We start from the raw sequence: 139038 nt of genomic DNA, 5'->3' as shown, positions 1-139038 counted from the left end.
AAATACAGCAGTTAAGTATGGGAAGGATTGTTTGATCCTCGCTGCCACCTTTCTTTTAGCTCGCTTGTGCACATCCATTTGGAAGTTGTGCCTCTGTCGATACGGTGATGTTAAAAAAATAATACGCTTACGAGTATGAACATAAGCTGTACAATTTTTAGGGACGAAAATTGTGTTATGTTTCTTAGATTATTACAAAGTGTTTCTGTCTAGAATTCTAGAGATCTGATGGCCTTGGCGTAACGCGGTAATAACACCCTCGAATGTAGTTGTGGCTTCGAAAATGATTTTTAATACTTAAGATTAATTACAAAAAAAAATATTCAAATTCAAAATTGATAAAGCATATGAAAACGGTGACAATATTTTTTTTAATACCGACTTTGATAAACCCACATTAATTCCATGTACGGAATCGATTCACAAAACCTCCTACACTTCCCTTCTGCACATATTTTTTCCACCTTTTGCCCTGACTGTGCAACTTTTTCCACTCCAATCGGCTTCCGGCAACTGACGTGCCAAAACCGGTACCAGAGTGGGATGTTGAGAAATACGGACAAAAAAATACACACTCAACCCCGGAAGTAAATCCTTCAAATCTTTTGAGAAAAGAAAACACGCACACACACCTTAAGCACCTTGGATAATGATTTTGGAAACAGTCCCAACACAAGCAAGAAGAAAAAAATACTAAACAAGAAGGAACATACCAAAAGCGACAGAAGCAAGGAACAAATTTCAAGTGAAAGCGTACAGCCTTGTATTAGCAGCTGTTCGGTAGTAAATTTGCATTCGTTACACTGCTATCCCTCCGGCAGCTGCTATCCCTTAACAACTGTTCATCACACCTTCCGAAACACTTCTCGCACCAAACGTTGGCGGTAATAAATTTTCACCCACTTTTAACATCCGCCAGAAGAATGCTTCAAACAGACAGAATGGAGCCGAAACTTTTCCTATCAGGCTAGGACTATACCGTTAACTGTTTTTTCCTCTCTCTCTCTCCCTCTCTCTTTTCTATCAGTTTAAATTTACACAATCCGCCCGACCGGTAGAACTGGTCGAAAATTAAATTCATTCCAATCGATCGATAATCATTCTTTCGAAATGGACGCTAACTGTCGAACGGATCGTAATGTAAGTTTTGTACAACTTTTTCCCAATCCTTCAACCATATGAAATGAATGTCGGACGACAATCTTTCATCAGTTTGTTTTCCTTTTGGGGAAACCTTCTTAATCTAGGGGGATGGTTTTTTTTATTAGGTTCCTCGTTTCTTTTCTTTTTTTCGTTTCCTTCAAACTCTGCAAATATTTATCAAAAAATGTGTCAATGAGGAGACACACCAGGTGTGATTCTTTTTTGTTACAAATGAGAGAGGCGAAAAGGAAAGAATCGAAAGAAAAGGAAATGTTTACTACCTACGTTCAGATCATTTGGACCCATTTAACACTGTGTGTTTACAATTTATTGTTTACTATCATCAGGACAGAGATGAACTGCAATAGAGGTAAATATAGCAGCTCAACGGCTCGGAAATGGAGAAGACACCCAAAGCAACAGTAAAATAACACACATAAATACAATAATCCTTAAGACACTCTAATTTCCAAGAAAAATTACATTTTATGCTGCAGTCGATCATCTTCATAAATCCTGCTTTCGAGCAGCCCCCTACAGTCAGTACGGTGGAATCAGAAGCCTCACGTTTACCACAGAATCGATAAATTCTATAACAGAAAATATGTTGTCTCAACTTAATATCTACAAATTAAGACTTATTGCGAACTAATTTAATAAAATAAAACGAGAAAGGAAAGGACCAAACCGTTTACAACAACCTCGAGATCTGACCCACGAGTACCTTGCCCTTGAAAAGACCCATGTAAAATTTTAATGGAAATCGTTTGTTCTTACTTCAAGATGGACCAACATAAATTAACCTTCTAAGAATCCTCATTTTAGCAATTGATAATTCTTCCACAACTCCCTCATATGCTGCATAGATCAGATCTTATTTCTGTTATAGAGGACGGCCCATTAAGGCTAAAAACAAACCATCACCATGCTTTTATTACTATCTAAACGAATCCGTCATGCACGACTTACACACCGACAGTCGGTTTAGTTTAACTAAGACAGGAAACTTTAGGGTGCAGAACAAAACTCAGTTTTTAACCCATCGATTAAACTTGGCAAAGAAAAACATCAATTTTGGACATGTTTCACTATGGCAACATTTGTGTTTGCAGCGCCAACCCATCTCTTTCACCCCGTTTCATCCTGCTTAATGTACGCCCCAATGTGGGTCAGCATCAATTACATTCCGATTTCGATTCGATCAACAAAAGCACCCCTTGAACGGGTGGAACGTGTCGAAAACGTTGGTGAAACTCGGTCGAAAAACAGTCCAAAACTCCCCGCAGTTGAACGGCGCAGAGCTTTCCACCCCGTCCTAGACCGATGCTTTCTTAACCTTTTCGCACGGACGAAAACGAGGTCAACATTTTGCAAATCTCGTCCCATCGCTACCAAATGTGACCGCTGGCTTTACAACACAGCGGCAGCAGAAAAAAAAGATGACGAAGAAAAGAAAAACTTTCAATTTATGATCCCCAAATCGATTCCGGACCAACAGATGGTTCGATGATTGCCGGAATCGGAAAGTAAATTGTGTGGAAAATAATGTTGTTTTTCCCATTCCCTTCGGCCTGGGAAAAACGGGATGGAATGGGTGTTGCTGGTGTATCGAGTGATATAGAGGTTGGCTTTCAAGCTCTAATAACTTCAGCATCACACGACGATCGACGTGAACCCTCCGGGAAGGATATGCAACATTAAAGAAAAATAAAACCGTTTAAATGACCAACGCTATCAGGCTTCTTACGAAGTAAACCCTCATCGGTTGAACAGCTTGGCAAAGCACAACAAGCTAAAGCAAAAACCGCCGCTAAATGTTTTTTGTTTGCCACCAAAGAAAATATACCCACTGTCCCAAACAAGCGCTGCAGAACATTGTCTAAGAACTAAGAGGAAAACTATACTGCGCCCTCCGGCCCACCCGATCGAATGTCAAGGAGCAAACAAACAGAAAGCTTACCCATGCGTGAGAAATTAAAATTAAATAAAATTCAAACCATTTCCGGCAGCTCGTTTCCGTCCATTTTGAGGAGTAGCCCTAGCACAATAAAAAAAAACACACGCCAAGAATGGACTGGAATGGTGGAAACGATGCTGTTTGTTTGGAACCGTGCAAGCATGCAAATTTTAATCGCACTGCACACATCCGTCTGCCCTTTACAGCCTAGCATTATCTTTTCTTCCATCTTCTCTTCCTCGAACAAGGTCGTTTTTTTTTTGCTCATTCATTTGTTCAATTTTAACCATTCTTCTTCTCGCAATGACTGCACTGCATTGGGGCCTGCCGTTTTATTGCAACGTTTTTTGCCCGCGTACTTTTGGTTTTTATTTTTTGCACTTTCTGCATTTTAATTTCATTCATTACATTCTTTGCCCATTCCTCCTGTGTGCCATTACTAACAACAGGAAAAATGCTTACCGAAACTTTTATCTCCTTTCGTTACACATTGTTTGAAAACATATTTACATCGCGGAAGAAACTAACAGCCACTAGAGAGCACCCGAACATTTTGGGATGGTACGGCAAGCTCTTTGAAGAATTTCCATAGTGCAACAGAGTGCATAGTAGATATGCTTCATATCTGCTGCTTTTTTTCATTACAAAATGCCCCTTGGGAAGGTTTTCCGTTAAAAATAGCTACATAATAAAATTGGTTGAGGTTTTGGGTTCAAAAGGAACCCAAAAATGATTACCATTGCTCATTTAAATACGTTAATGTGCATTTAACGATCACGAAAAGAAATAGAAATAGGCGAGTATAAACATTGAAAATACATTTATTATACCGGCCCGAATAAACGACATTCGATTTCCATGAATAACTGATCCTACTGCTTCGTACGTGCGCAATATCTAACGCAGAGGAAGAAATTAAATGTGTTAAACACTTTAGAGAGATCTTAATATGGGTCAAGCTTTGGCTGCTCTGATGCAGCCTGCACCGACAACAATATTGATGTTTGAAACTCTGGTATTAATTCTGACTTTACAATCTGACGAAACTACTCTCTTCTTTCACTCAAAACAAACTATCCGTGACACTTGTCCTGAGCCGTCGAAACACGAGCACTCAGAAGAATTTTTGTATAAATATGGGAGAGATCTGCTTCTATAACACTCATAAGTTTTGCTATCTATCATTCACCAGGCTTCTTTGAGCTAACCATGTCAGTAGAATTAAATCGAACAACCCAGACAAACCCACATGATTTAAACTCATCCAACAATAAGGCAATAATATGATATTGGTCGGAAATCGAACGGTTCAAAGGACATTCATCAAAAATACTTTCCAGCTAAATATGGATGATTTGATTGTGAATCTAAACACGCCTGCCACCTTACACTTTTCTGACGCTTTCGATGGCTCTAAGTTCTGCTGCATGGGCTCATTTAATTCAATCCAATATATGGTATGGTACTTTACTAGTAGACATGATGATTCTACAATTCATGGAACGAATCTGTGTCTTCAACTGATTTCGAATTGATTCGACTGTGGACTTATGCTTCAACGAACTGAGCACAACTGCTACTGGATAGAAAGTAGCGATAGTAGAGGATTGGGACCGAAACTTGGATGGTGGCATGCCGTACAATGCTAACACTCCATATGCAAGTTGTGAATGTGCTAAGCGACGTGAAAAGTAGTACCTCGAACATTAAAGAATTTCTAACAGATCGTAACAGATCGCCGTTGTTTCTAACGATGTTAATGGTATTTGTTAGCAAACAAACATAGCACTTACCCTCGGCACTTGGAATACGTGGAAGCAAAGGTGAACGAATGTAAATAATAGAAACAGAAAAATACGTAACAACTTTCCTAAACATAACCCATAGGTACTGCAACTACAATACAATACAGTATCGTGACATCAAACAAAGGACAAGTAAATTTGTCGATTACGATTATTTCTACGTGCTAATCTCAGCTCTTTCAATTTCGCTTTACATACCCTACTGCTTCAGCACGGGTCAGTCCATGTCAGAGGGTAAAAGGAAACAATGTAAAAAAAACCCCAGGTGTATGCCACCATACGCTTGCCGGCATTGCGTTTTTATGTGCGCCCTGCAACACACTAACATTGGGTGAAATTACAACCGAGAACAAAATAGTAAAGCAAAGCAAAAAAACGGGATCGCAGGATGGTAAAACTGTTTCTTCTCTCGATCGGATATAGTGTACCGGGTGCAGTGTGGTAAGTAAAACTTTTTAAATTAAGGTTACGATGCCGTAAAAATGGGCCTCCCTTTGATGGACGAGAACGTAAGACAAAGCACCAAACCATGCAGTGTCCGGGAGAGGGGAGAATGGTTGCAAACGAAAGGACACGATTGTACCGAGCTGGCAGCCTGAACGGCTGATAAGAAGTTCGCTTCAAGAAAGGAGAAAGAATTGCGATTACGGAGTATCTCGAGCCTGAAACTGGTCCCTATCTTAGCGGCCACGGTTGTGTAGGCTGTTGGCTAAAGGAAGAACGAAAGGCATTATAGCAGAGTGGACCATGTTGAGGACGTCGGTACGGGTTGGAAAGAAAAAAAACACAGACTCACACAACTCCAGCGACACTTTGGAACGAGCGCTACCGAGTGCGCTTCCGAACGGGCGGATGAATGCAAAGAATGGGATTTAAGAAAATGACGCCAGAAGCGAAGCGAACGATTTACTCAACGAAGTGTAAAGTCTGCTATTTTGCGATGGCGAGCGCCTTTGCGCGATTCCGTTTTCGTTTTCCTCATTTACTTTTATTTCTTCGCGCTGTTCACCGTGCCGGAGTGTGTAATTCAAGTGATTAAAAGATTTCCACTCGCTACAGCCGGTGTTTATTCGTCCTCTTGGTCGAGTCAGTTTTGCCTCCATGTTCAGCCGAATGCATATTTGCCCCTTCATTTTCATACAGTTTCTATTCGCTTTGCTTTGTTATCATTTGTCTGTGCCTGTGCTTTCTAAGCCAACAGATAGAAGTCATTAGAGGCTGAAACCATTTCTAATTTTTTTTTTCAGTAATACATACATCCCAGATATAGCATAATTTTTCAAGTGTAGAATAAAATACATACTGCATTGGTAAGGAAGAATATGAAGAAAATTTAAGTTTTGAATTTAAAAAGAAGTACAGTTTGTTTAGTTTTTAAATCATTAAGCATTCCTTGCCCAAATAATAAATAAATTCTGATTATCTACATTTATTTATTACAAACCATAAAACCAAACTATACAGCTCAGATCATATATAGGAATTTATATGATTAATGAACATTTGCCAGTTGTTTCGCCAGTTTTTCAGCCCATGGGGTGTTTTTCAGGAGCATTTAATAAAATTCATCAAAAAATCTGATTCAAGCGGATTAAAACAACAGCAAAAGTGGATTGGACTTTTCCACTCGTGCACTCGCTCACGCGCTTGACTCAATAAGTACAATATCATAAATAAATATTTTTCTATACATTACCACCGTTGAGCATGGATGGATATGTAAATGCAAGAGGGAAAATCCTAAATAAAAATAAAAACACAACCACCCTCGTGCACGTCCACCAGCAGCGTCAATCACTCATACATGAAACATTGCCGGCTGCATCCATCGCTCGCAGTCACTAAATCACGGGAAAATTATGTTCCACTTGTGCAATGTACCGCATGCATTTCAATCACACGTGCAAATAAAGATTCCGCATAGCATCCGGTGCATGAGTGCGCTCGGAAAAGCAATACCTCATCTCGCTTTTCCCTCGCGCGTTTTCTCTTTCACTCCCCATTTTGGCCATGCTTAAAACCAAAGGAACGAATTGAAAAGTTTTACCAGATAAGAACTTTGTCATGTGTTTATGTTTCTCTGGCTTTATAGCAGAGTGCATTTTCGATTGCACTTTTGCTATCCTTGCTGGGTAACGCTGAGGGAAATAAAACAACAAAACAGTGCACACTTCGCAAAGACTAGTAAGGATTAATGTAAATAGCTTCGGATGTTCATGTTTTATAAGCGTTTCATTCTGCTCACTAACTAATTCCTCACAGATACGAGCTGAAATATAAACCGAGATAAACCTTTGAGATACTATATTTCCACTAAAATATTTATTTATTTAAAATACCAGTTCATCATGTTCTTCATCATCATAATTCATCAAGCACAACGCATAACATTCAATGGTTGTAATACAGAAGTCATCATAAAAACTTTGAAGTATTCTTTGAACAAAAAGCTAAATGACCTATTATTTAGTTATTTATAACTAATTATATTACTACCAACAGTTAAATCTTTCAGCAGTAATTTTTTTTAATTGAAGATATAGTATAAATGTCAGTAACAAATTACCTGTCATACGCTAGGTTGTGCACAAATAATGTATTTCTATTAACATTATGAAAGCAATAAATTCGTCACACACTAGTCTACAAGAAATAAAACAAGAAAAGCAAATGAACGCACATTACCGCACAGTGTGGGACGAAATTGTAGAAAAACTAGTTTAAATCAAAAAGTTAATAAAGAACAAAAAAAAAATTGAAACCTTTTTTTTTAACAATTCAACTTCAAAAGATCCATCCTTTGGTAAAAAATCATTGTCTTCTATATACTTTACCATAACGTCACCACTTGCTTCCATTAGCAATGCTACCAAACAAATCATTCTTCATAGCCTATGAGCTTTGCTCCTACCATATGTCTGCCTTTCTGGTGCCTAAACCAACACAACCCAGCACAATGCATGCCCTTTTCAAATCAACCCTTTTACCCTATGCTTAAGCGTTACGATGAGTGTAACAATAGAATATTATTTATTGCTACCTTACAACTGCTACAGAGATGTAACCGAGTTGCCGTACCGTACACGTTTCAAGAACGATTCATTACGAACGAACAATTCATTTGCAACTTTCCTTTCAGGCGGTAGGCGCTTATTCACAGAGGCTCACTTTCCCCAAAGATAGTGAACGAACCCCTTTCACACCGAGGTACCGGTGAACAAACTGTCTTTGCAATTATTATTCGTATTATGTCAACGAACACCTTGGTTACGATTCATTTCTTCAACCTTAAGACACGAAGACACCTTTTGCGGACACGAAGCTAGTTATCGAGTATTGTACGACTTAAAGTTCAACAAGAAAATGAAAACAGTTTTCCCAGTTAGAATTATTTTTATTCTTACCCAAATACCTAGCTTCTTTTACTTAGTGAAGCATCTTTTATCGTCGTTCCACGTGACACGCATTTCGATGCAGGGTTCAGGGGCCGTATCCGTACCATACAGCTTATATACCAATCCTACTAAGTATCAAATGATTTGTAAGGTAGCTACTTTATTCGTTTCGAAAGTCCTTTAATCGAAAATCCTACGGTCCATATCCGATTCCGGTACACCGTGCCGTGGACACGATTCCGTAAAGACCGGCAGTGAATCGTTTCGAGGCGGCGGTGATATCGTTTAGCCATTCATTCAATTAGATGCTCATACACGCACATCAACCACCACTCAAATACATACAAACATATGCAGAGTAAAGGATCTACCGGTAGTGCACAGAAGTAACAGTGCCACCGAGAGGATGCCATTTGTCATTTTGCTCGTAACGCTGGCGCACAACCGTTTGCCAGCGAAATATTATTCGAACGGTCGGGTTGGTGAACGAAGTCGGGAAAGATGTTCTTCCTGCATTTCCACACAAACGTACAACCGGACGCAAATACGGGCGAACAGATTTCAGCTAACGCCCAACCGAGTAATCCGACCGACTATTCGCACAACCATGGCTATGGCTAGCTTATGTGCCATGATTGAGCATTTCCACTTTTTAGTACGAGAAAGAAGCACCGTCAACATATGGGGATCGAAGAAAGTGCGAGAAATGGAATGAGAAGGGGTAGGGGGGGGTAAGAAAAGGAGATCGAGTGAAATTTGTGGTTAAAATATGATTCCCATGAACCATCGGCTCCATGAGTTCAACCAACCATCCGGAGGCACTTTGTCAAAGCAGTTGCTATTGTTTCCATCCGTTCGTGTGTCTGAAGAGGCAACCCGCACTATTCCTCCCCTGTATTCTATTGTAGTCTATGGTAGACAGCCTTTTGGTCAAGTGTACTTCATGCATTACCGGCTTACGGAAAGGATTCATCGGGGTCCCGGTTTCGCTCGAATGTTGCTGGACTTTGCACGCTGGTTCAGTTTGTTTGATGATTACACCGCCTACTATACCGTGATAACGGTGATGTTGATGATGATCATCATGCAGTTACATGGGCGGAAGCGAATCGTCGTTCATCTGTGGGTTTCTCGTTATAGAAGGATGCTTTGCTTCTGCCGTAAGCATCAGCAATCACTCGCACAACCGCGCTGCTGATACTAAAGTGTACGGCAAATTTGGTAATGTATTCTAATTGCGTACGCTAAACCCTTTAGTTTTATCGGTACCATAGGATATAAACGCATCGCTTTCGTTTGCTTGTTGATTGATGATTTACGGTTACTAATTTTAGCGATTCAAGGAAAAAAATTAAACGCTTCATAATATAAATGAATCACAAAGAAAGCAAAAGATTTTCAGATTAGAATAAGCATTACGACCTGGCCGTTTTTAATGAATGAAAATATGGTTAATTATTGAGAAATGTATGCAAACGATTACAAATTCTCCAGAAATTTGCAATAACTGGTCAAATATTTCTGTAACTTAGTCAAAATTTTGTGAATTACATTTTTGTTTTTGAATTTTCTGATTATAAGATGTCCATTAACAATGTTTCCCTTCTGCATTATCATCATTTATATTTGTAATTTGCCTAATGTGCTATACATTGATTGCTCCTATTTTGGAGCGTAGTTCATTGAATTAGATTTTAAACAGTTTCAATTGTTCCGTATGTTCATCAGCTCAAAAAAAATTACATCGAGTGCAAATTTAACTATAATTCGAATGTGGACATTTATCTCACTCTTATAAAAATACTTCATTAAAATCAACAAGATCATCTCTATTTTAACTTATCACAACTCGCTCCCTCTCTCTCTCTACATTTCCATCCCTTATAATCTCTTAACAAACGGAAGACACCAGTTGTAGGATCATCCTTTTCACTTCCGGCCAATCTTACCAAACTGAACCCATCGCCTCTAGTTGTTGAAACACAACGGTCCCCCCTTCTCCGGGGTATGGAATGCAATCAACCCATCCACGCTCGTTATTTATGAATCTCGTATCGTGCGTATACTTACACATGTCTGTGTTTGATGAAAATTATGAACCGGATGAAGGGCTCAAGCTGAAGAGATTTATCACCACTGTTAGAATTCATTATGATTGCCCCGTAAACATTGCTCCAGCATGCTAATGCTAATATTATCACATAAATAATTACAGTCATTGACTCCGGGCCGGATAAGAAACGGAGAATCACTTTCCGTTGCCCGGCATGTGCCTGAATGTAGGCAGTTCTGTACAACCCGGTCACGTTCATGCTCTGGCGTTCATATGCCTCGACGCTCGATGCTCATTTTTCAATCTCACTTTTGCGTTCGTTTCGTACTCGCATGTAATGAAACCCCGATCATGTACGATTGTCACTCCAAAGCATTTTTCCATACCGTTTCTTCCTGGCGTCCATATTGACTGCTATTGCATTGTTGTTTTTTTTTTAACATGGTAAAAATCTCCCTTTCCAAGGTGGTTAGGACGGGACAGGTGTGATAAACAACTGGGAACGTGTTGAATTTGACAAAATCCCTTTCTTGTGCTTCCATCCTCCGTTAACACCTCGGCAAGAACAAAGTGTAAAGAACTATTTGCCAGCAAAAAGGAGAAAAACAAGAATCGCTCTGGTTCGGCGTGAAGTCACACCAAAGAGTGGATATGGTACTGGTGCCATTTTTCACAGCATACACTGCACACACGACACAACAGCCCCTGGAACCCAAAACTCGACGATTTATGCTAGCAAATAATGCTGTGAAATTTGTTGTCCCTGCCACCCGTGCTCGTGCTGCATTATCCCGTGGCGCACGCTGCAAGCCTGGCGAAAACAATTTCACACTGGTATTCGCAGTTTACTAACGCTTGGGAAGGGCCTCGTTAGCTTAGTATTTACATGTGTGTATGTGTGTTAAAACGCGTTTTGTTTTGTTCCTAGACACATAACTTATGATATGTAGCTGTCTAGCTTGCACCCGTACCAGTGCTTACGGATGAAATATTTGCCCATATTGCTTAACTGGCTTTACTTGAGCATTCGAATTGTATTACGTATTGTTTCAGCTGTGTTCACTGCCGTTTTGGACAATTTTGATTTTACATCTCCCGAAACGAATAAAAACATTTTCATCCTTTTTGTTATTGTTTTTTTTCTTTGCATTCCATTTTTAAACCAACATCAAATCGTATTGTTTGTGTTATTAGTTCTGCTAAGCGGTTTCCATGGTGAATTCGGGTTGTCTCGTTGTTTTTTTTTTTCTTCTCTCAACTATTTGCCAAATACGTAGCGTAAGCGGTGCTAAACTATGGTGACATATGTTAGCAAGGAATTTGATTTTGTGAAATAACTTAAACGTGATAAATGGCTGACAAAATGATAGATCGTCTGGTGTTCAGAATTATGTCAAATAGCTATAAACGAGCTGTTAAATTAATCCGTGGAAATGGAAGCAAATGTTTTTAATAGAAGTTGAAAGTTATGGTAAAGTTAACAGACACAATAAAATTTTATATTATAGACAAAATAATGAACACAATTTTAGAATCAGGTGACCTGAAATACACATTATGGTTCATCAAAAAACACCTTAAGCAATCTCATTTGGTAACCTTTACAAATCTATAAAGTACTGTTAGATAATCAAGTGAATACATTCTAACAACGGATATTAATTTTTTTTTTCTTTCAATATGAGTAGAAAACATGTTTTGTCAAAAGGTAAGTTACAATATCTTTAGAACTATTTCAACCAGCCAAGGTGATCAAATTATACAATTTAAAAAAGGGGAAAAAGCTTATTTTAACGTATTTAAGAGCAAAAATGTATTTATAAATTATTTTTGTTATGAAATTATAACGTTGAAAAGCTGTTAAAAGTTAACGATATGGAAATGTTTTTCAACGACAAACGAAATGAGAATACAAAGCAATATTTGGATACACCAAAAGAACACAATCAACAAACATACAAATAAACAAACTAGGGATTTTTAGAAGTACTACTATTTCATAATCTCTATATGATCAACATTGATAAATGCGGTGGTCACGTCTTGTAGTCGTATATTTCAGTCGTATCATTTATGATTTCTGTGTTGTTGTCAATGTATTAATACGTCCACTAATTTGATAAACAACTCTAATCAACATTGATAACATGAAGACTTGCGTTCAAAACGCAACTGGGTACCCTCTGAACATAGGCTCTATTCTAACAAAATAGTCGTGCCGGAGGAATGCTTGTTTTAGTACTATACAGTCGCTTACTCACATATTAGTACTCTATAGGTAATTCCACGGAATTCAATTTTATAAAAATTTTTATGGTAAAAAGGACTAAAATATTTACACGTGTCACTCGCTCACTGTGTGAACAAAAAAAACAGGTAATTGATTTTACTCATATCATAAAACTCAATTATCACTTCAAGATAACTGACACCAACGCAACCATCAAATGTTGTCACATTTTCCAACTGTACCATCATCAATTTACAGCATTGTAACGCTATTCGGTTGGAGCTGAACTTAAAATGGTCCCACTTGGTGCTGCACAGTGCTGTTGACATTTCCGAACTGCGCTTTGTTTGATTACAAGTGACAAATTAATTATGCAATCATTAACGCTTACCACACCAGCTCGACACTATGAATGAGAGATATCGATTGATAGCAACTTGAACCGTTTGACGTTGACACAAATGCAAACCGTATCCGTGTGAATCGGTGTAATTTAATTTCACCCACTTTTTTGTTAATTTTTACACTCCATTTTTGCTTCCACTGTGGATGTACGCTGCAACTGAAGGACAAAAAACAAGTCACACTAAAATCAAGCAGAATGTCTTTTCCATTCGCTGAGCACAATCTTGGAACGATTGCCTTAATTAGCACGCTTCCGGATGTCCACTCAGACCGGTCCTTCCCGGTGGCGAAAGGGGGTAAAACAGTTTGCTTGATAACTAATCCATCAACGCGAGAAAAGGATAGAGTAGCGGGAAAAAAGCTGTGCCAAAAAAGGAGACCGAGCTATAGGCAAGTACGACATAGGATGAACCATCGTTGTGTAAAGGAAAAATGTGTTTGTGCTAAAAAAAAAATTTACATGCTATAATCGTTCCGCACAGCACGATTGGCCAGACGAGAGGTAGCGGGCGAGGAAACATCGGCGGAACCGTCCGGAACTGCCGCTGACAGCCGTACACGGCATGACATCGGGTCAAAGGCTGCACGGGGAACCTTTGGGCCACGATAACGATCATGACTTTTTATGTAAATCGCCATAGTAAATCTCTCTATTAGAGCTTGTAGTCGTTTGTACTCCGCTGGGCCAGACGGCAACTACTAGAACGTTTGTGACCCCCCTTCTTCCACTCACACACAAACAGGAGGGCCCTATTTTCACTGCTTGCAAACAAGGACACTCGGAGGTCGTGATAGAACCTAGCTGCGTCCCCCTCACCTTCGCCTTCGCTCAAGATAACGCAAACAATCAAAAGCGATGGGGAGGATGAGCTCGATTTGCATAGTTATGGTGATATTCACACCCGGAGGGGTTGATTTCCCTTCTTGTCGCTCTTCGTTTATATATTTTTTTTTTCTAATAGTTTCTATCTCTATCATAGCAAATGCACGGAACGCAGCAACGTTTTAGAACATCGCTCTGCGTTACATGTCTCACGTGAAGTGTGGGTACGGAAGAAGTGTGTAGGGATGGGGCGAGTGCAGGGCTTTCTACAAACGAAACGCTTCGAGGATGTCGGTTCGTTACATGTAACGACCTCCGTTTGCCAACCGTTAACCAGCCCTTTTTGTGGCCACCACCGAACCGGCGCTTAAGTGTGTTAATCTGTGATTTTTACATGCAAATATTCGCCATGTTGTTCTTCCCAAACGCCCCAAACTTCACCTTCACCCGACCGTCCTGCAAACGTCTCCGGTGGGGAAACATTTTTATCACTCCCCAAGTGCTAAATGCCGGTTCCCTGTCCAGGCAGGGACAGCGACTGCAGAATGTGTTTTATTACAAATTGCACGTCATAATTTATCAGTGAACATGGCATGAGGCTAAAACCATGGACGAAAGGATTAATCGAGCATCATCTTTCTCTTGTTCTTTCTCTCACTCTCTCTCCCTTTCTTTTTCTTTCTCTTTTTATGTATCTCTTTCTTTCTTTCGCTCCCATGTTGGTTAGATTTGTATGCTGATTTTTGGAAATGGGGTTTTGGCAAATATTTCGTGAACCATTAGTTTAAACAATCTATGTCAAGCATTCAGGTCCGTTACATGTTTGTGCTGGATGTGCGAAATCTGCGAAGAAGAGTGCCTGTTATGCATAATAAGGTGATGCATAAAATATTCGATCTAGTTTCAGAGCTTTAATTATGCATAGACCGTTCATTGCTATGCAAGCGATGAGGGAAGAGTTATATTATTAAAACCAAAAAAAAAACAATATAGATTTAATGTACATTGATAAAAACTTAATTATTAAGTGAATCCAAATTCAAAATTTACAAGATACAATTTAATTTTTTTGGGAAATAATCAACAATGTTAATGGTATGTTAGTTATGCTTATGCAGCATGAATGGACTGATTCTAAAGATAGTTGAAGAGTTTAGTAAAAATTTGATCTATTTTGCATCGGGCGATAAAAATGTTTGCTAGTATCTATAAAAAATAGAAATATATAAATACAAAAAAAAAACAAAATATTAACAATATATATCGTTGTGTGTTTTAAAACTTTGTTGAAAATTGTTTAATCCATCTAATTTACTTTATCTTTGTCATACTATCGGCCGTACTTGTGACGTTATATATAAGTTAACCGTATAACAATAATTTTGATTTATTCTATACACCGAATAACACGACTAAAATTTTTACAGGAAAGGAAACACAACTTTTCATTATACTTAGAATACTAAATGTTAAATTTGCTGGTAACAAAGAGTACAATTAGTATACAACTCATTTTTGACGAACAAACGAGGAAAATAAACATCGACATGAAAAAAATGATTTATACATAATAGGTATGTTTTGATAAAAAATCTCCATTCAACAGTTTGACATCAAGCGCGTTCCAGGTTATAAATTATAAGCACAATAAAAAAAATTCATAACAAAATGAACCAGTACATTCAACTATTTCCCGGTCAACATTCCCCGACTGCGACAGAATGAAACAATCTTGCAAAGCTATACTGCCGTTACCATCACATCATTATTCACTGCATGCGGTTAATAAATTGAAATCAGCAATAATACCCCGTAACAACAGGAAAAAAAACAACCCGATGTACCACTACAGTTGCTTGACTGTTTAACAATTCATCAAGGCCACATGGGGTCCTCGGAAACATCGAACCGAAATCAACGACATCCGACCCAACCCATGGAACTGCAACCACGGGTTTCCGTGTACAGCACTGCAAACCCGGCCCAAGAGCGAACCGAAGAGTGTTTGCTTTTGCTACCACCCTCCCTTCGGGGGTGCTGCCTGTAGTGACTTCCGCTCGGTCCAGCTGTTTATCCCGTGCGAGCATTAAGCTGAGCATAAATATTTAGCATAATTAAACTACTCATTTGTATGGCGTATAACCCGACGCGAGGACCCCCTCAAACGCTGGCTGGGTTCTTTCCATTTTCACAACTTCCACCTGAAATTAAATTTACTGATTCCACATTTATGAACCTATTGACCTTTCACTTTGTACCGATGCAGTGTACCACCTTCGGGCGAACATGTCGTCTCCGGTGTGCGCTTTTTGTGGGACGTATTATTTTTATTGATTAACTCGACGGTTGCATACGTACGGATTCGTTGCGGTTGACGTTTGGTTTTAAAATGAACATTTAATGCACCCCGGCACAAAGCATACCTGCACAGTGGGAAAGTCAAACAAGCTGTCAGTGGTGCTATTGATTAGCAGTCCATCCATCAGTTTGGGTCCATCCACTGCGCACTGCTTTTATTGCTAATGTAACAATACAGCCATATCGATAGGCTATTTAGGCTATTAGTACCACATTTCTCCTGCAAACAATTTTCTTTCACATTTTTGTAGTTGGAGTACCGATGTAGATATGATACAGATTGTTGGTTTGGTTTGATAATGCTATTTCCAAAACGATACAAATCAAAGCTAGGCCAACTTCATTCACAGGAACTATCACGCAAACATTCATTCATATTCGAATTTTTGAACTGATCCAGCCTCTCTTTTTATGCCCAGCCACTGGATGGAATGTGCTCTTTAGGGATGAATGTTTCATAAAAGACCACCAACTCTCCCAATGTTCTTGGGAACTAACCATCCCAAACCATAGCATCATGACCAATATCTTATAGGCCCAGTGCCCAAGCCTTAGAGGTACAGTCTGTCGTCAAGACCATGTAAAAGCTGTACCAATAACCTGCAGTTATGGTAAACAGTCCTATGCTCAAGTACTTGTCGGCTGCTGTAAGAGAGTTCGGTAGAATATTGATGCATTCGATGCGATTGATTCAAAAGGGGTTGTTGATTTCAGGATTCTAGCACATTTTATTGCTTTCAATTACGTTCATTGGTTATTCCTACATTGCCCCCTTTGAATATAAACGTTTAACTAAACACATACCTTCAATCGCCATTGGCCCTTCAAACCTTTCTCATTCACAAAAAACGTGCACAAAAACGCCCAAAGCTTCCGCAAATATGTCTGTAGGGCACAGAGAAAAGCAATCACAAACCCTCGGTGTCCCACTGGCATCAGTCAGGTGGATTACGTTGAGTTTCGGGCATGTCAGACTAACCCATACACCGTGTTCGACGATGCGCCATGACAGTAAAACGCTATACCTCCAACCGCCACCCTATCCACCGATGCGTTAACGCATAACGAGCGCAAATGTCAAGCGTGACTCGAGTGCCAACTTTCGTCCGAGAAACCATCCACGATAACCGTACGTAGCGTGTGAGTTTATTTGCTGATTTTAAAATGACATTTGGGGATGGGCCAGATTTTAAGCCAGTCCACCGCATGGACTCATGTGGCCGAGAGTGTGCAACCGGGAAAGGGGAACCGACTATTGGTTCAGCTGACGTTTTGTTTGCCCGACGTTTGGCCGCACGAGCCCGAACCGAAGGGACTACGGAGAGTAATTTCAATTTCCTAATTATTATTTAATATCACAATATGGATTAACGATAATCAGTTCGTGTCCTGATTTTTGTGCTCGCCCACCAAACAGCACCATATGTTCGCGATAAGCAACGATGCAGTGTCGGTGCGTCGATACGCGACCCGTAGGTATGGGTCGAGGCGGTGGGTGCAATAAATTCGAACGGATTAGCAATTGCAATGCCGTTCGATGCACACCGGGAAATGGCTCCATTATCCTTGTGTGAATATTATTTGGCGCCAGTCCACCGCGCACGGACAGGACCGATTCGGGCTCCGTCTCTTAAAGCCCTTCTCGTACTCGTGGGATGGTTTGGAAAACGTGTTTCCGAGACACGAGGCCCTTCACCCCCCGAACAGATGCCATTGGAGCGTAGCTTAATTTTAATTGCTTTTCACGCTGTGTATGGTTGAAACGCACGTTTGCAATGAATCGTCACGAACAACGGACGACGCATTTTAAATACAAATACAAAGTCCAACGCGGGTTGGTGCCTTCATTGAAATGAACATATTTCTCGCAAGATTTTTTATTCTAATACGTAAAATTCAACAATGAGCACAACAAAGTAACACTGTTTATACAGTTACGCCGTTTACAGGTGATGAAATTATAGCAAAACAGTTGAACGTTAATTTTTACTCTTGAGCTTTTTCTTTTTTACTCTCGTTCTATTTGAACATTGTTGATAAGTTTTGAACATTTGTTGCATGTTAATAAATGATGTTGGATGATGGATGATGGGTATGATGATGAGTATTCCTTGTCTTCCTTTGACATTTCTAATCACCTTCACTGTAACATTACTACATTATTTATATACTTAATGTAACGGCCATCATGAGACGAAATAGAATTCCACTAGAATTATTGTTAACAAAGCAATTAAATGATTTCTAATCAATTTTTGAATTAAATCCAATACATGAATATCGAAGTTAGCACACATGGCACTGACACGATGGCAAAACGCCAAAGGATAACTAAAGTAATAAATAAATAAGTATCTGACAGTACATGACTGTAGCTCATAGTCATGTAAGTTATAACAACCTCAATAATGTCACTCTTATGGCATTATACCATACGCGATTAAAAGAATTAGACACTCATGTTAATATGCCTGCCCAACATCAATAACCAAATCATAAGCTTAATTATTTAGTACGCATTTGCTAGCCAAATGAAAAGATCGTGAACTCGACAATCATTTTACTACAAGACAAAATGGATCTTCTAGAAACGTGAAAGAATGTAGAACGTGTTTACTTTTATCTTACATTTTAGGCACAAATTGAAAATGAAACCATCTTAGATAATCTCGAAATTACAATTCCCCAAATATTCAAAACAAACATTGATAGTATCGCAAAGCAAACGAAAGAAACCCGTCTCTATCATTAATTCCAACGAAATATCCTACATCTTGCTTTAGAAACATTTTACACAGGTTTTGTGATAGCCAATAAGTAGCCCAACCTTTTGTTGAGCTACACCCGACCGTAGTTTCTCCACCACAGCTCGTGGTTGTGATTGGTTTTATTTACTATTCCGATGGCGTCCGCACAGTCGATGGTTCCCTAACGAACCGGCATGCCCGAGGCGAAGAGTCTGTAAAATGCTAAAGCACCCGCAACGCTGACGTTAATACACCACCACGCACCCGACGCTGGCCCATTAGTGGCGAGGTGGACACTTAATTTGTAGCGTTTCCCGCAAACACCACAAACGTGACCGGTTTCGCGAAGCAGCGTCAATGCGCACCTACGGTGATGCTTACCGTTAAGTATTCCGCGAACGACACATTCCACGGCATTGTGCAGTTTTAAGCGGAGTAAAGAAATTTTCAAACATTGAAACTGTTCGAGCGAAGAAACAAAACAATTCAAATCGTGCTGCAAACTGTAAACTACCATCGAAAAGCAAAATATGCGAAGGCTACACAAAGGCCAACTTCGCCGAATGCAAAACGCTGAATTATGCATCGATTTTAAAATAAAAAGTCCTTTCAACGTTTTATATTTTTAATCCAAATGTAAATAACAAAAGCATCCCAACGACCGACAGCCCGACTGTTCCATTAATTCTAGTTGATTTTATCTACAAAATGAACCGCTGCATGAGGTCTCTCATCGCAGCTATAATCAGACAGAGCTAATTGTACACCATAAATCAATAAATCCCACAATCATATAATTAATACTTCATTTGAGGCAAACCCATTCGCACCACTCGGTCGCACATTTCAGACCAACGTCAAACACTCTCTCACACACACACATACAAACACATAATTTGTACCACTCGTGAAGCCTTCATCAGTAAGTGAATGATAATAAGCCACTATCTAGCTCGCTCAGAATCGACAGCATCATCGTTCGACCGCACCAGGTCCAGGCTTAATTCTGACGGTAAACAACCGGACTAAAGTTCGCCTTTCCCATTCTCTTCTGTTTGCTTTACTACTAAACCGGTTTGCAAAACTGCAACCGCACGGGATTGTAACCGTGGAGCACTTCTAGTTTTTTTTATTGCAAACACCCTGCTGTCGATACAAAAGGGCCAGCAAATGCGCAAGTAAAAACGCAACCCGTCGGAATATTTCGTGTGCTGTCACAACTGACAGCAAATCGTTGGAAATCACGCGATTCGGCACGTTACTGTAATCTGTCGTGACGGGTTGTAATTTTAATCACAAACCCAACATGTTAAAGAAAACTGTGAACAAGTTTAAACTTTGACAATATGTTTGCTTAGCGCAAAGGTAATTGTATGTGAAAAGCTGCAGCGAGTTAGCTGAAAACAAACTACGTGCTAAAGCGTTATGGTGTTCATTATTAATTTTTGTTTCGTTCCAGATTGCTATCGTGCGTAATATTACAACTTAAGAATACTACTGCTCTAAAAGCAGCTTCTGTAGAAGTTACGGATGATTGCATATATCCTTGACAGTTTGAGGAAAAAATTGCCAGGATTCGGAGTATTGGTACTGTTGAATCATGATCAGGATCGTGTGAAAATTGATAACCACTTTACAATAAACCTCAAACAATTGCTTTAAATCCTCTTCCTCAATATGAGCGAGCCGCCGAGCTGGCTGATCCTGTATTTAACGAACTGACTATTTACCGATTTAATACAATTCCTTTGATATGATGCAAATAGCCAAAATAAAACAATAAACATGTTGAACGCCTCTCCATACTCGAGGAATTACAAAGCAATAAATTTCATTCGAATAATGTACATCCCATTTCATTCCAATTCAGCCGACATTGATTTGAACCTGTTTCAATCAAACCTGTTATTTGCTGAACTTTTTACTGTACTGAGAAAACAAACCCCCACTCGAATTACAAACCACCTGACAAAGGATTAAACGCTAATTTCACATTTCACGTCCGATCCCGACCAACCTTTTACTTTCGTTTTACCGACGCGCCGGCAAACATTGACCCATTCATGGGGCGAGAAAATTACTTCATCCGTCAATCGCTTCCTTTCACCAACACTTCCAATCGCACTAACAGGAGCGCCTGTATGGCGCAAGGGATTAACCGTCGAAAGTTGGAAAAACTCCGTACTCAATAATCCAGAAAGGAGCCCGTACATCGCAAGGGACCATCGAACCTGTCGTTTCGTACCTCCATTACCATGGCTGTAGAGCAATGCCGAGGGTTCGTATTTTCCTAAGGGACTTAAAGACCGCCCGAGGGTACCTGAAATTATTCAAATGTTACTCAAATCTACATCCCGCCTTTCCCTCCTCCCACCCAAAAAAAAAAAACAATCAACTCTCGTAGCAATTAGTGCCAAATTTGTATTTTTAATTCCAACACTTTTGTTGGATTTCCAAAGCTTGTATTTGGGAAAATTGGGACAGCTACGTAGGGCGGGATTGTAACGGCCTATAGAAAAACACAGCCGCACAACCATCAACGAACGGTCCCGGGATGTTTTCTTCATGTTTTACATGTCTCTTTTCAGCATCTTTCCATCCATTCAAACGGCTGGGCTTGTTGAGGTTCGGTACTGGCCAGCATGAATGACGGACCACCATTACACTCGAACGAGTTCACGGCACTTATGCAAATTGACATTCGTTCCATAAAAGCATGATGGAAGTGTTCGCAAGCGACAAAAAAAAACACAGTAATAAGGTCATGGCTTAGTGGTCCATTTGCCCATGTACCAACCATTTTCAGGGATGTTTTAAACTTCAAGATTTTAAGAAGGGTAGAAAACGATGTAATGACGAAAATGATGGGCTGAGGACAGTGCGATGCATATATCTTATGCAGGGTTCGGTTGATTTTCGTGTTGAATTTGTTTTCTTAATGGGAAGAGAAAAAATACAAGAAAACGATCGTAAAAACTTAATACACCTAATCCGTTACGGGTATTTGTTATTCGTAAATGTGAAGAATTATTGGGTTGTTTTCATTATCTTCGATCCACTTATGGACGGAATAAAAATGATTTCTTTTATATTTTTTTCAAAATCCCTGAATTAAACGATATGCGATATTAAAGAATTCAAATATATATCTAGCACAAGGTTTTAATTATATTGTAAAATTATCATAAGAATTTAAAATAAAAGTGAAAAAGAAACATGCTCCATACAATTTTCTGCTGACAGAATTCCTACGCTCTTCTTTGTTGGACGCTGTATTTTGTGATAACTATAAATGCTCAGGAATATACAGAAATTGGAAAAAACATACGAACGATCAGCTTAGCGATACTATGGCAGCCGGTACAGAAAAAAACGAACAGTCCTATTTTTTTTTCAATATTTCAACAAAGTTCTTATTTTCTTCTGACGTTCTTATTGAGCCCATTTCGCTTGCGTGCCCTATCTGTCCACTTATATCATAACGCCGACGGATTCACAACCCAATGTAATCTCAACACTACTGACTGCAATCCAATAGCCGAACGGTAAGTACGTGTTTGAATAGCTTTTCTTTGTCCAAAACCCCGCAAAAAAGGTCAGCCAGCCAGCGACACATGATAGCATCTTGCACTGCCTTTATCAACTAGAAATCGAATCAGCCTTCCGTTGACCCCACGGTTCAACCAGTGCACCAGTGCTTCAAAAGTGGCATGCGGCGGTCCTAATGTATCTACCGTTTACGAAACGAAGCATAAGCTTTTGTTCGGCACGGAAACATTAGCCATGCATTTCCAAATAAAACTGATTCTTAAGCCATAGCCTTACAAAGCACACGCTTCCGGATCAATCCTCTCAGTTCTATCAAGCATCAAGTCTAGGACGGATCTCTTCTGCGTAGCGATAAAGAAACTCCTTCCGTCGATCCCCGGCTACAACGGCGGATGTGCTGGCCTACATACGTGCGAAAGCTCTTCAGCAAACCGAAGCACCCTTTCGATCTCCCGAGTGCTGCGAGAAGTAGTTGCAGGAAAGTAAAGAAAATAAATTGAGTACGTGATACCATTCGAGTGCCATATATTATCCCCAAAAAAGGGATTCTATGGTTGCGGCGCATACTTGTAGGTAGTTCGGCCAGAGACTTCCCCTCGTCTGTCTTTCCTTGAATAGGATATATAGCAGTGTGGTGTGAAAATGCACCGAACTTCCTGGTGCCTTCCAGCGCTCCGATCGCTACTCACCAAAAAGTGCCACGTTGCTTTCGAAAGGCAAAACGAATCACCACTTACAGCACCTTACACGAGATCCTCGCAGTATCGGTTGCTCCTAACAAAAGCCTGCCGGCAATACAGTATCACGATCAAAATCTGCTCCGCATGAACCATACTACTTTAGCCAATCCCACACCTTCACTTTCTTTGGTTCCGGCTGCAAAACAAACCCTATCCCATTCGTGAATTTCTCGCTCGTCCCAGAAAAAGAAACATACATTATCCATATTCGATTATTCTGCAATCCAAACCTTAGGCACGAACGATATTTATTTATCAGTGCAATGTTTTCTTCATGCTCCAAATCCGTACGAATCGGGCGAATGCACGCCCGGTCCCGTTGTGTGGAGGCACGCCGGCGAAACGAACGCTACCGCCAGCCCACAATCTCGATCTCTCGAGACGATCTCGAAACGCAAAAACTATCAAAATTTTCGAGAGGGAATGTACGGTTCCGGAGCACCCTTTTACATTCGTAGACCCCCAGTTCCAAAAGTACACTCTCTATGGTGGAAAAGGTGTGTTAATCCATAACCAAACACACGGTGATACGGCTTGCCCTATTTTTGGGAAAGAACCATCCACAGGTACGGTGGCTGGATGTTGATGATACGTTTTTCACTCACCAGAAACCGTTACGAAACCCCGTAAACACAATAGCAGCACGTACCTTCGGAATGGGTCCAAACGTTCTGTACCTTAACGTCTGCACGTAATCGTTGCTGAAGAATCTTAAATCAATTTCGTGATTATTGACGAATGCCTCCCCGGTAGTGGGTGCACTGCACTGTATGGGAAAATATTGTGACCGGTGTACCATCGTATAACCACACCAGCCTTCAGCAATGAATGCACTGGAACCGGCTAACAAAGAAATTCCGAGGCTTATCGTTCAGACAATTGGTATTCGTGAAAGAATGAGGTAAACTGCCTGGGCGTGGGCCAAAGTGTGGTTGAAATTTTGGGTTCATGCGTGGTTCATTATTTTTTTAATTGATATTCGTGAAATAAAGTAACCGAAAATAATTATTTAAATTACACATAACGTTGTATTGGCGATGGATCTTTATAAACAATCTGCAAGACAATATTCGTGATAGATATGTTGTCCACAAGACGATCGTGCTAATTTCTTATTTTTATGCATATTTTACAATGGAGTGTTTCATTGTGTAATTCTTTCTGTTAACCATTTCCATTGCATTATATTTTTTTGATAATCATCAATTTAGTATTTTTCCTGCCGATAAAAACTTACGAGCCACCCTAAAATGGAACAGACTTCTATGACAGGTGCAGTCTTCAGTACAACTTCCATACCATAGATCACTACCAACAAATCCACTAGCTATAGCCTTCTTAATCAAGCCATTATTATGTGAAATGATTTCCCAAAAACTCCGATCACTTTGGGCAACATTCGTCAAACACCACAACTTCGGCACACGAGAAGGACTCGAATGGCTACCTGTCTTACCGTCCATCCTACCCCCGGTGCATATTTCTCCGAAGCTGAAAATTATCGTAAATTGAGCACGTTCCATTTCCGGCACCGTACAGGAAATGAATGCCGGATCTACCAAAGTTGTACTGATGGAATTAGCTCATTCCATTCTCCCTTTTTGTACTACCTACATCCTCCATCCCATCGACTTGTTTCTCGGATCGGTACAAAAATGTCTTTCCAAGTGAACGTTCTTCCTATGGGTAAATAATACGTTCCCATACCATCCAAATCGCATCACACAGTGAGCTCTTTCTTCGACTTGTTTACGCTTCGGGGCATCGGTATTACGAAGTTTGGACACTCGACGCTGGTTTCGGCCATCCGTTCGGTCAAATCCGACCGGATCCCTAGTTGTTCGCAGCTAGTCTACCTAGAGGGAAATGCTGTGCGACCACTGCCTGGACAATGTGTGTCTGTGTGCAAATTGTTGTAAGCTGGTGCAGTCGACCGATGAGCCTAGCCGCACGGATAATGACATTCAAGGGTTGACGTTCAAGGGTTCCGTCGTATCCGTTGGTCGACGGAGATCTTCCTGCTCGTCTCAACAACTCCAACTGCAAATGCCCGTGGGCTTCAAAAACCCTACCGGAAAGTTGATCCAACATAAACCATCGCCCGTTGTTTACGATCGTAACGGGGTTTCGGTTGTTGCTTGCCCACTATCTCACTAACACACCGACCCACTGTTGACATTCATTAGCGATTCGCATCCGCAGGCAACCCATCCAGACTGGACTCTTCAGACCAGAATGCGACATGGTGCCGTCTTTGCACAAACCCCATTAAGCTTCCGATAATGACTTTTCAAACTTTCTAATTGTGTGGTAACGGGACAGTGAGCGGCACTGTAGGCACTGATGGAAAGGAGTGGTTTGGGTGCCAACCCAACAAGAAGTAGAGACCGTAGCGCTGTACGACAATGTCCTGAGGCTTCAACTTTATTCGACAATCGCCCATGGGTTTGTGTTTGGTTTCGGTTCTATGAACCACTTCGCTGATGATGCCTGCAGCAACTGGCTTGACTGCACTTTTCACATGAAACACGTATGCCCGTAGTCGGGACAAAATGGAAACGAGCATTATGAAAAGAGCATCCCGTTAAATAGGATATGACAGATTTCTTGTGTTCCGGGAAGCCTTTCCTTGCATAAATTAGCATTACTGTTCAAGAAATTGAAAAGGAAATGGATTATAAAAAAAGGCCGGAGTATTAACCTGTTGGTTGATTGTAATAATATTAATTAGAACAAATTCAATCTGACACATGTTGGATAGATGCTGACTAAATGGAGACGCATGGTGTTTAATGATTCAAAATAGAAATAACTATAAACTAATACGCAATACACATTCATGATACAAATCATTTATCTTCTGATCTAACCGTTACAAAACATATTTCCTATAAGTTAAATCGCTAGCTACAATATAGAATAGTTAAGTATTCTTTGAAACAGCATGTTTCATGGAGACGCCTGGTGTTTCATTAATCCGTCACATCCCATGGGTACGAAATACAAATGGCATGAAATGTTGCAGCCAATCTAGGAATGACCAACATGGGAGGCCAGAACATTATTTTCCGAAGAATCCGAGTTATCAAAGAATGAAAATTAAAATTTGTCGTACAACATTTTTGGTTTAATGTAATTTTCTTTGAATTTCCACTTTAAATTAATTAAAATCATTTCATAACAAATTAAAACCATATCTACTACCATAAAATGCTCATATTTTTGATGAAAAATTGGTTCAAATCCGTTACAATTCGTCACAACACGAAATCTCCATTGCTCCATGCTTTTCGATATAAATACCGTGGACCTCCCCGCGTATACGCTTGAATACGCGAAAATAAAATATTCAGATAGAATATAGTGTCAATAAAATACAGTTAAATAACAGTTATACTATGTTTTACTCAGTAGTACGGACATTCTGCATACTCAATTGAAAGCATGTGGAAGTTGTTTTTTGCCTTCAATTGATAGTAAATCTAACATTATGCAAGTTTCCAGTGCGTTATTTAAGCTTCAATCGCATGCTAGTGCTTCATGATTAAAATGTAGATGAAATATGTTTGCTTTCAAATGATTTTTAAATTCATCGAAAAAGAAACCATTCCACCACGTAAAACTCCGAGCGCAATATTATAATCCCCTGTCTGATGGTCACAACAGAAGAAATCATACATAATCATCTTTTTTTTTTTAATATTAAAATACGTACTCAGCTCTCTACGTCATCAAGCCAAACAACATTTCTTTTGTATGCACTTGCAAAATATAGCACCATAACGCTCAACATTTCCACATCCTTTAGATAACAAGTTTCATTTTGTTTCTTTCCCTACCTTCGGTGCGTTATTAATTATTCCCGGCTTTCGGAAAATGAATGAACCTACCCTCATTAGCGACAAATATGCGAAAGCGAAAAGAAAGACAACAACCCATGCATCCCGGGAAAATGCGGGAAAAAATTATAAATTCATTGGACGCACGACGACGTGGAAACGATGGACACGAAAAGCTAAATCGAACGCCATACCGATGGGATTAGGGTGTTGCATATGCCGGTTCCGGTTGACAATCACGTCCATACTGTGGCAAGGGATGAATCTTACATTTTTTCCGTTCCATTCTTTGTAACACGGGACTCCGGTACCGGTATGCAATAAAAATTTTCATTCCCTAAAATTTACCTGTGAAGCCGCCTTTCGTACACCCTTTTTTGTGTTGTCACATGTTCCGGAAAGAAGGAACATTGTCCATTTTTAGCGAATTTTGGAACATTGTGGAACGCTGTAGGCTTATCCTCCTACGCAAGTTTTCATCTTTACTTACCGGTCCACGGTTAGCCTTTACCTTGGCCGGCGTTCATTATTAATCCGCACACCGCTCCGTGGGGCGCGTAATTTTTCATGAATATTAAGCGACTACCGAAGCGACCATTTGGCGCCGGGAAAGGGATGGGTGGGATGGCCCACCCGTAAGTGGTCCCAATTTGTTTCGTGCTGGAAAATATGCCCACCCACCCACAAGCGCTTTCTCGCTCGGACATTTCTCCCTTGCGGTCAGCCCGTAAGTGCGACACATCTGGCGTGCGTTACGCAAAAACCTCAAATTGCTACACCTTCACCACCGTTTCGGCCATTCGCTCATTGGCACACCAGGCTTGCCGAGGCCATTACGGTGCGGAGCAAACCACCCGACGAGGATACGGCCGGATAACGGTTCCACAGTGGCAGAGGTTTTCCCGTACCGGCCGACCCATTAGCACTAATGGCAATGATGGAACGGCAGCCTTCAACCCGATGGGAAAGATGATCGAAAGATTGGACCGAATAGCACATAGAACGGATAATGGAAAATATGGCACGGAAGGGATAGGCATAAAAACGGATGCTCCATTTTCTAATCCATTCGCCAGCCCACCGGATCAGGTGGTGGTCGAAAGATAGTTAATGTCTTTTGCAAAGCTTCTGGATAGCGGGCCCGGACAGGAGGCTACCTCTTGCAGTTTGGGAACATTATGTTCATATTTTCCTTTCCGACTTTTGCATCGATTAGAAAGACAATGTTGAAACAACGAACGTTGGCCACCGTATCCGCGGGTGTATCAGCGTCATTTTTCAATTATAACATAACGTGGCCCAACGTTAGTGCTAACAAATGTGCTTGCTATATTTAATGGAGTTTTGGATTTTGTGGAGTTGTTAAGGTACAGCCAGCTGGGAGAATTCTCTATAGTTATAAATCAACAGCATTGCTAGACTTACGCAGCTGTGTTGGTGTTGTTATACATTAATTATGGTTGAATCTGTTATTTAGAAATTTAGAAACACAAAAATAGAAGACCAATGAAAATCTTTGATTGGAACTTTATTGAACTGTTAGGTGAATATATACGGAGTAATACTACCGAATATCCCACCGTACCGTTAAGAGAAGTGACACTAATTGAGCTGTTGTTATGGCGTTTATACGTCCGTCATCATCGTCCGGATAAATGATAGATGAGCTGCACAATCGCCACAGACCTTGAGGTACTTAGAAGATCGTTCATCGTTGGCTAAGGGGTGATTATCGTCTAATGTAATAATTCAAAAACGAATTTGTGGTAATCTAAAGGACGTAAATAACGGAAGGGATTACACGTCAACAACATTAAACGTCAGTAAATTGACAATTAGCACTTTCAAGTAATGCAATTACGAATTACAAACAATTCATGTATTCGCTGTGAATTGATTTGAAGTTATTTTAATTGTTTAAATGTCACTATGCTGGAGACAAGGTAGGACAGGGAATTGTGGTTTATTAACTTCTACCCTTTAGAGCGACCTGATGACATGGTGTTAGTGGCGCCGAACGTTACGCGAACGGACCCAAATCCCATCCGGACCAATCCTCCGTACGCAGGTATGACTATCCAGCTAAATCCAACATAAATGGCAGGCAGAAATGTTGAGCCAATAAAGAAGAAGAAGAACTTCTATCCTTAAGTAATATTACTTGTTCATTCATAATAATACAGTAATATTAGAAAAATGCGCATTCCATTCCTCCAAAAATTGTGTATTAATTAGCAGCTTACTGCTTATTATACCTACGACCTCAACGTCACGGAAAATTCTACGTAAATAAATAGATTACTGGCCTAATGAAATACCACACATAAACACTAGCAACCAAAACGGTTCTTTTAATATCAATTATTTTCTATTTTCTACACTTCATTTATTCTGCAGCGCTGAAAAACATTACCTCAGCTCATACTCATTAGAAAATTGCCATCGTACCGTAACACTACCTACAACGACTGCAAAACTAACAAAGCCACCACAGCCATGCTGCTTGTTGCGGTTTTGAAAAACAATGACGAGAAAGATCATTCAATGCCATGCCCTTGCCAACCATTCGCAGTAAAAAAAAAAACAAACAAACACACGGTGCACAGGCACAGAAAAACAAGGCACACTAGAAACCGATTCGAACAGCACGAGAAAACAAACCCGTTGTTGAACTCTGGCAAAATCGCATCCGTACTGGTACAGCAAAGTCTGATTTCCCGTGCGACAATCCCGGATCGGCTCATTACATGCTTGCTTCCACGCGATTCGCCGCAGCAGGGGCTAAGGGTGGATGAAAACTAAATGCACATACACGGCTCACGGCGTGCGGGTTACAGTACCACTATTTCCACCATCGTTCCCTTAAGCGCACCCAAACTACACACTTGTTTTATCCTTCGAACCAGCATGGTCCGATTGAACACGTTCCACCGTGGCGCACCACAATGCACCACAACATTTGGCTGCATGCTGCACCACGCTGTGTTCCGATGATTCTGGCGCGTGTTCAGTGTATATCCTTTACAATTTTTTGTATTGTTTTTCGTTGGCTGGTATCGAACGAAACCAACCGAGAATGGTAAAAGATGTGGAAGGCAAAAGTAAAGAATACCGCGGTGTGTATTGGAGCAAGCGAGCAAAGGGACCAAACAATGAAGCGAATTGGCAAGTGATTAGAATGGCTTTAATGAGGAATTTTAACTAAACGATCTACTCGAAGCGGATGATCATCGAAGTGGATTAGACGATTAAACGCTACCGCAAAGAGCTTAAAGTTATTAGTATTACTTGTTTATTTTGTTTGTACTAGTATGGTTGATTATTACTTAAAATTCGAACAAAACAATCACTCATTTATTTATTGATAATAATTGATGTTCAAGTTGAGTATAAACTACTATTAAACATTACTAATCCTAAGATCTTCGTTTTGTGAAAATCCTCTAGAAATTTCATGACCACTACGCTTTTGAGAAAGAGAAAAGTTATTTTAAAAATACAATTCTACGTTTGGCAAACATGGGCCCATAGCATGGTACCACGGCTTTGAATCGATTAATCCTTAATATCTCAATATTCGTTAATAGCGGGCTGTGGCCTTCCTGTGATCGCTCGAATATGATACAACTCTTAACTTCCAAAATATCTTCAATAGTTTCAGAGGAGAACGACATCATCTGACTGAAACGTCTGAAGTCTTAAAGATTTGATTGAGGATCGAAGCGACTAAGACAAAGTACCTGATAACCGTAGGCCGGAGCAGAGTTGACGGTGACGATCTTGTGGTTGTAGCTCTGGGGGACTTGGTACGATCATAGCTAGTTTTCTGGAAACAGATTGGTTTTTTGGCCCTGTCAGCACAACGTACTCAACTCTGCGCGGGACTACAATAAAAAAAAGACTTTTAGATTTAGGTTAGTGCTGCTCTGCTTGGTAGGCACCAGACTAAAATAAGAGTATTTGCTTTCCTCATTCTTACATTAGATATTGTTGAACATTGGACACCAGGCGACGCAAGCTTCACCAACAACCACTTCAAGTTAGTGTGGTTCCTTAAACCTTTCAATTTACCCAACACTAAGTAATCGCATCCATTTTTATGAGACTAGAGACACGACCACAACCAAGGGAAATATGCAGTAAAACAACAGACAACAGGATACAACCGACAGCGTGGTGTGTTCAAACTTCGCAAATGTGTACCTCTTTTTACTGCAGCACGAATGCACACCGGCACCGTCACTCGACCAAACCCATGTGCAGCGGACTGCACGCAACGATAAGCTTATAGACTATAAACGTTATTAGCTGTTTAATTCTTCAGTAGCTACATTTTTGTATCGATCCCAGCGTACTTTCGTGTACGTGGGATATCGAAAAACATTTTCAAACATTTTAAAAAATACTAATGCACGAGTAGTTGACACGCCAAAGCAAAAACATGAAAACAACATTTCCGCACTTTTTACCTCTATTAAACCATGTTTGAAATCTTCTAAAAACGTACACTTTATATGGGTAATTTGGATTCGTATCATAAAAATAGTGAAAAAGGTGCAAAAAAGAAACACTAATGGAACGTATCGAAACATATATCAACTCGCCATTGGGTTGTTCGACGCAAGTGTGAGAGAAAGTTTGTTTCCTTTTTTCGTCTCATTCTATTTCTCTCTCTCCCATCAACTCTTTTTCTCTCTTCTCTCTCATTCGCGCTATCACCCTCTCTGTTTTTCACTTTTCCATTTATACTTTTTTATTACATTCTGAGACTGATTGAAAAACAAATTGCAAAAAGTTATGAATACGTGAGAACCTGTGTTTTTCACCAGTTATTGGCAGTTTGATCCAATTTTCAGCAGAATGCGAGTGTGTGTGAGTTTGCTAATCATTTGAGCGTAGCATAAATGCTTTCAGATGAACTTTCTGGCTGAAACATGCAGCTCATGTTCAGCTATCCGTATATTTCCAGAGTTTAGCTCGATGAGTACTAATAGAAAACTGAGGCTTTGAAACTGAGTCATGTTTATTAGTGTATGTTCAGCACAAATAAAACTAGCCAGTAAACGTATTCAATATGGCTGTTCGAATGTTTTTCACTATGTCGAGTTAAATTTGGACAATCAGCCATACAAATTTTTAATAATCTTTTATAAATAATGCCTACAATTAATCGGAGTTTCCCATCACGGTTTGCAGAACGATTAGGGGGAATTAAATAAGAAGAGCTATAAGAAAGAAATATAAATAATTATTTGCGAACACCAAACGAACTAAAAATTTATTTAAATAAATAATAGAAGGTAATGAATTGCACACAAGATAAAAAATTGCAACAAACGAATTAGTGCAAGTTTTGGGTCAGACCGTATGCATCTCCCTCTCCGATAGATTGTCACGATATAATGAAACATCAAACCGATCCTTTTGCATAACGCTTCAGGCACATCCGGGTTTCCATCCTTGTTGAATTCACTCTCTCTCTCTCTCTCTCTCCTTCTCTTTTTATCTCTCTCTCACACACACTTCACCTTTTACTGATGCTAATAAATTTCGTACAAATTTTCATTCAAGATGTAACCTTGTTTTGTTGCCGAGAATGATTTCATGCCCGGCGTAGCGTGTTAGATTAACAACTTCTAACTTTTGGCTTCCCACGGTCCATGCTGGTTCTTGTCCTGCTTTACGGCTGAAGCAAAACTTTATCCCATTCCCGCGCTCCCTCGGACGATGTTGCATTTGTTCGGCAGCTTTGTGTACGGTTTCCCGTACCCATCACTTCCAACTCCAACCGGAACCATCCGGTCGATGAATGGAAGTTCTTTGGTGGCACTACCCCAATTTGTCTGCAGAGCGCAACGACGTCCGGCACCGGAGCATCGTGCGGCTAAACCGAGCGCTAATAATTTGACCCCTTAATCCGCAACCAAAGTTCTATCGCCCAGCCCCAGCCATTGAAGAAAATGGTGGATGGGCTCGTACTCCACCACAATTCCACGGGCTGGCAAAACGCTTGACTAAAATGCAAATCACTTCATTGCGGGTCACAATGTCAAATTTGCGATATTATGGTCCGGATGGTAACTCTACGACCGGAAAACTTGCTGCTCTCATTTGTGTTTGTGTGCGTTGTCTAAACGACCACGCGACCGGATCGTATTTAGACCCACCGACGACCATCTTCTTCTTGCAGTGTTGGGGTAAAATCATCTTCCGAATAATTAAACGCTCCCCAGGGGTGTCGCGCTTCCTAGCGCGTTTTTGTGCTGACAGTGACTTCGTTCTGGAACGACACCGAAAACCACCAAACCGGAACAATCTAATCCGATTCAGCAGGGCAAAAACACTTCCGCCCGAAATCACGTAATGAGCGGTGTGATTAGAATGTAGTCAGACTGTAAATCTTGTCCCATTGACGGGAAAAAGCTGCTATCTTGAGTTTAGTGTTTTAGTGTGTTTGTTGAGGGATTTGTGTGTGTTTTTTTTTGGGTTTTCGATGCTATAACTTTATCTCCCCGCAAAAGCTGTACAAAAACAATCATTTTTAATAACTGACTAAAAGTGCTTTTCATAATTTGAATAATGAAGACGACAGCGAATGTTAGAACGTTAAAACACCATTCCATACAAGCTATTTTGGGTTACTAAACTAGACTAACTAAAGAATTAAAAAAAAACCACCAAAGATATTTATTTATAAAATTTTTAAATGCTTAATGGTTGAAAAGCACCAAAACTCATTATTCACATTCCACAACAACAAGCAATAAACATTGTTCCATGCTACATATACCATGCTACTGTTATTCTGTTTTCATTATGCAGCAGAATGTTCACTGAAACATATTGCATACTTCACATTTTTCTACGAGACCGTCACCTGTCACTATTCTCTCATCGTTTTTCCAACTGTTTTTAACACAGTTTTCAAATGATTAACCGTTTGTTATTCAAACGTAACAATATCTGCTTCTCTTTTTTTATGATCTTCCACTCTCTCACTCTCTCACTTTTATACACACGCTGGCTGTTATGTATCCAGGCGGTTGTTTAACTAGCCTGAGCAACCCTTTAGCTAAAAGAGCGTCACACACGCGTAAAAAAACCACCCTTGCACCATGCATTGTTGAGTTGCATAATATTTAGGCGCATTTTATGTACCCACGCTTTGCACTCGGGCAAAAGAAAATATTGCACTAAATACCGCATGTGGATTAATGCGGATTGTGCTGGCTGCCGTTGCTTGCCTGTGTTGTTTTCGCGCAAAAGGATGATAAATAATCAGCCACCGAGCAGCTCGGCTAATCCTCATCAACAAAATGACTAAACATCAACAGCAAACGGCTTCCATACCGACCCGCCAATGCACATCCCCCCACACCCGCAGCCCACGTTTCCTGTTCCAGCCTGTCAGCAGGGAAATTGCCAATGGAATTCCATAATTTCCACTCCGAGGATAATCCCCATCGGTTTCACCGGTGCACTAAACAAACTTGGCCGGTTTACCAACCCTTTTGCCAATCGGTGGGTAAGAAACGTGCACACAAACCGTGTAGAATGTATTGTTAAACATAATCAATTATTCCATCACTGGCTACCATCGTGCCGGAAGGGAAGCAAATGTGGCGGAAAGTTAGAAAAGGTTTTATCAAAACATATCACTCTAAAGTGGTGCCGACGGCACATTCTGCAGCTACAGTGATGGATGGATATTTTGCCGTGCGACAAACGTGCTGAAAATAGTGGTAAAATATGTATTTAACAGAAAATAAAATTGCGTTGAATTTAGGGGATTCGTGAAGTTCGTGAAAATATTTACTTTCCATGGCATCCACCTAAATAAATGTTGCTGAAGTTTATATGGTCTAATTTTCGCCTAAGAAGAATCTTATGTTATTTTTTTGTTTGTTTTTCGTTTATTTGTTCAGGATTTATGATGTTGGAACCCGAGCAACAACACAAGGATGATTCAATAAGAAAGAAAGTTTATTTGTAAACAAATTTTAATCCTTACTCCAAAAACAGTGGATCGAATCGAATCGAATATGCAGGCTATTAAATTGATAAATGGACACCACAGATAATTAGCTCGATCTTTCAAGAACGAATAAAAGTAAAAAATGACTAGCTATGGCGTTTCAAAGGAAAATGAAGAAAATATTCATGGTGCAAGCATCCAGGTTTGATCGAATCCCGGGGCTGCGATATATTTAGTTTTATGCTAGATGGCACTCGCTGCTAAAAAGGGATCATGCGCGACGATCGAGTTAACCGAAAACGATCTGCCAAATACAGACGAATGGATGGGTTCAAAAGCTAGTGCGAGTCCAAAGGAAGGGCTTCCCAACTACTCTACTCCTGCAAAGGGTAAAGGATTTTGGTTACTCCGCTACAATCTTTGCTATTCCGCTACGAAGTATACTGTAAACGATAGAATTGTGACATAAATAGATGTCAAAGGTAGCTGTCCCACATATTTCACAACCTTACGCTGACAAAATGAGCCTGGCACAACCGAGAAAAGTTAAATTTTAGCAGCTTCAAGAAAGCAATTTCCTCAAACGGATGTGTTACCTCTTATATATGTTAGCCTCGATATGTTACCTCTTACAAAGCAAATGTCATTTGCTCTTATGATTGAAAAATACATAAATCCGGGAAATATGCATTTTTCTGTAGTAAACCAGCTGATTACAAAATCCGCCACAAAATCCGCTTCCAGTCGCTCGCTTGATGCACAACTCAACTTTAATTAAAACACTTTGTGTTTAACAAATGATACGTTTAAAACTTTTCAACTGCTGACAGCACACTGTACGAGCGATAAACACACTGCATATCAGCACACCGTATGCAAAAGCTTGGATAAAATGCCTCCCCAGAAGGGAGTGGGCTAGCAAACTTTCCACACTCAAACATTCCACAAATCCACACATTACCACCGTATACTACCACAGGCAATGATGTGTGAATGGTACCAAATATGCATAAGCCACCTCCCAACTCACCCCGTGTTTCCATTTGAGTAATGTGCAATACACTCTGGTTCGAAGCTATTATGGTATTTGAGAGTAGTGTTTTCTGTTGCTTTTCCCTGTTATTGGTTTGTTCCTTAACGGATGACATAATATTTGCCATACCATTCTGTTCCGGCAGTTATTTGCTAGCCCTATCTGCCCGCATTAGGTATTCAGCTGATTTAGGAGTTTTTAATACGTTGCAATGCTTAACAAAAAAAAATAACACCGCACAAAATACCATCGCACCGGTTAAATGCGGAAGTATAAAATCATATCGCGAAACGCTACAATAAACGCAAAGTTATGCCCAATAACATTAACCCGTGCGATAATAGTAAATAACGAAATAAAAACGCCATTCGTATCCAATTTTCCAACGCTGCAGTAATTGCAAATCTTCCAAACGGTGGAGTTCTTTAACCTTTTGCATGATTCCATCCGCTACAAGCCTACCCGTGCTGGAGTGTATCCTTCGGCCATCAGATGGTAGAACATTGGTACGAACATTCTACCGCTTCGGAATGAAAGTTTATAATAATTACAAACATTTTACCGGCGCTAACAAAACAGCCAATAACTGTTCCGACGCGTCGTGCCATAATTTTACATTAAAACAAAAACCACAAAAACTCAAACGTCCGACTGTTACTGGGGCAAATTGCATGTAGGGAGCTGTGAGGAGAAGGCCTAAGCACAGGAGCACCCAGGCCAGCGAAAACATAGGCCACGAATCCTTGGACGGTGCTAGTGCCGAGGTTTCTTCGGTGGGTTTGTTTAATAGACTCATTAAAAACTAAAGCCCGTCCCCGGCAAACTTTTCGTTCTGTGGTGTAGCTTCGGCAGCAAAACTTTGCCTCAACAACCACACTTTTCAGGGCGGGAATGGAGCGCTGGAGTGGGGAGGGGGGGGGGCAGAAACAAGGGGCTAGAAAACTGGTTGTTATTATAATTTACGTCGAAACCCCGACCGAACGGGACAGATCGTTGGAGGCGGGTGGGCTGCAGAAAAGATTTTTCCCGCCAGAGGTCCAGCATGGCGTGGTTGTTGCGGGTAGACGACAGTTTTGAGTAACCGCTGGAGATCCTTACAACAGTCAGACGGAAAAAGGCACGAAAACAAGCAGAAAGAGATAGAAAAAAGAAACAACTTTGCAAGGATGCGTTCTCGACCACAGCATGGACGCACAATTGTCCAGTTCAGTTTAATTGAGCTCGGCACAACTCGCACAGTCAGATGTACGACTGACTTACCAAAGCTATCCTAACGACCACAGATGATGATGATGATGATGATGATGGGAAGTACGCTAATGAATATAAACCTTCACAAAAGTACCCATCCTTATTACCCCACCTTACTTGGTGCTATCTTGGTGCAAAAGGCAAAGGTTTTGTTTTGAATAACCTACCCCGCTCAAACCCACCGAGCTCCATCACGGACCTTACCCCGAGTGCAGCAGCGGACGCTTTTGCTAATTATAATTTATGAATTTGATTTTTGGGTCCAACTGTACCCGGGTGCCAGTGTGCGATTAACCTTTTGCGCGGCCTGCCCCGCCTGTGTACATTGGAAGAAAGTGGAAGCTAAAATATACACACCCTACCGGGTTACCGGGTCGTATTCGAGGTGGAGTTTGTTTTTAAACTTATCTCGCACCAATCGGTCCAATGTTTGTCCGATGTTCTAGGAAGGGAAAAGAAGCAACAAACATAGGCGCTTTGATTCGTCACGCATGTGAACGGCGTTTGAGGTTAGGTTTGAAACAGAGGTTCAGCAGGTCAAGTAAATGATGATCCCACTCGGTTGTGGGAGAGCAACTTTGCACCATTACACACCAGCAAAACAATCCTATTAGATAGAAACATGCCGCATACCTGGTACACGACTTTTCCGACAACATCGAACAGAAGAAAAGGGAAAATAATACAACCCGTCCTCTCCCCACATAACTCCATCGGCTACCTGCGTCGTAGTCACCACTTTCACTAAGCTTCTTGTGTACAGTTTGTTGCGTTCTCTCCGTTTTTTTTTTTTTTTTGTTACCTCGTCTCTTTGTCACTACTACAACTTTCACGACACGACAAGGACTCGAACTAACTCCCACAAGAAGCACCCAATGGAGAACTAGATTATAATGCTTTCCACCCGCTTCATCGCTACACCTTTCCCGTTCGAGTTCGGTCGCTGGACAAACAACCGGAAAATTGCGCTCACTGAAATGGTCAGGCAAGGGCAGGGCCGGGGCAACGGCATCTTTAAAACCGGAAGCATGATGATGTGCTCGAAGCTCGCCCAAAGTCTCGTTAGATTATGAAAGCGGAAGTTTACAACTTTTGCAAGACAATAGCAAATGCGCTGTAATGGCAATTAGGAGATTAGGAAACGGTATAACTGCTCGCGCAAAAGGGCGGATTTGAGAGTTTTTGTTATTGCTTTTACAGTGAAGCCGTTGATACACGGTAGCTGAAAGATTGTGGCGTTACTGGCAGCATGGTTGCATAACTCTAGGCGCTTTGCTCTCGTATGGGAGCTTTTTTGTCTATTAGGTGCATTTTTTTAGGAATGGGATGGGAAAAAATGGCCGCATAAAAATAAAGCAAATAAGCAATATGGTTTAAACGTTCTTCTTGCATAAAAAACAGCAACAGTTTTAATTTACGAACAATTTTCGGAATTCATCACATATTCACTTAAAAATGCACTTTTATTCTGCTTTTGTGGCCGTTATGGCATTTAGTGGCTGATATTGCCTTTCAATTGTTGTACTGCATTTAAAGTTATATTTAAAATTCCAATTCAAAATTATCAGTTTGTAGATCAACGGTGTGTACTAACCACCCTAAATTGTGTTGTAACTACAATCAAACATTTAGTACAGAAGAATCTTTCATTGAATTACTACATAATGTTTTTGCCTTGCTAATGTTTTGAAGTTGGATTTAACCTGTAGTACTAACAAAAATCCATTCGCTTCCTGTACAAGTGTTCACACAGTGTACCCATTCCGGTAGCATCTGTATTGGCTATCTAATTAAATTTATTGTTATTGTTCAACCATCAAGGCAAGAGTTTTATCACTCAAAATGATTCTTCTTAACATTTTACGATGAGCTGCAATAAAAGTGTTTCACGGTGGATTCTAATCCCTGCTTGCACAACCAAAACCATTTGCTTTCCCTTTTACATCCGAACGTTCCTAACCGAGCACAGCGGACAGACCGGTGCCCGGTGCTTCAGTAGAACCGGTTGGTGATACGAACGCATTTGGCTTTCCGTATCGTGTAATTCAATTTCCGAACCCCATCACCGCGAATGCGCCGGAACGGAACAGAACATTGTTTTCGGGTTGAGAGTTTTCCCATCGACTTTCCCATCTACATGAGCCGATAGCAGTATGGTATGCCCGCCCGAAAACCCTACCAGATGTGGTACGCATCGCCCCAATTGGTTCAACAGAGGGACTACAATTAATGCACGGAAATAAAAATGGTTCTCCTTTCGTGTTGGGACAAACAATGCTAAATCGTTCCAATAATGCACTAAAAACAGATCTCCGCTGGGGTGGGACATGGAACTATAACGTCCCAGCGAATGAAGATGATAAATGTTTTACATGCTCGCGATGCAAACCGGGGACAGAGCATTTTATTACTTTTGAGCCACCATTTGCATGAGGTCGATCGGTTTCTGCTCGCATCGAACCTTATGCAATTTAAATTCTCCAAAAATAGCTCACGATGAAACACGCATGTGATAAAATCGCGTAACGCTGCGAGTAAAAAAAGGAACGGATTCAAAGCTTCATGTGTCATTCGGCCGGATTTTATTGCTTTTTTTTATTTTAACAAATTTCATCCCATCATGTGTATCTAGCTTGGTAGCAGTTGTTTTTTATTTTCTTTTTGTTCCTATAATCCAGCGCAAAAAAGCATCCCAAAATGCTACATTCTCCGCGACCGGCGCGCATATGGAAACGCGAAAGCTTTTTAAGCAATAAACGCAACCAACATAATTTCAACTTCCATTTTTGTATGATCCGAAAATAAAAGCACATCGTTAAAAGGCAACACTGCTACAAAATTGTGCAAGGCGGTGCCCTTTTTTATTTCATTAAGCCATCATCTTCATCTTTCCTGCGTTCCTTTTGGGAGGAAGCAAAGAAAGCAACATTATCCCTAAAGGAGTTGTTCGCCTTTGAGCATTTCAACGTTTCGTTTTTAGTATTTTTTAAACATATTATTCCGTTTTTTTTTGCTTGATGACCTTAACGAATTGCTTGCGAAACGAGCAACTAGCATCCCGGCAGCAGCAAGGACGGAGCATAAAGACTAAGGTTCGGTTCGGTTGTGCCACCATCCAAGCTGACTGGTGTCTGTCAAAACAGCAGCTAAAGTTTGTCATAATTTATTCACATCATTGTTCCTCGGCACGTCCCCATGCGCTTTGGCCACCGCACAGCGGCAGTGCAGCTGCACAGCAATGCACCGAGAGAAGAACGTTGACGAACAAATGGTTTCGAATGGCATTCCACACGTATGAATAACAAAAGTGGCATCTTTCTGCCCTCCTGAAATGGTGGACGGATCTAACCGCTGGTTTCGGTTGTTTCAAAATTAAAAGTTAAAAATTAAAGTCAGCTTCAGTATAGCAGCTGTCAACGTTGATACCGACAGGGGAAATAGGTGGCATTGAACAAATATTCAAAAAGAGAACTTTAGTTTCGCCCTTTCAAAGTTTCGAGCTTCTTTAGGACGTTGTTTAATGTAATGTATTTCGATCCAAATTCAACATCCAATGAAATTCGAAACGGAAAATAGAGTTTAAAAAAAAACTTACCATTTGAATTCGTCAGCAGCATTTAGACTCAATTATCTATGTTTTGCGTGATCCGAGGAATATTTACCAACTTACCACAACCACCACCACAACAGGTTGCAATTGAATTTTTAAAAAAATAAATAGGTTTGTAGTGTAACCACGTGATCGTGTTTTTGATTGCACAGACACAGGCGTCTCCATTAATGGCACAATTGTGTTAGAGCAAAATACTTAGGTGAGCCGCAGACCGGTTTTAATTAAATTGCATATATTTACTTGGTTAATTTAAAAACTGTCTGAGCTATGAATGTACACCTGTATAATATGCAAACACTTGCACGGCGACTTGATGAACGCTTTCTAATAGGTTACCAATATGCAATCTTCCAGCATGTTTCATATTTTTCTAACAGAAACTAAACACGTTGACTAAATGGATATTACGTTTAATTTTATACATTTCGAACAATTTTAAAACAACTGATATAGTTTGTTGCAGACGAACATACTGTGCCCTTTATTTATTACAATTTGTATATTTCATTTACAGCTAAGCATCTTGACATTCGTTTATTTTTTTTAACTTCCGCTATAGAACGCAGTATACACTGATAAACCATTTCACATACAATTCAATCGACAATTTATTACATGATTTCAATACAATGCGTCAGAATTTTGTTCTGTTTCGCATCCGCCGGGCGTTCACATACAACGAGCGCTAGAAGAATAGTGCGGCAACATAAATTAATATCTCCCTCGTTTTATTTTTCTTCACAACACATCCTGCAATTTACGCCACATTCCAGCAAACCATCATCCCAACGCGCTGAGCGACATTACTTTCCAGACATCCACGATAGCTTAACAATCGTCTAACGAGCGAACACGAGACGTCAAAACTAATCCCGCACGCTTTTGTACTAGTAACGGTACTGGATGTCTGTGTTTACGAAAACAAAAAACTTATCAAGCTCATTTCATGCTAATTGCCAATCTTTCTGCTGAGCGCTTGCAGCGATCACGTTCAAAGAGGATAGCATAACGCATAAATAGGGATAGTTCCAACAAAAGAAAAACAGCTCGTTGCACTAACTTTGCATTGCTAACAATAATTAAGCGCAACTCAGTCACTAACCATCACGCATAGCTTCGCCTCATCCAGTCGGTTTTGATGGGTTGCGAAATTTGGTGTACTTCCATTCACTTAAATCCAATACGTTTAATAACACATCGCCTTCGGAGGCTATCTATATCAGCATGCCGATACAGAACCATTAAAGAAAAAAAATGCACGCGTATCCTCGCGTGTAGCTTACAAACTACTATCGATAACGAACGCCAGTCCGCATCCCGGATTTGTTCTAAATGCCTTAAGCAAATTAATAATAAGCGCGGCGCGGATTGTTCTGAAAAGATGACAAAAGAAACGTTTAAGAACATTTGTTTCGCAAAAAAAAACTCTACATACGAGTAGAATAATTATATTAAGCATTTGCAAAAATTGAAAATGTACCGGTACTTTAAACAAATGAGAAAGTTACAGACATTAACCGACATGAGCTAATAATGCGATCCAGTGAAATTCCGCGTCTCTCGATTTTTTTCTAAAACAATCGATTTTTATCGTAACTGATCGAATTCAAATTTATAATGTCATAGTTGACTATTATTACAAAATGTTATTATTAATATTAATTATAATTTATAATATTCTCACGATACAATTTAGATTCGACATTTCAACGTTTATTACGAGAATTACGAAAAGTAAAATTTCATCAAAAACTATTTTTATGATAACTAGATGAACGATTTTTGGAATTCATTAATAGTGAAATTCAATGCCACACACATCCATGTGTCTCGTATGTGATCTCACGTTTCACGACTCATTTACTAAACACTTACCAGCGGATTCGGCCGGAACCGGTACGCTAACATCATGCGCTTACGGTACGCATCGTACTCGTTATCGTTGACCTCCGGGTTGTCAGGGGTAATGATGCCCAAGCCTTGATTATTGTCTCGCTGTGCGGCTCTACGGAAAGCAAACAAATTCAAAACCCCCAAACGTCAAACCATTATCATGCATCGAATGAATATAAAAAACCCCCTTAAACATCACACATACTTATTGATTGGATCCACAATACCGCTACCGTCCGCTCCCAGGCCCTGGCCCTGCTTCCATCCAAGCTTCTGCAGCATCTGAAACCCAACGTTATCCTCGCGCAACTTGTAGTCCTTGTAGTCGCTCAAATTCGGTTGACGGTTGTTCTTCTGTGCTTCGTACTTTTCCATAAACTTACGCAATTCTTCCGGTGGCAAAAAGTCACCAATATGATGCTTGCCCTCCGACTGGCGTGTTAGTTCGTTCGCCCACTTTTGCGTCGCTTCCATTTCCTGTTGGCGAAGCTTATGTTCCCAGGTACCGCCCGTCGTATCCTCATCCGAATCGTATTCGTACTTGAACCGACCGCTGTTTGCCAGTCGGTCAATCTCCTGCCGCTTACGCAGCATATCCTGGTACAGCAGGTTGATCTTGTAGTGATCTTCTGCCTTCTTCCAGTCTTCCTCCGATAGGTTCGTGGTGCCAAAATTTTGTCGCGCATACGCCAACAATGCCGGATCGGTACGACTTACTGTGGACAGTTTGGTCGGTGGTAGGGACGGCGGCGGACCCGGTGGATGAGCAGGTAGAGGTGGTGGCGGTTGTGTCCGGAAACTCTGACCCGGGACAAACTGTGGGCCACACTCCACCTGACCACCCCAACGACTTTTGCGCCGTTTTGCAGCCAATTGTTGCTGCTCGTCTACCGTTCCTTCGGCGGCTCGCTTTTCACCTCCACCCACCGTTGACGTGGGTTCTACGGTGCGTGTTTCCGATTTCCCGTTGCTCTGTGCGCTACCCTGTTGTTGACCACCCGTCGACTGTCCGGGTCCGGGTTCACGATAGGACACGAAATCCGAATCGGTTGAGCTGTATTCGCGTTTCCCCGACCCATCATCCGGCCGGGCCGCACCTGACACGGCGGCATCGGAAAGCGTCCCATTCGCTTCACGCAAGCGGAACTCTTTGTAGTCTTCAAAATTCGGCTGCCGGTCGGAAGTTCGGCGAAACCGCTCCACAAAACGCTCGTAATCGTCCCGCATCAAAAACTCGCTCAGATGCTTCGGACGTATGCGATCGTACAAGTGCGTTATCTCACTGATCCAGCACATGATCGCCTCTAGCTTGATCGTGTTCAGCCGGCGCTCTTCGTCCGAGTCCACACGCTGTCCTTCAGTCACGCTGACGCGCAAAAACTGATCGTGCTGCTGTATCTTCTGCGTTAGGTCATCATACAGCAGCTGCAAACGGTAGTGTTCTTCCGCTTTGCTCCAGCATTCCGGTGATACATCTGCTACCGTACCGTAATGATGAAACACGTACTGTAACAGTCCGGGATTGTTGCGATCGATCGATGTAGCTGGTGCTGATGGTATTGGTGGCGGCGGAGGTGGGGGTGGTACATTTAAATGCCCCCCGGTCCATGGAATTCCTGGGATGCTTCCTTGCTGCACCGGTGGCTGTGGTGGCTGCTTTTGTTGTTGCGCTGCCCCAGCCATCGCACCTTCCTGGCTGCCTGCTGTCCCTGCCCCATCCGTATTCTCACCCCAGCGTGACTTTTTGCGAAATTTCTGCCGATGACCACGGGAACCGCTTCCAGCTCCACCTCCTCCTCCTCCACCACTGCCACCGGTAGCACTACCTCCCGCACCGGAACTACCTCCATTTTTGTCGTTCAAAGATTCATTTGCACTATCTCCGAGCCCTCCATGGTAGTCATCGTCGGAATCGGTCGAACTGCCGTCTTCACGCCGGTTCCCGGCATCAAACGTTTTGCGCTTGAGATTCTTTAGGTTACGTTCCCGTGCCTCCCGTACGTATTCCGTATCCGAGTCCGTTTCTGTCGTCGATTTGTCATCGTAGAAATGCCGTTCGTCGCCGTAAAAGTTAGGCATCATATGAATAGGAATCTCCGACGTGCCTTTTGAGCCTTCGGGTACACCACCGGCCGTTTGTTGTTTGACGTGGTTCTCCTGTCCATCGTCGATGATCGAATCGTCCAACACATCGGCCGGATCGTATTTGGCATCATCATCATCTTCCTCCTCCTCCTCATCGCCACTGATCGGCAATGCATCGTTTACTCTTCTGCTGTTTAAACCCGCATCCGCAGCATCGTCTTCTGCTTTGGTTTCGCGCCTTATCGCGATCATCCGGCGAAAGCCACGGTACGCCTCCGATTGCTTATCGAACACGAACCTATAGAGAACAAATAAAAACACAAACATGCCACGGCAGAGAAGGCCAATGGTAGTGTTGGGAACAGAGCCAGAAAAGGGATGAAAAGGGAAGGAAACAGCGACAGTGAAGCAAAAAGGGAATCGGAATCAGATAGTGGGAAACAAGGGAGAGTAACATAGAGAGAGAGAAAAAGAGAAAAGGAAAAAGAAAAGAAAAACGAAACAAAAATCGCACGTGAAATATTGTCAGATTTTTGTACAACAACAACATTCCAGACTGGAGTCCCACTGGGATCAATATTGCTTAGCAAAATTTACGCTACACACGGACAACCCCCATACTATTAGACCCTGCTCTTTTTGGAAGGACGAACGAAGCGGAAACGTTTAAAAGGAAAATAGGAAACTAGTTCTATAATTATGATCGTCTCCGAATTTTTCTATCCTTTGTACTCTGCAGATCATCGCTCTTTCACTACTCTCCTTCTGTAGTTATTAGACCAAACTCATCTTCATGCTATTGACGGAAATGAATTAATGTAAACAAAAACTCCTGGATACTTTCGCGTAATGAATGTGATTAATCTCAAACTGACCTTATTCAATACGCCTTCTACAGCCTTCATTAACACATTTTAAATAACTGTTCCCTTTCACTATTTGACCTCTTTTAATTTTAATCTTATCTGATCCGTGAAATGAAATTATCGTTCCTTTCCTACACTTAAATACACGTTCCCATTAAATACATTGTATAAAGTATAAATGTGTACAGATATTTATATAATATAGTATTATAAGGTGTAGTTAAAAAGTAAAAACAATTACCAAAGCGACGGATGCAAATCATTTTTACGTGAACATAATTTATCTTCATAAACATCACCGATATCGGCAACCAATTGAATTAATTCTTCAACTGTGGTTGGTAATTTATCATGTTCTGAAAATACTATACAAAAATTATAACTAAAAGACCAAACAAACCGGGAAACCGGCAACCGGCAACACACAACGGACGGTCATGCACACAGTACGTACCGATGGAAAGGTTCCATTTCCATCGTGTCGTCTGGCATAAACCGTCCAATGCGGCCGATTGTTTCAAGAACGGTACCAACCTTGGCAGTTCGGCAGTGCTACCTCGCTTCTGCCGCCGGTACGGGCGGTATCATCCGGTACGCTGCTAGTGTCGGCGGCCACCACGGGCGGCAGATCATAAAACGGTTCGAAATGAACATCGTCTGCCATGGCTGGTAGCTGTGGCGGTGGTGGTGGCGGTGGCGGTGGTGGAAGCGTTGGTAAAAGCGATGGTGGTGGGATGTCAAACTTGAACATCTGTTCGCTACTGCTGCTAGAATGGAGACAGCGTACATATTATTTAATAAATTACGTGTCAAAATCAATAATAGGTCATAGTGCGGAATAGAGAGAAACTTACCTAGCGGACACACCCACAGCAGGTGCGGATTCAATGTTTACTGTAGCGTCCGGTTCTGGGACCGCTGGCTTCACTTGATCGTCGGTCTGTTTTACTATCTTCTCTCTTAGCTGCTTGAACCGTTCGAGAAATGAACCGTCGTTGCTGAACGGTAGCAACACCTTTCCCGACGTATCCGCCGTATCTTCCGGTGTCTCCGTCACGCTGGCAGATGTCGCAAATGGTGCATAAATCGTATTAACATTACATAAGACAACAACCCACAGTAACGGTTGCCACTCCCGGTCGGGTTAGGATGTGTTCATAAATGTTCCATTACCTTGGCGTATCCTTAGTCGCTTCGGCGGCAATCTGTTTCGCTAGCTCGAGGGTACGCTGTTTCTCTAGGATCTGCTGTCGTTTCTGTGCGATCAGTTGCTCCTGCTTCGACATCTGAGCAAAACGCTCAGTACGGCTGAAATTGATACGAGGCATACCGACACAACACACGCCTACAGTAACGCACCCAGCAACAGAGTGGTTCCTAGGATGGAGGGGGTAAGTGTAGATCTGGACGTCGAAGCCCCCTCCGCCCAGGCTAACCGTTGTTTTGCACGGCCCTGTTCCAAGCTAATCGTGTTAGCACGGTGCCGGACACACTTATCCAGGACACGCGGCTGGACGTACACGAGGTGGCAACACGCACCAATCAATTGGCAACTTTCTTGCAACACCTTCAAAATCGATAAAACTTCACTACTTTTGGACCACCATTGTCCAAATGTTTTCTTCTGCCAGTTCTGCTTTTTGACACAACGGCAACGTCATGTTGGGATCAAGCCGACGCAAGCTTACTTCACTCACACTTCAATACGGTAGAAACCGACGATTTCTTTTAAAATTTTCATAGGCGATCTGTATGTTATTTATTTAAAATATCCAAACACATTATCTTTTTTCCACTAGCTAGCTCAAATTAAAATGTTATTAATCTATACGTGTTTATTATTTTTATCATTAATCGGATCCATTCCGGAGGCTAACTTCACGCAACGTAAACTAGCATTCAATTTTGTGCATTTTATGTTTGGAAAATTATAATCTTTTTTTTTATAAATTCAAATATATGAAGTTTTTATTAGATCACACATATATTACACACTTAATCTAATAAGCTCTTTAAATAGGATTGATTAACTTCGCCAAAGTTTGGAAATCTTATCTCTGTTTATCGGACATGGTTTGGGTTTGGGGGATAATTGAATGATTCATCGTAATAACGAACGTTATGTATACAATCTACCGATGCGTGCGTATTCGTACGCAACAGTACTCTGCGAGAAACTCCAAGTGTTACCATCATGTTTGCTATTCGCGATGCATTTACAAGGTCTACCGCCATTACGCTACCTGCCATTATTCGCTACAAAGCTACACTTCCGGTTGTGCAGAAGGACAAACCGCCCCATCTGCCGTATTCCCCGTTTGGAGCGAAACAATCCAACACTGCCGAATGGACGGTGGCCCGGTTGGATGATTTGCTAAACTGGGGTCGCAAAGGATCGATGTGGCCCCTGATGTTCGGTCTCGCGTGCTGCGCCATGGAAATGATGCAAGTCGGTGCACCACGCTACGATATAGATCGGTTCGGTGTGCTGTTCCGTGCATCGCCAAGACAAACCGATTTCATCATCGTAGCCGGAACATTAACCAACAAAATGGCACCGGCACTGCGGAAACTGTACGACCAAATGCCAGAACCACGCTGGGTTATCTCGATGGGTAGCTGCGCCAATGGTGGCGGGTACTATCACTACTCGTATTCCGTGGTACGTGGTTGCAATCGGATTATACCTGTTGACATCTACGTGCCTGGATGTCCACCCACAGCCGAGGCATTGATTTACGGAATTTTGCAACTGCAAAAGAAGGTGAAACGCATGAAAACGGTACAGATGTGGTATCGTAAATAGCTTATCGCTATTTACTACTCTTCTTCGATCATACGCATTTGTTTTAACTTAATAACATGCTTTAATCATTTGTAAGTTCGCTGATATTAACATTTCGGTGTAGGGTTGAAACAATTCACTTTCGAAGGGTATTGTTTTACTAAATAAAATATATTTAAAAAGACGAAAAAATCAAGAAACGCCTATCAATATAATATCTCGTTACACGCTTACAAAATGTTCGAGAAAAGAAACAGAACCACGCTACGGATGTTAAAGCAGCTTTGATGCTGGTTAAAAATAAAATGTTTAGATAAATTCCAGCATTTTTGCATCTGTTGTGACGGGGGGTGAAACATACAACTTATATCCTAGCCCTCCTAGAATCCCTAGTCGCTACTGAAATATTCGGTTGAATAATATTTAATTTTTCACGTTTAAATTAAAAAAAGATGTTTTCGATTCCTGAATTACTAACTTCGATGGTTTCTACAAAGCAATAATTCACAAGAGTGAATTCACCAGCTAAATCCCCCTCATTCTTTCTTGCTGGCATTTAAAGGGGATATCATGGTAACTCAAATGATGTTATACGTTCATACATCGCGAAATTGGTGTGTTATTGGTATACATATTTTCAACTGCGTCCATGTTTCACACTGATTGCCAATAAATTGCGTTCGTTAACAAATATTTCATCATATATAATGGTTAACAGTCAGCTGGCTAAGTTTATACGACTTGTGTTCCTGTTATGTAGTTGGCCCTTTAAGTATTTGGCATTCTGTTGGTATTGATTAATGTAAGACACTAATAACGTATACATTTGTATGATAAATCTAATATAAACGAAACAAAAGAATGTGTTTGGAAAACTCGAACAATGTAGACAAAATCAACAACCCGTTGTTTACAGTTGCAATACAGTTAATTTAGTATTTGTATTTGAAGTTCATCTTGAACAAGTACTGGCAGTTCACCTGACCCACGTCGTACACGATGAACTCGTTGTAAAGCAACGAGCTCTTTACCTTTGCATCCGACACACCCTTACCCATAGGTATCTCCACTCCATCCGGACGAATGTGGGAACCACTCGGATCTGGCTGAGTGCGTCCGATACCCTTCACACTGTGTTTACCGGTAGCAAGTTTCTTCACGTAATGTGCCTGCAGATACTCCTGCATATCGCCGAGCGCTACTTCGCACAACAGCATCAACCCGGTAGAATCAACCATATTGGTGCAACAGTAGTTGGCCGATTTGGACACCATGTCGGCAAAGTAGATACCCTTGCCAAACATGTAGCCCGTAACCGGTGCTTCCGGTGGGGCAATTTTCAAACCGTGCGTTAGAATGCCCGCAAAATTGGTCAACCGAGAACCGTGCCACAGTAGCTTACGGTTGTGCAGTTTCTTGAATGGCTGATAACGGCGATCTTCACCCTTACGCTTGATGCGGAAGATTTCTTTAATCTCCAGATCGTAAGATTGATGTGTCTCCGCATGCGTATTGCGCACGTACTGTTCGAGCAACTTGAACTCTTCCGAATCACGTGCCATCGGTTCGATAGCCGTCTTCAGCTGCTCATAATGCGCATCCAGCGGATTCTTACCACTCTTGCCATCCGCATCCGATTCATTCAGCAACGAGTACGCGAACTCAATCTCCAGCAAACTTTCCAGCATGGTTTGCTTCTCCTTGACCTGTTCGATCGTATCCAGTACCTTGACGGCCGATACACCGAAATTGTGCGGCACGAACGAGTAGAATCTGTTCGATGCACCTATGAACTGCGCGTTGGTTCCACCGCTACCGATTAAGTCCGAAATTTCCGACAGAACCTGCATAGCCGATTGGAGCTGTCGTTTCGACAGCTTGCCGAGTGGCATCTTTTCCATGTCGAGTTCAAACTCCAACATTACCCGATTCATTGCGTCTACATCAAACAGCATGCGAACCAACTCCTGCACCGCAGGAGCGAGTTTCGATTTGAAAGCGCTATTTTCCGCGAGACGCTTCGTCTTCGACTCGGTGTAGTCGATCTCGATCGGATAAAACATGCCCGGCATCTTGTGGTATTTAGAGTTATGTCGCTGCCAATCGTTATCGGTCTTTTCCAGGAATAGGTCTTCAAACGCTAGAATGGCGTCCTCTGCTGTATTGTGGTTTTCCACTTTCGTACCACCGATCGTGGTACCGATACGTCCCCAGGAACGGAACAACCAGTATCTGCGAAGGAAAGGTACAATAGGAACCAGGTACGAACCAATTATAGCATTTCTCGTGATGGATAAATTTCAGATGGACTTACTTGTGTTGGCGATCATCCTCGAGTATTTGCATTTTGTAGTACGAATTTTTATCGGTTTGAATGTCCACCTTATTCAGCACGCAGTTATAAATGACACCGTTGCACTTGTACACGTGCGCCCTATCTGCTAGGTTCGAGTCCGGATCAACGATCAAACCGCTCTTCACCTGTAGCTTCATCTTGGCCGGTACCGACTTTTCATAAATGCTCTTTTTCGACCGAGATTTACTTTCCTCGTCAGTTGGGAGGCGCGTCTGCGGATCCGAACCCCAGTCACAGATAGCCCGGCTGGTGATGAACGAAATAGCACCACCACCCTCTACATCGTCCAAAAATTCCTCCGGAACTACCTGAATCTGTAGCTCCTTCGCTTCCCGCATACGGCTGTTCAACTTTTCGACTTCTTCCGGTATGGAAATGATAGCCGCCGTATGGCTAGCAATCTTAGTCACCACCTTACCACCCATTTTTTGTATTTTAAGCTTCAGCTGATCCTTCGATGTGGCCGTTTTACCGAGGATGACAAATTCCATATTGTACAGCGGAGGCTTCTCACGCTTCACTCTCGGTTCCGAGGGCAATTCTTCTTCCTTCTTTACGCTATTCATCACGGTCTTAACGCTCGGCGGAACGTACCGAAACACGCGATCTGCAACGGTGGAATTGTAGTTTTTGAAGAAAGAATATTCCGCCCGTAGATCGGCCGGTATCATGGTTGGCTTTCGCGGTGGTGCCTTTTCCGCGTTCATGCACTTTACCCAATTGGTCAGATTGCCCTCGCATACGTATGATGCTTTCTGCAGCACGTACTGCCCACCACATTTCGAGCATCGTTCCAGCGCACCAAATAGCAGCGCATCGCAAGCCCGATCCAACACCGGATCATTACCCTCCGGTATATCCTGATGGTTGTGGGCAAGGATTTCAATCAATTCCGCTTTCTTAACGCCAAGCGATTTCAGCTTGTCGCGTATCTTGTAGAACGCTTTCAGCTGCTCAGCGATCTGCCTTTCCTCTATCGATGCGGCCGCTTTGTCTACCTCGTCCAAAACCTCTTCCTTCAGCTTCTTCGACGGTACACCCTCCGCTTTGATGGCTCTACAGAAAAAAAAATCATTTGTAAAACCATGACGTAGAAAACCCTCTTCAGTGGCAGGGACTTACGGTAACAGCTTCTTTAACATCGCCTGATCCTCCTTTTTCATCGAACGGAAACCTGGCAACATTTCCGCCTTCTCGAAGTAACCAAGATCGGAGCGTATTTTCGCAAAGCATTCGGCATGATGCCACAACGGTTGCCCCCCATACTTCATGCCTACCTCCGTATCGTAGACGACCTTCTTAATGCGCACCTCATCCTTCAGAACCTTAAGTTCGCATCCCCGGCACATAGCCCGGCCAGAGGACGCATACTCTACTCCAAAGTCCTTCAACGATTGTGTTTCGGCAGCGGAGCGTTTCTTGCCTTTACCCTTCCCTGCCGTAGGAACGACACCCTTCGCGAACGCAGCTACAATCCACATGCAAGTAAAGCACAAATTAAACGATGAAATATGATGTTTGCTTGCGCTCTTCACAAACGCCTCCCATCCCGTTACTTACCAATTGCGTCGCGGATCTTCTTTTGATCCTCGTACCGCAGTGCCTCCATGTTGGCTACATCGCCTTCGGTTGTAGGGCGTTGTTTTTTGAAGAAACAATCCTCGTGGTACCATTGAGGCACCTTGCCATCGTGCATCGGCGACTGAACCATCGCAGCAAGCCGAAGGACATCCTTGTCGATCTTGTTCTTACACAATCGGCACGATGCCCGGTTGCTCTTGGAATATTCCGCAAGAAACGGTAGTTGTTGCGCGTCCATTGTTTTCCTCTACACAACCGATAGAATAATAGGAGCAGCTGGTGCAAATCGAATTCACGCGTATTGCGCACCAGAACACAACATGTACTGCACTGAATTTACAAGTTTTTCCCGGTATAGCCGAACTGTTTGCGGCGTTTGCACGGTGACAGTTGGTGCTGTGTGGCGCGAAATTGTCAGGCTTCGTATATTTGAACGCATGCAAACAACGCACTCGCCTGGTGGACAAAAAAAGTGCTCTTGTAGGAATTGTAGTGGCTGGAGAAAATGATCACGGAAAGGAACGAAAAGCGTAGGTATTAATTCAACATATTACACGAAAATATACACCCAATTGTGTTGTGTTGAGGACAATCATCAATATTCGCAGGTGTACAGCGGTACAAGGTTATCTTTGCACATATATTTTTTTTATTTATTCATGGACGGCCAGGCCGTATTGCTTATCTTTGCACATATATGTACATAATATAAGTAGTTTTTCAAAATATCTTCTATTTTGTGTATGTATAAAGCGAAAACAAGTCATGGAGAACGGTTTACAAACATTGTTCAAAATTATTGGAGTGCTGAATAGCCATATGTAGCGCGCTGCCTTCGCATACCTTGATTTATTCACCTTGTTAATCAGCAAAACCTCAACCTCGTTTGTCAGATACGTCTACCCAAAACAACAATCAAGCCGTCGCACAGAAATTTCTCTTCGTGTTTAGCAACAATTTTACTCCAATAATCAACGGTAGGATTAGAGTCAACTCTCGCCAGAATCAGTTTTATAATTCAGTCCTTTCTCAGCGTTATCCGCAACATTTCCCAAAACCCGCAATGAGTGATAGTGATGTTTCCAAGATGAAGGTAACTAGGGACGCCGCCATAGCCGGAAACCTAATCAAACGCTGCACAGGTACGAAAAACTTCTATCGGAACAATCTACATTCGTTCTCGTTTCTTTGTCCGTTTGTAGGTGGCGGACCTGAAAAAAGAACTAAAGGCACGAGGTTTAAGTGTGATGGGTAACAAGAATGAGCTGGTGGATCGATTACAAACGGCTCTGTTGGGTAGGTCATACTGTTGCTGGGGATGGGACCAATGTTCATGCCTGTGTGTAACGCTATACCCTTTTGCCATCCATTACAGATGGTGGTGATGTGCTAGAAGATACGGCCAACTCCGAAGATCTTTTGGACGACGAATTGAATGATGATCTTCTGGATGAGGATAAAGATCTTACCGATCCGGTAGCGGAGGAGGAGCAGATACTGAAATCGCCCACGCCGAGCGAAAAATCGAAATCAATTTCGCCGGACCAACCGCGAAAGCCAGAAGATGAACCGAACCAAAGTTCGGAAAAGTCCAACGTACCGGTAACAACCACCCGTAAAATATCGCTAAAGCGAAACATTTCCATCACGAAGCCCACATTCGGTGCGGATCTGAGCACCATTCCGCTGGGCGAAGCACCGAAAGCCCAAAGGCAACCATTTTCGACTCAATCGTCCAGCACCAATAGTGGTAGCGATGGAGAACCGGAAAAGAAGGTGGTCAAGCTCGGTCAGCTGAGCGCACTGGAGCGGTTGGAAATGAGAGCCAAGAAGTTCGGTGCTCAAACAGTAACACCGTCTAGTACTCCTGCCGCTGCTACCACCACTGCTACCGACAAAATGCAAGCCCGTGCGGCAAGGTTTGGGTTAACCAGTACTAGCACCAGTACATCGGCGAACAGCAACAAAAGCACACCGGCATCGTTGGAAGCACTGAAAAAGCGTGCCGAACGGTTCGGTGGCTCCGTGTCGTCCGAAATGAGCAAGCTCGAGCAGGAGGAAAAGTTGGCTAAGCGACAGGCCCGCTTTGGCCAGACGGTTAGCAGCGGTTCCACTGCTACCAATGGTGCCGGGAAGGTTTCATCCGCTTCGGTGGATTACGCCGAAAAGGCAAGGTTACGGCTGGAAAGGTTCAAATCTGCCGCCTAAGGAATCGAAAGATGGAATCTTTGTTTTACCTTCTCTTTTTTTCCATTGAGTAAATGTCGTTCTTTTACGCCGCGTTTGTCGCAGTTTTATCTTTGCTCCTTCTGTGTGGACGAGTGTTTTTAAATTTGTACCGTGCATATTTTTATGTGCATGCATTGCAAACCTGGCCCGGGAGCAACGCCGCTGAAGACGACGACACGACGAATGAAGGGCGGTATATGTGTAATGAACTAAAGTTTATTGTAAAATAAGACAACTCAATAATGTACTGTCAGTAGTAGAAATTTCGAAGTTAGTGTTTTTTTTTGCGCAATCCATCATAAAATAAACATAATATATAACGGATTTAAGATGACTATGTTTGTTCACAGTGACACAGACGAACTCATCGTTCACCGTAGCTTTCGATGTAACGGATTCGCTGTGGTTGGATGTAGTCTCAAAGCATCCATGTCGCAAATATAAAGTCAGCTGAATAAAAAAAATGCAATTTGACAAAACACCAACTTCAACACATTTCTTCCAATATTTTGTTCTTTTTCTTCAGAAATAGATTTTTTATTGAATGTTATGATTACTGCCTTACACCAGATAAAGTTGTACCAATGGAAGGATCTTCTACATTAAGGTGTGTCTGTTTAAAAGAACTTATTTATTTAAAACATAAAACGATACAGTAAACCTCACGTCCACGGTCCACGTTAAGATTTGAGAATTGACCCCTATTATCATTCCACTGTGCAAGCAGTGCATAAAGTAAATAATAAAACGGAAATGTGGATAACATAAATTGAAAACGATAAGCTGTGTTGGGGAACTGATGAACTGTTCCATTTCGAATAATGCTGCGAATACTTAAAAAACACAACGATCCTCTTACGGTGCACCACCCTCGATTTCGCTCGCCGGCACATCCGGATCCTCATCGTTGTACATGTTTTCCGCCATTTGCCACACCTGCATAATGTTATCTTCCGACACGGAACAGATAACCCACGGTTCGTTCGGGTTCCACGAGAAGTCGGATATCTTTGCCGTGTGGCCACCGTGGATGAACAACAATTCCGGCGGTCCGTCTTCCGCATCTTCCGCACTCTGCTCTTCGCCGATCTTGGAGAGATCCCACACATGGAGCCGGCGATCCGTGCCGGACGAAGCGAGAATGGTTTCATTGTGCGGTGACCACTGGACCTGGAAAATTTCATCCCTATGCGATTCAAACGAGTGTAACTTCAGCTTCAAATTACGCAAATCCCACAGAGCAACCGTCTTGTCGGCCGATCCGGTCGCCAGTATAAACTCCGAGTAGGGATTGAAGCTGAGACAGTTCACCTCGGCTGTATGTGCGTCAACCGTGTGGGATGGTTTCGAGGTGTTGTTACAGCGAGTATCCCAAATCATCAGCTTCTGATCATCGGCCACCGACCCGAACAGTGATTCGTGCAACAGATGCCAAGCGACATCCTCCACCACGGCCGTATGCCCGGTAAAGATATTTTTTGCATCGATCAACCGATGTTCCTTCGGTGTGGCGTTAATGTCCCACAGGCAGATGGTATGATCGTCACTGGCCGAGAGTAGATACCCGTTCAGGTTCGGGTTCCATGACAGCCCGTAACCCTCCTTCTGGTGGCCACGCAGCCGCAGATCCGGATGACATTCACCGCTCGGTTCCGGTTTGCTCGGGTGCTTCGTGTAATCAAACACAAGCACATCGCTCGACGGTGTTTTCGTGGCAATCACGCATGGATTCTGTGGCATGTACCGGGCTCGATTAACTTCACCTTCGTGATTGATTTTTATCTCGATTTCGATCTTTCCCGACACCGAACCGAACCCGCCAAACTCGCCCTTCTCGTTATCGTAGTGCCCTGTGTCGAACTGTGCGTCCTCGTTCGGTAGCTGTACACTCGCAATCAGCAGATGGTTCTGCTCGTCCGATGTGTGCGTACCGAGAATGAGCCGATGTACCGAGTAATCCTTTCCCTCCGGTTTCGTCACATCCGGCAGCCACTGGGCGGTTAGTGACGGCCATTCGAGCGCGTGTGTCATGACCAAATCGTACAGGAACGGAGTATTTTTCTTCCAAATTTTGTACTCCTCATTAATGACACGCTCCTCGACCGCATCATCGAACGCTTCCGCTACGTAGGGGGGAGAAACGATGATTGCACCAAACCGATTATACGCTAATGTAACAAAGGAACCAAATTATCGCACACTGTCTTCCACTTACCACCATCTGCTCGATCACCCATTTCAATATTTTTCGATTTGCCACACGATCGAAATGAGGAATGAAATTGTCCGACGTTTCGGGGTTTTACACACTCCCGCCAAATCCGTTAAACTGGCAAGATGGACGAGTGCTGTGGCAGTACGTGTATTCCTGGGTCTTGTGCCGAGCCGCAAATCGTCTTCGTACCGTTTTTTACGACGCTACGTGCGCGCGCGTCTCTGTGTATGTATGTGTGTGCGTTTGTCAAAGCGGCGTTCAGTACAGCAGCCAAAATGCCGATTGCAATGTTCCGCTTGCCGGTAAATCGGTACAGTGTAGTGTAGTGTTTGTTTTTCCCTTCTTAAACTGCGAACACGTTAAACCATATTATTTACGCACTTAATACACCGCGCAGGACGCCTTTTACAATCAATATTCACAATTCTTTTCGTCGACGATGGGCAGCACACAGTAGCACACAAAATGCCGCACTTTTTTACAACCAAGGTACGCACAGGTATGGTCTGTCAATTTGGACATTTTCCCCCCCTATCGCGCATCTGTCAAAATGTTTGCGAATCATTGTACACCTTGGTGAGGTTGACGGTTGATATAGAATGCGCAGCGTTTACACGATTGCGGATGTTCAAAAGCTGCACCGACAAGTAATTTACGTTATTTATGTGATTTTCTTTAATATCCTGAACCAAATTTATGTTTAAAAAGTTTGTTATAACATTCCATCCAATTTCATCGAAATAAACTGTTAGCTTCACAGCGTGTTAAACCAGGATACGTTCCCTGTAAGTTGGTTGCCCTTGGCAACAGATCATCCCGAGGAAACAAAGTAAACAAACAGAATCGGTTGCGATCGCTGAAAACCTGTCACTGCCGTCTTTCGCAAGTAATTTAAACAACATTTCCCATATCAATGGTAAGTTTCATTTAGTTGTGGGATTCATACTATTTAACAACCATTTCAACTTCTCCAATATTTGCAGAACGCCAACAGTAACGTATATTTGGGGGAATGGTACCAAAAAGAGGCCGATCTCAATCGGCAGCTGGTGGTAAGCTTCTTTCCCAGCGATAATTCGGTAGAGTTGGTGGATTTAAAAACGCGGAAAACCTTCCTGCGACGCACTAAAGTCGAAGAGCTTAGCGAGAATGATTTCTTCATCGGTGCGAAACTGCTGATCTTTGGCAAACAGATCCATATCCTGGATTATGGAGATGCAAAAACGAGAAATAAGAAATCCGATGAACAGCTGTACATTCTTTTAAACATGTGGCATAATAATGGATACATTTTGTTAATATATGCCCTTTTTCTTTTCGTTAGATCTTTCGGATTGATCAAAGCGGAAGCCTTGCTACATATTGGCGAAATCCTGACAAAGATACACAAGGCAGGATTGGGTGTCCGTCGGTTGGCAATGTTAAAGATAGATGAAAATTATTCCTCCATGCTGAAAACTGTACGTTCTGAGGCTTCTAGCTTGAACTATCTTATGGATTGTATGCCAAGTCAGTCATTTGTCGCCCTGGAGATAATTGGAAACAATGCGTACAATCAGTACCGAGAGTTGTGTGGGCCGGAATCATTTTCCGAGGCAAAACAGTGCGCCCCAAACAGTTTCCGTGGTTTGTACGGAAGTGACGTTTACTGCTCACGATCAGCAGAAGAAGCGGCTAACGTATGTCCAATGTTTCATCAACAAAAATCAACGATCGTAACCTTCTTGGTATCATTTCAGGAATCTCGTTTCATATTTTTGAACAACGACATAAAACTTGTGCTTCGTACTTCGGCCCTATACACGAACAGTACGTTGTGCATCATCAAACCACACGCGGTACGTGAGGGAAGAGCTGGAGAAATTATAACAGAAATATTGCGTAAAAAATTCAGCGTCACTGCCATTAAGATGCTTCGTTTTGAGCGCCCCAATTGTGAAGAGTTTCTTGAAGTGTACAAAGGTGTCGTTCCAGAATATGAGGTACTTGTTCCGTAAACAGTTTTCCTATGCAGCATAAATATTTACCTCTAATGTGTTTTCTACACAGTCTATGGTGATGCAAATGATCAGCGGTGACTGCATGGCACTAGAAATTACGAACAAATACGATGACACCCGCAGTACCTACCAAAGTTTCCGGGACTTTTGTGGTCCTATCTGTCCGGTAAGTGATGCTTACCCGATGCCCGGAATAGAAATAGCAATAGCGGTTGCTGTAAACATTTCATAACTATTTTTTCCAGGAAGTGGCGAAACTTACCAGATCACACACGCTGCGTGCCATGTTCGGGAAAAACAAGGTGATGAACGCCGTACACTGTACTGATTTGGAAGAAGACACATCCCTCGAACTGGAATATATTTTTAAATTTCTAAATTAAATGTGCCAAATGCACTATTCAGTGTTTAGGGAAGAATTAAATCATTCCGTCCACATAATACTTGCGGTCGTAAAAATGCCCTAGTATCTAAAACTTTGCTGTGTGTTTTTGCTGAAATAAAAAGAGTTTTTTTTTTATTTTGTCGTATGTAATTACTGATTCAACAGGTCTTTGTGCATTATTTGAAAGTCAAGGTAACCAAGACGCCATTGCTATGTATCGTTGCTATGCGTGTTATGTACACCATTAAAACATTTCCATTCAGTATGCTAGAAGTCTTGGTAACTGATGTTAGGAGATTCAATTGCATCAAAATGAGTAAACCGACCGGAACCAAAAAAATTAAATCGGCTTTAACAAAACCAAAAGCCCTTTTTACATTCGCTTTGGGCGAGTAAGTATTCAATTGGGTGGCAATGTTGTAGCATAATGGATTAGAAAGATTGAATTACTGTTTTCGTGCACAGGGAACGTAAGAAGCGAATTGCCGCCCGAACCCGTCAGCTCAATGTACCAGTACCGATTGATGTGGAAGTGCTGATCGAAGACAGGGTCAAGCATCTCAAGGATAATAGTTTTGTTTTTCTTACGTATGCGTACTCGAAAAACAGTGAACACTTTACACCGTACAGTTTTTTGTAAGTTATTGTACGTTAGGTTAAGATATCTGATTATTAACTTTGAAGTTTCCTATCGTCAGGGAGGTTCCCTTCAGCAAGGCGGATAAGCATGAGTATTTTACCGTAAGCCGCCACGGTGTTACTTACTGGAGCGATACAGAAAATCATTTCACCGAGCTCGATGCATGGCTTACGGATTATCGCAAGTATCGAACACTTACGGAACTGGGGTTCTTCAAGCACTATCGCCGCGCAAAAGCATTTCGTATCTGGCTGCGTAACATCCAGTGGTACAAGTATGAAAATGCACGCCAAAAGATTGCGGCCAGCGCATTTGTGGTGTTACCACGGTTGGCTAGAGCACTGCTGACGATGCAGGACGAGTTTGTGCAACTGGTAGGGTTCCGGTTTTTCGATGTGTCTGTGGCGGAAAACTGGCATTTGCCTTATTTCATTGAAACACAGATGACCACCTTTGAGCAAGTGCGAGATCTACTTCAGCAGCTGCGCGAAAAGATGCGCACGGTACTGTGTAAGTGCACTTCATTACAGGATGATCTTGCGGTCTTGATCTTAATCTGCTTTATTTTGTGCCATCGGTTGGTTTAATTGCAGATGATGCATGCTGCAACACGCTCATCGATCGTGGTTTCTCACCCCAGGATGAGGCAATAAATGTAACCAATAAAAAGAAACTAAAGGACATGATGAGCTTCACCGAACGTGCTAACAAGCGCAAGTTGTGCGCTTTATTGGCCCGCTTTCTTGCTTGTGCGGATCAGATGATGATTACGTTGCTGCATCAAATTCTGCGTGAATCGTTCAAAAATTTGGCTAACGTATTCTTTATCTTTATGGACAACGGAGCATTAAATGCGGATACCCGAGTTACAAAACCACCGTTCATGAACGTAGAGCTGGTGCTGAAACCAACGCGCATTGATCTCGATCCTTCCCGGGAAGTAACCACACGAATGCTGGAGGATCTGAGCAACTTGGTAATGAGGACGGTTTACAAAATAGATCGATTTCAAAGTGATGCGTATTTCGATATTTATACCGAGTAAGCTTCATTGCAATAACACGCGAAACTATTCAATCATTGTGCACTAATCGCCCTCCCGTCTAATTCTAGACCAACCATTATGGGAAGGAAAGAGGACAGGCTTTGTGGGAATCCTCCCAGCCTCGATTTCATCATTAGGAACGATATGCAGCTGTCGGATGATGTGAAAACAATTTTTGATGGTATCGTCGAAGCGTACAACAACGTCGACCAATACGTCGTCCAGTTCGATCGTATTCGCTTATCGTACCAAGAAAATCTAGCCGTTGACGATACCGTGATCAGAGGTGAAACGAATTTGGAGGTGCTGAAAATGTACTGCGAACGGTTTAGCAATCAGATGACCGAACTCGAAAAGATCCAGGAATCACATCCGTTGGGTTTGCTGCAAGTGAAGCAGGTCGCGTTTCGCCAAGAGATAACACCCATTTGCCAGCAGTTGCTGGCGGTGCTGGACGAAACTATTCCCCGTTTGGCGATGGAAAAAATCAATTACGTCGAGCAGAAGGGCGAAGAACTGCAGACAAAGTTGCTAATTGTGCCGGAGGAAACCAATCACTACATTTACTACTTTAACCACTTGGAAGTTTGCCACGAACATGTGGCGAGTTTGCAAAAGGAGCTAAACTACGCTTACGAAGCGTTGAAAATCATGAAAAACTACCATGTTACGTTTGCCGATGAAGACAAAGATAAATATTTAGGTAGGTGATTTTTCTTTTCTCTTACGTCTGTACAGCTTCACCACTTACGATAATATTGCACTACACGTTTTCAGATATGGAGGAGTTTTTGAACGAAATCAGCTTTACGCTGGAAAGCAAAAGGGGACAAAAGCAGGATCTGATCAATAAGTTTGACCTGTGCCTACAGGCGGATATCACGAAAATATTTACCGAAGTCGAGGATATACACGAAGAGGTGCTGAAAGAATGGTTGCTCGATTTGGGGTCGGATCCGGCCCAGGTACGCGACTGTTTGATTGATCTGTCCGAGCGTTTGACCATGTGCCAACGGAAGGCACAGGAGTATAAAAAATATCAGAAAGAGTTTCGCCTAGAAGTGACACGCTTCGAAAAGCTCGATCAGGTCATCAATGAGGTAAAACTGCGCCAGATACTGTGGGACAGTGTGCAACAGTGGAAGGAGTCGGTCGAAATATGGAACGAAATACATTTCCACGAGCTCAACATGGACGAGGTAGAGGCACTTAACACAAAGATCCTGAAAAACTGTGCCATGCTCGATAAGAATCTGCCGAAGAATGATATCATACCAAAGTTGAAGGCGGAAGCGGAAGAATTTAAGGACAAGATACCGGTACTAGGATTTTTGCGTAATCCCGCACTCAAGACCCGGCACTGGATCAAGATCGAGCAGATACTGAACCGCCACCTCGCGGAAGAGATAGAAATTTATCTCGCCACGTTCGAAGATGCGAACGCGTTTGAAGAAGATATTGCGTCCGAACTAATGGAGGTTTCAAACATGGCTAGTGCCGAGGCGGGATTAGAAACGTTGCTAAACAAGGTGGAAAATGCGTGGAAGGAACTGGAACTGACCGTGATCAATCATCGCGACCATCGGGATGTATTCGTGCTGGCAAGTATTGACGAAATCCAAACCGTCCTGGATGAGTCAAGCATTAACGTCAGTACGGTGGCCGCTTCGAGACACGTTGGTCCTATCAAACCGAAGGTAGACGATTGGGTATCCCAGTTGGATCTGTTTTCGCGTACACTGGACGAATGGATGCAATGTCAGCAGTCATGGATATATTTGGAAGCAATATTCTCGGCCCCGGATATCCAACGCCAGTTGCCACACGAAACACAGATGTTCCTGCAGGTGGACAAGGCATGGAAGGATTTAATGCGACGCACACAGAAGGCCCCCCTCGCTCTTGGGGCAATGACGGCCGAAGGTGTACTGGAGCAGTTGCAAATTCATAACGTTTTGCTGGAGAAAGTTACACGTTGCTTAGAGGCGTACTTGGAGGTGAAACGCATGGCATTCCCTCGCTTCTACTTTCTGTCCAATGATGAATTATTGGAAATATTAGCGCAAACAAAAAACCCGTACGCCGTACAACCGCATTTATCCAAGTGCTTTGATGCGATTGCAAAGATTGAATTTGGCAAGAAAAAAACCGAAACCGGTGAATCGGTAATGACCAACGACATCATAGCGATGATCTCACCAGAAGGTGAACGTCTCACGTTTGGTGTCGGCTTGAAAGCACGCGGTGCGGTCGAGGATTGGCTGTCGAAGGTGGAGGAGGCAATGTTTTTGGCAGTCAAGCGATACATGCGCCACGGGATCCGCGTTTACGGTTTGAAGGATCGTTCGTTTTGGATGCAAGAGCATCCGAATCAGGTGGTACTGACCATTTCCCAGCAACAGTGGGCGGCAGACGTGCACAATATCCTGGACGGTGGCGACAATCCGGACAAAGGAATGGAGGAATTTCATGAAAAACTCACTAAAAATTTGACCGTCCTTGCTGCCATCGCGCGTACCAAAATTTCCAAGCTCGTGCGTAAGGTGCTGTGTGCACTGATCACTATCGATGTGCATGCGCGAGACATGATCGCAGGAATGATTGCTAAAAGGGTCCAAAAATCGTAAGTACAATGTTATAAGATGCGTAAGGAGCGATGTGCTTTAGTGTTTTTAACTTTACCCATTCTAGTACGGATTTTGAGTGGTTGAAAATGTTGCGCTACTACTGGTTGTCGGAAACAGAGGTGATAGACACGAAGATGGCGTCGGCCAATCTGCCCTACTTCTACGAATATCTCGGCGCGGGTGGAGTGCTTGTAATAACACCGCTCACTGATCGATGCTACCTTTGTCTGATGGGTGCGTTGCAGATGGACCTTGGGGGAGCTCCAGCAGGACCCGCCGGCACGGGCAAAACCGAAACGACCAAAGATCTTGCCAAGGCTCTCGCCATCCAGTGCGTCGTGTTCAATTGCTCCGATGGATTGGACTACAAAATGATGGGACGCTTCTTTACGGGGCTCGCACAATCGGGTGCGTGGTGTTGTTTCGACGAGTTTAATCGCATCGATATCGAGGTGCTGTCGGTCATTGCGCAGCAGCTGATTACGATACGAAATGCCAAGGCGGCCAAGATGAAGCGGTTCCTGTTTGAAGGACGCGAAATTCGTCTAAAACCATCGTGTGCCGCCTTCATCACGATGAATCCCGGGTATGCCGGAAGAACGGAGTTGCCCGACAATTTGAAGGCTTTGTTCCGGCCGATATCAATGATGGTACCGGACTATGCACTCATCGCCGAGGTGATCCTGTACTCGGAAGGTTTCGAAGGATCGAAAATACTGGCCAAGAAGATGGTACAAATGTACAAGCTGTGCAGCGAGCAGCTGAGCCAGCAGGATCATTATGATTTTGGTATGCGCGCTGTAAAGAGTGTGCTCGTCATGGCGGGCGCGTTGAAACGTGCTTCCCCCGACCAACCGGAAGATGTAACGCTCATAGCTGCACTGCGCGATTCTAACTTGCCGAAATTTCTTGCCAACGATGCCGTGCTGTTTAATGGCATTCTTAGTGATCTTTTCCCGGGTGTAGAACTACCAGAGCCGGAGCGTGGAGAATTACAACAAGCAATCGAACAGTGCATGGTCGATCGCAACCTGCAGCCAGTTCCAGAGCTGGTGCTGAAAACGCTTCAGCTCTACGAAACAATGGTGGTGCGCTGGGGTGTAATGCTGGTTGGTCCTACTGGTAGTGGCAAAACGACGGTCCTTCACATACTGGCCAACGCATTCGAAAAGCTGCACGCGGAAGCAGTGCCCGGTCCGCTATACCGACCAGTACGCATACAAACACTCAACCCGAAGGCAATCTCAATGGATGAACTGTATGGGTTTGTAAACTTGGCTACGATGGAGTGGCGCGATGGATTACTTGGCCTAGCCATCAGATCAGCAGTCGTCGTAACAGGTAAAACACCAGCAGATCTCTTTCACATCAGTATCGCTAATCCTTTGTATTGCACCTTTTCTTGAACTTTTTCCTAGATGAAATTCACCAATGGGTTGTTTGTGATGGTCCCGTCGATGCGGTTTGGATAGAAAACCTTAACACGGTGCTGGACGACAACAAAATGTTGTGCCTGGCAAATTCGGAACGCATCAAGCTAACGAGCTGGGTGCACATGGTGTTCGAGGTGCAGGATCTAGCCCAAGCCTCACCAGCCACCGTTTCACGGTGCGGTATGGTGTACATGGATCCGGTACATCTCGGATGGACATCGATAGTGAAATCGTGGCTCAATTCGGTTCAACATCTCCACCTGGACGGGGATTTAAAGGCACATATGCTAGCGTTGTACGAGCGACACTACGAAACCATAACGAAGTTTCTGCATCGCAACTGCAAATGGAGCATCCATCAGGTGAACATCAGCAAGCTGACAATGATGTCCAAGTTGCTGTATTTGCTACTCCAGGAAACCCAAGGATTGCACCTGATGGAGCGCGGTGAAGCGAAACATTACATCTTCAAAATGTTCACCTGGTGCATGCTGTGGTCTTTCGGTGGCAATTTGTTGGATGATTCCAAGGTGCAGTTCGAGCAGTTCTATCGTACATTGCAGAATGAGGAAGAAATTGGACTGTAAGTACCTGGTAGGAACCCGTCCGATAAATCATACTACAATGTTACAACTTTTCCAATAGATTACCCAAGGATACACTGTGGGATTTCCGCATCAACACGAAGACTCGCACGTGGGAAAGCTGGAACGCAATTCATCCAAAGTTTGTCTACAATCCCTCGATGCCCTACTTCGATCTGTTGGTTCCCACGCTCGATACAACCAAATATGGATTTGTAGCGGAAATGCTACTGCATCATCAGTATCCGGTCATGTTTACCGGCGATACCGGGGTGGGCAAATCGGTACTGGCCCGCGAAATACTTAACCGCCTGATGCAACGTGACGTGATACCGATCTTTGTGAACTTCTCCGCGCAAAGCGAAAGTGCACGCACACAGGAGATCATTGAATCACGCCTAGAACGGCGCAAAAAGACACTGCTCGGGGCACCGATTAACAAAAAAATCGTAGTGTTTATCGACGACGTCAACATGCCGAAGCTGGACCGATACGGTAGCCAACCTCCGATTGAACTATTGCGTCAGTTTGCCGATTTCCGGGGACTGTACGATCGCGAAAAGATGTACTGGAAGGATATTGTTGATGTAACACTCGGCGCCGCCTGTGCACCACCGGGTGGTGGTCGGAACGTACTGACGGCCAGATTCATTCGCCATTTCGCACTCTTCTCATTGCCAACACCGAACAGTGATACACTAAAGACCATCTTCAAAGCTATTTTGGCCGGATTCTTGAACGAGTTCAATATGGCCATACGCCCGTTGGCTGACCCAATCGTGGAGACGGCCGTGGCAGTATATGAGCGTATATCGGCTGAGTTGCTGCCTACCCCCAAGAAGTCACACTACGTGTTCAATCTGCGAGATTTGTCCAAGTGTGTGCAGGGTGTGCTGCAGGCCGATTCGTCAAGCTACATCAATCCAATACAGCTCATGCGTTTGTTCTATCACGAATCATTACGCATATTTTACGACCGCTTGATCAACGAGGAGGACAAAATGTACTTCAAGCAGTTGCTGCAGGATTGCTGCGAAAAGTTTTTCGAAACAACCGTCGTGCAGCCGGAAGAAACTATTATGTTCGGTGACTTTATGGTGTTTGGGCAGGCGGCTGAAGACCGCGTGTACGAAGAGATCAAGGAACTGAAGAAGCTTAAATCGGTGCTGGTGGACTATTTGGAGGATTATAACAGCACGGTTGGTACGGAGATGAACCTGGTGTTCTTTGCTGACGCCGTCGAACATATTGTGCGCTTAGCGCGGTTACTGCGCTCGGAACGGGGAAATGGTCTACTTGTTGGAGTGTCTGGTATGGGTAAGCAGAGTCTGGCGAAGCTAGCCGCGCACATCAACGGCTACCAATGCCATCAGATTGCGCTGCGACGGGGTTACGATCACAGCTGTTTCCATGAAGATCTCCGTCGTATCTATTGGATAGCGGGGGTACTAAACAAACCCACTGTGTTCCTCATTACTGACACACAAATCGTGCATGAGTCGTTCATGGAGGATATTAACAACATTCTGAACTCGGGCGAAGTTCCGAACCTGTTCGAGAGTGACGAGTTTGAGAAAATTATACTGAACTCCAGACAACCATGCATTGAGAGCGGATACCCGAACCAAACGCGCGATGGCATATTTGAGTTCTTCATCAAACGGGTCAGGACCAATCTACACGTCATCATGTGCATGAGCCCCGTCGGCGATACCTTCCGGGGTCGATGTCGCATGTTTCCTTCTCTAGTGAACTGCTGCACCATCGATTGGTTCGTGAAGTGGCCGGCGGAAGCGTTGCGCAGTGTAGCGATCGGTTCGCTAAAGGATGTCTCAGACAATGAGGTACAGTGCAAACACTTAGCACAAATCTGTGTCATGATACACGAAAGCGTGGAGAGCATTTCGGAGCGCTTCTATCGCGAAATGCGCCGCCATTACTACACCACTCCGAGCAGCTACCTGCAGCTGTTGAACCAGTACCGTGTGCTGGTCCAGAAGCGCATTGATTCGATCGTGCAGAAGAAGGACCGCATTGCCAACGGCTTGAGCAAGATTCTGGAAACCAACCAGGTGGTGGCCGAAATGGGTGAGGAGTTGAAAAAATTCGTTCCGATACTGGAGGAAAAGTCAAAAAACATGAAGGAGCTGCTGGCGAAACTGGACAAGGATAATGCGATGGCGGAAAGTGTCAAGAAGAGTGTGGCAAAGGATGAGGCCGAGGCTAAGATTAAGGCAACCGAGACACAGGAGATTGCTGACGAGGCGGCAAAGGATTTGGAGATCGTGCTACCGACGCTGCAGGCGGCACAGGATGCGCTGAAGTCTCTTAACAAAAATGATATCAATGAGCTGCGGGTGTTCCAGAAGCCACCGAAGTTGGTACAATTTGTGATGGAGGCCGTGTGTATTTTACTCGGAGCAAAGTGAGTAGTTTCAGCGTCCCTAAATTTGTAACTCATTGCCTACTTCACCACGTTGGTTTGCTCCCTTTACAGGCCTGACTGGAACACGGCTAAAGTGGTAATGTCGGATGTAAATTTTTTGAAGAAATTAGAGGACTATGACAAGGAACACATTTCCGAAGCCATCATCAAGAAAATTAAAACATATGTTGATCATAAGGATTTCCAACCGGCCGTAAGTGAATCCAGTTTTGCGTGTGTAGCCAACGATGTTATTTATCAATTATTCTTTTTGTAGACAATCGAAAAAGTTTCTAAAGTGGCCAAATCGATGTGCTTGTGGGTCATTGCCATAGAAAAGTATGCCAAAATTTACAAAGTAGTAGAGCCGAAAATCAAGCGCCAAAAAGCGGCTGAACAGGAGTTGGGCGAGGTAATGCAACTGCTCAAGTCGAAGCAAAGCGAGCTGGCAGAAATCGAAGCCAAAATAACGATGCTTATGGCAAACTTGGACGAGAAGAAGCGCGAAATGAAGCTGCTGCAGGATCACAACGACCTGACAAACGCTCGATTAACGCGTGCCGGCCGGCTAACATCAGCCCTGGCGGATGAAGAGGTACGTTGGCGCGAAACGGTGAAACAACTGACGGCGGAACATTTCGCCGTGCCGGGTGATGTGCTGGTAGCATCCGCGTACGTTGCGTATTTGGGTGCATTTCCCATCGACTACCGCCGAACACTGTCCGAAATTTGGGTGTCAGAATGTAAGCGTCTGAACATCCCGAGCAGCCCATCCTTCAATCTCGTACAAATACTCGGCGATTCATATCAGATACGCCAATGGAACATGTGCGGTTTGCCACGGGATGCCATATCGGTAGAAAATGGTATCATCTCTACGGAAGGTGGTCGCTGGCCGCTAATGATCGATCCGCAAGAGCAAGCAAACCGTTGGATACGTAACATGGAGTCACGGAATGAGCTGCGCATTATCAAGCTGACCGATGGAAATATGATGAGAATATTGGAAATTTGGTGAGTTCCTTTCAACGAATTGTTATCGGTTTTTGGAACGCGAAGTAACGAACGCTTCCTTAACGGCTCTTTCTCACACAGCATTCGGCAAGGGTTTCCAATGCTGATCGAAGATGTACAAGAAACGTTGGATCCCGTCTTGGGTACGGTTCTGATGAAACAAATCTTTCTACAGAATGGACGACTAATGATCAAATTAGGCGATGTCGATGTGGATTATGACAACAACTTCCGCCTGTATATGACTACAAAGCTTCCAAATCCACACTTTCTGCCGGAGATTTGCATTCAAGTTAGTTTGGTTAATTTCCTCGTCTCGAGAAGCGGCCTAGAGGATCAATTATTGGCGTAAGTATATCGCATACTTGGTGCAAAGAATGCACAGGTAATCAATGTCCGTTCCATCCTGTCCGGTTTTAGAGAGATCATCAAGATTGAACTCCCGGAAATGGAGAAGCAACGTAACGATTTGATCACCACTATCAATGCAGATAAGCAACAGTTGCTGCTACTCGAAGACAAGATACTGAAAGTTCTGTACAGCTCACAAGGAAACATTCTCGATGATGAGGAGCTGGTGGAATCCCTGAACGAGTCGAAGGAAATGTCCACCATCATCGCCGATCGCCTTATCGAAACAGAACGCACAGAACTGAACATTGCGGCCACGCGTGAAAAGTATCGCGTTCTGGCGGCCCGTGGTGCAATTCTTTACTTCGTCGTAGCCTCGCTTTCGGAGATCGATCCCATGTATCAATTCAGTTTGCGCTATTTTACACAAGTTTACTGTTCGGTGGTAGAACAGCCACATGCACGGATGGAGCTGCCTGAGCGTCTTGCAACCCTGCTGGAGGACATAACCTTCACCGTATTCGCCAACATTTGCCGTGGATTGTTCGAGAAACATAAGCTCATTTGCGGCTTTTTAGTTGCGTTTGCTATCTGCAAGGAAGCGCAACAGTTTTCGGATGAAGAGTTCAGCTTTATCGTACGCGGACCATCACAGCGCAAGTTTTCCCTCGAAGGGAAGCCAACGTTTTTGACCGATAACCAATGGATCGCTTGTTGCTTTCTCGAGGTGTACGATTCAATCAAATTTGCCGAAGTGACGAAACATCTGCATCGATCATTGATAATCGGTATCGAGGATTTTCAGGAAGATCTTTGCCTCGCACCTAACCCCGAACCGGCTGTGATTGATTGGAACGCACGGCTATCGGTTTCAGAGAAGCTCATGCTTGTGGCAGCGCTGAAGGACGAATTCCTGGTAATTGCCGTTACGGAGTTCATTCGTCACGCGCTGGGTAAACGATATACCGAGCCACCCAAAAATACCAGCCTGGCATCACTATACGCGGACATATCACCAACCATTCCGCTAGTATTCGTGCTGTCGGCAGGATCTGACCCCATGACGGCTTTGATCAAATTCGCCCAAGAACGAGACTGTGTCGAGCGATTGCGTTCCATTTCGCTGGGCCAGGGCCAGGGTCCAGCTGCGGAAGCTTTAATCGAAGCTGGCATTCGGGGCGGTCAATGGGTGTTTTTACAAAATTGTCACCTGGCAACGTCCTGGATGGAAGCGATGGAGAAAACCGTGAACCGCATAGCAATGGGATTACAAACGGTCGACGCTAACTTCCGACTGTTCCTATCCTCCATGCCGGTGCGAACGTTTCCGATCAGTGTGCTGCAGAATTCGGTTAAAGTAACCAACGAACCACCGAAGGGTTTGCGTTCCAATCTCGTACGCTCACTCGCCGAGTTGGATCGTAGCTGGTTCGAGTTTCACGTGCTCGGAGCGCAATGGCGAGCTCTCGTTTTCGGTCTTTGCATGTTCCACGGCGTTATACTCGAGCGGCGCAAATTTGGTCCGCTGGGATGGAACATAACATACGAGTTTAGCGAAAGTGATCGCGAGTGCGCCCTGCGAACGTTGGATATCTATTGCGATCGCGAACAAAGAGCACCGATACCGTGGGATGCGCTAGAATACATCAATGGAGAGATAACTTACGGTGGACGTGTAACGGACGCTTGGGATCAACGATGTTTGCGGGCAGTACTGAAACGATTTTCCTCTCCACTGATCATGGCCGACGAGTACAGTTACAGTGGAAGTGGACTATACCACTGCCCTACCGGTGAGGAGGCACGAAAAATCGAAGGATTTCTGGAGTACGCTGGACAGCTTTCTATACACGATCCGCCGGATATATTTGGAATGCACGAGAACGCAAACATCATATTCAATCGGAACGAAACACACTTCTTCCTGAACACTCTGCTTGAAAGCCAATCGGGCGGAGATACTCTGGGCGAGGAAGCGATTGCTGCCATGGACAAGATGTGCCTGGAGAAAATTGATGCAATCCGAAAGGTGATAGCATCTCGCATCGAGCACGATGAATTGCACCCGAGTTTAATGCAACGAGATGCCAAAAACCGCATTCCTTCACTGACGACAGTACTGCTGCAAGAAGTGGATCGGTTCGACAGACTTTTAACCGTACTTCACGGTAGCTTGCGCGATCTTGAGAAAGCCATTCAAGGGTTTGTAGTAATGTCGGAGAGCTTGGAAACGATCTACCGGGCATTTGGTAACAATCAAGTACCGCAGATGTGGCACTCGAAAGGATACCTTTCAACAAAGACCCTGGCCAGCTGGGTGACGGACCTGCAGCATCGGATCGAATACGTACGGAACTGGTGTGTGGAAGGGTTACCCATCTCGTCGTGGGTGTGTGGTCTGTTTTTTCCACAATCTTTCCTCACCGGAACGCTTCAGACATACGCCCGCAAACACAACGTTCCCATCGATACGTTGCGCTTTGATTTCGAAATAATGAATGTAACGTTGCACCAGTCGCTGATTTATGAGGAACGTTCTAAAAAGGTAAAGTTTGGTTGCTTTCATTACCGGCCTTTCATCTTTGCTGCACATATGTGAAATAATACGAATCTTTCTATCGTTTTTTAGGGAATCAATGAACTTTTTCACCACCTACACCCTCCTAGCGATGGAATTTTCATACACGGTCTGTTCATTGAAGCCGGTCGTTGGGAACCCGCAGAGGGAGGGCTTTGTGATGCTAGATACCGGGAGCTAATTGCTCATTTGCCCGTCGTGTGGTTGAAACCATGCACGGATCTTTCGGTAGGGCACCGCTACGAAGCCCCATTGTACAAGACAAGTGTAAGAGCGGGCGTCCTGTCAACGACCGGCCAATCCACGAATTTTGTACTATCGGTTCTACTCGATTCGAAGCTTCCCTCCGACTTCTGGATTTTACGGGGAACAGCTCTCGTTACACTAGTAACGGACTAAGCAGTATTAGTCAACTGCTACGATTAATGCACTATCAAATTTGGAATTTTTTATTGTAATAAAATGCTGCTATTTATCATTACCTAGAAGTGTGTTGATGTAGGCGCCCACGTCCTTTATAGCTTTTGCGGCATGTGGTGTACAATTGACTATCTCGTTTTCTAATAATTTTTGCAATAATCTGCAACAAAACAAAACAAAAAGACTTAATCAATTTGGTTCGAAATACTATCGTTCTTGCTACTTACTTGGTTTTGTTCTCCATGGAACGTGCCTCTGCGTGTTTCAGCTCGACATTCATACGCTGGAACGGTCCGGTTCGAATTTCGGCACAGGCTTTCATGAGGTGCAATTTACGCGATTTAAGCTGTGCCAACTTATCCGTTAATTCCTGACGTTCATGATCAAGCTGAAGATTTGCATACTGCTCTTGAAATTGCGAGACGGATAGTTCCGCTAGATCACCGCCGCAAAACTGTTTTGCTCTGTCAACGAATGGGCGCACTTGCTCCATGATTTTGGTTTCGATTTTCTTGCCAATCTCTACCCGATCATGGTAGCTAATGTCTACGTTACGTATGTGATCCAGGTCTGCACGATGGTAGACGGGGAATATTTGTGAAATCCTATTTGTGTATTATAATCCGAGGTAGCTAGCTCGTGTAGCTTAGCGTACTCACCCAAAGGCATATCGCCGTCGTGTCTATACATTGACAGCAGCGCTCGGTTTTCCGTAGAAATGGGAACATCGGATTGTCCCAGCAAGCTAATAATAAGCGACGATCGATAATACTTCAGCAGTTCCTGCTTCAACTCTTCTTGTTGGATAGTTAGCTGCTCAGTTTGATTCAGCCCGTAGCGAGAGTCTTCCATTATTCAACTTTTTGTAGGCAGGAAGCTTGTTCAAGTTCTATGCGCTTCTCCCAAAACGTTTGTTTTGGTTTTTAAAAATGTCTGCCGTTAGTACGTGAAATAACCCCGTATGCTTTCTCCACTTGCGGTGGACCGGTGTACAATCATATGACGGATAAATTACCATAAGTGAATAGAGAACGATGTTGAGGAAAACCTTTTTAGACATGAAATTGTTCCATTGAAATTGTTGAAAATAAAGTTCCTGTTTTATTGTTATTCTAACCCAAACGCCCTTTTTCGCAAAATAAGTCAATGCGTGAAACAATCTTATTTCGGGATACCAAATGACAAGTGTGGTATCTGTCAAGCTGAAATAGAAAACAAAACCATACCCACAACAAACCGCTACGAAACGTAAACAACGTTCAACAACGTTTTCGTAAAAAGTGAAATCGTAATGCAAGATTAGGGCAAAACGTGCTAAATACTAGCGGTTCCTTGCATTAAACCATGGATGAGGAAGTGCTACTATCTCCCGGTTGTCGTTGTTGTCTCACAGAAGAGAAGGATATGATCTATGTGTTCGATACGCTAGATGAATTTAATTCGACCATCTGCGACTTGATCGCAAGAAATGGTGCTATAGTGGTAAGTGCATCTTAGATTTTCCGTTTTCTCAAGTTTTCGATAATGGGCTTCTTTATGTTACAGATATCTGAAAATGATGCCTTTTCCAAGCACATTTGTGGCAACTGTCTTAATGATGTAGCGATTGCCGAACGCTTTGTTATACGTTGCCACAAAACTAACGATCTGTTGATGAACCTCATCTCAAACGATGCTCAGAGCAGCTGTGAAATTGCTGACATGGTAATAGAAGATACTTACGATACTTATGCTGATTTGGCTAATGAAAATGTATCGTACGAGCTCGTACCATCGGAATCACAATCACCCCTGTTTGAGGAAGAACCCCCTGTCAAGGAAGCACAAACGGCCAATATATTTCAGCAACTTGACGATGCTACTGATACCGCGAAAGATGTCGAAATCACTGATACAACAACGGCCGGGTTGTTGCTTTGCGTACACCAGCAAGAAGATGGTAGAATAATTGAGGAGTATATAGATGATACGAAACAAGTTCATCTGCTTTATACTAGCGATTCCCCAAACGAGAACGATTTTCTATACAAGGAAGAACCAAGCGAGCCGAGTGATGATATGTGTAATTTGCTATATGAGGAGCAGGAAAATGGTGATGCATTTGAAGTAATTCAAGCGATAGACGAAGCAAATATCGGTGACATTAATTATGGATCTGATGCGGATTGTGTTGATATTAGGAACGATTTAAAATACAGCTGTGAACAGTGTGGGGCCAGTTTCGTCACCACGAAACACTACACTCGTCACCTGCTATTGCACAACATTTTTGCATGTGGAGAATGTTTGAAAAGATTCGAAAGGTATGTTTTCGTTGTGGTGTAAGTTCGTAATATTGTAGTTGCTTTATCTATCTATTTTTGTTCCTATTGCAGTTCGCAAACATTAAAATCACACCAAACATGCTGTTTCCAAAGTGCTGCAAAAAGTGTCTTCAGCGATCAAAACATACCGGACTGTTTGGATCAACGGCAACAGAAAAAACTTTTTATCTGTTCGTTCTGCGACAAACGGTGGGTTTCGCAGTCCGCACTCACGGCACATCTGCGAACACATACCGGTGAACGGCCGTTCGGTTGTCGGCACTGCTCAAAGCGCTTTAAAACGTTGGCTGCGTTGGATTTGCACGAACGGCGACATTCCGGTACCAAACCGTACTCATGCCTCGTATGCGACAAACGGTTTACCGAAAGTAGTAATCTGAAGGTGCATATGCGGCGGCATACGAATGAAAAATCGCATGTATGTACAGTGTGTAATCGTGCATTTGCACGCGTGTTTCTACTGCAACTGCACATGCGAACGCATACGGGCGAAAAACCGTATGAGTGTGAAATCTGTGAGCGAAAATTTTCTCAACAATGCGACCTAACGGCACACAGACGAATTCACACCGGTGAGCGACCGTACGCTTGTAACATCTGTAGCAAAGCTTTCGCCAAAAGCAATGCACTCGCACAACATCTCAAAATCCATCAGAAGCATCTCTTTCTGGAACAGAGCGTAGAAGGCACAGAGGAATACAGCACGGGATGATCGTAACTTCATGAATGATGCTGCTTTTACTCGCTTCGCTCTTTATTGGAATATGGCAAGTACTGCGAGGGCATTAATTGCTCCCGTGGTTGTCGCGATCGTGGGTTCTTTCCGACCAGTGAAACTTCCGTCACGAAGCGAACCAATTCGTACAGCATCATTACGATGATCGTCGTACATTCCAGGATAACGAAGTGTGATATGGAGGAACCAATATCCATCCACGAACCTTTGTTTTGGACAAGAAAGAAAAAGTTCAAACACATCCAATCGCACACGATAAGTGTGAGACTAAAAATTTTCATCTTGTGTACCTGTGTACGATGAGAAGACAAAAGAAAGAAAGATTTTATTATCCAATCGTTTACTCTATTCATCCACATGAAATATAACAACTTACCGAGCATATAATACCCATCGCTTTCAGAACACATACCAGTAAAAGTACTGGTATTAACAGTTTAAGTACAATCAGTGCCATCATCGTGAACGGTGAGAAGGTGGTTACGTAGCATCGAACCCAATTGGGATCGAACGAACTGACAGTGGCCAAATTGCCGGTCCCGAAGAAGGATGCTAGTAGAAATAGCATCTGAAAGGTAGAAATAATTGGAATGATAAACACACTTCGCTACTTGCGCTATCTCTTTTACAGCGACCTGGTACTTACAAATCCGAACGTACGCCTTGTGTGTTCAAAATTAATGTTGCCCTCTGTGTGATGCGCCGAAGTAAAGCAGAAATCTTTCAACTGCCAAATAATTTCACAAAAGGGACATTTTAACGAATGAAACGTGGATGCGAGTAGAAAGCACTTCCACTTACCTTTATCTGCTTGTTTCGTGTACTGTTTTCCACATAAAGCCACAGATAGAGTGTGTAACAGAAACATAACAAGAACAATGGTTCGTAGGAGAGTGAAAGCATCATGTAGGGGCCGCTCAGACCGCTAAACAATGCCAGAATGCGATCCGGAATGGAAGTAGCCGTGCAGAATGGCAACAGCAAACCCAAAGCTAAAACAGTAAGCGAATGATGAAAGGCTTTACATTAAATAATGCAAACATTACAATCTTATACCTGAGAAAATCCAACATAAAGATCTACTCCACTGTGGAACGGATGCCGATAGTTCGATGAGATAAATCAAATAGCAAAAGTTCATTGCTTGCAGTATTTGCACCAGCAATGCAACGGTTTTATAGACGGGAGAATATTTCGACACACCCAAAACCGTGGTATTAGTTAACGTCCAAAGGATGATTGAAAGGCACCTGTAAAATATTACCAGTAAATTGTATTACTCAACATATAACTAATACTGTTACAACTTACAATAGAAACACGTTCGAATTATCTCGTCCTATGGAGGGAAGCAAGAAAAATCCGGACAACAGCAAATTGCAGCCTATCCATTGAAGTGTTACCGATCTGCTGCTTGTATTAAATGGATTTCCGTTTTGTAGCGGTTTTAGCACGAGCAGACAATGTACCCACAACAACGGTGCTAATATTCGGCGATCTAAAAATGCTAGTACCTGAGCAAAAAGAATCCTTAACACTTGTAGAAATTAACCTGTACGGTTTGTAAAGAAAGCATTTACCAACGCTTCTGCTGCAACGATGAATGCTACCGAGTACATCACGGCTTTCCCTTGCAACAAGGGTGCATACTGTCGCCAGTATGAACCGATGTAGCCCCAAAGTGTGATAGGAATTACAAAGTATAATATTACCACCGCTGGTGTATCTTGTGCTTAAACGAGAAAAAAGGATTGTTAATTAAGATGCTTCGAAGATCTTATAAGAGCCGAACATACCAATGTTAAAAAGTAGAACAACGACCGCTACTATCACAGCTGTAAAGGCAACAGTTCGACTGTGGGCAAATACACGGTTTTTAGCTGGGGAACAAGTTTCTCTAACCAGCAACAACATCCAGCCCAACATAGTCAGTGTAAGAGCCACGAAGAGATGCGGTTTGTAGTAGGATTGAAAATATTCAATCGCACTGAGCGTCGTATCAATTAACATTCTGCATAAAGATTGCTACAAAGAAACACAACTTTAGATAAAGATAACTGCCGACCGTGGTTAGCTTACCACTTCGGTGTATTGTTTGCGGTGTGCTGCATCGGCAATCTCTGCCTGGAGCGCTTCTATCAAAACCTTAAACCCAGTTTGCTTTGTGCTTATTAACCATTGCAGCATTTTACCTTCCGATTCCCGCTGCCAGCGATAGTACTGCGAGAGCAGTTGTTCCGCATTGTTACGCATTGCCCAGGCTGCATATTCCTGTAACGATTGGACGATGTATAATACATTTATGTTTCGAGTTTTGCTCAGATATTAGATCAGGACATTTATCATGCTTACCTCTGACACTCTCATCAATGAACGGGGTAATGTTCCTAAACTATTTTTTGGTACGCTTAAGCCTAATACCGCTGCCATGAGTGGGGCAGCATCGGCTTGATTTATGTGATGTACGGGAATGCTCTGTTTGTCTAGCTTTAAGACATGGCTGATGAAGAAGAATACGGATTAACAACTGAACCCACAATATGCAATGCGTTACTTATGCACATACTCATTATCCGGTACAGGAATGGTATCTTTCCAATGCTTGAAACCTGCACCCCATGCCAGAAAGGGAGTTTCCGTCTCATGCGGATCGCCTGCACCGTGCGATCCTTGATCAGTCATACCGTGATCGGATGTGAAAATATACGCCGTCTTTCCATCGTTTTCTGTGGCTTGTTCTATCAGTCCCACGATGGATTCTATACCCTTATCCACTGCAATAAGGTTTTCTGTGAATAGACTACAATGAACAGCACGTAAATGTTCTAATCCATGGAAATGCCCACCCAAGCTTGTCTTTCTCCTTTTACTCACTCTGAATGAGGTTTGTGAACATGGCCCGCCGTATCCAAGCCAAGCAGGTGCAGAAACAGAATTACTTTTTTCTCTGACAATATCATCCGTTTCGTTTGCTCCCTGGACAGAAATTGTCGAACCCGATCAAACACCCAAATGTCGAGCAGGGACGTGTTGGCCGATTGTGCGAAACTCTCATCATTGCTATCGTATGCCGCCACATGCACTCGTCCCGGGATAGCTCCACGGGAAAACATGTGCACTATATCCGGGCTACCCCAGCAATAACTGACGCTGGAACGATTTAGCACCGAGTCAAACTCGACCGGGTTCTCTTTCCATCCACGGAATACGGCACTTGGATCTTCGTACACGCCTGCGTAAATGTGAAATATGAGTTTTGATGTGCTTTCGAAGTTGCAAAAGATGCTTAGTTCCTTACCACCCAATAAAGCAGCATGACCTGGTCGCGATTCGGTTGGAACCCGTGTGTTCGATATACCAAACACACCCTTATTTATAACAATATTTCGTAGAAATGTAGTACGATTTAGATTGAACTTTAGAAATGATTCGGCTCTCAAACCATCACCAACGAATAGTACCAGCCTGCAGTGAAATAGAAGGTTCATTAAGTACAATTTCGGCATTAAACAAATGAACCCTTTTCTCACCTATCTGCCGGTGGTTGATCGTGTTCCGCTCCATCCGGTAGCCCTTTAAGAATCGGTGATTGGAAATGGATGTAGAAAATGGACAGCAAAAACAATAGGTGAATCACCACTGCTACCAGAAGCAGTTTCATGGCTTTTTTGTTTAGTTTATTATCAATACTGTAGACAAAAAGCACTTGGGATGGCTAGCGTAGATAACCAAAGGTGCATCGCATTGCTCCCGACATTCGTACCGATAAAGCAAAACAAACAAAACGTCCGTGTTGCATACCTGTCAAATCGTGTGCGATGTTCAGACAGAACCAACACAAAGCGCATTCGATGATTTATTTTGAAATTGGTTGCGGTTGCGAACACGTGACTGCAAGGATTACTGGGATTATTAACTTTCTAGAAAATTTGAACAACATGAGGCAATGAACTTTCCTGTCCGATATATATTTTGGAAATTGTTCGAACTTGCACCACTTGTAAAGAAATGAAAGGAACACGAAGCCTTTAGGAAATGTAATAGCAAAACAGTCAATCGAGGGACATAGAAAATAATTACTAAATGTACCATATCATCACGATATCTTTAACAGTGAATAACTCTAAAAAAGACAAAGCAATTGTAAAAATATCGTAATTTTCTGCATTTTATTTCATTTGTAAACATTTGGCCACATTCCCAGGACGTGATTCTTAATATTTAAAGTACATTAAGTTTTGTAGATTATCGTTGTTCGATCGTCAAAGTACCGTGCACGAGGGTAAGTAGTAAATATAACACACTGTTAATAAAACAACAATATACGATCTACCTGTACAGCATTGAACATATCCAAAACAGCTCACTGGATCATGGATGTTTTGCTGTGATGTGATGTTTTGTTTTGATACCCGTTCTATCGAGTAAGGTTCACTAAATTAAGAAGGCAGTACCAGTAGCTCCTGGTAATGGACAGTACAGAGATTTGTCCCGTTTTGCCGCTGAATGTGTTATGATCTAGTTCATTGGGGTGTTTCTTTACCGAAACGCCACGGATTTGGCATTCCGTTCATAAGATGGCGGTTGGGATCCAGACGTTCATAAGTGCCCGCCGCGATTCGCTTTAGAGATTCCGACTCGGATGGTCCGGTAGCTTCGACCATCTCCCTTAGAATGCTACCTTCCTGTTGTAGCAGCAGGTGAGGAACATCAAATTCCCGAGCTTCACCGGCATCCATCACTAGTATGCGATCGGAATCCATTACCGTGTGCAGCCGATGCGCAACCGTAAGCACCGTGCAGTGTTTAAACTTTTCCCTGATGGTTTTCTGTATCAATGCGTCCGTTCTGTAAATGCAAAGATTAAGTACATGGGTTAGAACTGTATTAAATCACATCCCATTAAGGCTGCAGGTGGTACTTACTGTGGATCTACATTGGCCGTCGCTTCATCCAGCACCAAAATCTTGTTGTTGCGCAGAATTGCTCGAGCTAGGCAAATTAGCTGCCGTTGACCGACACTAAAGTTCGTGCCTCCTTCCGTCACCATAAAGTCCAACCCGCTGATTGCGGGACGAAGCTCAACTTCACCGATTGCTCGCCACAGCATATCATCGTCGTATAAACTGAACGGATCCAGGTTGTAGCGTATGGTGGCACTGAACAGTACCGGATCCTGTGGAATGATCGATATCTTCGAACGTAACGCTTCAAGAGCGATCACTCCCGTATCGATACCATCGATCATTATGCGTCCCTCGATACGTGCTAACCGAAACAGCGCTCCGATGAGGGACGATTTTCCCGCACCTGTACGACCAACGATTCCCACCTTCCACGTGGGTTCGATGACAAGTTCCAGGTTCTTCAATACGGGCGGTGCGTCCCGTTCATAGCGGAGTGACATGTTGTGGAACTGAACCTGTCCCTTCCACGGCCAATCACCCGGCGGCACCTTGGGTGGATCCGTCTCGGGAGAAATTTCCGTGTACTGCACGACACGTTCGACGGCCGTCATCTGCTGAATCGATTCTGTCGTCTGACGGATACCGTACTGTACCATACCCGTGAGAATAAGGGCCTGCGAGATTGCCAAACCCACGTTAGCACTGAAGGTATCTGCAAAGAATGACAACTTTTAGCAAGCAGTATTTAAGAAATCAACATGCTTCCCGATCGTACCTTGATGTAGCACAATAAAACTGAATGTGACACAAGCCACGAAAGCCGTACTGATACAATCAAGCCACAGCCCGAGTGCAGCATTGCTGGCCATCGTCAACTGCCAGACGGCCGAATGGACGTTCTGAAGATCGTCGAACTCTTCCCGAATCTTTTCCTGGACCCCACTCGAACGGATGGTTGACAAACCGGACAGTGTGGCAGAAAGATGTGAAAACACCGGACTCCGTGCTGTTGTGATACAAACATAAAAAGATATGAGAGACTGTCCATTTTGAAGTTTTTCCTGAACTTACTGATTCCTTCCAATCGTTTCAAGTCTTGAATTGGTCGCAGATAAAGTTTCAAGGCAATGGCATACAGCAAAACGGCTCCGAGCAGTGGCACTAGCAGCAGCGGATTTACGATCGTGATCATCGTTAAAATACCAGTCATTACTAACAATATCTGGATGGCTTCAATCATCGCCTTCGGTAGCAACTCGTCGATCGCTCCCATGTCCTTGGAGAAGCGGTTCAGAATACGCCCCGATGGATTCGTATCGAAGAAGCGCATCGGTGCTGTCAGGATGCGTGCAAACATACGATCGTGCAGATTCCGTGACGCTTTCATGCAAATGTTGAAAAACAGATAGCCCCGGAAGATGGTGAACAGGACCACACAGATAATGATCACGCCGTACGTGTACAGAAAGTCAACGGTCGACACATGCACCGCGAATTCATTCACCAGTCGCAATTCTTCCTGTCGCGTCCAGTACGTCACGAAGTAATCCGAACCACTGACGATCGCTTGCGACAACAGCAACATGAAGAAGGTGAAGAGTAGCATTAAAATATTACCTCCCGATAGGAAGTAAGTTGCCCAAATGCGCCACGAGATGCTACCTTCCGCCTGGTCTTCCGCTACCTGTCGGCCACACAAATTTTCCGCCACACTGGACTGCAATTCGAGAGGACAGAAAAATGAAACTCTCTTTTTATCAAAAACAGTGAAAATGCTGAATGTTAACTTACCGCACAAGAACTCGGTGTAACGCCGCGTAACGAGATGGTACTACCCTTCAGCAGCTTATACCCATCGAGCGTAACACCGTCAATGAACGGTATTTCGTCTTCCGGAATGTCCGCCGATAGAACTTTCTCGTCCGAATCGTTCTTCTCGGTACTGCCGGATTTGAGCAGCTTGCCAAAGTCAATCTTTCCATTAGCCAGCTCCGTGTACGTTCCTTGAGTTACAATTTTACCACCCTCGACGATCACGATCCAGTCGGCTTCCTTCAGGAAGTGTACTTGGTGCGTCACTAGTACACGCGTCGCTTTCTGCTTCTGCGCCAGATACCCGCGTGGACCGATCACTTCGTCGAACAGATGCTTACCGACGTGAGCATCGACGGCACTAAGTGGATCATCGAGCAGATAGATCGATGCATTGTTGTACACGGCACGGGCCAGACTGACCCGTGCACGCTGTCCACCGGACAGAGAAGTGCCCCGTTCGCCTACCACCGTTTTATCACCGTCCGGAAGTTGTTGGAAATCTGTCGTTAGGGCACAGTGTCGCACTACCGCCTGATACCGGTGACGATCGTACGGTAACCCGAACAATATATTATTTCGCACGGTGCCAGTAAATAGCCACGGTTCTTGCGAGCCGTACGATACATCCCCATTGATGGTTGCCGTGCCGTTTTGAATCGGTAGCTCACCGAGCAACATCTGCAGCAGAGAACTTTTACCAGCACCAACCGGGCCAATCACTGCCAGCAGCTTACCGGCGTCGATCTTCACGGTGATATCTTTCAATGTTTTTTCGGTCGTTTCTTCCCAGCTGGCGGTAACCTTTTGCAGATCAAGTGCTGGCTTACTGTGGTCCTCGATCAGATGAATATCGTTCAGATAACGCTGCAGTCCACCGGTAGACGACTGTGGTTTTGCATCGTGTTCCTCCAATGCCAAAAACTCCTGTATACGATCGATCGATACGAGCGCTTCGGCACCGAGTGACACAGCAAGTGGGTAAAATATGGCCGCCGTAAGCTGGAGAATGTTAAAGAACTGTGCCATCGGGAACACGATATCCGCCGTGATGGAACGTCCCTCGATCACACAACAGGCGATCGCAAGAAACAGTGTGGACCGCTCGGTAAACACCATCGTGCTCAGATAGATGCCGCGGATGTACGACGCCCAACGTATCTGCCGCACCTCCTTCTTGCGGGCTATCGAAACGACCTTGTGGAATGGTTTCTCCCACGCGTACATCTTGATCACCTGGATGCCCTGGATCAGCTCGTTCATGATGCCAACCCGCTGGTCCGTCTTTTTGGCCACCCGCATACGAATGATCGAGCTCAAACGGCTTAGCCCGGTTTGCACGGGAATAGTTTTGACCAGCAGTCCAACTACACCGACGATAGCAGCCCATTGTACCCGGCGCCAGATGAGATAACAGGTAAAGCAAGCCTGGAACGAAACAATTCAATTAACTTCCCTTTAACCACGTCATGTTGTTTTGCAAACTTACCTGAAACGGCAACACCCACACGTAGTGCATGTAGATGAAGCCATAATCCAAACGACTCACATCGTTCGATAGCAAATTGATCATATACCCGGCGGGCGTTTGCCCAGCTGCCTTCCTCGACATCCGGAGCGTTTTGCGATAGATTAACGAGCAGCAGGCAATGCGCATTCTAGCTCCGACGAGACGCTCTCGCAGATCCGAATGGTGGCAGCAGAAACAACCGAACAAAGTCAACAGTACCAGCAGTCCCGAAAGCCAAAATGCATCATTCCACGCATGGTGCAGGAAATCGGAGAGATCATCTACGAGGGTGCTGTTTGCAGTCACCGTCGATTCCTCAGCGGCTGCCCCCAGCACTTCGCTCATGTCAGGAAACATAGTTGTCTCCAAGGTATCATCTGGTATGGTGGTAATGAAATGGCAAAAAAATTGTTAATTAATCATCATCGAGTTCAGGAATTATTTTTTTTGCCAGTCAGCTTGATAAGATGGCATAAGAGTTGATAAGTTGTAGTCAAGCGAAAAAAAACCGGAATGAACTTCGACTACTATCAACGTCCTCTATTGGGTTAAACGACATTCCACGCAACGATAAGTTACAGGACTGATTAGAACAAGACAATAAGTTAATCATTTGCATGCAAAATAAAAATACTGCTTTAATTTTTACCTTCCTGGTCAATGGTAGCCTTATTTCCACCAATACTATTGCCCGGTGCCGGTTGATCGTCGTCGACTCGGATCCGTCGTTTCCGGCGTCGTTTGTTTATCATGGCCGTCTCATCGAACACGAGACTTTCCAGATGCGAATGGGTTGTTTCCGGAAGCATCATCAGTGGCATGGCCATCGGCGGTACCGTGCTGATCACGCCATTGTCGATATTTGCCACCGCTACGTGCGTTGAGTTGGTGGGCTCTTGAAACTGTATCAGCAACTGTGCCAATACCACGGGCAGTATGGTTCTATGGATCAAACAGGAGGGGAAAGTTTACGTGTTAATTACTGTACTCTTCCCATCAATTGCCGAATTTCTACTTACTTTATTAAAACGAAAAGAAATATGAGAAAACCATCGAAGAGACTCTGCTTGTAGAACGTGCGGAACAAAGCATTGCGTAGCTTCGGTTGCCGGCTGGCGATTCGTGCCTGCGACACCTCCCTTTCCCATTGCCTAACGGGGAAGCAAAATAAGCAAAACAAAAACACACAATTAAATGACGCCATGGTAAGATAATGATAATGATCGGTCGCTTTCTGCTGTAGAATCAATGATAGTAAATGGCGGTGATTTGATTATTAGCAAAGGCGCCACCGATAACAAACAGGGGATGATTGATATTATTGGATGCCGCATTGCAAACCGATGCATTTGATGTAAACCGATGCAATGAACTGTTGATAATTGATGCGTTCCTATCTGCTGTAACACGATCAACAACAATGTTCTGCTTTAGTTTCCTGGAGAGATAATTCTCTGCCGATTGCCCCGCTAAAGGATTATGCTGTTGTTCGGATTGATTCATTGCATGTTACCGACAATCTACACTATGCGCTCCTACAACGCTTTCTTCTTCGAATGCACAGTACATCAATGTGCTAGCAGTATGGTCAGCATGAATTTTTTAAATATTACATATCAGTTTGAACAGTAAAAGTTAATAAAACTGGGTGTATTAATTATGTGTAATTTATACAAGGATTTCCCTTATCCATATTTGAAATTAATTGCTTTCTATCATAGGAATATTTCGATATTGTAGTATAATCATCGAAATAAATTATGATCCTTCGCATTATGTAACAACTGACAACATAAAAATGCGAGCGCGTAAAAGCACATCGTGTAGATCGTCGGTTAGAGTCGCAATTCTATGTAACCGGTACACATGGCAATCACTAAATGCTGTCTTTATATTCATGGATCAACGAAGAATGGAGAACGAGTTCCAGCTTTTACGGTGCTTTATAATTGCTCCGACACATCTATAGAAACTGAGTAGATCGATTGATTATGTTTGTTAATGGAGTGCTTGGTACAGAGCTTATTGTGCGGTCAGTAAAGAAGGGCCGTCTTTGACACCAAAAAAACTGGATTGAAACGATCTCTAGCGGCAATAATTCTAGAAAGTTTCTATTCAAAAACATAAGGCCATAGCTCGAACCTACTTATGGGTCTTTCGAAAGAACACGCAACAATAATGGACCATGAGCAAGAACCAATGCTTACACGTCCGAGAACAGGTTTTCTGGGATAGATATACAAAACAAACAAGCCGAATAATTTTTTAAACTTTACGCGCCTTACAGATGGGACAGGTTTGTGGCTGAGCCGCAAATACTGGTCCTATTATATTCGTTCGCTTTTTTGCTAATCGATGCGGACACTCCGCGGCAGCGATGATACAGCGATACGGTAAACATTCTGCGGTAGGTATAACATAACACCCCACTTCCAAATGCAACGAAAATTTACTCAAAACATGTCTAAGTTTGCCAAGCCAACACTTCAAGGTTTTGGGGTGTTTGTTGACACTTTTTATAACAGCACAAGTAGAACATTATTGGCCCAGGTTAGTTCGGAACAGCAGTACAAACAGTACATCTCAGCACATTAGATACCGGAGCAACTAATCCCGGGATGCTTATCACACAAGACGTCTCGCTTGAAGGTGAAGGATGACAGCAACGCTTGGTGATATAAATTTACGTTGAAAAAACTTAGGCATCTCTGGGAGGAGGTGTTCAAGGTGATCGTGGAGATGCGTTGATAAACGCACCCCTGTAAAATATAAGAACCGGATAGTTCTGTATATATCTGTAATGTGTAAAATACATCTATCAACAATACTAATTGATGCAAAGAAGAAAAATGTTCTCCGTCTAATTTACATTCATTGTGTCTAGTAGTGTCAGCGTCTAGACAGCGAAGCAAACATGGTGATCGTATTTTATTACTCTAGTACCATTAAACTCGGAGATATGGTCAATTAATAGGCTTAAGGGATGAAAATGGAATCATTTGTTTCGAAGAAAGCCGCCTTCGAAGAAACGAGCTGCATGTTTCAATAGAACGAATCGATCGGTAAACAACACACACGTCTCCCCCTGTAACTTATCTTCAGTAGGTCACTAGCTCAAAACCGATACGTCGATCTGTACGAAATTCAAACAAGCACACCCCAACAGCGATTCGTAGTGCCTTGACCGCAAATCTATCAGATCACTGCATTGTGATTGACACTGCGTACTTACTCTTCCAACTCTTCGCCCAGATCCTCCGATCGGTCCGCCCTGAGACACTTGGTAAGATCATCCTTACCGAGACCGTGGCGCGATCCACGGTAGAACAGTGGCAGCAACCAACCGAAGAACAACTGCGACAGACAGAACGCTCCCTTGCGTGGGTTTTTCTTCACCGGCTTCGTGGAGCTGTCCATCGTCGTTGCGGTGCCTGGACACGTGGAAACCGGCGAACCACTAGATCGATCACTTGCAGCGGTGTGAGCTGCCTGCGGGATGCGTTAGAACCGCTGCTATAAAACTGATGCACCAGAAACAGCAGTACGGTCGTAAGGCACATTCACTAAACACTTGCAACCGGATCGTGTATGATCGATGGCACTAAATGGCATTGCACTACGTCCACAGAAGGCACATTGAAACGATTCAAGTTCACCAGCTATACTTTTAATAACCTTACGAAGAAGAGGCGTCCTGCTAGTATCACCTTAACTTTCAAGGCACTCGGTTCCGGACTCGGAAAAAAAAATACCGGACGGAACTGATAATTTAGCAAACCTGCGAAATAGATTATAGACGAATGGTTACACAACGAATGCCGACGAAGGTCGTTAATGAAATTGAGCAGCCTGCGTAAAATCACTTCCACCGGAAATTAGAGCGTAAAACGACAAAGAGCCTGTTCGAATGATGGAGTGGGTAGGTAGCACAAGTGATGATCCCTTATCGCAGCAGGCAACACGGGAAGGAAATTTATGTATCGTTCACTGATCACTACACCGTCCTTGTCCAATTATTGCAATTATTGTAATAAATTGTCCAAAAACAAAACTTCACTTTAAACTAGTGTGTCCCTGACAGGGTGTAAGGAGGGTCAATTAAAGATGTCAAGTGATTTTTCAATGAGGCCTACTCCGGCAGCTGAGCGACACTTCACTGGAACACCGTTTGCCCGATGAGCAAATATTGATCGACAGCCACAGCAAACTGCACGGTCTGGGCTGCGCGTGACGACGAGCCTAGCTATACTGAAGACATAACTACGCATTCACTGGGTTCGGTAGCCCAAGCTACGGCAGTAGGCTGAATCTCAGCAAGCTGATAACAGGCCACAGAATCCTGAATGTGACGACGGATGCCGTCATCATATCAACGGAATGAAATGTGAGACGATCAGTTAAAGAATGGGTACTGTTTGAGGATGGATTATCTACGGCCATACCCCTTCGGTCGTCTGGCGGTGCTTTAAGCAAGTAGAAAGGTTTACTTGTCTCAAAGAACTGTGTTTTTTTATGACGCTATGATAACGCATACCGACTAAATCGAGATGCAATCTAGGCAATATAATTTAAACCCACTTTTGTTCAATGTATTAACGGAAATTACTTTAAATTAATTTCTAGACCAATTATCAAAAAGAACTACCTAGAAATGTGAACGCGTTGTGACGGCAGACGAGATTACAGGAAATCATTACTACACTCTTGTGCCCCGTAGCACGAACTCTACTGCAATGGACCAGAAATACCGTACCGAACCAGGTCTTCAAGTTGTTGGGCGAATCAATCTGCACCACGGGTGAGTTGAGTTGATGCAACAGCAACATCAACACTCCGTACGTATTATCTCCCGCTTGGTCATGGAGTTTGATAACTCACAAGAAACAGAACCGATGGGTGAAGAAACCAGTCCATCATTGAAAGTGGGAATTTATTCGCGTAATCTAGCAACCTTCGTCTTGTACCGTCGTCGCATGGTTGTTCCTCTTCACGTTTGTATATAAATGCTGAAAATGTCTTGTCGACCCAATAAAAAATAACACATTTTATGAAATCATTTGAACATACAGTGATGTTTTTGTTGCTTTTCATTTTCCGAACCTCGCTCCGATAATGATAAGAAACGGCCAAAACAAACATGCATGTTTTAGAAAGGGTCACTGCGCTCGTTCGAATACCGCGCGGTGAACATTATGCTTCAAGGATTGCTTTTTTGTATCGACGAATAACGTATTTTAAACGCCAATCGTGGCATGCAAAACATGTTTGTACTATTTAGGTGCACCGGAAGTATGAGCGTTCTTGTTGAAGTTGTATGTTTTGGTGACTTTTTGCTACCAAATTCTTTCTCTACCTCAAAACGTATCATTAAGCTGATCGCTTTGGCACGTGCAATGTTCCAATATTTCCTACCGAGCATTAACGGAAGGAAATCGTAAAAGTTCCTTTACTCTTACGCAACGAAAATACACACGCAACTCATGTTTCTGAGCTGAAAAGAACAAAAAAAATCTTTACATGAAATTCTGCCCTTCGGTACAACTTTGACTGGCGTGCCCATAATACCACTAGAGGACAGCACGGCAAACTACACATTCCAAAAATATATGCTATCCACGTTCGGCGTCGTCGTTCCCGTCACTCGTTTCTTATGCTTCTATCTGTCTTCTCGGTGAGCATAAATCATACTACTGTTTCGATACGAGAGGAAGAGTCCGCGTGAGCTTATGTATTGGACGGGTTCAAACGATTCGCTTGTTCACCGGAATTTAATTGCTGTACAGCGATATTTACTCGTCACTGGGTGCACCTGCACGATGACGCGTGTGTTTATGTTGCTCAATGTTCTACGCCGCTTTGCAACAGGTTGTGAATGGGTGCCGGCACGCGATCACCCCTTTATTCGATCCCCAGTTGCCGATTGACCGATCACTTATCGCATTCTAACTTTAAAAACCACGAAACAATCTTCAGACACACTTCACTGTTTAACACTCGGCCAACCGAAACAAACAAAGTAAAAGGCACCGTCGGAAGAGGCGCCGAAACCGCAGACCAGTGCGGCTGCTCGCTAGAAAATGAATGCACATATTTCAACCCCCTTTGGCAGTACGGGCCAAACACAAGCAAAAAAAAAAGAGAGTGATTAACGTGTTTACACGCCCCGCTTGAGATTTTAGGGGTTGAAAATAATCAGCTGAAACACGAAGGAAAATAGTTTTAAAACCGGCTTACTTTTGGAAAAGAAGTTTTCTACAGCTTTACATTGGTTTGTTAAGTCATGAATGGCTAATTATTATTAACTATCAATCAATTTGTTGCCGGTCACGTTTCAGCGCATTACAAATATACAGGGTGTTTCAGAAAGTTGTTGTAAAGCGGGAAGAGCGATTACGAACACTACCAAGCATTCTTCCACCCATGTGGGAGTTATGCGCCCTATGCTTCATAAACATAAACAACACGCATTGTCACCCACACACTATCAGAATCATGATTTTACTGCACACGCCGACGCAGTTAATAAAAAAAACAACACCCGGCAAAATCGAACAGCCCATTAAGTAGTACCTGTGTTGGTGAAGTCATTTACGGCAAGGGTTTTTTTTCCCATGTACTCTTGGCGGGCCTATGCTATCTTTGGCAAACCGTTTCTGTTCGCACACATTACTCACTCCCCCAGCGTGGCTTATCTTCCTGTTGGGTGTTCTTCTTTCTTGGAGTGTTTGCGCCGAAATTCGCTTGCTGATTGACGACACAGAACGGTCACTGAAAATTGCTGCTGATGTGGCCCGCATCGTGGTGACAAGTAGCGAAGTTGCTAACGCCGAGTGCCGAGATCCAGATTCCGGTAGCGAATCAGTTAAAACGTTCCCCGTTGCAGAGACAGCCTGCAGCCTAATTGATCAATTGTACACCAATCCGTACGAAGTGTACAATTTCACGGGTCCCTCAGGCGGCTGTCACGATAAGAGTGCGATAACGACACTCCGCGCAACTGTGTTCATCAGTCGTTACTGTGTGCCGGTCCAGTGACGGTTTGGCTTTTGGCAAAGTACGCAAAGCAGACGACATATTCACCATGGATGCTCCAAGGGCTGCTGTGAAGTTGAGCGATATTTCGGCGAAATTTACCGAGGAAACGCTCGACGAGATCGTTCGCAGCGCGGGTGGTAAGCGGTGCATCAGCTGGAAGATTCCGGAAACTAACTTCACCAAGGGAGATGCTTATCTGAGCGAACTGTACCGCATCCAGCTAACCGGCGAACCGAACGAACCGGACCAGGAACCGATGGTGGTGAATGTGGTTGTGAAGACGATCCCGAAGAACGTTGGACGACGCAATACGTTCCGGTCGGCGGATTTCTTTCGCAACGAGGTTAACTTCTACAACGTGGTGCTGAAGGAGCTGTACCGCTTTCAGGACTCGCGCAAACCGAAGAATCCCTTCAAGGACGTCGATAGGTAAGATCGATAAGAGTATTGCTGTGAGTTCCGGTTGGTTCATTCGCTTCCTGTTGGGTTTGGAATTATTTTAGGTGTTTTGTGGCGTACTCGGACGGTGTGAATGATTTCGTCGCAATGGACGACCTTGGTCAGTACGGGTACAAAACAGCTTCAAGGTGAGTACCACTCTAGATCAGTAGATTAGTCTTAATTAGACTTTAGGCATTTAGAAATGCCTTAGAATCGCACTTGACTCACACTTAGTTTGCATGCAGAATCGTATGGCTCACTGACCATGCTGACATTGTTCTGTCTTTTAACCTGTACTCCTTACTCCGTTTCTTTCTACCTAGAGCCAAAGGTGTCGGACTGGAGGAGTGTCAGCGTTGCATGCGTTCTCTCGGCCGCTTCCATGCTCTGTCGCTTGCGATGAAGGAACAGGAACCGGACCGCTTTCACGAGATCGCACATCAGTACGTCGAGGAAACGTACTATGATGCCCGGCTAAAGTCGTGGTACAACAACTTCCTGCAGGTGCAGATCGATATCGCGCGCGATGCAATGGCTCGCGAGTATCCGGGCACGGAGCTGGAGCGCAAGATGGAGAAATTTTTCGATTGTGATATGTACGACCATATGGTTTATCTGACGCACGCACGCAATCAGAACTCGGTCATCAATCATGGCGATTGCTGGATGCCGAACTTTATGTTTCACGACAGTTCGCCGGCGATGCGTATGATCGATTTTCAGCTGGCCCGCTACAGTTCGCCCGTGCTGGACATTTCTTTCTTTGTGTACTCCTGCACGAGCCAAGCGTTGCGTGAGGCACACTATCAGGATTTGCTGGATGCGTACTATGGTGGGTTGGCGGAGATGTTGCGCGATCTCGGCTCAGATCCGGATGTCGTTTTTCCGTACGCGGAGCTGGAGAAGGAGTTTAAACAGTATGCCCGGTTCGGGTGCGGTATGGGCATCGAGTCGATACCGTTCTCGCTGCTGGACGAGTCGGAGGTGCCAGATCTGGATAAGATCACGGGTGACGAATCGATTCCGATCGAAACGATCTGGATCTTGCGCCCGATCGCGACCCAAGCGGGCAGGCTTCGTCTAACTGATATGTTCCGTCACGCCACTGACATGGGTTATTTGGAGTGAACACGTGATTCTGCGGATATTAACGGTTTCCGTTAAGTTACGGATGAATTCATAGCGAATAAATTGAAACGAATTTTATCAAGTATTACGAGCACGAAAAAAAAGAGAATCGAATGTAATAATATACTTATCTTAAAGGTTTCTGCTAAGGACATTGAATTTAATCGTTATTTCTTTTACTTACCCACTACTAGGAGCAAAGGAGTCGAACTCGACGAATGTCTTCGATGTATCCGTTCGTTGGCGCGCTTTCACGCACTATCGTTTGCAATGAAACTGCAAGACCCGTGCACATTTCAGACGATTGTAAACCTACTGCAGGAGACATATTACAGTGCCCGTCTCGAACCATGGTACCGGAACTTTATGCAACGGATAGTCATCATCTCGAAGGAAGCGCTCGAGACCGAATGTGCGGAAGATCCTGAAACATATTCACCATGTTTCAAGCGCCATGTTCTGAATTTTTTGGACGGAAACATCTACGGCATGATGGTTGAGTTGACGCACACACGCAACCAATACTCCGTGATAACGCATGGGGACTGTTGGTTGCCGAATTTTCTCTTCCGATCGACCGATCACGTTCGCATGATCGACTTTCAGATGGTACGGTGCGGGTCTCCAGTACTAGACATCACCCTGTTCATGTACTGTTGTACCGATCAAGCACTACGCTCGCAGCATTACGATCAGCTGCTGAGTGCTTACTACCAAAACTTCAGTGAACTGTTGATCGAACTTGGCACAGATCCACTCGAAACTTTTCCACCCAGTGCGCTGACAGAAGAGTTGGGACGATTCGGTCGATTTGGTTGCGGGATTGCGGTAGAATCGATACCACTTTCACTCCTGGACGAAGCGGATGTGCCGAATTTGGATAGTATCGAGGGTACGGAAGCCGTTCCGTTGGAGCAAATTATGACGGTGCAGAGTATTAAAACGCGGTACGGACGTCGTCGTTTGCTGGATGTGTTCCGCCACGCACAAGAATGTGGATATTTGAAGTGATTGTTAAGAGGCAAAACAAATAAAGTAAATGAGCAACGATCAGGATACAGCCAGCACTCGCTTAGTTGTGACTATTGAATCTTTTTCACGTTTCTAATTACTTCATTACGAAGTATTCGTCCGTGTACAGTATTACAGTGTCCGTCTCGAACCATGGTCTTATTGATTTAGACAAGCGCACGTTTGAATGTATCCTCGTAACGTTCGCATCAACCACACTGATGCACGATTTGGTCGGTTTGAATGGGGGATTGCGGTAGAATCAATACCACTTTCACTACTGGACCAAGCGGATGATAATGACACAGTCAGAACACGCTTAGAAGCCACTATTAAATCTTTTCCCGTTTCTAATTACTTTATTGATGTTTTATCGTCCTGTTCACCAGAGGTTCATTTGTTACACGGGTACGCACTATATGCAGTTTGCAAATGTATTTTGTCATGCTCTCTCTCTCTCTATTTTATCTTTTTTTCTATTTCTTGTAGTGTGTTTGTCACATAGTTCAGAAGCATTCGTCTGGTTTTGTTGCTTATTAGTCTTACGATTTCATTTCTTTCATTTTGCCCTTTCTGTCCTCGCATCGTGCACTCGCACCAAACACTATAATTTTGTGATTGGTTTAAATTATAAGTTTAAATTATAGTTTTCTATTTTTACAACGTCCACAATTGCATCCACAACGACTTCCTTCTTTTCAAACTTTTGCTTTTTTGTTAATTATGCTGCGGATGTTTTCATTTTCTCTTGTTTTTTTAACTGTTTTGTAGTTTTTTTTCATATTTTTTTTTGTTTTATATATTTAATTCTTTTTGCTCTGTTGTAGGTTCATTTTGTTATGTTTTTAATGTTTTTTTTTCTTTTGTAATATGTCTATTTAAATAATTCACCTCATTATTTGCGTCTTCCCGCATACAAGTGCGCCACCGGATTCATCGTTAGGAGAAACGAATGAGCTGCAACACTATGTAATAGGGAGTCTCCTTTTCATTATCATGGTTGGTAATTTTGGGAAATTTTTTATCAATGCATTTATATGACGCATTAAATAAGATCACATAAGTGAGAGAAAAAAACATGATCTAGCATTCCCTTCTTTTTGGTTGGATGATGGTAATGTTGTGCATGCTCGTATGAGTAAATTGACAAGATGGTGGAAAGATAGATAGATTGTAACCTTTTTAAAACATTATGCCCACCACATTAGTCAACATTTGAAATTTGTTCTGTGTTGTATTTGGTTTACCTTAACAATCCGAAACATGACCCATAAGGTTCTTGCCCAAGATTCTCACCATATCCGGTGCTGCCGACGGTTGTGAATCGGATCATTTCTCTTCGTACTATTTTGTAGCGGGATTTTATTTTATTTTTCAGCAGCAAATAATGGTACATTATACGATTACGTCCTAGTCACATGGTGGGGGGGTGGGATTCCGCACCCAGTAGTTGAAACGCGTTACCGAATCCCGGTGTCGATAGAAACTCAAAAAAAAAACGAACAAACAACCCTTAAATTCAAAAGATCTAATCCAGCGAAGAAAGACAATTATATGCTGCAATATCTCAAGAACCACATCATGCAGCGGATGGTGCCCGATCGCACCACTCCATATAACACATGTTCGAACTGTCTTCAAGCATACATGCATTGTGTGATGAGATTTTGCTCCTGATTTGCTAGCTTCTGTGCTTCTCTGTGAGGATATTTTCATCCGACCCGTACGTTCGGCTTACACATATTCGCAAGTAGTAATTAGTAGCGATTGATTGCTTTTCATTGACTTCCTGCCATTAGTACGTGATAGAGTACGGTTTCTCTGCTATAAACTTTTGCTTTCGAAGCGAACAGATCCAACCCCAACGGAGAGCATGTGCACAATGATTGCAGCGCCAAACACACGAGTTAAGACTTATCTCACTAAGCTCCATTTGTAATGTTTTTTTTTTCTTCTCTCCATCGTTTACCTGCCCAATTACAACAGAAGTATACGTTTTACTCAGTAGTAGTATAAAAAAACAATAAAGCAAAAAGTGTCCTTCCACGATGTATAACTCCATTTATATCGTGTACCGTCGATCCCTATGTTTTACAGTGTTGGTGTATCCTCATCCTATGTAAGCTTCATGCGTATGTTCCTACCCTTCGTACGTACGATAATTAATTGCAAAATAATTACATTACACAAGTGTATCTTTTTTGTTTTCATTTATCTTTCACATTTCTCTCAAGGTTGTGGAACTACTTTCACGTTAAATACCTGTGTTTAGTGGACACCCCAGTGGGGAGCGCTGTTTCACTAATTAAGTCCGTTACCTCATTAGCATTATCGTAAATGTATTGTGTATTTGTTATTATCAGTATTATTTGTAATTTGTGTGTATCCAGTGTCCTCATTTGGATGTTAGTTATTAAATCGTAGAAAAAAGCTTACAAATCAAAGGGATATAAATTATTTTTTCATTAACTATTATCCGTGTATCCTCAATTGTAGCGCAATCCCCGTACATTTGATTTCAGTTGTCTTCTGCTTGACGATTATTGATGCGTTTTGTTGTTGGTGTAAGGTATTATATCATTTCGGACCAATTGCGAGAGATGGTTTAAGCCGTTTGCCCTCTTGTACGTCCAATGTTCTTCCACTTTGCATGTGTGTATGTGTATTGTTCACTGCTGCTTCCATTACTAAACAGTAACCTTCTTATCATTTGTGTGTTTTATTACTTCATCTCCTATTTTTCTCTCTCTCTCTCTGTTCCCTGTGTACTAATTGCTGTCACCATATGCCCTTCAATTACCCAAGGGTAGGGCTTTGAGGGAAAAGAGCATCGGAAATGCATTGTGTTTGTGTTCTCTTCAGTTAGCAATTCAATGCTAATGGAACAACCCGGTTCAAATAAGCCAACAGTAACACAGGGCGCCATAGATATTTGTCGTTCCATGTCGCACAATAAAACTATCTTCACATTTAGTTCACATTTGAACGATATTTCGCCCTAGTATTACCAAATTCGCATTCGCATGTAATTGTAATAGAAATGATGAAACGACGGTGTGTTTCTATCAGACGATATACCGTAGCATTTAAAATGAAAATTGGAAATCCCATCCATTAGGATCAGTTGATCGGTTTAATACACACACCGCACTGGTCGTGTGATCGAATCACATCTGGAGCCGAGACCAGGCGTAGCTCACAAATGTTTCGTTAACCCGGCTGCGTCTCTGTAAAAATCAGCCCAAATAAGCCATCATATGGCGGACATGCCCTTGCTTTGATTAGTTGATCCATATATACCGAAAAGGATCTATTTATTTATACTCAAACTGTTTACCATGGCTGCAATAATCATAGGTACGACAACGAAAACTACATTTTACTGAGTGTTCTAGCATTTAAAAACGCAACGCATTGCATACTGTAGTAATAAGAGTAGTAGTAGTAATAGGAATACATTTTATACATACACAACAATCAGGAAGTGTACAAAAGCCGGAACTTTACATTACAGGAAGTGAACAAATGAAAATTGATAACGCGTTCCAAAACAAAGTATGGTAAGCGTCAATTTTTCTATACTTAGAAACAAGAAGGAAAAAAAACCTAAAATACAACAAACAAACAAACACACACACACAAAATAAGATCCTTTCTTCCCCCGAAGGGAAATTGTGGGAATCCGATTAAGTGGGAAGGATGTGTTTTCTTCCTATGTTGGTACCTCTCAAACGGTTACTAATCAATTGGCCTTTCTGCTTACCAGTATGACCACTAACCATGACGCATTGTTTTACTTTCATGGTCCTAGTGTTACGATCCCATTTGATAAGTCTTGAGTAACTGACTATTACTGTACTATAGAACCCAAAGAAAGGTGTAGTGTATACACTAGCGATAGAGAAGAAAATCGCACCCGGAAAAGCCATTCCATTTTCGCATTTACCGAGCGTAAAGAGCAGGTGAACATATACACAATAGGAGCCGCCAACTTTTTATCAACCTAATCAGCATATCTCATATCTTGATAGTGCGCATGTGTGTGTGTATTAGTTTTTGTGTGTTCTCGATAATTGTTGCATTGTTTCTTAATTATCTGCCACCGTAGCGGAGGACGCACTGCCACCGGCACCACCGTCCGCACTGCTACCCTCGCTGCCAACACTATTGGCGTGCTTCCGTGCTGCAGTTTCCGTACCGAGCTTTTCTTCGCGTGGTCGCGCATTGCCGAAGATGGCCGCCGCCTGTTTCGTTTCGGCCAGCGCGTTCAGCGGCGCGTTCGTCGACCGCGGTGCCAGCTTCAGTCGGGGCCGTTCCTCCATGTTGAGATTGGGGTTGGAGGGAGGCGGGTAGTGCGGTGGTGCGTCTTTTCTTCGATCATTGTCGCGGTATTGATTATTACGACCGAAATTGCCGTACCTATTGCCATCGTCGCGACCGTAGTTGTCGCGATCATTGTAGCGGCCACCACCACCACCACCACCACCACGTCCATCCCGATCGAGATCACGATTCCATTCGTCTCGACCACCTCCATCACGCTCATCACCAAAGTTCCCGTACCTCCCTCGGTTTGGTGCTCGGTCTGTTGATGGACACATTACAAAAAGAAAACATTACTATATGCGCACAAGTCAAACCATTTTGTTTGTTTGTTTTGAGAGAAGCATTAGAAACGGATTAAATATAGAAATCACCAGTGCAACGAATATACTAATCCAAATTCCTTTTTTTCTGTGCTACCGTACAGCCATCTCTAAATCATTCGTTGTGCGGGGTTTTTGGCGTTTCCTCTCTTAATAGCAGGCAAATTAACGGAAGCATTTGTCTGATTGGAATAAATAACAGTGCAAATAACACATTCGCATAAATATGTAGAGAGATGGATTGCGAAGGAGAAATTTAAGAAAGAAATTTAACAAAATTAAATTATATGTTGCACCACGCGTGAAGAGATTGGTGCATAGATAAAGATACATTCAATGGATATACTGCCAAATTGCACAAAAAAAGCTGTTTGCTTTTCTACGCCGCCAAATGATTAGGGAGTGTATATTGCACCTAGTACTAAAAGGAAAAAGAAAACATGGATTTGAATGTTAAAGTCTTTACGATACGATTAGTTGTTCCTATTTTCCGGTCTTGCTAGATTCGTACAATGCTGCGAAGCGACAGACGACTACACAAAGCTACTAAAATCATGCAGAAAAAGAGGACTGCAATGTCTACGGAGAACAACAGCAAAGAGTACAAGATATAATACGATCAGCACACAACACTGATACGTGCGATCTTTACCATTGTAGTTATTCGGACGTCCACCGCGGTTTCTATCGTAATCGTTTCGGGAGTAATCGTTACCATAATGTCTATCCATACCACCACTACCGCTACCACCACCTCCGCCACCGCCACCACCACTGCTGATCGGTCGATTATTCATCTGATTGGGTCCGCCCCGGTTGTAGCCGCCGCCACCACCGCCGCCAGGTCCACCTGGACCTCCACGATTCTGTTGGCCACCTCGTCTATTAAATCCGCCGCTAGTGTTGAAAAAGAAAAAAAAACGTTTATTCAATAACAGTGTAATTCAAAAAAAAGATCGGCTATCCATAAAACATTGGATTCGTACATTCGATTGAGAATGAAACAAGTGCAGATTGTGCAAATAAATAACAGCTAGCAGTTGTAGTGTATTAAGCACATGTGGCATACGCGACACATGTGTTATCAACCGCTCTTTTGCTACAGATTAAAATGATATCGATTACAGATCCTATGTCGCTAATGTTTCGTTACGTTGTGTGACGTAATCGGGTGATATGATTTATTGAAATTATTTGCCCTATCTAACACACACTTACCGATCATTTTTCTTCTGCTCGGCCACATCAATCCGCAACGGTTCCGGTCGTTCGTTCAGCACAATCATACGGTCCAGCATGAGCACCTTTTCCAGATCTTCCAGTGTATCGAACTCGACATAGCAAAATCCTTTGAATGCATCCGTTTCCTTGTCCTTCACAAGACGCACGCTCTTTACCGCATATTCTTTGAAGATGGAGTTAATATCACCCTGCACGATGCCATTCGGAAGGTTACCAACGTACGCAAGGAACGGTGGTTCCGTCGGTAGCGGTTTACGGGGCCGCTCTCCATATCTGTGTAGGGACGATGAAATCAAAAACAAGACAATAGGGAATTAATGTTAGAGCCTGTTGAAAAATGTTCAAAAAAACCCACTCCATGCCTGTAGCAAAAACTAGTACGTGTGATAGACCAACCGGTTCGAAAGGCCACCCAGAGTACTAGGTAAATTCGGAAAATATTGTTTCGGCGTCCTGTTACTTCACTGGTATTGGTGTGCAACTCTGTGATACCCGGCATGATGACCATGATGATTGCTATTTATAGTCAGTAAAATATTTTGTTTTTAGCCGCACCGTATTGACTTCCGGCTGGTACGACGGGTACATTAGCAGCCTTTTTGACAATCGTTGCTCATTGGTCTTGCCGTAACCCGGAACGGAACCGGTATTTACCAACGCATCCGTGGCAGCTTCCACTTTTTCCAGGACTATCACGCGGCATGTCTATACATATATGCGTGTGTATGTGCACGTTTGTGTGCGCATGTATAGTTGCCTTGCCCAAAATCACACAAACAAAACATTCGCGTGCAGGAACGGATTAGGGTTAAAGGATACGGATAGTGATGGGATTTGCGTTGCTACACCGACACGGCACTATCTCCCGATACAATCCTTGGACACTTAAACTTGTATCATTACCGCTCCATCCGGCTTTTCGTCAGCAATTACAGCACCATACCATACCACACTCGCCCACTGGCACAACCCTTCCCGGGGGCTCGAGTAGGCAGACAGCTCCACCACGAGTTTGCTTGTGTGAAGAAAGCGGTCGGTCGGTGTTCCGACTAGCTTCACTTGCCACGCTGACCGCGACTAGCCACGAAACAACATTTCTTCTGCAACGCATGGCCACAACGTTTAGCTGCAAGTTGCGATCCTTCGCACACAAATCTGATGATTGGAACTGTGAAAAAGTGCTCGTTTCATTTACCTATTATTATCGTGTGTACCTCTGCCTGCCATATTATATTTGCGATTAAGGCAGGCGCGTGGTGTCGCGAGTATAGAAAATTCCCGTCCGTTTTCGCCGTCGTTTGACGTGTGTCAAACTGCGGTCTGCCGCACCACGGTCGATCATTTTACGGAGTTCGTTTTAATTTTTATTGGCTACGAAAATGTGCAATCGATACCTTTGACATATTAAAGTACGTTAAAAAGCAAGGCATTTAGTAAACGCGAATTAAAGAAATTGTATATCGTTGAAACAACTATACGAACAAGTGGCGAACTCAAACGAATGATTAGGTTACTTCTGCGCAACTTTGTACAATACATTTGCTTAGAATATTTAAATTAATACAAAACACTGTTAACTAAAACACAGCTTTTGTGTAGTGCGATATAAATGGCTAGACTATTATTAGTAATTTATTGATGATTTGTAAAATCCAACCCATCAACCACCCTGTACCGGACGAGCATAAATATCCCTCCATGCGGCACTATTCGATGCAAAAATATCCCTTTGCACGTTGTCAAATGTCGTGCATGTGTGAGTGCATGTGTGTTGCCGAGGTTGTTCGAAATTTCGATTATTGTTTCCGAAATGAGTGAAAACTGACAGTTCGTGGGAAAAAAAACTGTTCAGGCTAGCACATGGTTTTCTTTACTGTCGACGAATGCCCGGTGTGTATCGTTCTTGCTAATATTGTATAATTTTTCCGTTTTGTCCGTGTTAAAATCATCGACCATTGAATCCCGTGTGGCACAGTGACAAAATCGAACTTGTGTGTGTTTCGTGGAAGTGGCAACGATGAAGGAGCAACCCGGCCGTAAGGCTGGCATGCTGATGGACAAAACCGTGTTTGGTTACTTCAAGCGGTTAATCAGCGAAGATGACGGAGTGCGAGTGAACGGGGCATGCGGTTTGATCGACTTCCTATGCAAGGAACGAACAAACAAGCCGCAGAACGGCAACAGTGATGTAGCCGAGGAAACGGTTGCTCCGGTAAGTTATTGCCCGCTGCTGGGATAGCTTGCATTCCTTATGGTGTCTTCCGTCTTCTCTCATCTCTGATCCGTGTGTTGTTTTTATCTTTTACTTGTAGAAAATGGCTGAAACTGCGTATGCACTGAAACGTTTGATTCGTGGCGTTGGTTCCAAGCAAAATGCTTCACGTGTTGGGTTCTTTACAGCACTGGTCGGACTGTTGGAGCAGCTTAAGAGCAAAGACGACGTGTGTCCCAGCGTTACGGAACTGTTCAATTTGGTCAAATCGGAACTAACCGAAGTGGAAGGCGAAAAGAAGGAGAAGCAAACAACTCGACTTGAGCTACGCATTGGCAAGGTGCTCGTTTGCGGAGCAATCATCAAATCAGGCCTGGTCGAGAGTGCATCGGAGATGGAGCTACAAACCGTGATCAAAACGCTGAAGAAAGCCATGCATGTATTGCTCACGCCGCTGGTGTATGCGTTTTTGAATGAACTTACCAATCGGCTCAGTGCAACCATGTTTTCCGCCGTATTTTGGCCTGTTTTTGAGCCGTTGCTGAATGTGCCGAAGGAAAATCACACGATAGATACGGTTCACTTCCTACTGCAACTGTCTATCGGACCACACAAGAAACTAATCAATAGCAAATACTTCGAGCGCAACTTTGGCGTTACAAAGTTGCTCCATGAGAACAATTTTGCGTTTCTGTCCGAGCTGCTGTTTGGCGTTGGAAACACAATGGGGATTAACCATCCGTTTTTCGAATGTTTGCTGGAGCAATTGAACGAACAGCACGCAATGGTGCCGTTCTGGCGCGATAATATTGTACCAGTGCTAGAGGAAGAGAAGCATCGGAACAAACGGCGACTTCGCGACATAATTGTGCTGCGCACGGTGATCTCGATTTTTGGCCGGCTGGAAGATTATACTCTCGTGCCAGAGATACTGCACCCGACGTTTATAAAGTTTCTCGTAAACAATCTTAAAAATCGATCCACACACAGCGAAGATGTACGGGGTCTCTATCAGGAAGTGTGCGACGCGCTGCTCACCTGTTACCCAAAGATAACAGACGAAAGTGTGCGGCTCGCAACGTTCCGTCTGTTGATGAATGCACCGGGAAGTATCATGATCGATAAGTATGCCAATTGTAAGCTACTGCATAATCTGCTCATTACGCTGTCCACCGACAGCTTACGCACGATTGCAGGTGAACTGCAGGCATTCATGCTGGATGAGACGACTAGCACGAATGGGGAAAGATCGTACGCGGCCCAATTCCTGCAGCGAATATTTTCCCTCCGTCAGTTAGTGCCGACTGCGAACGACAAAGAGCCTACGGACTCGTGGCATCAGGATGTGGTACGATTTTTCCTTACCCTCGGTGTATTCTACTCCAAAGATGGAGTGAACGTGTTGAAAGGTGCCAAACACAATGAAGCCATTTCATCCGAGCTGGCCACCACGATGCGTGGAATGTTCTTCCATTCGCTCGAGCACCACCATACGAAACTATCGAACGAACGCGCCTTTTTACTCGCTACGGTACGCTACATGGACGATGTGCTGCGCATGCATGGTATCAAGTCGTTGCGGAGTCCACTAACCGACGAGCAGATGAATTGTTGGCATAAGATGTTTGCCACCGTTGCGAGCGAACCGTCCAACAAGTTGCAAAGCAAAAAACCATCGTCCACTCGCGGTGGTGACACACAGTGCGAGATAGTGTTCCACATTCTGTTGATGCACATGGGATTGCATCTGTTCAATGATCCGGAAGTGGCCTGCAGTTCAATCAACGAGCTGGAGTGTGTGATGAAGCGCATCGATGAGAAAATGAAACAACGTCAAAAGAGTAATGGCGAAGCCAAGGGAGAGAACAGCAAGAAAAGGAAGTCGGTTCAGCATACGACCATCGAACTAGAACCGGCCGAACCGGAATGGATCGAGGTGGTGGTGGATCTGTTCTTGAATCTACTTTCCCAGAACTCGCACTTGTTACGCAAAGTAATTGGTCATCTGTTTCCGCATCTTTCGGGCGAAATAACATTACCAGCGTTAAATCAGATCCTATCGGTTATCAACCTGAAGGACAAATCGAATCCACTGACGATGAATGGTGAGGATGAAAATGAAAGCGATACGGAGGAAGTGATCGAGGAGGAAAAGGATTCGGCATCGGAAAGTGGTGAGGAAAGTGATGCAGCATGTAATGACGACAACAAGAAAGTGGTAGATAACAACGAGGTGGAGGAGGAGGAGGAAGATGATGACGATGAGCTAATGGGAGATGAAGAGGAAGAGGAAAACATTTCGGATACCATGCGGCAAGCAATACAGACGGCACTGGGTGGTGCAAATCCGGAAACAGACACCGAATCAGTAGATTTGGACGAGCTAGACGAGGAGCAGGGTCGCCGAATGGATGAGGCCCTGGCGGCCGCTTTCCGGGCCTTTCGTAAATCGAAACCATCGCGCAAACGTAAGGGACCGACGAAGGCCGAAAAACAAATGGATACCGTGCTCACACACTTCCGGATGCGTGTGCTCGATCTGATCGATGCGTACCTAAAGCATGAGCCCGATATGCTGCTGTGCCTCGAGCTGATGCTGTACATTTTCGAGATGCTACCGGTGGGATTGCGCGAGGAGTCCAAGTATGGGGTAATTCTGAACCGGTACAGACACATCTTCACCACGCTGATCCACATCAAGAAGTTTAAACGAGATGCGGAGAGTGTGCGGATCGATCAACTGGTGCAAATAGTGCACGATCTGATCGAAAAGGTCGCTAAGGGGGTTGCCTTTCCGGAGCGCAACCAGTATCTGCTGAAGGCCTGCCAGTTTGTTGTCATCTGTAGCCAGGTACTGACTAAGGATGCGTCGGATGAACCGAATGGGGTGGATAAGATGTTCGGCGAGCTGCTGGCGGAGTTCATTACCAATCGCAATCCATCGCTTGCGTTCGGGGTGTTTCAAAGCTTATTCCGAATGCAATGGTGTGGTGTGTGGCACCTGGTGGACAAGTTGGTTAATAGTGGGTTGAAGATTAGCTCGGTTCGAGCAATTCGTAGAATACAGTCGCTTCAGTTGCTTCGTGAATTTCTACGTAATCGACGATTGATCAACTCGGACCAGCCCCGATCTGCTGCTGCACTGCGGACCATCAGCGACGATGCGCTCGTACCGTACGTGTCGGAACTGGAGGCAGCTGTCACCGGTGGTGATCGTTCGATTGGACAGAACGAATTTTATGAGTTGTTGCTGGTGCTGAACGAGTTACAAAGTCTTTCATCTGTTGGCAGCAATAGCAAGAAGGCGAACAAAAAGCACCAGTTGCTCCACTGGGACAAGATCGGTGCACACGTACAGTCGATGCGCCTATTTGCGATTAACTCTCAAACGATGACCACATATCGGCAGTTTTGCCATCGATTGCACCTTACACCGATCAGCAATGAAGGACTGCCAGCAGTCAAGGAAAAGGGATCTATTGGTGTGACAGTGGAAACAGCGACCGACGTCGTAACCGCTAAGAAAGGAGGCGCGAAAAAACGAAAATCAATTTTGAAGGAAACAGCGAACGGGGAAGAAGCGGCTGATACGGCCCCATTGATGAATGGTCAAGGTATGAATGGAAATTCGGAAGAGGAGGAGGGACAACACGTCCTAATGGAATCTAAACAATCTGGAAAACGAAAGCGAAAGCATTCGGTAAACACTTCGGCAACAAATGGACATAGTACCAATGGCGGTAGTGTGCTAGTGGAACAGAATGGCGGAGATGAACAGGAAGTAGTTGACGCGACCAATGCATCCGAAGGTGGCGAAATTCCACGGAAACGAAAGAAGGATAAAAAACAAAATGGTGACACAGAGGTGGTATCATCTAAGAAGCAAAAACGACTTCTTAAGGAGGCCCGCTTGCAGGCTGCTTCCGAAGGGATGGAAGGGATTTCGTTCGCTAGGGCAAAGGTGTTCGAGTAAAGCGAGCGCGTTAGACAAATCTCACATCTGAGTTCGTGAGAAAGGGTGTACAAGTTAGGTTTCCCATTTTTTTTCGAAAGTAAAAATGATTAAATATTAAGCTCCCCAATAATTGTCCTCGTTTGCTTATTTTTCCTATGGTATCTTCTTGCTTTTCCGAATGAATCATTCAAGGAAGTATTAAAACGAATAGGGAAACACGGTGTGTACCGACTGCATTTAATATCTCGGTGCAGCAACTAATGTGAAGAGCTAGAGCTTAATTAACGAAATAAATAATTCAAAACCATCGGATAGAATGGTTTCCCTCTTGAAACGACTGCAAGAAAATTGTTCGACGTTTTGCCAATGGAACAAACTGAACTTGTACATGTAATTTGCTGATATGGTAATTCTTTCATGATAAGCAAGACTACATTTCTCCAAATTGAACTTATTTAACAGTTAATTATATTACTAAAGATCGATAAACGAACTGGTGCAGTCACACTCGTTCTATTCCACGCTTTACTTTTGGAACGGATAATAATCCAGCCCCGTGTTGTACTGGAACACCTTTTTAGTCTTGTTACGTTCGGCCGTCGCGATCATCTTTTGTACGTCCTCGCGGTACGCCGGTGGTAGCATCTCGTCGTGTAACGTGCAGGTGATCTCTTCCTGTTGCGACACATCCGCCCGGTAGATACGCTTCCGTACGATGTCAACATCCCGTCCATACTCTTCGTCCAGGTCATCGATTGCGGCGGGTGGTGTGTCGAATTTGAACACGAAGTATGAACCCGTCCGATGAACTACACCGTGCGCACTAGTTTTGAACGGTAGCGGTTTGGTGCCCAAATTATCCAACTTACGAATTATACCGCCTTTGTCGAAGATAGCTGTCGCGGTCCGTTTCAATGTGGCAACCATGTCGGGCTGGAAATAGTTAGGTGCTGTACAGTTAACCGTTTTCCACTTGAATTGGATCGCTTTTTGCACTGCTTACCCTAGACATTTGTCGCAATATAACCGATAGCTCGTAGGTAGGCATTGTGCAAAATAGGTTCCGTTCACAGATCGTTTCAGACCGACACCGGTGTTATTCAATCCCATCGACTCAAAACAACGTTGCCATGTGAGTGTGACAGATGTGAGAAGCAGTGAGAAATACTCTCACTTTGTTTATTTCACTCTGAGCAGTTTATTTCAGCGAGCGAAATTTAAAAATACATGATTTATTACAAATAAATCCTCGAGTTTTACGCAAATAATGTTGCGAGGTATTTGTATTAAAATATTTAAAAAAGAACGTTAAATTGCACAATTTAATTTCCGACGAGAACAAAACATAGCTGTCAATCCAGAGGAATCGAACCAAATTGTTGATGTTTGTTGCAGGTTGAGTTCGAACTAGATTCTATGAATGTATCGAATTAAAATTATTTTTTGTTAAGATTACTTACATCGATGAATGTTAAAAAACTGGAAAAAACGAGTGATGTAATAAAAGTGTCATACCAACTATCAAAAACAACAAAGTATGAAAAAAGACAATCAATTTCGGGTTGTAATTTTATTCATTGGAAAACTCAAGCTGGCTTCAAACGCAGCTGTCGGCCTTTGTGTAGGAAAAGTGTTTTTTGATTTGTCATTCTAGGATCGTTCGTTCGCCCGTGCTTTGTAGTTTCTGATCCGCGAAATATTATTTGTTTGCCATTCGAAACAGTGAAAACAGCTTTCCGAAATGGGACAAAACCAATCTGCAGGCAGTGGAGGCGATAAGAAGGACGATAAGGATAAGAAAAAGAAATACGAACCACCAATTCCGACGAGAGTGGGCAAAAAGAAGCGCAAGGCAAAGGGACCCGATGCGGCCCTTAAACTGCCCCAGGTTACTCCACATACGCGCTGCCGGTTGAAATTGCTGAAGCTGGAGCGCATCAAGGACTATCTGCTGATGGAGGAGGAGTTCATCCGCAACCAGGAAAGACTGAAACCACAGGAGGAAAAGATTGAGGAAGAGCGATCGAAGGTGGATGACCTGCGTGGTTCGCCGATGTCGGTCGGAACATTGGAGGAGATCATCGACGATAACCACGCTATCGTGTCAACGTCCGTGGGTAGCGAACACTACGTCAGCATCCTGTCCTTCGTGGACAAGGACCAGTTGGAGCCGGGCTGCTCGGTGCTTCTAAACCACAAGGTACACGCCGTGGTCGGAGTGCTCGGAGACGACACCGACCCGATGGTGACGGTGATGAAGCTGGAGAAGGCACCACAAGAAACGTACGCCGATATTGGTGGATTGGACACACAGATTCAGGAGATCAAAGAATCGGTTGAGTTGCCCCTCACGCACCCGGAATATTACGAGGAAATGGGTATCAAACCTCCGAAGGGTGTAATCCTGTACGGTCCACCTGGAACGGGCAAAACGTTGCTAGCAAAGGCCGTCGCTAATCAAACGTCCGCCACGTTCCTGCGAGTCGTAGGGTCGGAATTGATACAGAAATATCTCGGCGACGGTCCAAAGCTTGTACGCGAACTGTTCCGCGTGGCCGAAGAACACGCACCGTCGATCGTGTTCATCGATGAAATCGATGCCGTCGGTACGAAACGTTACGATTCGAACTCGGGAGGCGAACGAGAAATTCAACGTACCATGCTGGAACTGCTCAATCAGCTGGATGGATTCGACTCTCGCGGCGACGTGAAAGTAATTATGGCCACCAATCGCATCGAAACGCTCGACCCTGCACTTATCCGTCCGGGACGTATAGATCGAAAGATTGAGTTCCCGTTACCGGATGAAAAGACGAAGCGACGTATCTTTAACATCCATACTGCCCGCATGACGTTGGCCGAGGACGTGAACCTGTCGGAGTTGATCATGGCAAAGGATGATCTGTCGGGTGCGGACATTAAGGCGATCTGCACGGAGGCAGGCCTGATGGCACTGCGAGAACGTCGAATGAAGGTGACCAACGAGGACTTCAAGAAGTCGAAGGAGAGTGTACTGTACCGCAAGAAAGAGGGCACCCCAGAAGGACTTTATATGTAAAAAAGCGCAACCACAGCTCTTAAATAAACCAACACCGTGCGCAAAACTATTGAAATAATGTTTTTTTCAGCGTTATTTAATTTCCGTTACTCTATGTGCTACTAATTAAGTTTTATTTGTTAATAATACAACATTTCATACAGCTATAAAATCTGTATCCAGCGGGTGATTCATTATTACCCAGAATACTCTGTAGAAGTCCAACAATGATCTAAAACGGACAGGATCCTTGCCTGTTAGGAAGAAAATGTTTGTATATGAGCGATAATTAATCCGTTTTTGAATATATAATTTACAAAGACAAAGGAAAGAAAATAAATAAACCCCACATATAAAAAACTTTCATGAGATACATTACTGATTTCTTTTATTTCAATTTTCACAATTTATTAGAATACCTACGCAAATACAGTTGATGGGCGAATGCGACCGTACGCGCGTTATGTTTTACATGTACAAACCCTCTGGGGTGCCCTCTTTCTTACGGTACAGTACACTCTCCTTCGACTTCTTGAAGTCCTCGTTGGTCACCTTCATTCGACGTTCCCGCAGTGCCATCAGGCCTGCCTCCGTGCAGATCGCCTTTATGTCCGCACCCGACAGATCATCCTTTGCCATGATCAACTCCGACAGGTTCACGTCCTCGGCCAACGTCATGCGGGCAGTATGGATGTTAAAGATACGTCGCTTCGTCTTTTCATCCGGTAACGGGAACTCAATCTTTCGATCTATACGTCCCGGACGGATAAGTGCAGGGTCGAGCGTTTCGATGCGATTGGTGGCCATAATTACTTTCACGTCGCCGCGAGAGTCGAATCCATCCAGCTGATTCAGCAGTTCCAGCATGGTACGTTGAATTTCTCGTTCGCCTCCCGAGTTCGAATCGTAACGTTTCGTACCTACGGCATCGATTTCATCGATGAACACGATCGACGGTGCGTGTTCTTCGGCCACGCGGAACAGTTCGCGTACAAGCTTTGGACCGTCGCCGAGATATTTCTGTATCAATTCCGACCCTACGACTCGCAGGAACGTGGCGGACGTTTGATTAGCGACGGCCTTTGCTAGCAACGTTTTGCCCGTGCCAGGTGGACCGTACAGGATTACACCCTTCGGAGGTTTGATACCCATTTCCTCGTAATATTCCGGGTGCGTGAGGGGCAACTCAACCGATTCTTTGATCTCCTGAATCTGTGTGTCCAACCCACCAATATCGGCGTACGTTTCTTGTGGTGCCTTCTCCAGCTTCATCACCGTCACCATCGGGTCGGTGTCGTCTCCGAGCACTCCGACCACGGCGTGTACCTTGTGGTTTAGAAGCACCGAGCAGCCCGGCTCCAACTGGTCCTTGTCCACGAAGGACAGGATGCTGACGTAGTGTTCGCTACCCACGGACGTTGACACGATAGCGTGGTTATCGTCGATGATCTCCTCCAATGTTCCGACCGACATCGGAGAACCACGCAGGTCATCCACCTTCGATCGCTCTTCCTCAATCTTTTCCTCCTGTGGTTTCAGTCTTTCCTGGTTGCGGATGAACTCCTCCTCCATCAGCAGATAGTCCTTGATGCGCTCCAGCTTCAGCAATTTCAACCGGCAGCGCGTATGTGGAGTAACCTGGGGCAATTTAAGGGCCGCATCGGGTCCCTTTGCCTTGCGCTTCTTTTTGCCCACTCTCGTCGGAATTGGTGGTTCGTATTTCTTTTTCTTATCCTTATCGTCCTTCTTATCGCCTCCACTGCCTGCAGATTGGTTTTGTCCCATTTCGCAAGGATAAAGGAAAGTTTCGCAGGAAGTTGTGTTTCGCCGTTTACCACTTTCTGAACAACAACAATGAATGCGATGACCAGACAAAATAATGCTGACAGTTGTCAAAGAAATGATTCGTTGATTTCGCTGAGCCTTTCGTTCAATATGCAACCAAATGTCAAATGGTAGTGAAATACGCCAGTAGGTCGCACATGTTTTTGTTTACATCCCAAGCTCCAAAACGGCCCATGAAAAGATGTCTTTCCGCGGCCTTTTCGGGGACGAAAAGACCGCGGAAAGACGCCTTTTTTATGTGCCGTTTTGGACCAACTCATCGGACCAATTGTCATGGCGGCACAAAACATCAACCGCTGTACAAAAAGTTGTGCCGCAGCAAAAATTATTTTTGTGCCGCTTTTTTCCTTCGGTTATATTTCCCCAGTTAAACCCTACAACAGTCCTAATATGCAAGCTGCTAGCTATTTATAGAATTGAACTTGTGTATGGCTGAATGTGCAAATGTTTCCAGCGTTTTATTGAATTGTCCTATGCGTCTCTGTTGTTTGGAAGACGATTGTAGAGCAAGAAAAGCAACAATGGTGCAAAGAAGTGGAAAACGTATTGCTGTTGTATTTCTTCATCAACAAATCGCGTAAAATGCGCTTATTTTAATGTAATGTTTCTAAAAATCGCCTGATTCGCTACATAAATTAAATGCAGAGAAGTAAGTCGACTCGGTGACTTTGAAGTATAAACGAAATCGCACCAGAATTCGACTTACGCGGAAATTCGAGTTACGCTTAGGTTTTTCCCGGGTTATAGCGGTCCGCTATAATAGCGTATCTCGGGGAGTGCCTGTATTTATCACCTTTGACCTTGGCCACGGAAAAAGTGTTTTCTTTATATTGTTTTAGATAAACACAGCGCGATAATTGTGAATCGTTTCAGATACGGCAAACGCTTCCGATGATGCCATTTTACCATCTGACTTTCTCCTTCGAACCTTTCTGGAAAACCTTTCTCCTTCGAAAAACTGCTTCGAATCGGCAATAGGTTAGAAACATATCCATGATGTGATATCAACTAACCGAGGATTAGAAAATGTTTAATGTTTTGCAAACCGAAGTAACGCAGGTGTGTCATCGTTCCTGTATTACAAAAAAGTCATTTCGTCAAGGATAAGACCAATAGGGACAAATCGAATAATATTATAAAAGAATGTTTGCAATCCTGCAGACCCGGTGGAAGAGATACAGCATCATGATTACACCTGCCTTTGTAATAGGGCAGTGCACTCCTTTCTTTCAAATAAAAGCTTGCCTCGTGCAACCGCAGTGCTAAAACACGCTACCTGCAAAACGTACATGTATTTCATTTGATTTCTATTTTAAGCCAACAACAGTGTGCATTGCTATTGCTGATATTGGTAACTTGTGCGTTGTTTTGGCTATTATGCTATATGAATATATTACACAAATAGTCATTTCGTCAAGAATAAGACCAATAGGGACAAATTGAATAATATTATAAAAGAATGTTTGCAATCCTGCAGACCCGGTGGAAGAGATACAGCATCATGATTACACCTGCCTTTGTAATAGGGCAGTGCACTCCTTTCTTTCAAATAAAAGCTTGCCTCGTGCAACCGCAGTGCTAAAACACGCTACCTGCAAAACGTACATGTATTTTTGATTAATTCTATTTCATTTCATTTCTATTTTAAGCCAACAACTGTGTGCATTGATATAGCTCATGTTGGTAACTTGTGCGTTGTTTTGGCTATTATGCAATATGAATATATTACACATGATTAGTAATTTCGTCAAGAATAAGACCAATAGGGACAAATGGAATAATATTATAAAAGAATGTTTGCAATCCTGCAGACCCGGTGGAAAAGATACAGCATCATGATTACACCTGCCTTTGTAATAGGGCTGTGCACTACTTTCTTTCAAATAAAAGCTTGCCTCGTGCAACCGCAGTGCTAAAACACGCTACCTGCAAAACGTACATGTATTTTTGATTCATTCTATTTCATTTCATTTCTATTTTAAGCCAACAACTGTGTGCATTGATATAGCTCATGTTGGTAACTTGTGCGTTGTTTTGGCTATTATGCAATATGAATATATTACACATGATTAGTAATTTCGTCAAGGATGAGACCAATAGGGACAAATCGAATAATATTATAAAAGAATGTTTGCAATCCTGCAGACCCGGTGGAAGAGATACAGCATCATGAGTATACATGCCTGTGTAATAGGGCAGTGCACTCCTTTCTTTCAAATAAAAGCTTGCCTCGTGCCACCGCAGTGCTAAAACACGCTACCTGCAAAACGTACATGTATTTTTGATTCATTCTATTTCATTTTATTTCTATTTTAAGCCAACAACTGTGTGCATTGATATAGCTCATGTTGGTAACTTGTGCGTTGTTTTGGCTATTATGCAATATGAATATATTACACATGATTAGTCATTTCGTCAAGAATAAGACCAATAGGGACAAATGGAATAATATTATAAAAGAATGTTTGCAATCCTGCAGACCCGGTGGAAAAGATACAGCATCATGATTACACCTGCCTTTGTAATAGGGCTGTGCACTACTTTCTTTCAAATAAAAGCTTGCCTCGTGCAACCGCAGTGCTAAAACACGCTACCTGCAAAACGTACATGTATTTTTGATTAATTCTATTTCATTTCATTTCTATTTTAAGCCAACAACTGTGTGCATTGATATAGCTCATGTTGGTAACTTGTGCGTTGTTTTGGCTATTATGCAATATGAATATATTACACATGATTAGTAATTTCGTCAAGGATGAGACCAATAGGGACAAATCGAATAATATTATAAAAGAATGTTTGCAATCCTGCAGACCCGGTGGAAGAGATACAGCATCATGATTACACCTGCCTTTGTAATAGGGCAATGCACTCCTTTCTTTCAAATAAAAGCTTGCCTCGTGCCACCGCAGTGCTAAAACACGCTACCTGCAAAACGTACATGTATTTTTGATTCATTCTATTTCATTTTATTTCTATTTTAAGCCAACAACTGTGTGCATTGATATAGCTCATGTTGGTAACTTGTGCGTTGTTTTGGCTATTATGCAATATGAATATATTACACATGATTAGTCATTTCGTCAAGAATAAGACCAATAGGGACAAATGGAATAATATTATAAAAGAATGTTTGCAATCCTGCAGACCCGGTGGAAAAGATACAGCATCATGATTACACCTGCCTTTGTAATAGGGCTGTGCACTACTTTCTTTCAAATAAAAGCTTGCCTCGTGCAACCGCAGTGCTAAAACACGCTACCTGCAAAACGTACATGTATTTTTGATTAATTCTATTTCATTTCATTTCTATTTTAAGCCAACAACTGTGTGCATTGATATAGCTCATGTTGGTAACTTGTGCGTTGTTTTGGCTATCATGCCATATGAATATATTACACATGATTAGTAATTTCGTCAAGGATGAGACCAATAGGGACAAATCGAATAATATTATAAAAGAATGTTTGCAATCCTGCAGACCCGGTGGAAGAGATACAGCATCATGAGTATACATGCCTGTGTAATAGGGCAGTGCACTCCTTTCTTTCAAATAAAAGCTTGCCTCGTGCCACCGCAGTGCTAAAACACGCTACCTGCAAAACGTACATGTATTTTTGATTCATTCTATTTCATTTTATTTCTATTTTAAGCCAACAACTGTGTGCATTGATATAGCTCATGTTGGTAACTTGTGCGTTGTTTTGGCTATCATGCCATATGAATATATTACACATGATTAGTAATTTCGTCAAGGATGAGACCAATAGGGACAAATCGAATAATATTATAAAAGAATGTTTGCAATCCTGCAGACCCGGTGGAAGAGATACAGCATCATGATTACACCTGCCTTTGTAATAGGGCTGTGCACTCCTTTCTTTCAAATAAAAGCTTGCCTCGTGCCACCGCAGTGCTAAAACACGCTACCTGCAAAACGTACATGTATTTCATTTCATTTCTATTTTAAGCCAACACCTGTGTGCATTGCTATAGCTGATGTTGGTACCTGGTGCGTTGTTTTCTCGAGACAAAGACAAGAAGACAAAGAAGAAGACCATCAAGCTCGTGTAAACAACACCAAGCGAAAGATAAACAGTTAAATAAACGTATTTTTGTCGATATTATTTTAAAATACGGTTGTTTTCTTGATAGAAATATCATTCAGAAGACTTTCCCGAAACTATTCAAATATATTGAGTAGCTGCATCACCTTCATGAGCTGATACCGATTCTAAATAGGATCGCAAGTAGTGAAGCAGACGGCTTGAAAGATCCTTCTACAGAATGATTGTGTTTTAAACAGGATAGCTGGTATAAACAAGAACGAGGACAGGATCCCGAACTACAACTGTGTTGCCTTATTCCTGTGTAGACACACCCAGCGATAGTTCCAGCACCACATCGCAATGCTTTTTTGTCGGAATAGTTTCTCTAAACGCCATCAACCCTCGGAGTACGAATCTGTTTTTACATGTTTAATTTGTGTAGCTGATAGTATTGTTTATTGTGTAATATAGTGTATTGTATTGTGTAAAATACATGTACGTTTTGCAGGTAGCGTGTTTTAGCACTGCGGTTGCACGAGGCAAGCTTTTATTTGAAAGAAAGGAGTGCACAGCCCTATTACAAAGGCAGGTGTAATCATGATGCTGTATCTCTTCCACCGGGTCTGCAGGATTGCAAACATTCTTTTATAATATTATTCCATTTGTCCCTATTGGTCTTATTCTTGACGAAATGACTAATCATGTGTAATATATTCATATTGCATAATAGCCAAAACAACGCACAAGTTACCAACATGAGCTATATCAATGCACACAGTTGTTGGCTTAAAATAGAAATGAAATGAAATAGAATTAATCAAAAATACATGTACGTTTTGCAGGTAGCGTGTTTTAGCACTGCGGTGGCACGAGGCAAGCTTTTATTTGAAAGAAAGGAGTGCACTGCCCTATTACAAAGGCAGGTGTAATCATGATGCTGTATCTCTTCCACCGGGTCTGCAGGATTGCAAACATTCTTTTATAATATTATTCGATTTGTCCCTATTGGTCTTATTCTTGACGAAATGACTAATCATGTGTAATATATTCATATAGCATAATAGCCAAAACAACGCACAAGTTACCAATATCAGCAATAGCAATGCACACTGTTGTTGGCTTAAAATAGAAATCAAATGAAATACATGTACGTTTTGCAGGTAGCGTGTTTTAGCACTGCGGTTGCACGAGGCAAGCTTTTATTTGAAAGAAAGGAGTGCACTGCCCTATTACAAAGGCAGGTGTAATCATGATGCTGTATCTCTTCCACCGGGTCTGCAGGATTGCAAACATTCTTTTATAATATTATTCGATTTGTCCCTATTGGTCTTATCCTTGACGAAATGACTTTTTTGTAATACAGGAACGATGACACACCTGCGTTACTTCGGTTTGCAAAACATTAAACATTTTCTAATCCTCGGTTAGTTGATATCACATCATGGATATGTTTCTAACCTATTGCCGATTCGAAGCAGTTTTTCGAAGGAGAAAGGTTTTCCAGAAAGGTTCGAAGGAGAAAGTCAGATGGTAAAATGGCATCATCGGAAGCGTTTACCGTATCTGAAACGATTCACAATTATCGCGCTGTGTTTATCTAAAACAATATAAAGAAAACACTTTTTCCGTGGCCAAGGTCAAAGGTGATAAATACAGGCACTCCCCGAGATACGCTATTATAGCGGACCGCTATAACCCGGGAAAAACCGCGTAACTCGAATTTCCGAGTAAGTCGAATCCTGGTGCGATTTCGTTTATACCTCAAAGTCACCGAGTCGACTTACTTCTCTGCATTTAATTTATGCAGCGAATCAGGCGATTTTTAGAAACATTACATTAAAATAAGTTAAAAACAAATGTTTTATTTGACATAGAAGGTATTTTCGACCAATTTTTCACCATTTTGCTTAATTTTTGTGCTATAAACCTGCTCAGCTATCAAATTTCCAAAAACCGCGTATCTCCGAATCCGCGAATAAGAGGATCCGCGTTTCTCGGGGACTGCCTGTACATCAAACGCGATTTGTTGATGAAGAAATACAACAGCAATACGTTTTCCACTTCTTTGCACTATTGTTGCTTTTCTTGCTCTACAGTCGTCTTCCAAACAACACAGACGCATAGGACAATTCAATAAAGCGCTGGAAACATTTGCACATTCAGCCATACACAAGTTCAATTCTATAAATAGCTAGCAGCTTGCATATTAGGACTATTGTAGGGTTTAACTGGGGAAATATAACTGAAGGAAAAAAGCGGCACAAAAATAATTTTTGCTGCGGCACAACTTTTTGTACAGCGGTTGATGTTTTGTGCCGCCATGACAGTTGGTCGGATGAGTTGGTCCAAAACGGCACATGAAAAGACGTCTTTTCATGTGCCGTTTTGGAGCTTGGGATGACAGCCAGAACAACGCACAAGGTACCAACATCAGCAATAGCAATGCACACAGTCGTTGGCTTTAATCAAAAAATTGTTGAAAAATCGTCCGATTGTGCATAAAACTTGTACGATAAATTATGCAATACCCTGTAAGTACAATTTAACGTTGAATTTTCACTTAATATGCCGTACAAACGATTTTGAAACAAATGAACTTGCTAACTAGTAGTATAAACACAAAGAATCGGTCTTTTGGCAGATTCTTTGCAGCCTGGGATTTTAATCATTTTTGTGTGGTTTAAAACCCAAGCTCCAAACGTCACACGAAAGGGCGCCCGAAATTGCTCCCGCAGGGCGCCCGAAATTGGTACCGTCGGGCGCCCGAATAACGATGGCTAAGGCAGGTTTTGACATTTGCAGTAGCCAAAAAATTGGCAACGCTGCCAAAAACAAAATTTTCGGTTCCATCCTGCCCCTCTCCCACCATTCCCTACCAGTTCTTTTTTTCTTCTATGCATCCCCCAATCATTTTACTGTCTATATTTAGAATCGAACTCGTATTGTATGTGTTTGAATCTCTAATGTGTTATGTATTTGTCTTTTACGTCTGTGTTGAATTGGGGGCTAATATAGGGCTATAAAAGCACCCATGATGGAGTCAAGCGAAATATGCACTGCTGTGTATGTCTTCGTCATGAATTTGCGCTAGATGCACCAAATTGATGGTGCAGTTAAAGGTCGGTATGTATTTTGGTTTCGTTGAAGCCTCGGCCTCAGCGAAAAGTGTTTCCTGAATTTAATGAAGGTATAAATAGTCTCTATTTTACATGCATTTTCGGACACTGATTCCAATGGAACAGCATCATCATTACCGTCATCAAACCGTCATGAGTTTGTCTCGTCTTGTTTTCGTGTGATCGTAGCGTAAACTATTGTGAATACATCAGAGGGGCAAATATAATATAACAAGAGTTCTGCTTGCAACCAAACGTGCGATAATAATTTACCTTTCATGACAAAAAATATCACATGCACATTCATAGGTCGGATGCGGTGATGAAAATTGTAACCCATTTTAACCACTGTGAGATGGCACTGGAGCTGTTGTGCGATGTAAAAGGATCATCTAAAGGTTAAGGACCCTCTTCTAGTACAAGATGGACCTGAATCATGGTAAAAAAGCACGTTCATTTCTTTCATTCCTTTGGTTCTGCCGGCAGCATGATCATGACGGTGGTACCGGTTGCACGAACATGACGGTGATAAATGTGCGAATAACGCTTTTTTCGCTATGGTAGCAGATGCAGAAGACTCCTCATTGTTATTTTCTGCATGTAAACAACTGCATTTTATATAATTGCAGATAAAACTCGTTCGTTTCTGCAGCGGCTTCACTCGTGTTGTTTATGTGTGCTTCTTCTTCTTCTTCTTCTTCTTCTTGATGACGGTGTGACACCCAATATGCTGCCCAAGGTACCAACATCAACAATAGCAATGCCCCCGAAGGTGGGCTAAAACTTGCAAAATGTTGAAAAATCGTCTGAATGTTAATAAAACGTATTGGAAAATTAGGTAAAATCTTCTTAAAGTCATATCAGATAAAATTGCTGACCATAATGCAGTAAAATGCCTTAAAAACACGTGCACTCTTAGACTCTGTAGCGTAAATCGACAATGTTAGCCCGTCCGGCTGTCTTTTGCATGCTGGGAAAGCCTTTCTAAAACTGGGAAAGGTAAATAACTTTCTGTGTAACTACTAACGTAAATTTAAGCTTATTCGCTCCTAAAAATGGCACTGTGGAATCAAAGAAATTTAAATCCACCAGTAGTATTAAACGCTCCATGCAAATCGAAACACGTCAAGGAAGGTAAAATAGTTTTGCACGACCTCTGTGCCCGAATCACTAGCTACCACTTGTTTCTTTTCCATTCCAGATATTTGCACCCTTATAAAAACGAGCGAAAGCATGCTAAACTATTATTCAACGCTAAGCACGTTTGAAAAAGCGGCTGCATATCATTCGCGTTTCTGCAACCGTTGGAAAAATCGTCTGCGCAACATGCACGGATTTCAGATCATGCGTCGGCTTAATCAAATGCTGATTCGCATCAAAAATATGGATTTGGTGCGCATAATAATGGATTTCCATGGTTTCCTGCCAGAGTCGAGCTACATCGAACGGGAGGTGAACCTTCCCATACGTTCCAATCTGGAGCATCTGCTGGTAAAAATGCAGGGACTGTGCAAGATGCTGTTACGTGTCGTTTACCTTACCAAGGAAGCCGCACGCTACCATTTGAAGCAAATAGCGCGAGGGTTTTTGTTCCATATGTACTCTATGTTCCTGGGACTGATGGGTGAGCTGTGGCTGTTTGCCCGCGCTGTCTGTAAACGGACGGTGCTGTTTTATGGTGAGCTGTATCCGGCACTGCTTATTTTGCCCGAAACCAAAAGGAAATGGTTACCTGAGGGATATGAACTTTCCGCTAGTTTGGCGACCTGGCTCGGGGAGGAATATGAACGAGAAGTTCTACACAGTGGTGAAACAAAAGAGACCTTAGATCTGGGAGTAAATTCGAACATTTTCACCCTACTGCAGCATCACTCTAAAGACGATGAAGAAAATTTATTAACGCGCATGGAAAAAGAAGCTGGAACACAGGGTGACGATGCACAGAACCAATCATCGTTTAGCTCCGTGCCGAAAGCGATGCTATTGCAAAGTTTACGTTCTGATACCGGTGAGCTGGTACAGAGGACGGACAGTACCGCGGCACATGATTTCGATATCAGCCGCTTGAATCACATACGGTCAAAGTTTCACGTGCAGCAGTTTCTCATACAGGAGCGTACCCAGCGAACAGACAACCCAACGGAGGCGATAACGCACGGTATATCGGAGACCCACTTTGGAGACTTCAATGTGCGGTTAATGATGAAGTTCAATGAACTATCGTCTGCTGAGTTTGTAAAATACTTTAAGGAACAATTGGTACAGTTGATTAGAATGGTTGATTGAATTGAATAAAGCTAATCCTTTTCATTAACTTTAACTTATATATATATATTCTTTGTAAATTTTGATAAGGCTATGTTAATATAGATGAAATAGTATGTTAATAAGGACCAGTTAAGAATGATCAAGCGTAAAAGCTTTAAAAATACATCAGCCGCACTGAGTATCGTCCAATACACAAACCAACTTCACGGCAGACACATGCAGTTGCGACGGGTAGTTGCGTTTCTGTAAGAAAAAGTACAAACAAACAAACATAAACCAATGACCATATTGCTCTAATCATACATTTTAAAAAGGATCTACGCCTACCTTTACGAACGCTTTGAAATTTTTTCCACCGTCCGACGTAACGCAGGAAACTTCCTGTCCGGTTACATCGATCGGTCGACGAGCGACTAACTTTAAGCTTACATCCAGCACCGAAATCGCATTCTCCACACTTTTGATCCATTTTTTACTGTCCCTCTGTATGCCGTACGGATCGTCGATTTCGTCCAGGGGTTCAGATTTAATTTTCGTCTCGTCGAATGAAGGGTCGCTTATTTCTAAGCCATCCATCGTCGACGCTAGCCATCCTATCGAGGATTGATGTATTGGCTTAATAAATTCACGGTAACTTTTTCGCATCGAATCGTCACTAGCGTTTCGATTTTGTATTCCGACCGAACGAGACAATGATGCATCAGAAGATACGATCGATGTTTTTGAAAGATTATTGGGAGGTACGACATCGATAGAAGCAGACTGTTTTGCTTTGCGTTGATTTGCAGCACGTCGCTTCTGTGTCGTCAATAAATCGTCGAAGCAGAATAAACTCTCTTCTGCGACAGGAGTGTTTCTACTGTTCCGACTTGCGACTGTGTTCTCTTCTGCGACAGGAGTGTTTTTACTGTTCCGACTTGCGACTGTGTTGGTTGTTGGTGTTTTTTCTTTATTTGTCTCCATGTGTCGTTTCTTTCGTGGAGCCAACTCATTGAACATTAGCATGTCGTCATCGTCCAGGTCTAGATTAGCGGAACGTTGAGCTTTGGCTGGTTCAATACCCGTTCGCACTGACCGTTCCATCAGGTTGCGTTTGACTGCACGGAATCCACTTGCTTGCAAAGCATGTGACACCGCTGAATCAGTTGTAGGTTGCGTTTCGGGAACATGCAACTCACTGCTCTGGCGCTCTGTTTCAGTTAGCTTGGAATCGACCACTGGCGAATAGCTTACGCTTTTAACCGGACTAGCATTTCTACGGCGACGTTTCGGTATATTATAATCATCGCGGTCCGTTAAATGTTCTTTGACCGTTAAAGCTTCTTCGTTTATCCGTTTGGACTTGCGCCTTTCTTCCGGTATATTTTTGTTGAAAGATTCAGCTTTTGGAATCACGAATGATGAAGTAGAGCGGGAGGAACTACTGATGGTGGTCTTACTGTTTACCGAAGCATTTTGTTGTTTAACTTCGGTATGGAGTTCTGTTTCCGGGATGGTGTGGATTTCCGCCATATTTGTACGCTTCCCATCCATACTCTCCGTCTGTTGTTCCGTGCTTTTGGCCAACGTATCACCATCACCACCCACAGAACTGCAGCATTCCTCGACGTTAAACGCAAAGTTGTACTCCGAATTGCAGTACTTTTCCGTCGAGCAGAATATGAGCGCCAATCCGATTTCCATATCCGGCACCATGCGACGTCCATACGACGCTAAGTACTGGGACATTGTCTCGAACGATTGAGACTGCGACTGAGTAGTGCTGGATGAGTTCAGTCTAATGGCAACGACGTTCGGCTTTAAAAAGCGAGATTTAACAATTTTCTCACTCTTTGCACACAAACAAACGCCACCGGCTATTTTGACAATGTTCTCGAACTGGCGAAACTGAACGGTGTTGAAAAAGATGAATTCCTTTCCCTTGAAAAGATCGCTCCGAGTAGCATTAGGGTGAAACAGTTGTGGTTCATTTCTCATGTAAGGCTCTGTACACACCGGTACGAAATCTTTTTCCGATGGCAGTGCTTTACCATGGGCGATACAATCCCTGTCGATGGTTTGGAATAGTTCTGGCTTAACAATCGGTACCTGCCCGACCAAGCATTGGAGGAATTTCGTAGTGATGGTAATCGTGGGCATTATCAGGTGCGTTACCTCTTCGGTATACTTGGACACTAATTCGGCACCAATCTTGTGTAGGATCGTTTTTAGCTCATCGTCCATAATTAGTGTTGAAGTAAGACACTGGAAATCCACCTTTCCTACCAGCCAGATACTTCCACATCGGCCGAATCGTATCTTGTCACCAGGTTTCAGTGCCGTAGCTTGTTCCTTCGAAATGGGGACAGTTTTTGCAATGTTGTCATTCACGTACGATCCGTACCGAGATCCTGTATCGGTTAGGTTTAGTACGTTCTTGTACGGCTGCAGCATGGCATGATTGCGACTGATCGATTCATCTCCGGTTATTATAAGATCCGTGCCAGTACGGCCCACCGTATGACCGGCGGGTTGCGATACCAGGTAGTATACGTGTTCTGGAAGCCACAATAGCTTGGTTTGGTGATTCACACATTATGACGCTGAGTACAAGTACTTACGTGTTTTAGAATTTGTTAAGTACCACATGTTTACGCACTTGTACCAAAACTTTTTTTTTCAAAAAAACATTGGACAATGTCTTCCGAAAACCCTACAAGCTTCTTGAAGTGAAATAAATTTGTGCGCCTATACTTTGACAGTTGTGACAATTGGTTGGATAGGGGTTTTCATTGCTATACGGTCGGCGGTCTTTTACAAGGAGAAAAATAAATCATTTTTGAATAAAAAAAAATCGGATTTTTATAGGGTATCTATTAACAATCAGTTCAAATATGCTGAGCTCAATAAGTTAAATGCACAACTGCAGTTGTACATAATTTAACACTTCAACTGTTTTCGCTTGAAATCGTATGCTTGTTCGGGTATTTTGCAGAAATCTCTACGGTACCAACCAACCCTGCATCGCACATTGAGCAATAGTCGAATGTCAAACAGGTGTTTTCATGAGGTGGCGTAAAGAGCGAAAAGCTGGAAGGCAAATGTGAATTGTTCGTGCATTGTTCGATAATTTCCGACCAGCTGATTATGCTAGATTAGTGCATATATCTTCCGTGCGTTACTAAGTGCAAGTGTAACCGGTAGGCTCTCATAAACTGCACGCCACTCGTGCAACGTGTGGTGTTATCAGGAGACGATCGCGACAACAAAACGCGGAACGAATTACCTCAGCGTACCTCTCCTTCAAGTCATATCCGATTCGAACGACGACGGTGAAGCAAACATCATGCTCCGACTGGCGGTTACATCACGGCAGCTCTGCCAACAACTCATCCGGACGGAAGTGGCAATTGGGTTTCCTAGCCTGGGACATTCCTCAACCAAGATTTCCGCGTTCGCCAGCGCCAGACGGATGGCACACACGCACGGGATTAACAGTGCAAGATCGTTGTCCACATCACAGCCAAAGCTGCAAAGTGAAGAGTAAGTGCGTGTGTGATTGCTGATTAGATTCATGTTTAGCAAACCATATGCCTTGGGGATGTATATATTATACTTCGATTAACCCCGTCGTCGGAGTGGTAATCAGCAGCAACAAGCATTAGGACGGGTTGAAGTTACATCCGCCTTCGTAGTCACTTCCTAAGTGTGGTTTACCGCCTTCGATCACAACCGAATGGGGCCTTTCTTTTGGTTCGCAAAAGTGAAAGTTTTTACGGAGTTTGAGAGGGATGTGTAAGTTGTTCGCGAGTAGTGTCCCGAGCAACAGTTTGTTTGGGGAACGGTGCAAGAATCACCGTAGCCACAACCTTATCAATTTGATCAATTTGTTGCAATCGAGCTAATTTAATGAAGCAAATTTTTGTTTTATTTTTAGCTGTGCATCCATTCGAAGATATCATATCAAGGAAGTAGAAAAATTATCACTCGTACACATGAACATTGGATGACCTGTAGTGTGATAGAATGATACTGCTAAATTGTTATCAGATGAGTTAAATATATATAGTCTATTGCATTATCTGTCTGCCTTTGTGGTGGTAGATACTGTCGGAGTTGTGATATCTGGGTATGATGCATTGTTTAATTGAAGGATAAAAATCGTCAATATAAAAACAATAATTTACCAAGCACTACCAATTTACCGAAGTTTCTTTTAAATCACATTATCTTGTCCAAGATTTATTAGCGTAGCTCCAAGAAATGCAGTAAAAACGAAAGACACACTACTTCATAGAAAAACTAATTGTTTAATCTATATATTTTATTTTTTAGGGTGGAAGTAACCTTCGTTCGAGCGAATGGCGAACGAGTGAAGGCAAAGGGCAAGGTTGGAGACTCGCTGCTGGACGTTATTGTCAACAACAATATCGACTTTGAAGGGTTCGGTGCGTGCGAAGGCACCCTAACGTGTTCCACCTGCCATCTAATCTTCGCGAAACCGGACTACGACCGGTTGCCGGAAAAACCAAGCGACGAGGAGCTGGATATGCTGGATTTAGCCTATGAACTGACCGACACATCGCGTCTCGGTTGTCAAATCACGCTCTCGAAAGAGCTGCAGGGGCTGGAAGTTCGCGTACCAGCCACAATCAATGATGCCCGAAGTTAATTTTTGCAGCTGTTTGCTTCCGAGTCGCCTTCTGTGCAATTGAACAAAGCCAGGAACAAACGCACACAGCTTGGGACCTTCGGTTTAGGTCAGTTTTTGTTTTCATTTCATGCTAGTTCAAAGGCGCCTCTGCGTACCAATTAGTCTTATTTTTCATTCGATACATGTTCCTTCCAGTTGTAAATATGACCAGCAATGCCAACAGTTTGACCTCCGTTCCATGTTATATGGTTAGTTTTATAATGTACCAAACCGATTAAATCGAGCCGTATGCGATAAATAATTCACGAGGTGCTTGATCCACGCACGTATGTTTTATTCATCTAAATCTTTAGTGTTGCTCATCCCATCCCCGATGCAACGTTGTTGTTTAAGATGCAGTATTTGTTAAATGTTTATTCGATCGAGGTTCTATGTGGAAACGAAACAGAACAAACGGCTTACCAGGTGTACCGTGCACGAAATCACGAAAGGAAAAAGCAATCAAACGCATAGAATATCTGGGATACATGTTCAGTGCGCCTTAATAAAGGGTGTTACAATACATGCAAACACAGATTAAATTGTGCTGTAAATAAAACATTACGCAAAAATTGCAAATTATTGTGCAAAGGGAAACAATGTGAAACATTCAGCGGAATAGCTTTTATTTGGGTAGACAAAATAAAGTTGTTAAAAATGTACGAAAAAAAGAGTTTTAATTGTTTGTAATTTTTTTCAACTTTTTTGTATTAATATATAAAGCTTAAAAAATGATTAGCAAGGTTTATTTGACTGTTTCGATTTTCAATGGATCGAACGTAGCGAACAGGAAGTAATATCAATAGTTTTGTTTTTTTAAATAATAAACTTCTATGGAAATCTAATGAGGCATCCACGGAATAGTAACCAAACTGATTAAAAAAGGAGGTGCAGCACTAAAATATTAAATAACGCTAGCTTAAAGTAATGTTACATGGCCATTACGGCGTTAGATATCGCCTAAAGGATATTCCCCATAATACTACAATATCGAAAAAGAAAAAAAGAGAAAGGTCTGGACATTACATTAGCCCGTGAACAGTTTAGAGGTCTCCTGCAGCAGAGCTCTTGTAGCTCTGGATAAGTAAGTAAATGTGTGATCGTCGGTACATTAAAAATCTGTGTCTTTAACCATTTCCAAGGCAAAGTAAATTTATCTTTTAACGAAATCATTTCAAATGTACGTTGCTTCGTGCTGCAACGGGGAATCATTCTATTCGCTAATTAAATATTTATCTTGCTCTGCTAATTGCCATCTCTCACCTTGAATCAGACACGTTCAAGATAAACAGTGAATTCCTATTCGGAAGCTGCCGTTTGTACCGTCGTAGATACAGCAAAAAATGAAGCACACTATTTAGAAAAGTGTTTAGGCCTTATACCGGTCGTTAGGTTGAACAGGCCGAGAAGAGCGATCGCGTACATTATCATAACGAGTGCATTTCTTTTTCACTTCGCCCACCACCCTATACCCATTGTATGCCAATTCGATGGGCACAGGCTGCGAAATGTGAAGCGTCTCGATCGTTCCGCGGCGTTGAATGAATTCAGTGCGGTATAATGCACGTCCGGTGCAAGAAAGTATGAAACAAAAACAAAGTGGTGCATTTCGGAATATCCGGCAGGTCGCTAGGGTTACATTCGGACGAAGGGTAATAGTGTGCATAGAAAGATGCCGTTGATTAACCATATCTTCATCAGTCCATCTGACTATTTTATAATGGTGCAACCGGGTAAGTTAATGGCCGGTGGGCGTTTATAATTCGGTTACTTTTCATTTACGGTCACACTTTCTCCCATATCACGAGCCGATCTTCTTGGCGATTTACCATGCACTTTTGTCAGCTATTAAAGCCACGTGAGTTGCCCGCCGAGGGGTTTAGTTCGATGCGGTTAAACTTTTATGGTTTGCAATCCGTATGCAATTTAATAAATAGTGTTATTTAGCCAAATTAATACACGTACATGATGAAGGTCGAACGTTACATTGCACCAGTTTAACGTGTTATGAACGTTATGGAAAGTACCACTACCGTACACTGCTGCACATGCACACCATATGCGATGCATTTCCAGGTCTGAAAATTTCCATTCACTTTCGCCAACGAAACTGATCAACTTCCTAATCCTTCCAAATGAAGCACTAACTCAAAACGGCAATAGGCAACAAAATCGTGGCATGTAACGGGCTAATAATTTTTCGATACGATCAGGTTGGTTGCCAGCATCCGAAGACTCGCGGTGGACGGAGCAGATATACAAATATTTAGCCTCCGATGTGCGTAAATTTAAGTTTCATGTCCTGCGGCAACAAAACGAACCAAACTGGTTGCTTCAACGGGTCTCATCCGAGCACCTAATATTGATGCTGTTCCAACTTTCGGTCGCCAATGCCAATGGTGATGGTTTGGTTGGATCGTGTGGTGCGGTTGGAAATTTAGAGAGTAAACATGGTTCGGACCAAACAGAAACTAGAAACAGGGCACACCGTTGGGCTGTTTGGTGGATGGTATTGCGTTCTGTATGAAGCTCACCGGTATTTCAAAAACATCTGTGTAGCACATGGTTATGTGGGTGTTTTGTAGGAGATTAGATGACATATCTTTTTCGGAAACTTCGGGGTTTTTTTAACTGAAGAAATCCTTTCAAAAGTAGCATAAGAGGGAGAATCGGTAAAACATAATACATGGTATTAATGGTGCAATCAGGCGAACCGCATGTACCAAGGGACAAAGGGAGAAGGGAAATTAACTGGCCAGAGGGAAAGGATACATCGTTGGTCAGCAATGAGAAAGGTGGAAGATGCTACACGGAAAAACTAAACATTGTTGAATGACAAAATCCTTCCCGATCTTCACTAATCATTCTTAAACCGGTCTAGAGTATACGCGGCTGAAACACAGGGACAGATAGCGATGGGGAAGCAATTATCGACACTGTTGCGCATACCGTGATGGAAAGCTGTGTTTTTTTTCAAAGATTTAAGTACGTGTCAAGGCCATGGGATACATTTGCCTTCCAATCAATCATGTTTCAGGTTTATCAGTGTGTGCAGTTAATGACATACTTATACCAAAAGTTACTATTTATAAATATTTTATTTTTTCTATTTATAAATCGGCCCTTTTAAACGTTAAACCCTTGTGAACATAACAGATATCATAAACAATTGCTCACAATTTTGCTTTCTAGGGTGAAAAGATTCTTCAAAAACTTCCCAAAGAGTCCAGGTTGTAACACGAAAGTGAGCTTATCCGTTGTTGACGATAGGCGAAGGTTTATTAGCCAAGTATGTCTCACGTAAGTGACAACTTTCGTTCGACTGCGAAGCTGGTTTTTGAAACTGGTGGTCAAGGCCAGTCTTCCAAGTTCCGCCCGAACCACGAGCAGTTAGAGTGTGCTACGTGAAAGCCTTTCTCATCACAGATTTTCGTCACCTCGTTTACGAGAGGGAATAGCAGTGAGGCAAGTAGTATCTGGGTAACATGGAGTCCGTTTATTGACCTGAGTTTTGTTTTACTTCTTCCATTACTGCAATGGTGGATATTTTTAGGTATTTCGTTTAATTTATGCTCCATTTTAGCGCCAGTATTAGGGTTATTTGTAGCGGATTGAAGCGTTTCATTCAATACCGTAAATCCACGGTATTAAACTCAGGTTATGATATATTTTTATATTTTTTTTAGCACTTGCTTGTTACGAAAATTCACCTGAACATTAAAGTTATGACTTAATTTTTCTTTTATTTAGCTTACCATGGATGGGTTGGTCTTACAGTTGACCTGTAATTTGTGTTGTGCTAGATTCTCATTTAACACATAATTAGGGATTGATAGCATTTTCTGGAAGCTTTAAGTTTCACAAATATTTGCTCAAAATTTCTACTTAATACCAACAAATAACGGCAAACTTAAAGAGCAAACTGATCTCCATACACAAACTGCGAACCTTCAAGGTTTGAACGTAATTTTCTCAAGACATCGTTTGGCATATCGGAATTCAGAATACCTCGAATATATGTTAAATAATGACTTTTGTCATGTATTTTATTAGTACTTATTGAGAGAATTTTTAAGCAGCACGTTATATTATCATTTTAGGACGAAAATAGTTTTTACATCTCTAAACGATCACCATTCGGTCATTAATTAGAAATTAAAAAAATGCGGTACGACACGTACTATATTCAACTGATCTTTTTTATAGAATGTTTTCAAACTTTTGGATTCTAACAATATTTTGGACGAAATTTCAGTAATTTCTTCATTGCTTGAAAGATTACAATCTTAAACGGAAATACATTCCATCTAAAATATAAGGCAGCTTTTCCTGAAATATTTGTCAAAAGTTGCAATTTTTCGATCTTTCTTAGTGCAGATCTCTCCTTGGGCATAAGCTTTGGTTTCATTGATATATTATTGAACATGATTCTGAATGCCAATAAGAAGAGAAAATCCGATAAACCCACAAATCACCTTCCAAGATCCGGTCTGGATCGATGATAGCACACCGGTTCATTTACGGCGAAAGGAAGGTCGTTTTGTTGTGCCTCACCTTCAGAATCTCTTCTCCATGTCCTCTTTTTCACGGGATGAGTTCCAACGTTTGTTTCGCTTCGGTTTGCTGCCATTATTACTAGCTTCATTGTTTTTATTGGCGTTTCGTCGCGACCACCGGGGTTCGCTGTCAGTCGATCACCCAAGTCACACCGGGCGGTACCGGTCCGAAAACACCCGGCAAAGATAATTGGGAAGTTTAACATGACAACAATGCTGACCATAATGATCTCCGCTTACCACGGGCCTATGAAAGTTCGGCACACGGCACGGCACGGTGGGAAACGATGACGAAAGATTTCTTTCTCGATGAAGGAAAATCTCTGTGGCGGTTTACCAAATTTTGCACGAACCAAGTGCATGGAAAGTGTTCACTTTCGGCCGTGCAAGTGTCGAGCTGAAGAAGAGGGTGGAGGTAGCGGTGAGAGGTGGTTGGGGTGGTGAAAACAAAGCGATTTAATTTTATGTCCTCTGATAACAAGGCAAACCCGTACCGCCGGTGAGTTGAATTGCCATAAATGCCGCCACTACTGCTAGCACAGGAGGATCGAGCAACATATGATGCGATTCCCTTTAATCTTTGCTGTGTGGAAACTACCGCCGAGTGGAAAATTGGGGTGGAACACGGTTAACGGGTAATTTAATTTAATTTGAATTCTTTCACATTTTCGATCCAATAACGATCATGCTTAGGAAGTAGCGTTTTTGCAATGCGAAAGAAAAAAAAGGATATAGAAAAGGGTTTTGTACTGTTAAACGCATGGATATTTATTATTATTTGGTTTGATATATTGGTGCCGAGGGACACACAGGCACACGCAAAGCTTGTCGTACATTTTAATTATTAACTAAGTAATTAACTACCTTACTTACTTACGTCGCGTTTCTTCACAATCCAATCCATAAAATCGTGCGTGAGTCATCGTGAAAAGTGATACTATTATCCAGTGGTAAAATTCACTATTAACAAAGGTAAAACTTTTCGACCCACTAACAAATCATCCAAAAATGAGGTGAAATTGCTAAGTACTCAAAGGAAATACCTGTCCAAAGCAGCTTTGTCGTGGGAGCTCTATACTTCCAAGTACACTCACACAGACTTCTGCCATCGATAATTTCTTTTACAATTACCGTTCCCATTGCCTTATTTGAATATGAGGACGAATTTAGCATGCGGTGTCGTATGACGAACCGCGTACGAAAGTTTGACCTGTTTCCTTTCCTTTCTTCCGACGCACTTCGACCAAAACACGGAGTAATCCCATCTGGCAACATCATACCCGGTTGGTGATGATCATCATCCGCAATGACATCAGCGCGTACGATGTCAGCAAGAAATGTCGGTCGCCCGAACGAAAGGAAGAGTCAATTCTATCGGCGACTGTTTCTCCCGCATACTGCCACAGCGACCCCGCCACAAATTCTCTTCTCCAGCCCAGTGCGTGTTTGACCATCTTCATGCAGCATCGTCCAAAGTATGTTACGTGTGCTATGCTGGTTGAAAAAAACAAATAGTACATAGCTGCATTGTTCTTCAGCACATCTAAAAACTCTCTCGCCAACATACCTACGGGCTATCATGGCGTTTACAGAAAGGGTGGTGTTAGGTCAGCGAACTAAAGTGAAATCGTACGCACCGAAGTTACATCCGGATGTACACGAATGGTGGCTGGGCCGCGATGATCGATTTCGATTGATTGTTACATTTGGGATGCTTCTGTTTTTTCCCTCCCGGCGGTGTACTGATCACGCCATCCGTCTTCCACAGGGTACGGAAGCAGCAAGGTAAACAAGAGAATCCAATCGAACCGGAACGTAATCGTTGCAAGAAACATCATACACCTACCCGGAGAAGGGCACATCATTTGCCGATTATTGGAGGTTTTTCCCTTGTTTTATTACGTTGCGTCTTCGCATGAAGTAGGATCGGAACGTGTTGTGATGTTTGATGATGTTCCATAAGCAACACAATTTAATTAATTTTTCATTTAAATTGCTTCATTGAGCAGCGACTGTGTACATCGAGTCGTAACTATTATAAAATAATAAACCTACAAAAACAAAAAGGTTTCTCCGCAGCATAGGAAATCATCTTCTTTAGTCTCGAAAAACATTCATCTACTTATCTAATATATCTAGCCAGACAAACTTTGTCAATTGTTACGATCGAAATGGTAGCGACAACCCCACGCGGGAACTTGAACAACGCGACACCTTGCAGCAAAAATGCGTTCCAATTGTTTTATGTCGAGTGTGCAACCACTCTGTTAATCTTACACCTTCTGCCCACGGTTGGAATCGGGTCCCCTTTCGCTTCCTTGGAAAGGAATTTATAACCGTCTCGAGGACCGTGTCCACCGCTAGTTACTGATCTGTGAGTCTTTCCCGGTGGAGGTGACGTATACTTTCACCGGGTTGGGAATGTGCGCGAGCAGGAAACACACTGGGGAAGTGATATTAAACAAACCAACAAAACAATAACAACCCAGTGCTGAGGAAGTGCGATATAAAATGCCATTGTTACATTTTTATCGATGTTTTGTTGGGGCCTGTAGCACCATCACCCTATTTATGTGATTTCGTTTAGTAAAACATTTTTTTTCGATTGTTTTGCTGCGGTTGTTATGCATTATGTTAATATTTTTAATACTATTATCGTAAGCACGGCAACGAACGCGCCTCATAGATTAGCTAAACGTTTATTTTTCGCAATTGTATTCAATGCTATGCCTTCTGGTAAAGCTGCTCCAATGTTTCAATTGGTAAGAGGAAGACTTTCAAATCCGTAACATCGTCTTTTGTTGACAGTTGTGGCCTCCTGTGCAAATTTCAATTTGGTTACGTTTTATCAACCCCAACAAAGCGCTTTGTGTTTCTTCATGGACGACAAGATGGTAGCATAGTGGCTTTAGCGCGTCCAAGACAGTTTTAAACAGCGAATTGTTACGAAACTAGCAACACCGAGCAGGAAGTAATCTGGAATCGGGGGCTCTAAGCATTGAACATCACTGGCCTAACATCGCGTAACGCGTAATCGCCGGCTGTATGAGCTTCTTCATGGCCTCCGCCTCCAAATTGGTTAACATTGTGTCTGTTTGCGTATGGGTTTGTGCGAATGATCAGCATTGGTTTTTCTTTAACTCTGATGGCTCCACCATGCAGAGGCAAAATTGGGTATAAATTGCGTGCGAGCTAACGAGGTATCGATTAAAAAATTTTTGCTGATTATTTGGCCAAGTCTTGCTTTGCTTGTTTTGCTGTTCGTTGATAAAACGCACGATCTTCGTATCGTGTTCATTGTGTTAAGTAACGAGATAGAGAAAATGATGAAATTTTGCTGAACGATCGAGTTACCGATTGCTGTACATAATTTGGTTTCTATGCAAATTTGGGAGCTGTTACAAAGTTGACGCGAATCAGTTGCAATGAAATATTTAATTTTATTTAACCATTACAAACGGGTTTAATATTATAGATAGATAGATAACAAAATTATACAAATATAAGCTTGCAGAATGATTTGCTTGTAACAACATGGAAATACTATAAAACTGTTTTCTTTTTTTTTAACTTATTTTTTAATATATGCTGCTTTGCAAAATAATAGTATAAGCTTTTGTTACTACATAAGATAAAGGTATGGGTTAGAGGGATGAAATCAAACAATCCAAGCAAACAATGCATTCAAAACAGTAGTGCCCTACAATGATACCTTTGTTGGTAATTTGTTTTCATTGAATGTTAGCTTTAAATAGCATGAATTTTTAGAAACCTAGAAACTATGACTTAGAAACCAGCATATTGTTTGGCACAGTTTGTAATAATTTAAAATGCGTGTATATATCGTTCACTATTCCTATCTGATATCAATTTCAAAGCTGCTGTATAGGTTAGTATTGTTGTCCATCTTTCTGGATCTTTTGTATCAATATTATCCAAAACATTATCCACTGTATCTGGTCAGGACTGGTGATAAAGTTGGTCAGATTCTTTGCGACTAGAATTTTCTTTTCGTCTTCCGTGAGCAGTAGCGTTAATCTGGAAAATATTAAGCTGCTGATGGTGTTGAAGGTCCAAGAAAGGCTTTAGTTAGTTTTAGAACAGTCACCAAATCATTCTTGCAATGACTGTTTATCGGAACTTTTTCCAAAAATCAGAAATTGAATATTTTGACAATTTTATCGATCCGTAGACTCAATTAAAATTATAAAACAAATTATAGAATTAAATTCCGACGAAATATTGTCCCCAGATAGCAAAAACTTGTTGTTATCAAATTTAAACGCAGTATATGAAGTTCTTTCAACAATAAAGAGATTTTCCTTGTTTTCGTCTTGAGTTTCGTTCACATTCCCGAGACTCTGTTTACCTAATTAAACGAAATTAATTGAGCAAACCAAAAACAGACCAACTGTATACACGGAACCGATATCACCTCGACGCCTTTAAAATTGCTTCCACAAACAGAACGATCCATTGCATCTCAAACAAGGATGCGTTTTTGAACGCGTAAATCCCACCACGAACGATGGCGTGCGATGGGTTGAAGATGACACCGTTTAGCGCACCGTTCGCAGGTGTGGAAAGCGTCAGCATACTGACCTTGATCGGCACCTGCAATACCGTGGCGATGGGTAGCAGCATAAAACATAGTACCGGCCAACGCCTCACACGAGACACACTGTGCGGTTGCATGCCAATGTTTGCTGTTTATACATGCACGTGCCTCAAACGGACCGGGGCGTTTGTGCGGGCCAGCATAACTGCGCCGCGATGCATCGACGTACATCGCTTTCGGGCTTCGTGTCGCGGTAGCATGGTTCGGTTAGCAATTGGTCCCTCCGAGGAGCTTGTGTGCGGAATGCTAACGTGCGGGCTAATCGATTGTTTGATTAACACAGTACCCCCTTTAGGCAGGCAAGTGTGAGATGGTTTGCTTTGCTCACGATTCACCGTCTTACCTAGATTCCGTACAGATCTTGGCGGATGCCATCCACTGCACTTGCAAGGATAGCAGCGGAAAGAAATTCGGTGCAAATGTAAATAGAGTGATTAAATTTTGAAGAATTCAAGTGGATGATCCACATTTTGTTCGGCTGAATAAGCATTTTTCATACGCAAATTAGCAAATCCAGATATTCCGGAAGTGCAGAACAACCTGCATCGAACGCAAGGTTGCAAATAGGGTATGTATTGCCGCACGGACGACTATTAGTGAATAGTAAAACAATACAAAAGTTGCACCAAAGGAGTCAGTTTACGTCCATTGGGCAGTATTTGCTCACATGTTGTCCATGATCCCATTTTGCGCGGGTTCGATCATTACAGCCGAAGACGCATACGAAAGTAGCGAAAGTGGATGTCGTCATGGTGTGGATGCCAGTGTGGGTGAAGGTATTTTATCAGCCTGGTTGAGTGGAATAATTATTTGTGCAGTAGTTAATGATCATTGCCACCGTAGAGCTGTAGAAAAAATAGCTAATTTCTAATAAAAAAATAAATAGCTAATAAATAGCTAAAAAAATATGTTGCTATGAAAACATAAGGAACGCTTTAAGGCATGTAATTTTATTTGCAGTGGTTTAATAGTAAAAGTTTTACAATTTCTGTAAAAACATGAAAGAAACATTTTACAGCTTCTGATCAATTGTTTTATACAGCGCACGGTCTTTTCTGACGTTTAGCCAGTTTGACTTATCTTAAAGACAGAAGTGCTCTTTACACTTAATGAATCGTTCCCAAATGAAATTTAGAAGACACGATTTGAAGTTTGGATATAGCAAATGCAACCAAATGCAATACCCAAGTGAGAAGCGAAAACAGAAAATAGAAGAGTGAAATGTAAAAGGCAAATGTTAATCGTGTGAATCAAAAACGCTGCTCCATTTCCTTAAATTCACAGCATAAGTCTGCATCTGCATACGGCGCATGGGAGACACAGTTCACTTCAAGTAAGATGCACATTGCCGCGTATGTTTTCACTTCGTGCCGGTGGGACGTTAAGTTTGCCTGGTTGCTATCGAGGTGGAGTAGCAGTTTGGGGACGGATTATTAATAAAATGCATTTTGATAGCTTGCCCCCCGCTAGCCAGCTTTCAGTGGTGTGTGAAAAGCTTCACACCCCAACCATTGCAACCGGGTGATTTTAAGTTGGACATACATTTTACCGCAGTGAGATCCCAATGAGAGCAAAACTGGGTTGGCTTGCTTGGCGTTTCATAATTGGGTTTATTGAGCTATTCGTGTGTCGTGTTTTGCTGGAGCCGGATACAACAAGACTCTTTCACTTTGTACAGATGTGTGTCTCTTTAGTGGGATAGAAATATTCGGGAATGCGAGGTCAAATTAATCTACGTGGTTATTGTTAAAACATCTCTTCAAACACCACAACCATTATCAACGCAATTTGAAGCTCATAGTCAATGCGTGTGGAAATTTTTAACAAAAGACTTCAATTCCTACGCAAGCTACAAACCTGGTGTAATGAGCCCGGTAGTTTTTTTTGTTTATTATCGATTGCTGACAGTAAATACGAGCGATAACACATTAAAATGCAGACAATTGTGGCGCGCAGGTCATGCATAATACAAATTATGCGCGAACCAATTTAACGATGGACAATTAAATCTCTTACGTCGTTTGTATTGTTGGTTTGCCCGCCAATTGCGTGCGGTGTATGGCGTATCGAACAGTGTTATGATCTTGTGGTAAATACATCTCTAGCTGCAATACCAGACGGCTATGCGCGATACAATCGCAATACTCACGCTCGACTCAATGTTTGATTTTTCATTGCATAGCTGCAAGTTGCAGACGTCATTAATCTTGGTATTTCTCTCTTTCTGGTTTTGGTGCATTAATCTTTACCGTGGGCGAGATTAGGCTGACCAGAGATTGACCTCAAAAGCACAAACCTCCCGAACCGGGGTGCAACCGATCAATTTAGAAACGGTCACGATGATGCTGACTGGCTGGCAAGAAGATGGAATATGTAACATGTTTTGGATTTTTCATTCCTCCTTAGGTGCAAACGAGACGCCGGCAATGGGACGCACATTAATCATTTGAACATTCGAATTTGTCGAATAGCCGGGTGGGTGCATAGCATTGTGGTTAGATTTGCTCAACCATACGTCGAGACCCGGTAAAGGCTAGTGTCCGAAGTGTCCCATTCGGAATGTCATATGGAATACCGAAGGAAACACAATCGTCTCCCACATGGTTTCACTGCAAGGGAAGTTCAACAACTGCACATTCCATTGACCGTTGCCTTCCGCTTCCGAGTCGGTCTGTCGGAAAGCAGCAGACAAAACAAATGAAACTAAAATCACCCAAACCGTTACGATCGTGGCTGATCGCGGGAAAAGCGGCTTACTTGACCGGAGACCGAATGGTGGAGCATCGGTTGATCTGGTAGCCTCCGGCAATCTCGGGTGAAGCAAACATTTGCTCGCTTTCGGTTTCACTCCTCGTTAGCGACCAGAAGACTCATTTCCCGACCATTACCGCAACTCATTCGCTTGCCTCGGGGTTCTCGGGCCAAAAATCTTGGCGTCCCGTCCCGGGGATTGTTGGGGCGAGTGGTACAAAATTTGTGACCCGCTACAGCAGTGGCATGCGTGCACGGGCTGCATACATGCATGTAAGCACGAGATCGTTATCGTGTATCGGCCCCCGGGGTGGAGACTACAATTCCAGACATCCAGCAAACCGCAGCATTGCCCCGAGATTGGGAAGTGAAATGAAAGTGAGTTTCCTTTAGCGGAGAAACAATTGTTTGCGGCGTGGAACTGTCGGTCGCACGTACGTGCGACGTTGATGCTGGGAATTGTAACCGATTAGGATTTTGTTTGCATGGTTTGCGTTTTTAAGGTGGATCGGTGGATGGATTATTTTACCAACCTCCTGATCTACTGATTGGAGATATCCGGTAAGGAAATTTTCGACAATGATAGTGGAACTTCGTTTGTGATAAACTATGAAGAAAAAAAAGTAAGTATTAAGTAAATTTTCCTTCATTATTTGATTTATGGATCATAATGAAACTTTGAAAATGTAACTTTAATAAAAATAGGCTCAATATTGGAAACAAATTATTGTCTAGCATAGTGAAAAAAAATTGTTTCATAAATATTTGTTGCGAAAACAACATCATGCACTACAGCATGTCGGCTACACGTGGACAATTTTTATTTGAAATAAATTCTTCTGCCTCTGTGTTCTGCGTCGTTGATTTCCCTTTCGTTGGATGTGTGATGAATTTTCCGCCGAACATTTTCGATATGGTGCGTTGGGTAGGGGCTACTTTGTGGGTCATCTATGCTCCACGGTGATAAGCCGTATCAATTCAACCACAAAAAAGGCTAAAGAAAGAAAGAGCCAGATCATATCATGTTAGAGACTGTTGCAATCATCAGCTGCTGCTCTACGGTTTGTGTCCTGTTGCTTCTCCTCACCCATTAGCCACAATCGGTTGCGTTTGAATGTGATTTTTTCGTTGTTGTTTGTTGGTATTTTCGTTTACTCATTTCGTTTTTATTTCGGTAGGGGAAAGTACGATCTCTTTTACCCTTTTTTGGTTGGGTAATTAGAAATGTGGCATCGTCACGGCGTCTGGTGTGGTTGTACGTTTTTCTTTTTTTTAATGACTTTTCACCAACCCCCCCCCCCAAGAAGAAAACGTTGAAGAAGATGAACGAGGTGGCCAAATTTTCCGACAAATCGTTGCGCAGCCTCGTCTGAAAATACAGACCTGACTATGTGTGTGTGTTGTGCGCTCGAATAAGAGCGATGATTTTTCTCCGGCACATACGCTCCTTATCAAAGCGATGAGCGTGGAGCACACGTGTGCGAAAAAAAAGCAAGCGAACAGACAGAGTGTGGGGCGGGTGAGAAAGGCAGTATGAAGTGTGATCGTGAGCTGTAGGCAGGGAGGATCACATTGGATCACAATTGCTCTTCTGGTTCGGTGGACCGGCGAAGGTTCGTCGCCTGATTTCGTTCGAAGTCTTTTCGTGAGAGTTAATTAGAGCCACACAGGAAAGCGCCGTTTGCCGGGAAAATGTGATACTCGCAAAACAGGGCCGATGATGTGTCAATGTTTGCCACCCGAGGCATACGTACGACCTTATGCACACGCACACGCACTAGAAAGCTTCATCAGCCCGCCATTACAAGCCACCTGATAACGCGACAACGTTGCGGTCGTACGTCGCGATTCAGCAAGTGCCATTGGGCAGCTTATCATTGATGTTTCACTTTCTACCGACACCGGTTTCGGGTGGTTGGTGACACGCGGAGAGCGAAGTGCGTACCAGCTATCACTTTCAACTTGCACGACAAACCCAATAACTACCAGCACGGATGGTACGCGTTGAAGGGTCACCTCGTTCGCATGTAGGCACGCGAGCATAAAATATGTTCACAGAGCGGATCAAAATGGTCACGATTGTGGTTGTGTTGTGTGTGTGTGATTGTTTTTTTATTATACACGCAATGTTAATCCAATGTATTGATTGCATTTGCTGCATCATATCCCTTTCCAGCTAGTGGGAAGTGATGAAAAGTTGAACTCTTGAGGGGCAGTGCAATGAAACGTTTGAACCATAGCTTGTGAAGCGCAGTTTCTAAATCATTAAAAATAAACATAAATAAATTGCACGTCAATAACACTTTTAAAACATATCACATTCCTGACCCATTCCGCCCCAAACGCATGCACATCTTTTCATCTTTCACAAAAACTCTCGTACGGGGTGCCCAAAGCACTCCGGAAACCTGGTCCGCAAACAGCTCGGGGGGTACGCTGTTCATGGAATCGGGGAATGAAAAGCCCCCATCTAGCGGCAAACAGCTTTACCATCGACGGTTTGCAACATCTGCTGGAACGGCAGCCCGGTACGGTAGTAAAACGGTGTGTTATCAACACACCACTTAATGATGGGGGTTGTTGCCCTTTACCGCACCGTCGCGAATAGGAAGCATCTACTTTGCCGATCGTTTACAATCGTACACAAAGCGCTCGACACAAAGTGTATGGGAAGTGTGTGGCTGGCATGGTGCAGAATGCTACTGGCCGCATGGGGATGCAACCGGGGTTCGATGCGGT

General features: G+C 43.0%; 20 protein-coding genes across 26 annotated transcripts; 10 read left to right on the top strand and 10 right to left on the bottom strand.

The window, feature by feature from the left end:
- Positions 1 to 41374: 41374 nt before the first annotated feature.
- On the bottom strand, positions 41375 to 47376 carry LOC128310877 (uncharacterized). 2 transcript variants are annotated; one of them, XM_053047618.1, is made up of 7 exons: positions 46934 to 47376; positions 46615 to 46818; positions 46295 to 46527; positions 46002 to 46125; positions 43015 to 45192; positions 42792 to 42921; positions 41375 to 42289 (listed from the first exon to the last, which is right to left on the bottom strand). In XM_053047618.1, exons 1-7 carry the CDS (start codon positions 47086 to 47088, stop codon positions 42263 to 42265), a joined length of 3051 nt encoding a protein of 1016 aa, XP_052903578.1. In that variant the 5' UTR covers positions 47089 to 47376; the 3' UTR covers positions 41375 to 42262. The 2 variants fall into 2 exon arrangements, with proteins under 2 accessions (XP_052903578.1, XP_052903579.1); XM_053047619.1 differs by having other exon boundaries at positions 46295 to 46524.
- A 551-nt stretch (positions 47377 to 47927) lies between these two features.
- LOC128299802 (NADH-quinone oxidoreductase subunit B-like) lies at positions 47928 to 48583 on the top strand. The gene has a single exon (XM_053035885.1). It carries the CDS (start codon positions 47955 to 47957, stop codon positions 48564 to 48566), a length of 612 nt encoding a protein of 203 aa, XP_052891845.1. The 5' UTR covers positions 47928 to 47954; the 3' UTR covers positions 48567 to 48583.
- A 110-nt stretch (positions 48584 to 48693) lies between these two features.
- Positions 48694 to 52732, bottom strand: LOC128299801 (poly [ADP-ribose] polymerase). Its single transcript, XM_053035884.1, has 4 exons — positions 52462 to 52732; positions 52024 to 52369; positions 50860 to 51957; positions 48694 to 50777 (listed from the first exon to the last, which is right to left on the bottom strand). The coding sequence occupies exons 1-4, from the start codon at positions 52718 to 52720 to the stop codon at positions 49478 to 49480; spliced, it is 3003 nt and encodes a 1000-aa protein (XP_052891844.1). The 5' UTR covers positions 52721 to 52732; the 3' UTR covers positions 48694 to 49477.
- Positions 52733 to 53378: 646 nt separating this feature from the next.
- On the top strand, positions 53379 to 55172 carry LOC128297151 (SAP domain-containing ribonucleoprotein). 2 transcript variants are annotated; one of them, XM_053032726.1, is made up of 4 exons: positions 53379 to 53459; positions 53516 to 53575; positions 53685 to 53778; positions 53858 to 55172. In XM_053032726.1, the coding sequence occupies exons 2-4, from the start codon at positions 53546 to 53548 to the stop codon at positions 54688 to 54690; spliced, it is 957 nt and encodes a 318-aa protein (XP_052888686.1). In that variant the 5' UTR covers positions 53379 to 53459; positions 53516 to 53545; the 3' UTR covers positions 54691 to 55172. The 2 variants fall into 2 exon arrangements, with proteins under 2 accessions (XP_052888686.1, XP_052888687.1); XM_053032727.1 differs by having other exon boundaries at positions 53395 to 53575.
- Positions 55173 to 55263: 91 nt separating this feature from the next.
- On the bottom strand, positions 55264 to 57400 carry LOC128303992 (chromatin assembly factor 1 p55 subunit). 2 transcript variants are annotated; one of them, XM_053041106.1, is made up of 2 exons: positions 56927 to 57400; positions 55264 to 56834 (listed from the first exon to the last, which is right to left on the bottom strand). In XM_053041106.1, the coding sequence occupies exons 1-2, from the start codon at positions 56946 to 56948 to the stop codon at positions 55567 to 55569; spliced, it is 1290 nt and encodes a 429-aa protein (XP_052897066.1). In that variant the 5' UTR covers positions 56949 to 57400; the 3' UTR covers positions 55264 to 55566. The 2 variants fall into 2 exon arrangements, with proteins under 2 accessions (XP_052897066.1, XP_052897075.1); XM_053041115.1 differs by having other exon boundaries at positions 56930 to 57400.
- Positions 57373 to 59403, top strand: LOC128304010 (nucleoside diphosphate kinase 7). Its single transcript, XM_053041126.1, has 7 exons — positions 57373 to 57415; positions 57687 to 57842; positions 57910 to 58178; positions 58251 to 58605; positions 58666 to 58908; positions 58976 to 59092; positions 59172 to 59403. The coding sequence occupies exons 2-7, from the start codon at positions 57840 to 57842 to the stop codon at positions 59307 to 59309; spliced, it is 1125 nt and encodes a 374-aa protein (XP_052897086.1). The 5' UTR covers positions 57373 to 57415; positions 57687 to 57839; the 3' UTR covers positions 59310 to 59403.
- A 220-nt stretch (positions 59404 to 59623) lies between these two features.
- On the top strand, positions 59624 to 72407 carry LOC128309472 (dynein axonemal heavy chain 6). Its single transcript, XM_053045876.1, is given in 14 exon segments — positions 59624 to 59703; positions 59777 to 59947; positions 60010 to 60461; positions 60545 to 60992; positions 61065 to 61699; positions 61774 to 63619; positions 63688 to 64964; positions 65042 to 65600; positions 65645 to 68065; positions 68138 to 68279; positions 68343 to 69079; positions 69161 to 69427; positions 69500 to 71975; positions 72060 to 72407. Coding segments are annotated over 14 exon segments (11859 nt in total).
- Positions 72408 to 72448: 41 nt separating this feature from the next.
- Positions 72449 to 73326, bottom strand: LOC128298380 (uncharacterized). The gene is made up of 3 exons (XM_053034132.1): positions 73088 to 73326; positions 72656 to 72998; positions 72449 to 72588 (listed from the first exon to the last, which is right to left on the bottom strand). The coding sequence occupies exons 1-3, from the start codon at positions 73278 to 73280 to the stop codon at positions 72477 to 72479; spliced, it is 648 nt and encodes a 215-aa protein (XP_052890092.1). The 5' UTR covers positions 73281 to 73326; the 3' UTR covers positions 72449 to 72476.
- Positions 73327 to 73772: 446 nt separating this feature from the next.
- Positions 73773 to 75464, top strand: LOC128309596 (zinc finger protein 569-like). The gene is made up of 3 exons (XM_053046030.1): positions 73773 to 73910; positions 73974 to 74731; positions 74804 to 75464. Exons 1-3 carry the CDS (start codon positions 73773 to 73775, stop codon positions 75462 to 75464), a joined length of 1557 nt encoding a protein of 518 aa, XP_052901990.1.
- A 26-nt stretch (positions 75465 to 75490) lies between these two features.
- LOC128309595 (GPI ethanolamine phosphate transferase 1) lies at positions 75491 to 79223 on the bottom strand. The gene is made up of 14 exons (XM_053046029.1): positions 79019 to 79223; positions 78787 to 78953; positions 78363 to 78720; positions 78055 to 78288; positions 77841 to 77988; positions 77568 to 77759; positions 77285 to 77513; positions 77069 to 77220; positions 76800 to 77002; positions 76545 to 76738; positions 76290 to 76480; positions 76135 to 76215; positions 75865 to 76056; positions 75491 to 75778 (listed from the first exon to the last, which is right to left on the bottom strand). The coding sequence occupies exons 1-14, from the start codon at positions 79147 to 79149 to the stop codon at positions 75491 to 75493; spliced, it is 2760 nt and encodes a 919-aa protein (XP_052901989.1). The 5' UTR covers positions 79150 to 79223.
- Positions 79224 to 79656: 433 nt separating this feature from the next.
- On the bottom strand, positions 79657 to 87134 carry LOC128307154 (ATP-binding cassette sub-family C member 4). The gene is made up of 9 exons (XM_053044924.1): positions 86950 to 87134; positions 84737 to 84868; positions 84367 to 84659; positions 83697 to 84094; positions 82187 to 83635; positions 81467 to 82112; positions 81171 to 81401; positions 80414 to 81107; positions 79657 to 80336 (listed from the first exon to the last, which is right to left on the bottom strand). The coding sequence occupies exons 1-9, from the start codon at positions 87132 to 87134 to the stop codon at positions 80012 to 80014; spliced, it is 4353 nt and encodes a 1450-aa protein (XP_052900884.1). The 3' UTR covers positions 79657 to 80011.
- A 3322-nt stretch (positions 87135 to 90456) lies between these two features.
- Positions 90457 to 93387, top strand: LOC128310196 (uncharacterized). 2 transcript variants are annotated; one of them, XM_053046777.1, is made up of 3 exons: positions 90457 to 91181; positions 91256 to 91339; positions 92516 to 93387. In XM_053046777.1, exons 1-3 carry the CDS (start codon positions 90799 to 90801, stop codon positions 93330 to 93332), a joined length of 1284 nt encoding a protein of 427 aa, XP_052902737.1. In that variant the 5' UTR covers positions 90457 to 90798; the 3' UTR covers positions 93333 to 93387. The 2 variants fall into 2 exon arrangements, with proteins under 2 accessions (XP_052902737.1, XP_052902739.1); XM_053046779.1 differs by lacking the exon at positions 92516 to 93387 and adding an exon at positions 91517 to 92468.
- A 294-nt stretch (positions 93388 to 93681) lies between these two features.
- On the bottom strand, positions 93682 to 100448 carry LOC128309764 (eukaryotic translation initiation factor 4H-like). Of its 2 annotated transcripts, none has more exons than XM_053046228.1 (4): positions 100416 to 100448; positions 99197 to 99493; positions 98631 to 98875; positions 93682 to 97917 (listed from the first exon to the last, which is right to left on the bottom strand). In XM_053046228.1, the coding sequence occupies exons 1-4, from the start codon at positions 100445 to 100447 to the stop codon at positions 97421 to 97423; spliced, it is 1071 nt and encodes a 356-aa protein (XP_052902188.1). In that variant the 5' UTR covers position 100448; the 3' UTR covers positions 93682 to 97420. The 2 variants fall into 2 exon arrangements, with proteins under 2 accessions (XP_052902188.1, XP_052902189.1); XM_053046229.1 differs by having other exon boundaries at positions 98712 to 98875.
- Positions 100449 to 101087: 639 nt separating this feature from the next.
- Positions 101088 to 105715, top strand: LOC128297839 (myb-binding protein 1A). The gene is made up of 2 exons (XM_053033542.1): positions 101088 to 101432; positions 101533 to 105715. Exons 1-2 carry the CDS (start codon positions 101238 to 101240, stop codon positions 105403 to 105405), a joined length of 4068 nt encoding a protein of 1355 aa, XP_052889502.1. The 5' UTR covers positions 101088 to 101237; the 3' UTR covers positions 105406 to 105715.
- A 123-nt stretch (positions 105716 to 105838) lies between these two features.
- LOC128297987 (probable 28S ribosomal protein S6, mitochondrial) lies at positions 105839 to 106498 on the bottom strand. Its single transcript, XM_053033708.1, has 2 exons — positions 106391 to 106498; positions 105839 to 106320 (listed from the first exon to the last, which is right to left on the bottom strand). Exons 1-2 carry the CDS (start codon positions 106433 to 106435, stop codon positions 105913 to 105915), a joined length of 453 nt encoding a protein of 150 aa, XP_052889668.1. The 5' UTR covers positions 106436 to 106498; the 3' UTR covers positions 105839 to 105912.
- Positions 106499 to 107054: 556 nt separating this feature from the next.
- Positions 107055 to 108601, top strand: LOC128309869 (26S proteasome regulatory subunit 4). Its single transcript, XM_053046354.1, has one exon. The coding sequence runs from the start codon at positions 107129 to 107131 to the stop codon at positions 108443 to 108445; it is 1317 nt and encodes a 438-aa protein (XP_052902314.1). The 5' UTR covers positions 107055 to 107128; the 3' UTR covers positions 108446 to 108601.
- Positions 108602 to 108797: 196 nt separating this feature from the next.
- LOC128300996 (26S proteasome regulatory subunit 4) lies at positions 108798 to 110259 on the bottom strand. Its single transcript, XM_053037279.1, has one exon. The coding sequence runs from the start codon at positions 110207 to 110209 to the stop codon at positions 108893 to 108895; it is 1317 nt and encodes a 438-aa protein (XP_052893239.1). The 5' UTR covers positions 110210 to 110259; the 3' UTR covers positions 108798 to 108892.
- Positions 110260 to 118426: 8167 nt separating this feature from the next.
- LOC128310402 (uncharacterized) lies at positions 118427 to 119749 on the top strand. Its single transcript, XM_053047032.1, has 2 exons — positions 118427 to 118568; positions 118636 to 119749. The coding sequence occupies exons 1-2, from the start codon at positions 118490 to 118492 to the stop codon at positions 119718 to 119720; spliced, it is 1164 nt and encodes a 387-aa protein (XP_052902992.1). The 5' UTR covers positions 118427 to 118489; the 3' UTR covers positions 119721 to 119749.
- Position 119750: 1 nt separating this feature from the next.
- Positions 119751 to 122330, bottom strand: LOC128310400 (nibrin). The gene is made up of 3 exons (XM_053047031.1): positions 122303 to 122330; positions 120030 to 122239; positions 119751 to 119945 (listed from the first exon to the last, which is right to left on the bottom strand). The coding sequence occupies exons 1-3, from the start codon at positions 122328 to 122330 to the stop codon at positions 119868 to 119870; spliced, it is 2316 nt and encodes a 771-aa protein (XP_052902991.1). The 3' UTR covers positions 119751 to 119867.
- Positions 122331 to 122746: 416 nt separating this feature from the next.
- Positions 122747 to 125031, top strand: LOC128310641 (adrenodoxin-like protein 2, mitochondrial). Of its 2 annotated transcripts, XR_008288882.1 has the most exons (3): positions 122747 to 123224; positions 124017 to 124441; positions 124531 to 125031. XR_008288882.1 is itself a non-coding variant. In XM_053047333.1 (2 exons), exons 1-2 carry the CDS (start codon positions 123028 to 123030, stop codon positions 124351 to 124353), a joined length of 534 nt encoding a protein of 177 aa, XP_052903293.1. In that variant the 5' UTR covers positions 122747 to 123027; the 3' UTR covers positions 124354 to 125031. The 2 variants fall into 2 exon arrangements, 1 of the variants encoding a protein (XP_052903293.1); XM_053047333.1 differs by having other exon boundaries at positions 124017 to 125031.
- Positions 125032 to 139038: the final 14007 nt, after the last annotated feature.

This window comes from Anopheles moucheti, chromosome 2, assembly GCF_943734755.1.
Source record: "Anopheles moucheti chromosome 2, idAnoMoucSN_F20_07, whole genome shotgun sequence".
Classification (NCBI taxonomy): Eukaryota; Metazoa; Arthropoda; class Insecta; order Diptera; family Culicidae; genus Anopheles; species Anopheles moucheti.
Note: the sequence above shows the minus strand (reverse complement) of the source record. Positions and strands in the feature narration are given on the sequence as shown.

Excerpts from the sequence above, each read along its gene's own strand:
- LOC128310877 (XM_053047618.1), bottom strand. The coding sequence starts at position 47,088 with ATGCCTCGTATCAATTTCAGCCGTACTGAGCGTTTTGCTCAGATGTCG. Across the intron at positions 46,528-46,614 it reads GCTGTGGGTGTGTCCGCTAG|CAGCAGTAGCGAACAGATGT; the intron begins GTAAGTTTCTCT and ends TCTCCATTCTAG. Across the intron at positions 42,922-43,014 it reads ATTGTGGATCCAATCAATAA|AGCCGCACAGCGAGACAATA; the intron begins GTATGTGTGATG and ends TGCTTTCCGTAG.
- LOC128299802 (XM_053035885.1), top strand. The coding sequence starts at position 47,955 with ATGTTTGCTATTCGCGATGCATTTACAAGGTCTACCGCCATTACGCTA.
- LOC128299801 (XM_053035884.1), bottom strand. The coding sequence starts at position 52,720 with ATGGACGCGCAACAACTACCGTTTCTTGCGGAATATTCCAAGAGCAAC. Across the intron at positions 51,958-52,023 it reads ATGTTAAAGAAGCTGTTACC|AGCCATCAAAGCGGAGGGTG; the intron begins GTAAGTCCCTGC and ends TTTTTTCTGTAG. Across the intron at positions 50,778-50,859 it reads GAGGATGATCGCCAACACAA|ATACTGGTTGTTCCGTTCCT; the intron begins GTAAGTCCATCT and ends TTTCCTTCGCAG.
- LOC128297151 (XM_053032726.1), top strand. The coding sequence starts at position 53,546 with ATGAGTGATAGTGATGTTTCCAAGATGAAG. Across the intron at positions 53,576-53,684 it reads GTGATGTTTCCAAGATGAAG|GTGGCGGACCTGAAAAAAGA; the intron begins GTAACTAGGGAC and ends GTCCGTTTGTAG. Across the intron at positions 53,779-53,857 it reads ATTACAAACGGCTCTGTTGG|ATGGTGGTGATGTGCTAGAA; the intron begins GTAGGTCATACT and ends CATCCATTACAG.
- LOC128303992 (XM_053041106.1), bottom strand. The coding sequence starts at position 56,948 with ATGGGTGATCGAGCAGATGGTG. Across the intron at positions 56,835-56,926 it reads GGGTGATCGAGCAGATGGTG|CGGAAGCGTTCGATGATGCG; the intron begins GTAAGTGGAAGA and ends CCCCCTACGTAG.
- LOC128304010 (XM_053041126.1), top strand. Across the intron at positions 58,179-58,250 it reads AAGAAATCCGATGAACAGCT|ATCTTTCGGATTGATCAAAG; the intron begins GTACATTCTTTT and ends TCTTTTCGTTAG. Across the intron at positions 58,909-58,975 it reads GTGTCGTTCCAGAATATGAG|TCTATGGTGATGCAAATGAT; the intron begins GTACTTGTTCCG and ends TTTTCTACACAG.
- LOC128298380 (XM_053034132.1), bottom strand. The coding sequence starts at position 73,280 with ATGGAAGACTCTCGCTACGGGCTGAATCAAACTGAGCAGCTAACTATC. Across the intron at positions 72,999-73,087 it reads CGACGGCGATATGCCTTTGG|ACCTGGATCACATACGTAAC; the intron begins GTGAGTACGCTA and ends ACCATCGTGCAG. Across the intron at positions 72,589-72,655 it reads TCCATGGAGAACAAAACCAA|ATTATTGCAAAAATTATTAG; the intron begins GTAAGTAGCAAG and ends GTTTTGTTGCAG.
- LOC128309596 (XM_053046030.1), top strand. The coding sequence starts at position 73,773 with ATGGATGAGGAAGTGCTACTATCTCCCGGTTGTCGTTGTTGTCTCACA. Across the intron at positions 73,911-73,973 it reads CAAGAAATGGTGCTATAGTG|ATATCTGAAAATGATGCCTT; the intron begins GTAAGTGCATCT and ends TTTATGTTACAG. Across the intron at positions 74,732-74,803 it reads TGTTTGAAAAGATTCGAAAG|TTCGCAAACATTAAAATCAC; the intron begins GTATGTTTTCGT and ends TTCCTATTGCAG.
- LOC128309595 (XM_053046029.1), bottom strand. The coding sequence starts at position 79,149 with ATGAAACTGCTTCTGGTAGCAGTGGTGATTCACCTATTGTTTTTGCTG. Across the intron at positions 78,954-79,018 it reads GATCAACCACCGGCAGATAG|GCTGGTACTATTCGTTGGTG; the intron begins GTGAGAAAAGGG and ends ATTTCACTGCAG. Across the intron at positions 77,989-78,054 it reads ATTCCTGTACCGGATAATGA|CCATGTCTTAAAGCTAGACA; the intron begins GTATGTGCATAA and ends CTTCTTCATCAG.
- LOC128307154 (XM_053044924.1), bottom strand. The coding sequence starts at position 87,134 with ATGGACAGCTCCACGAAGCCGGTGAAGAAAAACCCACGCAAGGGAGCG. Across the intron at positions 81,108-81,170 it reads TTTTATTGTGCTACATCAAG|ATACCTTCAGTGCTAACGTG; the intron begins GTACGATCGGGA and ends CATTCTTTGCAG. Across the intron at positions 80,337-80,413 it reads ACGGCCAATGTAGATCCACA|AACGGACGCATTGATACAGA; the intron begins GTAAGTACCACC and ends TTGCATTTACAG.
- LOC128310196 (XM_053046777.1), top strand. The coding sequence starts at position 90,799 with ATGGATGCTCCAAGGGCTGCTGTGAAGTTGAGCGATATTTCGGCGAAA. Across the intron at positions 91,182-91,255 it reads CCCTTCAAGGACGTCGATAG|GTGTTTTGTGGCGTACTCGG; the intron begins GTAAGATCGATA and ends GAATTATTTTAG. Across the intron at positions 91,340-92,515 it reads GGGTACAAAACAGCTTCAAG|GAGCAAAGGAGTCGAACTCG; the intron begins GTGAGTACCACT and ends ACCCACTACTAG.
- LOC128309764 (XM_053046228.1), bottom strand. The coding sequence starts at position 100,447 with ATGGCAGGCAGAGGTACACACGATAATAATAG. Across the intron at positions 99,494-100,415 it reads GGTACACACGATAATAATAG|ATATGGAGAGCGGCCCCGTA; the intron begins GTAAATGAAACG and ends GTCCCTACACAG. Across the intron at positions 98,876-99,196 it reads GAGCAGAAGAAAAATGATCG|CGGCGGATTTAATAGACGAG; the intron begins GTAAGTGTGTGT and ends TTTCAACACTAG.
- LOC128297839 (XM_053033542.1), top strand. The coding sequence starts at position 101,238 with ATGAAGGAGCAACCCGGCCGTAAGGCTGGCATGCTGATGGACAAAACC. Across the intron at positions 101,433-101,532 it reads CCGAGGAAACGGTTGCTCCG|AAAATGGCTGAAACTGCGTA; the intron begins GTAAGTTATTGC and ends TTTTACTTGTAG.
- LOC128297987 (XM_053033708.1), bottom strand. The coding sequence starts at position 106,435 with ATGCCTACCTACGAGCTATCGGTTATATTGCGACAAATGTCTAGG. Across the intron at positions 106,321-106,390 it reads TATTGCGACAAATGTCTAGG|CCCGACATGGTTGCCACATT; the intron begins GTAAGCAGTGCA and ends AACTATTTCCAG.
- LOC128309869 (XM_053046354.1), top strand. The coding sequence starts at position 107,129 with ATGGGACAAAACCAATCTGCAGGCAGTGGAGGCGATAAGAAGGACGAT.
- LOC128300996 (XM_053037279.1), bottom strand. The coding sequence starts at position 110,209 with ATGGGACAAAACCAATCTGCAGGCAGTGGAGGCGATAAGAAGGACGAT.
- LOC128310402 (XM_053047032.1), top strand. The coding sequence starts at position 118,490 with ATGGCACTGTGGAATCAAAGAAATTTAAATCCACCAGTAGTATTAAAC. Across the intron at positions 118,569-118,635 it reads ATCGAAACACGTCAAGGAAG|ATATTTGCACCCTTATAAAA; the intron begins GTAAAATAGTTT and ends TTTCCATTCCAG.
- LOC128310400 (XM_053047031.1), bottom strand. The coding sequence starts at position 122,330 with ATGTGGTACTTAACAAATTCTAAAACAC. Across the intron at positions 122,240-122,302 it reads CTTAACAAATTCTAAAACAC|AACACGTATACTACCTGGTA; the intron begins GTAAGTACTTGT and ends TGTGGCTTCCAG. Across the intron at positions 119,946-120,029 it reads ATTTCAAAGCGTTCGTAAAG|AAACGCAACTACCCGTCGCA; the intron begins GTAGGCGTAGAT and ends TTTTTCTTACAG.
- LOC128310641 (XM_053047333.1), top strand. The coding sequence starts at position 123,028 with ATGCTCCGACTGGCGGTTACATCACGGCAGCTCTGCCAACAACTCATC. Across the intron at positions 123,225-124,016 it reads CCAAAGCTGCAAAGTGAAGA|GGTGGAAGTAACCTTCGTTC; the intron begins GTAAGTGCGTGT and ends TTTATTTTTTAG.